We start from the raw sequence: 102,246 nt of genomic DNA, 5'->3' as shown, positions 1-102,246 counted from the left end.
ACATATTTCGGCTTTAGATGGTCCCTTATCGATAGAAGAGATATTTTGAGGTGTCTAAATGGTTGACATCGACGCTCGAAGTTACATATCTGAATAAATATGCTCTGTGATAGAGAATGGTGTTTCTCATTTGATTATGGAAACAATGTAACTCCATTGGTTGTACATCATAAGCCAGTAACCTGTCTGTTGTATCTTAACAGCAATAATGGGCATCACAGAGGTGTGTAGATTTATAGACTCAGAATCACATTCCCAAAAATGCTGTTACAATGCTGTCTAGATACAAAATATAGTTTTTGGGACACGGCACGAAAAAAGAGCATCACTGTCAAGTTTGCGTCATTTGTTTTTATTTTACATGATAGGATTTTCTGTCATTTCTGGCAATAATGGCATTCTTTTTTTTAAATCTAAGATTTTATTTGTGTCAGATATTTCAGGTTGTGTTCAAGTTACTGTTTAGACACGAAATTAAGTTGTTGATCTTATATTGAATGTATTTTTTGTGTAGCACCCTAAGGGTATGCTATATTAGGCTATAATATACATATCTTCGTCACTGCTATTGTAATAAATTCTTGACAAGCAGTATGTGTGACATGCATACTATAATGCAGTGGTTCTCAAACTGGGGGCCCCAGTTTTATGACATTTTATAAAATAAATTAATTTATCATTAATTCTGTGCAATTAAACCTAAAAAATAAGGCTTCTAACCAACATCACTACTTTCTGTTATTTAATATGTTTTGTTTAATTAAAAGTTGAGTTTTAGAACAGTTTTTTGTCATACATTTTCTTTGGGGGGGGACGCGAAGGAATGTGCCGTTCACAAGGGGGGCCGCACGCTAAAATAGTTTGAGAACCACTGCTATAATGAATACATAGTTAACACAGATGATTGTTTGTATTGGGGAGTGATTTATCTTTATTCCCTAAAATCTTTTTAAAGGTCCCTACATTTTAGATCTATATAAATTATTATAATTTTTTTAATTCATAGAACTCAATTAACATTATCTTAGAGTAAATGTCTGATCTTTATGTGTTATACACGTGGTGGGGCAGTACACAGGGTGGATGTACACTTGATGTACCATCTTCCTTAACTATAATCCAGCTGCCCAAAACTTTGATCATCATTTCTATATGCTTTAACAAATAAGCGTGACTTCATGTTTGCAGATACGTATTTGTTTGATTATGACCATTTTCACTTGTAGTTCAAACAAAAGCCTGTTTTGGTTGCATTATTGTTGTGATGCTTGTGTGTTTGCTTAGGGGAGTGTAAATATTTATATTCAGTTTCAGAAACCATGTGTGCAGAGTTTTACCATATGTTAGACTGAAATGCTTTAAAATCATATTACTGGTAATTGATATCTTACATGATATCCGTATCTAAAACCTTGAATAACTTGCATTTGTCTGCCTTTAGCCCAGATCGTTTGTTTGTTGGATTTAAGGTGACACTCATCTGGCTTTCATACCCACAAGGTTTGTTTATCAGTGTGTGGGTGTGTTTATCATAGATTGTGTGCTGTTGTAATTGTGTCCCGTCTCGCGTATCCTGTGATGTGCAATGAAGAGGGCTTACAGTAGTACAGCTGGAAACCAAATTATACAGATTGTATATAAAAGAAATGCTTATGTGTGCTTTGCAAGCTTAGGTGTGCTTCACAGTTTATGTTGATTTTCATATTTCGTACCAAAATTGCAAATCACACATTTCATATGTCTTTAGTTGGATTTCCTACAGTATACGCCATAAAACACACGGCTAGCACACATCTGAAATAAGCAGAGGTTTATAGAATTACAGTTGATGTCGCAGAGAGGTTTGACTGCGGGGCACTAGAGACATTACATAACCCAAACCAGTAGGTGTGTGGGTGCTTATTGAATTTATCTTACAGCTTCTGGCAAACTAACACTGTAAACTAACAAACTAACACTACCTATTCTGTCCTTCTAACTAAAAATCATCTCATCTGTGCAGCTTTAAGCGTGGATATTTTCAATCCTCTTGTTATGAATTATTAACAGGGCTGTAAGAGCTGCAAAATAAGTGATATAACCGTAGCAACACTGCATTGTTCTTTCTTTTCATCTCTCTCTGTCTTTCCCTTCCTCTCTCTCAATTTTGCTTTATTGACATGACAATTTTTTTATATTTGTGTTGCTGAAGCATTTGCAGCTGTGCTGCAAGAAGTGAAAATAGTGCTCTATTTGAGTTATTTCAAATATTGAGCATTTAGCAATGAAATAGGTGCACTTTAAAAATACATGAGTCAAAAATACTTTCTTTCCTGCAAAACAAAGCACACCCACTCAGTGTCGTTATATTTTTTGTTTCTCTATGTATTACTTTACACCTCTGGTATAATATTTGACAGTTTAGTACAGTATATGGCACTTAGTACTGTCTAAATCTAAGATAACCTTGTATTCCCCATTAAATGCACCCTACTGACCTCTAGAGGGCAGCCTCACACATCATATATCTAATGCTAGAAATGTTTAACATAATAACTCTGCTGGTTTTCTTTATTGCTTCTGTTTTTATTCAATACATCTTGGACTTTCCAATGGACTGCATGTAAATATTGGCACTTGCATGGATGCTGGATGGCAACTCCTGGAATGTTTTTCCATGACCTATTGCCGGCCCCTGGCATCATAGAACTTATCTAATACAGTTTTATTTATTGCTTCTTTATATTCAGAATACATCTTTTACACGTATACATCACAGTTAACACCTATAAAAGAAAATGACTGTCCTGACCCTCTCTTGTCTTCCACTGAGCCTCAATTTATGAAATACAGTTCCAATTTTCTTTGCTTTAGTGGCACTATAGCTAAAGAGGTTTTGAAACATGAGACTCCTAATGCATAAGATATTGTATAAATTGTTAGTGAGAGAGTCCAAATCAATAGATGCGCTTTTCAAAGTGTCTTTGAGATTAAGTGCCAACAGACATCTCAAAACATGGTGGCTCTGGACGTTTCAATAAAATGAAAGGTTTGTAAATATGGGCACACGATGCTGGTTTGCAATGTTTTTCCATGACCATGTGGCCTATTGGCGGCCCTCTCCTTGCAGATCCGTCCTAACTGCCATCTGAGAAATTTGATATTAAAGATTGTTGGTGAATGTATGAACATTATCCCGCTGGAGTTCTGCATCTGCAGTAATTAGGGCGCACCAATTAAATATGCTATTTTTAGGTTGGGTCGTCCGTATTTGCAGTGTTCATTGTATTTTTATCTGTGTTACATTAAATTGACACAATTTTGCGGGGTTGCATAATGAGTATCATATTTGCATGCTTCTAGCAGCATCTGTATGTTATTGAAAGTAAGTAAGTGTGCAATGGTACGTTTACATCAGTTTGCGTGCCTGTGTTTTTGGTGTTTGGGAGTTAGATTGGCATGGTTTGTAAATGAGGGAAATCGTCATTGTTTATCTGTGAACTGTGTAAGGGTGTGTTCAGGCCACATGTTTGTGTGCATTCTGTCTTTTCAACTACTGTATATGACAACACAAAAGAGGGAGACAATTCGACTTCGGTCTTTTGTATATCTGTCAGTGTCAACATGTATTTTAAAGCATGCTTGTATGTGTTCAGTAAGCACAGATTATAGTTCCTAAAATGCAGTTAATGCTGTCTGACTGGGTTAAATATGGTTTTACATGTATTATGAAACGCTGTATATCGCTCACGCAACATGCGGCACCACAATGTAAGGGCGTTGTTAAGGGTGGTTGCCAGACCATTGCTATGCTAATGCTTGGGTGGGTTTTGCTAGATGGTTGCTTAATCACCACTGCTAGAAGAGCCCACCTCTGTGTCCAAAAAGTCTGTATCCTAAATATGGCACAGGTAAATCTCTGCTGTTAGTTAAAAATAAAAAGCATACGTTTAACAGCTCAATAAAAAAAATCATTTGAGGTATTTTTCATGCTTGTGAGACAATATTGTTTAAATATGTATGAGTGATATTACATAGGGATGCACCGATATGGAAATTTTGGCCGATAACTCATATATATATATATATATATATATATATATATATATATATATATATATATATATATGTATATATATATATATATATATATATGTATATATATATATATATATATATATGTATATATATATATATATATATATATGTATATATATATATATATGTATATGTATATGTATATGTATATGTATATGTATATGTATATGTATATGTATATATATATGTATATATATATATGTATATATATATGTATGTATATATATATGTATATATATATATATATATATATATATATATATATATATATATATATATGTGTGTATATATATTATATTATATTATATACATATATATATAGGCCGATAAATATTCATATTAATTTCACAATGAAAAACTCCCAGACCGCGCACATCTTGTCTTTGCGCTAGACTAGCATACTCTTCTTAAGCCCGCAACATGTGTCATCTTCGTGCTATGTCACAGAAAGCACAAATCAAAACTTCACATGGCCAGCAATGAGCAAGTGAAGTGGTTCACCAAACCGAAATAATCCATCATTTATTCGCTTTCATTTATCGGCCTAATTTTGCTATCAGACTGATAACCGATAATATTAAAAATAAGCAGTTATCGGCCGATAACGATATGCCGGCCGATATATCGTGCATCCCTAATATTACATAATTAGTTCTGACCATATAAGTCACAGAAAACATCCAGTTTGTATTTGAGTCTAGACTTGAAAATTATCATGAGCCACAGCTTTAATTAACACGTGTATTCATGCAGTCAGACAGTGTTTGTTTATTTAATGGAAAAGCACAGTATTTGTTTAGGCGGTGTAGGGCATGAGAAGCCCTCAGTTTTGAGACGGCTCCTGGGAAGAGACGTTGCCCCCATTTGGATCTGAATCAAAAAGTTGTTTATTGAAGAAAAGGCCAGTTTTGTCTTTTCTCAAGGGAGCGGCCGGACACTTTCCTTTCTCTTTTCATCGGTTAAAAAGGGCCGTCTGCCAGGGCCAATCATTGAGAAGTGAGTGACTAGGAGAATAAGGTAGTGTTTCCACGCTGGCCTTTGAAAAGGTTGCTCCTACAAACCGTCAGTGCCTGTAGGTCAATGAACAACGTGGCTGTTTGTGAGCTTAATGTTATTAAAAGGTGGTCCAAATTAACACCCTCGCCCAAGGACTCCCTAAAAACAAACATTTCCACTGACTAGTAATACTGTTTTAAGAAAAGAGTAGTGGAAGTTTATTCTGCTGCTAATTTATATAATGTATACAAAATGCGTGGTTTGTCAGCACATAGTACTCAAAAATCCAACACGGGGGAATACAGTGCCTTGGCAACCGAGAGACACAACAGCAGGGGTCTGTCCTAAACATGCTAGTAAATACAAACCAAAGTCAGGTAAATTTTAACAGGCTGTTTTTTTTTCCCAAAAATGCCAAAACATCCTCCACACTCAATCTGATTCTCTATAAAATAAACACAGCCGCCCTCTTTACTCCATATATCTCCTCCTCTATATCCAAAATCTCCACCCTCTCTCTCTCACTCACTAACTGATTGTCTCTCGTTCACTCTCAAAAGAGGCGTGTCCGTCTTAAGTAATCTAACACCTGCCCTAGTGAGGCGTGTTACTCTAACTGGCTAAACAGCCTAGACCTGTGAGAGCAGGCAGAGAGCATTAGCACACATCCTTCTTTGAGTAAAGCAAAGTTGCTCTTATATACTTCAACTTTCAGCTCTCATTTACCTGATACAGATTGGAGAGGGAGAAAAAAATAAAATAATTAAGATTAAAGGAGGATAAACAATTAAGAGGAGCCGTGTGCCATCAAGTCTATATCCATGCTGATCCATAGCAGGTGAAAGCGGTCCCTCTCTTAGCGGGCTGTGTGTCGGATATGTCCGTGGAGGATGGCGGTAGCGCTGGAGACGTGGTGGATGGTAAACCATACCCTTATGAAGCTCAGAGCCAGGATGGGATTGTTTTGGTCCAGATGGCTGGTCTTTCCATGGATATGTTCACTCCAGCAGACTTTAAAGGGAAATTTAGAAAGATCCAACCAAGAAAAAGACCCACCATTGCCATCATCAAAGAAGGTACTGTTTGAGATTTTGATTTGGTAGTCAGACACACAGTTGCCTTTTTGTGATGTGGTAGACATTTGAGTCATCTTAGGAAATGTGTGATTTAATATAAATTGTCTTTAATGTCCTGCCAGGAGGTAAACACCCATCCTTACCTTACACATAACACAGGGGGCTCATGTTTCAGGAATTTTTTAACCTATTTGTTGTGAGCAGTCAGTCAAATGGCAGCCTTTCACAGCTCATTGTGTGAAACTGACACAAGACGGTGATGTCATTGTGTTGGGATTGTGCTTAAAATAAATCAGATAGCCTCAAGGTAGAGATCATTGACTGGGTGGAAGTGGGGGGGTTCATTGAAACTCACTGGTTTTGGTACTTTCGCACAGTTTTTAAGTGATTCGGTTTTGGGTGCCGAGATGGTTGATTAGATCAGATCTACAACAACCAGATTGCTTAGTAAAGTTTGATCTGTAGTTAAATTCATGGGTGGACAAGGATAGGACCATAACCACATTAGATCCACCACACACTTACCAACATAAAGGGGCTTCCGTTGAGACAGGACTCGTGGCGAGTCACTCATCCAAATAGGGGGAAGGGTGGATGATGAGAGATAGCATCAGCATCAGGAAAAAGATCATTTGGGGTTTTAATTAGACCTTAGTAAAACCAGCCTCTTAAATCATCCAGAACCACGGTTGGAAGTTCCATATGCGAAGCCAAAGTCATGTTTATTTATATTGTGATTTTCACAATAGATATTGTCTTACGGAGCTTTACGGAAAATCATGCAAGTTGTTATAGTCAGCTATGGAAAGGGAAAACCAATGAAAAACTAATAATAACAACTGTGTGTGGAGAAAGGTTTGGGGGATAGAAAAGAAAGAGCAAAGTGGATTGGAAAAGATGGGTATTGGATAAGCAATGTAGTTGTGTTTGGTGTGAGATATGGTTGAGATGTCTTGTGTTTTATCTGGTACTATTGCCCTCGCCGTTACCTTAAAAAACCCTTGTGGGAATATATTAGGGTGTTGGGTGTTTTGCTGAGCTGGAGCATGTGTGCCTTTTAGTGATTGTTTATTCAGAGCTTTACCAAACAGGTGTCTTAGAGACTCTCACAAAAGCCTCACTGATGGTTAGTTTATCAAAGGAGAAACCAGCTGAGCCCAAGAGGGGATCTTCAAGTTAGATTTGAATAATGGCGTGTACATTTTGTTTATAGCAAAAATATTACATTAAAAGATTAAATCGATATTCTGTATATTCAAAAAGTATATTCAAACAGTATATTCTTTAAAATCCTCTCTCGTGGTCCTAGTCATAGTGGTTTGATAACGTGAGCTGAATATTTGTTGTTGGCTGAAGTGTTCCTTTAACATTTAAAAAGATCTCTCCTGGTTTTCCTTATTTAATTTTAGCATCATGACCCATCGTTGACTTTATGGAACCATCCCAAATAAATTGTGGGTTCTGGAAGCCTGTATAGCAGTCGTCACTGGCACACAACTAGTATCATGTGAACACAATATCAGTTTCTGCATGATTATAAGTTAGTGATCCCTGTGCCAGAGTTTAACAGCTGGCAGAGGCTGCCTCATGCCCGGAATGCTCGGAATACTGGGAATTTCTTATAAAGATTATCTGAGCGTGACCAGCATAAAGCTGCAAGCAGAGAATGAAACCTGGTCACGATTCGTTTTTAGGAATAACATTACAGAGGTACATCATTTGAGTAGTGTGCTAAAACATACACCTCACTCAGCATTTAAATGACCATTCATTAGCAGCAAAACTTTTATTTTAAGCAGTAATGCTTAAACTTTAACTCTGAACCTGCAGGCATGGACAAACTATATACAGGCTTTCATAACTCCTTTCTTTGTTTGGATTAGTAATTAAATGTCACACCTAATTGCTTTTGTATCATTATTAGAAATAGTTCACCCAAACATCCTGTTGTTATTTACTGCTTGCTCCCCACCCTGATTTTTTATCAACAGAACACAGAGTTATTAGGGATGGCCATGGTCACCATTCACTTTTATTGTTTAGAAAAAAATAGATGACTCCTTTTGTGTTAATGCAACAATAAACATCACAAATGAATTGAAACTGAAATAACATATGAGTGAGTATGATACATCTTAAATTTAATTTTTGTGTGACCTATCCCTTTAAATGATATCTCGGAAGCAGCTCACAAGATTAAACCATGAGAGCGTTTCTATGCGGTGAAAGTGATGGGTGTGACCCCGGCTGCCGTGGAGATGGGCCCAGGGCAGCTGGGATAGCTCAGTGTGTCAGCTGGGAAGACTCCCTGGTAGCAGTAAAAACCTTAGAGACCGAAACAGTCCCTATCTCAAACCTCTGCAAAAACAGTACTCGTGCCGACTTTAGAGCAAAGAAATCATTCATTTTTAATGATTACTTCCACTTCCTTCCTGTTTATAAATGCTGCCATTATTTATCAAGCTTTGTGTGAGGTGTTTTTATGGCCCTCTGATTAGTAGGCAAGCTACATCTGTCCTGTGCATATTCATCTCATTAAATAAGCAATTGAAGACATAAGCAATGTACACAACAATATTTCACCTCCCTCATTATTTTCTCTGGTGAGTTGGATAATCTCATAATTTTATTCGTAATCGTACATTTTTGTTGATGTTCTTCTCTGTTTCACAATTTTTGGATGTGACTGATCCTAGGCCAGCCTTCTTACAGTGAGCGCTACCATACACTGCACTAATTACATGCTCCGTCAGTCACGTTGTAAAATACAACAAGCTGTACCATCCAGTGCCAAAACTGTCATTTGAGCAGTTGTGCAAACAACTCCGAGGTGCTTACTAAGGCACCTCTATTGCTTTTAAAGGGTTTAACACATAAGTATTGAATTATTAAGTGATTAGTATTAAGCTTTTGAGGAGATGTGTTACTTACTGTTTATTTGAATGAGGAAACGCAAGCTTTAGCACACAATGACTGGTAAAATGTTGACATGAGATGTACTGCAATTGACATTGTTTTTATTTTTTGTGATAGATAGATAGATAGATAGATAGATAGATAGATAGATAGATAGATAGATAGATAGATAGATTTTAAATGCTGTCTTCCATATTAAAGAGCACCTATTTCATTGCTAAAAACAATGTTATTTTGTGTATTTGGTATAATACAAGGTGTTTCCGTGGTTTATGGTTAAAAAAAAACACATTATTTTCCACATACTGTACATTTTTTGTAGCTCCATATATCCCTGTGTTTCTGAAACGCAGTGATCTTGTACAAAACTCATTGATTTGAAAAGCTCTGTTGCCCTGATTGGCCAGCTAATCTGTACATTGTGATTGATATACCTCCTCTGACGTCAGCCGGAAATATGACGCTCCTTACCATGTTTGAAAGATTTGCTCACAGTGAAATACTAACAGGAGTTAACAGTCTGAGTCCCAAGTGGGAGGAATTATGATAATGTCGGTCTTTACTACATCAAAAATCCCAGGAAGTAAACTGTTGCCTACAATCCATGTGTTTGTTGTAGTCCAAGAAAAGAGATTACGCTGGAAAGGATAACTTGTGTCATCATTTACTTTGGGGTTTGTACCTTTTGCATATCATTAACATGTACTCACTGTCACGGTACGTTACACAGAAAGAACCCAATTTACACAATTCAGTGAACACGGAAGACATGCAGGATACACTGAATGTGGACGAACAAACGAGCACACGACAGAGAACGAGAGGGCATTATAAAGACACGACATCAATGGGGAACAGGTGAACATAATTAATTACGTAAGACACGAGTACATAAGGGAGTAGGTTAAAAGTGACAAGACACTGAGAACACGTGACACAAATACATAATGTGAAAACACGTGTCCCCACACAGAACACAATGCTGCCATGATCTTGCCCTCTGAGATCAGAGCTGGATCTCACACAAAGGTCTGGCAAGACCATGACAGCGACAAGACAGTGGGAACACGTGGGAGCCACATACACAATATGACTCCACGTGTCCCCACACAGAACGTAGTACTGTCATGGTCTTGCCAAAAGCACTCAGACCCTAATCTAGTACAAAAGGTCTGACAAGACCATGACACTCACACCTACACACCAAAGGAAATGTAAAATCGTGAATCAGACCATAGGTGCTCTTTAAAGAGTACGCCAATACCTAGTGCATCAATTCTTTTTTTAATTATTGTAATGTGACATTAAGGCCTTTCTCATTTCTTCCTCTTTTCCTCTGTTTAGCCAATGACAGACCTTGATTTACTCGCATTGTAAATGGTTGAGATTTATCTAACGACCAGAATATCATCAAGACTAGTCTAGTAGAATTACATGGAAACATCATATTTTTTTATGCCTTTGTCTTTGAACATCTTCATATTTACATATTTATATTCAGTAGACGGGTTAAAAGAGAATAGACAAAGGGAAAAAAACAAGAATTTCTGGAAAGATAAAGTGTGGAGAGGAAAACACGTTTGGTAACTTACCAACTACAGTTAACAAAAATTACATCCAGCTGCCTTCACATGGAAACGATTGACTTTTATCCTTTCACAACTCGTGCGTTCTGTCTGCTATGATACGCATCACATTCCTTTACTGATGTATATCAGCCGTGAAGGCAATACATTCTATTTGTTCTATTACCACAGTGTTACTAAAATAAGGATACTGAATGTTACTAATCGTACATCACGTTGATGTAATGTAACCTAAAATATAATATAAAGAATAATCATCAAATTCTAGCCTACTATTACATTTTAATTCTGCTTATGTGTATTTTCTTTCTTTTACTAAGTTTATTATACAGAAATGCTTCATCATTTTACCTTATTTCACCACTTTATTTTAACCCTTAACTAGGTATGCACCTCGGCCGAAAATGGCCCAAAAGAGCATTTTCGGTCTTCGGCCGAAAGACATTTATCACTGAAACAATACGGCTGAAATGTTGTGATGACGCAAACAGAAACCGCGACCTGCACGTGCTTGTCTGAAGCAACATGTATGCGGTGTGGATGTATTTAACCGCAAAAAGGCGCTAAAGTGAGTAGTTGTCTGTATGCACAGAGCAGAGGCACGTCCGGTCCAGACGTGATCATCACACAGTTTGTGTGTAAACTTTAGCGAGAGTCGCGCAAATGTGTCTCATACTGTAGTCCATTAACATACATTTGCAGAATAAAGCAATGAAAAACAACGTAACGTTTTTATGTGGAGCGAATGTTGCGCTGTTTGGGATTCGCCCTCGGTCTCTGTGTGCGTGTGCGTTTAAGTGCCCTCATTAGTACACACACGAGTGAGACGCAAACAAGCGAACATAAAATCTTTCTATTATTGACAGGACAAATATAAACAAAAAGATCTCCACGGTATTCTTTTTTTAATAAAAACATTTGTTTATGTCTTAAGTGTATGTATAGATTACAGTCAGAAATCAGTCTCTGATTATTTGGTCTTAAAGAGACAGAAACCTCAATAAGTCTGTGTTATTATTAATGTTAATCAAACAACCCAAGAAAAAGAGAAAATCACTTCTGTAGCTCTAAAAATAATAATATATTTAATTTATACAGTAAAGACAGTCTTATGATTAATTTAATTCAATTTCTGTACCTAATGCTAATGTTAGCCCTTATTAACTCTTTCACCGCCAGCATTTTTAAAAAAAGTTGCCAGCCATCGCCAGCGTTTTTCATGATTTTCACCAAAGTTTAATGCCTTCCAGAAAATGTTCTTCTTTAAATATATAAACATACAATATACCAAATGAAAGAACAGACCCTCTGCTTTCAAACAAAAAAACCGTTTCATCCTACCTTTAGTGGTTCTTTTGCAATCAGCTTTTGAATATGGGTAGGTTTTTGCAAAAACACCATATTTTGAGCAAAAAGCAGAGATAATTCCATTTTTATGACTGACTTTTCATAGAGATCATAATCAGAGCGATCTTTAAAACAGACAAGGACATGCAGCAGCTTGCCATAGGGCAATACTTCCAGTTTTAAAAAGTTGCGGAAGGGCGCCACCTGGTGGATAATAGCGGTATTGCGGAAAGACGGAAAATCTCGTCATTGGCGGGGAAGCGTTTTCTCTTAATTGACGAGATATCTCGTCAATGGCGGGGAAAGAGTTAATGTGCAACTTTGTTCTTTTTTATAAATGTTTGCAATTTCTTTATTTGTTATTAGATTTTCCCCACCCCCTTTTTGCTGATCTGAAAAATAATCCGATCCATGCCTCAAAAACTGTAATGTGATCCGTACCTTGAGTTTTGTGATCCGTCACACACCCCTTGTAAAGTTAGTACACAGTGATAGCCATAAATTCATTTGTACTAATAATTGGCATAATAATTTATTTTGGTGTTTCGGTTTTTCGGCCTTGGTTTCCTCTTTTTCGGTTTTCAGTTTGGGCCAAGAATCTTCATTTTGGTGCATCCCTACCCTTAACCCGAATTAGTTTCTTGACACATCCTTGTAAGCACATTTGTTTTGCTTAGTGAATTTGCACATTTATTATCCAACAACAAATGTGCCAGTGCAGCACAGAATAGGAGGAAATGTTCAGACCAGCCTTACAGGTTCTGGTGGGTCTTGAATAAGTCTGTTTTTCTTTTGTTTTTCTTTAACAAGAAGAAGAGATATATCAGATCAGTCACGTAATATGGACTGGTGATGTTTTGATTCTTTTTTCAAAGTGTAGCTTTTACTTGTCCTCTGTTTACAGGTATTAGCCATGGTGACATCAAATGAAAGGTATTTTGGGGTTTTAGAACCTGCAGAATACTTTTTGTACCACTGTGTGAGTGTGCGTGACTTGTATGATCTTTCAGTGTTTGGCTGCAGTGTTGCATATCAGCCAGCAGAGGGTGTGATGATGTAATCTCATTCTTAAATGCTCAATCATCATCACTCGGTAAACACACACATGAGATCACATGGTCTGTGAGTGACAGGCTGTTGTTTAATTATTTGTCCCAATCTCTCAGCATGTTCCCTTAAATCCCTGTTGAGATACTGACACTGCAGAGAAGGCATTTTTGCAAAATCATTGTTGACATTACATTCAAAATCCAGACAATGCTGTCGTGTTCATACAGCATTTCAGGCTGTCATGCTTTTATCAGGATGTTGTACAAAGGTGTTGTATGTTTATGTAGTTAAATGTTGTTTTATGTGTAGAGGGCATCACAAGGACATCATGGCATAGCTACCATATAGGACACAGTGAGAGTAGTCAACATCAGAATCTGTTTTATCTCAAATTGGATTTATTTCAATTAGTAAATTAGACCTTCGGTTATCATCAGTCGTATATAATTGTGGCAAACAAGAACATCATGGTACAGTGGTTCTGTACTGACCTGGTCAGGCAGTACTGCGGTAAACAAACAAACTCCTCCCTCTCCTGTATTCTTGATGTCCTTCTCAGGGAGACAGGGCAACACAAACAGCAGCTCTCTCTCTCTTTCATTCTTTGCGAGCCAATCCTTTTAATGCAGAGCGGAGGAGAGAGAGGATGATGAGAGAGAAACAGAGAGTGTTATTACGGGAGGAAGGGGGGCAGAAGAGCATGTAAGACTGAAAGAGAGATACGTAGCAGTTGGTGCTCAGAGCTGACACAGGACACGTAGCAAAAGAGGTCTGCAGCGAATGACGCTCTTCAACCGCTTCTCTGACTGGACTCTTTTTATCCTCCATCCCTGTGTCACCACGGCGACCGAGCCTGCACAGCCATGGCCAGCCAGCAGGACTCAGGCTTTTTTGAAATCAGCATCAAGTCTTTGCTCAAATCCTGGGGCAGCAGTGAGTACAAACTCAACACACATCCACGCGAGCTACGGCTGCATATGTTCACTGAGTCCTCTGCAGGACGTGGTGTTCTGACTTTGGTAGCTCATTAATAACTAAAGGTGCTTTTATTGTCATGTACATCACTCCATCACTTTATTCTGATTCAACTTCATGATGAAAATCTTTATGGCTTGTGATGACTTTTATAATAAGACTTCACGTTGGATCTTCAAGTCCAACGTTATAACAAGATGTCTGAATCTGCTCATGTGATATACGTTCTAATGGAAGCTTAAGACGGTTAGACATACTAACAAGGATTATTAGTCAATTAATCATTACGGATGCAGTTGTCTGATTTATTAATCTTTGGCTAGAAAGGTTGCATTATGTAATGACTGCAGACATAAGAGGTTTGTGACGTGACCAGGATGATTTGTGCTATTGTTTTTCATCACGTGCAGCCCAGGCCAATGATTGACCATGTCAGAGTGCAGACTGCATGTGTTTGTGTGTCTGTTAGTGAGTGTGCACAATTTCAAGGGTATTCTGTATATCAAATGATGTATATTGAGATGATAACAATGCCAGTGACATTACATCCCAGATGATGTAAGATTAGAAAGCATCAGGTCATTCATATTTACAGAGTTTAGGTACTGTAGAGTATGAAGTCTTTAGGGTGTTTATACCTGAATGATTAAATGTAGTGATTACGTTAGGGCTAAATTTCATAAACACTATATTATAAAATATTCAAATTGAAATGTCAATTTAATTTATGAATCAATATGAGTTAGATTTTTAAATATAATTTAGTGTACTTTGGTGCAAAATGTTTAATGTTTTATAATTTTGCTAAACTGTTTAAAACCAGGTCTTACCACAGTCCCATATGACCCCTCTCAGTAGATACAAGTGTGTTAAGTCACTACTCTGCGTGTATGTTGTACTATGTGTGTCAAACCTGCATTGTCAGCAGAGGTGGAGCTATCAGCTTAAAAAAAAAATTTCTTGTACGTGAGAGCTGTGTTACTATCCATTGCCCATTTATTTGCCCTTTGTATTTTAAACATGCGCTTCTGGATCTCTGTAAAGGAGAACAGGTGGCCTGATAACCCTCTGCTAACTCACTCAAGTAAATCCTCTCAAATCTCTTTCTCCTCTGATCATCCATTCTGCATGCTCTCTTTCTTTTTAGCCTTCACATTTACTTTCTATATTGTTTTAGATGCTTTCCAGGTGTTCTGTTTTTCCTTTCAGAATGAATGACTGTATTAGCCAATGATTGCGAGAAAGAGCCAGGTGTGTACTAATAAATAAAGTGCAGTTAACTGCCATCAATTCAGCACACACCTATTTTTATATTTTAATGGTACTATTATGCCGTCATAATCATAAATTAGCATTATGACGCCATAAAGGCACTCATTATGGCACCATAATGCTCATTATGTTGGTCATTATGATGTCATTATGGAATTCATGACATCATAATGACATCAATCATTACATCATAATGTTTATAGTGAATTCTGAATTCACAGTTGCAGTCATTATGATATCATAATGCTCATTTCATAATAAGCATTATGACCTCACTGGCAGTGACAATGTCATAATGCCTGGGGGTCAGTGATGATGTCATTTAACATTTTCCAGTTTTGCACTTTTCTCCTGGTGTCTTCCAATCACAAGTACTATATGTCTTTTGAAAAGTTGCAAATGTATTTTTTTAATGTCATTTTAGTAGTATACACAAGTATTTTTTCTACGGAAATTTGTGTATTGAATGTATTAGAAAAGTGTGTGTGTTAGACTGCTGAGGTTTTGAAGAGTGTGTGTGAGTGCGGAGATAAATATAGCCCCATGTCACCCCTCCTTTTCTCGCACCCACCCTCCCTCTCTCTCTTTCTCTATCTCTCTCTCTGGACTTTGCTAAAATTCCAGCCTGACCTTCTCTTCAGTTAGGGCTTGCTCCTATCACAAGTCTATGAGGAGCAACACAGGAAGGCTGTGTTCCCCCTATTCCCATAACTCTAAGAGCAAAGCACCGGTATCCCAAGTTCGTGGCTTTTGATAGGGTTGCTCAGAATGGAGCAGGCCGAGAAAAGACAGGCCGGGAATACAGATGGCAAAGATGGAACTCCGTTGGTGGTAAAGCGCTAGTTTTGTGTCGGATCACTGGAACTTACGCTGCCACACCATGGAGCTTTCTCCCGTGCGGTGGAGTCGAGCTAGTGTCATCAGCTTCATCAAGGGCCTTGGTAGGTTTCCAAAAGGTCTGCAAATACGTGGGTGTCGTTCATGTTCTCTATGCTTGCTTTAAGGAGGTTACATTCTGCGGATTCCTAATGGTACGGTCAAGGCTTACAGAGTCAAATATTTTACGATTTCGTTCCAGTAGCTTCCCTCCTCGTTCCGTTCAAGCGGTTCTGACTTGACAGCAACTTTGGAGCTGTCAGCTGACGTCCTCTGTTTGTCCATAAATAACGTCGAAGTAAATCTTATTTGCAGATGGTTGTCAAGCCAACCATATGTAGAAATTTTATCATAAATGCATTCGATACTGGCATTTGTTCCGGTTGCTGGGTTGATGGTTTACAGCTGTTTAATACCCGTGTTTTGTAACTTTTGTCACTGGCATGCTGTTGTATTTATCACTCGAATTGTTCTACTCTTGACCTGAGCAATGAAACTCTGCTGTCAGGGTCGTGAACTCCCATTAACAGGGTGTGAAATTTAAACTGTAGGTAGTGAGGATTGACATTGAATTAGATGACCGGAAGAATGTCAGATTGCAAATTATCCGCCTGACATTCTGAACATTTCTGAACAGTTTGCATCTCTAAAAGGGTCTTGATGTTGATAAACCAAGTGTCACAATAATTGATACAAACCCGTAAGCTTACTTATTAAACATATTGCTTCATTTGTGCCACGGATATGAATCATACATGCAGTTTCCTATTTTTAAAATTTCACAAAACTTTTCACTTTAGTTTTGCCAAACTAATGTTGGTTTTAAATGACCACCACTTTAATAGACATTTCTAACTGTTGATTCATAAACTGTATAATGACAGTAACCACCATTGCATAGTCCACATTTCTTTTGTGAGGATCATATAATTTGGCTGAAGATTTGTTTTTCCACTCAGACAGTCTTGTATTCAGATCGCAGCCTATGACTTGTGAGGTTGCAGGGGTCTATTCTAAGCAGAGCACATGTTAGAAGTCCCTTCCAGCCGCATGACGTGGGCTCCTCCGGCCAGCAGGCGGACCCCCTCCCCCTTTGGGAAAAACAGCTGTTTCAGGCCTATGGGTAAAATTATGACAGAGCTCCAAGACATGGACTGAGGCCTCAATGCTGACATTTGCATTGACAGCATTGCTTAGTCTTGAGGCCGAATTATTGTCCAGTTTTTTTAGTACACTTTTCAAAGATTGCAAGACTGAGATGACTTTAGACCATTTGAAAACTAGGTGCAGTTGCTGTTATGCGAATTAGGTAGCACATTGTTATGGCCGTCTTTGCATTTTTTCCAATAAAGAAATAACAGTTATCAGAACATATAGGCTACTATTCATCTCCTGTACAGGCATGCACAGGTTTGCAGCTATTAAGACATCTACTTAAATGCGTCTACTAGAGATTCATAAGAATTGATCAAACTGTTATATTAAGACTTTGTTGTGTGTTTTCAGCATCCCCCGTAGGTAAGCGCCCCCTCCCGCAAGTGAGCAGCGCTCCGGGCGAGAGGAAAGGTCCTGTTGCCACGATGCCGGTTACCGTGGACCCCGAGAGCAAACCGGGCGAGTATGTGCTCAAAAGCCTGTTCGCCAACTTTACCACCCTGTCCGAGCGTAAGATACGCATCATCATGGCAGAACCACTGGTAAGATACTTCTTGATCTTAAAATGTATGTACATTAGCTTGTCTATTTTATAGCAGCATTAGGACACAACCCCTGCGAGTCAGTTTGGCTTAAAGTTTTGTTTTTAAGCACTTCTGTGGTATGTCTGGAAAAACTGGATGTGTTGTTCAATGTGATGTCTAACTCATCTAGAAAACCGAGGAGAGATATCTAACAGTCCTGCCGAGTGTGTTACTAATCACTCAGCTGGGTTTGATATGGAATTGCTTTATCTGGCAGGCATCGAATGTTTATACAGCAAATATCTTCAAATTGCACTAATAGCCATGAGATATTGTGTCTGCTTTTGCCGCAGTAGCTCCGGTTGCATGGTCTCTGTGTATCACTGAAATTCCATTATGCAGGAGTAGTCAGAAATGGGTTTTGTCTACTTGGTATGTACAGTCAAGCAGCTCATGGTCTAAATAGGAAGCAGTTAAAGCTCGCAGTGGACCTATTACACTGATATTACACTGGCCATACAGGGCTAGTCATTAGTCCCTTCAACCATACAGTTTTTACTGGTAAATTGCAGTTAACAGGTCATGTGTGAACAGAACCTATTTGGTAAATCAGTGCTGCCAATTTACCAGTAAGAGAGGTTGTAAGATTACCAGTAATTTACCGGTAAACGCTATGTGTAAACAAAAAATATAGATTACCAGCATTTAAAACTGACAACGTCATACCGCTTTGGGACAATCATAACGTTTTGATACAGATGACGCCTCCCCCCCCCCGCATTGTTTATGGACGTTTCCACACACACGCTGCTTAATAGTCGAGCACATCTGAAGTTAACATCCACATTTTCAAAGCTGTTTAAAACGGCTTACCATCTATTTGCCGAATTGCCGACATCCTTTGCACATTAGGCTTCACGGAGAATGTGCTAACAGTACTGTTGTTTAAGACGCAGGTTCCTTTGACTTCGCCCTAATGCAATGTTGTTTGGTCATGAGTAACTTCGTGACCGTCAGCGTTTGCCACAGATGTAAAAACAACAAAATACGGACCGTGAATATGTAGTTATAAATCGCCATTGTTTATTAATACAACAATGAGCTCCCCGCGCACCACAGGTAACTTCCACTTTCTCTTCGAGTTTACTGGTATTTTGATACTGATATGGGAATAATGTCTTACTGGTAAAAAGACGTAACGTCACTGCGTGTGTGAACAGCACATTTTGGTATTTACTGGTAAATTCATTCTGGTAAATTTATGGTAATTTACCGAAATTACTGTGTGAAAGTGTGTGCTTTACTTAAAGAAATGGAATTGAAGGTTGAGGTGCTAGTTATTTTTCATAGAGAAGTATTATATGTTAGGTTTGGAATATTTCAATAAATGTAAAATATTCCCATAACAAAATATTTTAACATTTTTGAGTGCTGACCCAAATAGACATATTATTAAATATCTCTGCTTTAATGCTTTTCTACCAACGAATTGTGATTTAAGGTGTAGTGGAATGGTTTTAGGAAAACTGGATAGCTAAATAAAATATTCCTAATGTATTGATTTGTATTATATGTGTAGATCTGTTTAATTTAAGGAAGCACTAAAAGGAAAATGTGTGGCCGAAACCGAATATAATAAAACACTTTTTTTTATAGCAAAGCTAAACAATGAATTAGTGAACCTGCATTAACTGCATAAGGTTAAACTACACAAAAAAGGTTTTTGTATAATACTTTGTAAAGTGATTACCTTTAGAAGTAACAAGTAAACAAACACATGACTTTTTGGACTTCGATATCTATATCCAACCTGTTTAATGTATCCCAGCTCTTCTGTGTCGTTTCATCTTACGGTTTACACGCTCCACAGCAAGTGTGTGCATGCCATAGTGTGTGCGTGTGTCTGTGTTTTAGTGGGGTTAATCACTTCATTGACCTCTAGACCCAGTACTAGATAAGTTGTTCTCTTGACATCATGGCCCACCTCTTCACGCAATCTGTCGTCCATGTAATATTTTATGCAGACAAATAATCATATGCAGACAAAATTCTTAACAAAACTCATCAAAGCAGAATTTTATTTTAATTTTATTAATTTTATTTGTATTATGCTATCCGTAACCAATAATAAAGGCAGAAAATGCAGAAAAGGTCTGCTGATAATAGATGTGTGTGTAAATATTAAAAACATTTTAATGTGTTAACTGAAACTACACTCCTATTGGTAGCTGAAACATAAAAATTTAATATTTTATATAAACATACAAATTTATAATAAATAAAAGAAATTGCTTTGTCAAGGCTTTCATTGAAGTTCATTCATTACAAAAGAAAATATTTTTCCATGTGTATTGGTTGTGCCTCATGAGTTTTCTTTGACATTCTGCAGGAAAAGCCCCTCACCAAATCTTTACAGAGAGGAGAAGACCCTCAGTTTGATCAGGTAAGATTATGTGACTTTATCTATGTAGCTATGCTGCTGCATACCCCACACTTCTTGACCTCATACAAGAAACAAAGCCTAATCTGCCCACTTGCAGTCCAACTTTTTTTGCCCATGGCTATTTGTAGATTAATTTTTGTCATAATTAGTCATGCCCTAAGAATAGCATGTCTGTGACTGGTACTGTGTTGGCCTGACTTTACCCCTCTGTACTGAATTCTTAAGCAGTGCGAGCATCTGTGTTTGCGCTGAGGGATGGACACCTGGGTGGGAGGGTGGTTGGGTAGTGTACTATGCCAAGACACCCAACCACTGTTTGGTTTAGCCAAGCCCACTCTGGCAGTTTTTGATGACCTGAATTTCAACCATATAAAATGTCATTTTCAAATAGGAGGTGTAGGCTTTTTTGAAAGGTGTATATATATGTGTCTTTGCACAGTATAGAAATTTGTACTACAAAATGTGTCCAAATGTAATACATTGCTGTACCCTATACTCCAATATACTCAACCAGTTTGACGGTCACTATTGCTAACTTCACTTTATTTATTTTTTTAACAATTGAAGATGTTCAGGCCATATTTTTTACAGGACAACCCTCAATTATGAAGTCATATTATACAAATCTTTCAAACGTTTATCAATGCATGCTGGATAAGCTTTCACATCCTTTTGTTATAAAATAGTAGGTATTATACATATAAACTACATATAAATTACACATAATCCAGTGAATAGTAATTCTAGCCTTCACAGCTTCATATCATTTATTGTGTGCTGTCAGTCAGTTTCTTTTATTTTTCCACAGCTCATCAGCACTATGAGCTCTCTGGCTGAGTATTGTCTTCCCTCCATCCTGCGGACACTGTTTGACTGGTATAAGAGGCAGAACGGGTTGGAAGACGAGTCTCATGAGTATCGCCCACGTGCAAACACCAAATCCAAAAAGTGAGTTCCCTTCACTTTCTTCAGACTCTCTTCAACAACTTGCAGTACTTTTCGAATTATGTGTGAACCTTCGATTAAAAAAAGTATTTTTGCTTAATTTGAAGTGGTTGGTTAAAAATTTGGCTTACATTGTTTCCATTTTTTGGTCTTGGATGCAAAAAATGTGTTTTGTGTTACAAACAAATCATATTTGTTCGATGGGTTAGGATCACCATTACATTCTTGTTAGTTGTCTAGTGTGTTGTGGTATGTCAACAGGCAAAACAGTGTCTCATTGCTTAATGCCTCACTGCCACAAATCAGAAAATGTTTAGTCTGATTTAATGCCTCTTGCATAAAAATGTTAATGGTTTTCTGTGCAGTTGTGCTAGGGCAGGGCGTTACATCGAGTATTCGGATCATATAGGTATTTATTCCCAACTGGATATGGGATGAGGCAATACCATTTACTTATTATATCGGTATGGTCTGATATAATTCAACAGAAGCTCTGCCAGAAATGTACACTGAGGTCAGATGAAAGCTTTGAAAATCAGCTTGCCTGTTGTGCAGCTGTATATTGTCAAACATGGAGGAAATCCTGTCTATGAATTAAAATTTTTCATCATATGCTGTTGATTGTGACTTTGTAAAAATACAGAGATGTAGCATACATCACCATCCATCCCAGAATTGCAGAGATATGAAATTTGCTCAATATCGCCCTGCACTTCAGGGTTGCCAAGTCTGCGGTTTTCCTGTGGAATTAGACTACTGTTACACTAATTCTGTTGGCTATTTTTCATTTTCGCGGGACTTTTAAAATGTGATATGTATCCCCAGGAATGCGACTTTTAGCAGATGAACCCTGCCAAAAAAGCAGATTTTACCCCCAGAATGCTATTTTTACCAGGTGGCCCCATTGAAAAGCTATTGGGCTAGTTTTGTGCTAATTTTGAGAAGCAATGCGGTGGGTTTTGCTGTAAACCTGCAGCCCCAAGTTGTGCACGAGTGTGTTTTGTTTGTATTGATTTGATATTTAGCTGTGTGATTGATATTTAGGAGCATGTGATTTGATTGGTTATCCTCAAGAAGTTTTTTTTCCATTTCTTTTGATGAAATATAAGTTGTAATCAGATACCAGTGTTTGAGAAAGCACTGTGCTCTCTATACAGGAAGTCATCTGATATTAAGCCAACAGTATCTATAGGAATTTGAAGATCAGGTGTTTTTAACCAATCGAATTAATGAAATTTGCTTCATCAGCTAGATGTTCTTCCTGTGAACATTTTTAAGGCAATTCACATAATCTTGGAAATGCTGTGGCTTTATGTAATTAGAAATGGGCCCCAAAAGGGCAAAAAGATGCACTAGCAATGTTTTCTGTACCACTTTTCAAAGGCAAAACTGCGTAGCTGCTGGAACTAAAACAAAAGTAATTGTCTTACCCGGGTTGTAAGTTGGCAGTATGAATTAAATGTTATGAAATAAAAAGACTTTGTACAATTAAATAGTACAGATCAACCAATGGGCAACACATCTTTAGTGTATATTGGTTTTGTGAAATGGATGTCATCTCATTTCAGTGATCTTCAAAAGCATCTACATACTATAGAGGATTTTGAGATGATCCTTACTTCAGAAGCATGTTTATAATATTAATCTATGTGATCTATGTGTTTTATTATTTGATTTACCTATTTAATTGTTTTCTATCTCTTTCTTTTTAGTGATGAACAACAAAAAGATTATCTAATGGAAAGAAGGGATTTAGCAATAGACTTCATATTCTCACTGGTTCTAATTGAAGTTTTAAAACAGGTTGGTTATGAATGAACTCCCACAAAACTACAAGTTTATGTAAGAGTTTATATGTAAAAATTGTGATAGTTTAGACATGAATTTCAGAATTAAAGATACATTTAACAATGCATACAACAAATGCATCTTGGTTAAGTCATTATAAGTAAAAAAATTGATTCTGTTATTTTGTTTTGGTTATATCATTTCTTTTTCTCACTTACCTCCTCTCTCCATCTCTCTCTCTCTCTCTCTCTCTCTCTCTCTCTCTCTCTATGTAGATCCCTCTCCACCCTCTTCTGGATGGCCTCATTCAGGAAGTCATTAACCTGGCGTTCAAACACTTCAAGTACAAAGAGGGGTAAGAGTCCTTCTCAGTTATTTTGGTCATTGGAAACCTGCATTCGTGTGAATGAGTATATCTGTCCAATACATTTTTTACTCATACTTTTAAAAAGTGTAAATGTAAGTGTGGTTCGGTGTGATTTGCACTCTAAAAATGTCTGGGTTATTTTTAACCCATAATGGGTAAATATTGGACAAAACACATGCTGGGTTAAAAATGTCCCAATGCTGGGTTGTTGTTGTTATGCAACCAGGGTTATAATATTTACCCAAAATCAACAGAAGAGCAGCCTCAAGTAATGGCATTTTTGTCCCGCAGGTACCTTGGGCCCAACACTACCAACATGCACATAGTTGCTGATTTGTATGCAGAGGTGGTGGGTGTCGTAGCCCAATCCAGGTAAAACATTTTTAGTAAGATTCACAGTATAAACAAAGTGATATTTGATGTTACTGTAGATTTTCTTGTGACATTGCAACCCAGTGCACGGCTAAAAAAAATGTCATGTGGTGTCACTTTTTAGGCTCGTTCATTATGCGAAAAATGGACAAATATTAATGCAATAAAGGCATATTAAGCTATGCAAAGTAATGTGCTTTATATACCCACCTCACTTAAACTCAGTCTTTGCACATTTAGTTACCAAGACATGTGATAAAGCCAGCGACCTGGTTTTGTGCGTTAAATGATGGCAGTATTTTTCTGCCTGTGACAATGTCTAGATGAGGCACTAATGGGAGACCATTAGCCTGATAGAAGAGACGTCAAGTTAAGTTCACAATAAGCTCCATCACTGTCACTCCAAGATGAGTCTCTCGCTATCAAACTGAAAGGACCGGTCCTCATAGTAATGGCCCCTTTTCCATATTTAATAGTGTGAAAAATGTTTGAGTCCGTACTTGAAATAAGTTAGAAAGTTCTGGTGTGTGTATACTGTATGTGGAAAAATGTTGGGTACGTGCATGTGCCTCAGGGTCTCAAGATGAGATTAATAGCATAATGCATTGAAACATTGTGTACTGTGTATATTTAGACTTCTTCAGATACACACGTTTTCTTTATTATTTTGTGTGGGAAAGTATGTCAACTTGGTGCTCACCTAAAACAAACATTAAGTCTGCAGAGAAAGAGACCTCCCTTTCCCCCTCCACATGCCTTTCTAAATATAGGGCTGAAGATCTCGCCTTCTGTCAACCGAGTGTTAACACACGAACACTCCCCAACACACATGTGTACAAACATCCGTGTCCTCATGTGATCTTAATGCTTGAGGATTATAAGTGTAAAAATTTCCTACAGGATTATGCAAATAGATTGAAACATGGTAAAATGCATGAAGCGGAGCACAGAGTCATATTGAGTCCAAAGTGTTTTTGAAAGCTGAAAGCATTATCAGATTATCCTAAAATAGGTTGTACACAAGCGAGGTGTGAAGGATGTGTAAAACTTTGGGAGTTTTCACTGCATCTGTATTTATTGCCTGGTGCAGGTCTTACTAGGATTTTTCTCTGTTCAGAAGATTTTTAATATTCCTTCTGCCACCAACACAAAGATTATTCAGCAAACTTTTATGAGGCGTCCACAATAAAGCTTTTATGCCTGCGGTCAGCGTATGTTTTCAATTGTTTCCAATAGAATCACTGCGTTTTTCAAAAAAGCCAGCAGCTAGCGGGGGGGGGGGGGGGGTTCACTGAAAGCCGGCGCTCGCATTTTTTTTGCACTGAAATCTGTCAATCTGCAGGGTTTTTTTGCACTTAATACTGAGCGCCGAGAGTTGAAAAATATTCAACTTTGGGTGAAAAGTAGGGATGCACCGATACCGATACTGGTATCGGTTATCGGCCTCGATACTACATTTTCTAAAGTACTCGTTAAAAGTCCCCTGATACCAGGGATCGATACCACGGTCTGAGAAATGTCTATGTTTGAGCGGCTTGTAAGGGGTTAATGCCTCTTGTGTTGTCCAAAGAGGCAGAGTTTACAACAAACTGGAAAACTAGTCCCTTGTTTTTTTGTTAAATTATATGACTAAAGCTGTTACCTGTAAATTTAAATCATGTTTTTTATTAAGTACTCTGTATCGGCAAGTACTGAAATGCAAGTACTCGTACTCGTATTCCAAAAAAGTGGTATCGGTGCATCCCTAGTGAAAAGCTCAGCTAGTCAAATGCCAGCTCTCAAACGGCCTTCCAATCACGGTTGAAGAGGGGTGGGACAAATATCACAACAACCATACTGTGCATCGCACAACGACTGATAAACAAAGCAGAAGTATCACGGCAAACCAAAGCGCTCAGCTGGAGAAAGCTGGCAGTTGTCTGAAATAAAGCTGTCAGCCGGCGTTTTCAGCCACGTAAAAAATGCTTCGCTGTGTCACGCCCCTTAGTTCCCTACTGAAAAATCCAGATAAGACCAGCATAAGCTTGGTTTTAGCTGGTGTAGCAAGCTGGTCTAGCTGTGTTTTGGTCACTTTTTAAGCTGGTCTAGCTGGACATAGATGTTCAGGCTGTAATACCAGCTGACCCACCAGCATGACCAGCTTTGCCAAGCTGGGAGGACCAGCTTAAACCAGCTACCAGCTTATTCTGGTTTTAGCTAGATTTTTCAGTAGGGTTGCTGTAAACCAGAGTTGCCAAGTTTGTGATTTTTCTCTGATTTTACTTTATATTAATTTACTGTACATAATTGTAATACATACGTACGATTCACGTTTATATGACATGTGGAAACACATCTGGTACAAAGCTATCAACTTCAGATTCTTGGGCTAGTTATTATTAGTGTCATGCAATTTTTGCAGATCCCAAATTTTAATAAATAGGCCCCAGTTTAAGGTTAAATCTTATAAGCAAGTATAAAATGACAGCTTTCAAACCAAAATAGTCTATGCCCTTGCGATTTTGTATGTTTTAATCCCGCCCTCCCAACATTCCCAGGTTTCCTGCAGTAAGGAAGAAGTTTATCTCCGAGTTAAAGGAGCTCAGGCAGAAGGAGCAAAGCCCTTATGTGGTCCAAAGCACCATCAGCCTCATCATGGGGGTCAAATTCTTCCGTATTAAGATGTACCCAGTGGAAGATTTCGAAGCTTCCTTCCAGTTTATGCAGGTACATAATGTTCTGCTTCATCTGCATTACAAATATATAGATGTAAAAGAAAAACTTTTAAAAGTATTTTTTGTTATATGCTTGTAGGAGTGTGCTCAGTACTTCTTAGAAGTGAAAGATAAAGATATTAAACATGCTCTGGCTGGACTCTTCGTAGAGATACTCGTCCCTGTTGCTGCAGTGAGTACAAATATCTCTAAATTGGATACAGTATGTTGCCACCTTTTAAACTTGTACAGTACTTTGCAGTGACTCAACATGTAGTGTTATTTGTACACAAACAGTCACTTGCTAAGAAGCATGTCAATAAAAATAATGAAATCATATGTATTCCATCTCTTCAGTCTGTTAAAAATGAAGTGAATGTGCCCTGTTTGAGGAACTTCGTGGAGACTCTCTACGATACAACTTTAGACCTGTCGTCTAGAAAGAAACACTCTCTGGCAAGTCTCACAGTCTTTTCTGGGTATTTTTGTGAACAATATAGGGCAATGCATCTGATTGGCTCATAGCTGACATATTTTTTACATAGCATTGCGTATTTCTGTGATGTTTGACATTTCCTGCTACATCAATAGAAAACATTTTTTTCAAGCTGACATCCTTGTTAAGTTCATAACTTGTTGATTTGTTTGTCACAAATTGCCACAGGATATTAGGCAATCCAGTATCAAGCTTGTAGCCAGGCATTAAAATAAAAGTCAGTGACTTCTTATAAGAGCTGCAATCTTTGCTTAGTCATTCCCATTACATACTGCAATTCTTAAGAGATATCGTAAGCATTATAATGATTCACTTTTGTTTTACAGGCTCTATATCCGTTGGTAACATGTTTGCTGTGCGTGAGCCAAAAGCAAATCTTTCTCAACAGATGGCACGTCTTCCTCAACAACTGTTTGTCCAACCTCAAAGTGAGTCTCTGAGAATACAAAGCTTGTGTTCCAACGTGAAGATCATATGCAAAAACGCAACACAGCAGAGTTTGTTGTGTAAGCACCATGTGATTTGAGGTTCCCATGATAATTTAGTCTTTAAATTTAGTATTTTAAGTGGAGCCGGTCAGTCAAGTGCACAGACATTTAAAGTAGCAGTAATTGGGAGCCAATTGATGTTAAAAATGTGTGACATTTAAAGGGAGGCTGGTAGATCTGTGAAATGTTTTGTTTGGATTAAGGGGAGGCCGGTAAGACAGGACATCATCTCATTGTACATTCTGTACTTGTGCCTTTGTACCTGTCTTAGGGGTGAAAGAGGAGAAACAAAATAAGACAGATATATAGTAAGGGAGGAAAAATGAGAGGCGGTATTATAGCAACCACGGTGTGCAGGACAGAGAAACCCTCGGGCAGTGACGTTTTAACACCATGCCTGATCGCTTTTGAACATGGCACACACATAAATACACAAATAAAATCACTAAACAGCTGTGCTATGGTTTAATGCAGTTTTTCAACACAACACTAATACAATGCTATGTGCTGGAATAGCAGTGCACTGTGGATAATTAAAATTATGACATTATCAGTTAATTTCATGCTTTAACATGTACATAGGACATGCAAAGGACTTTCAGAACTTTAAAAAGCCATTAGACCATTAGTATCGCGCCTAAAAATAAGCAAAGAGTTTCGATATTTTCCCTATTTAGTGCATGATATAACTACAGAAGAGTCAAGTTTTAAATAGGAAAAATATCCAAACTCTTTAGTTATATTTGAGTGCGATGCTAATGGTCTAATCAGATTCAATGGATTATGCTAAGCTATGCTAAAAGTGGTAGCGCCAGACCCGGAGATCGGCTGAATGAATTTCAAAAAGGCAAAAATCAAATGTTTAACTTTAGGGGAGCTGGAAAATGAGTGTCCCTTTAATACTGTACATCAAAGGCTGCATTACTGAAACATAACAGGAAGTGACATCAAAGTTGTTGTTTTTTGTAGAACAAGGACCACAAAATGGCCCGGGTGGCACTTGAGTCTCTTTATCGCCTGCTGTGGGTCTACATGATCCGAATCAAGTGTGAAAGCAACACTGCAACACAAAGGTACGAGAATATGAATACAGTTCAAAATGCCATCAGAAATACAGCGAGTAATGATGTTGACTTTAATAATTGTGATGATGCACCTTTCCAATTCTCACCATTTGTTTTTTGTCTTCAGCCGTCTCACCTCTATCATATCAACACTGTTCCCAAAGGGTTCCCGGAGCGTTGTTCCCAGAGACATGCCTCTTAATATCTTTGTCAAAATTATTCAGTTTATTGCACAGGTGTGACAGCCTCAATACTTCATGTTTACTCCTTCTTGTGCTTATATGTACAGAAATTGTGTTAATATATTGTACAGTCATTAATACCCATTTTGTGTATTTCTTGGCTACAGGAAAGACTGGATTTTGCGATGAAGGAAATAATTTGCGATCTGCTGAGTGTTGGAAAATCCACCAAAGCCTTCAGTCTTAACCCAGAGGTAAACACACACAGGTCTTTGAAGAATATGCAATAAATGCTAGAATATTTTCAAATATTTGTTCCTCTCAAGTAAAGCCAAACCTGCAAACGCATCTCTATTTACACTTTAGGATGAAATCTTACAGTACTTGTTTTGAGTGAGTAATGAATATGGGATTGTTTGTACAGAGAATGAACATCGCTTTGAGAGCATTCCTTGTTATAGCTGATAACCTCCAGCAAAAAGATGGTGAACCACCAATGCCAAACACAGGGGCCACTTTACCTTCTGGAAACACCTTGAAGAAAAAGAAGACCTACCTCAGCAAAACCCTAACTGAGGAAGAAGCCAAACTTATAGGTCTGTCCTCTAATGTCACATCCTTAGCCTTTTGTAGTTGAAGTATAGCTTATCTTGATCTTTCTCTGCAGGCATGGCACTGTATTACTCCCAGGTCAGGAAAGCCATTGACAACATCCTGAGACACCTGGATAAAGAAGTGGGCCGCTGCATGATGCTCACCAATGCCCAGATGCTCAACAAGGAGCCAGAGGACATGATCACGTAAGCCACTTTTTATGGCCTGTCATCACCTTTTATCTCAGTCTTAGTGTAATGTGAGTGGGTATACCAGACAACTTATGAGTCACATATAGCCCACACAACCAGACACTGACATTTTTCAGTGTCTCTTATCTTTTGTTCATCTTTCATGTTTTCTGTCTTTTTATTACTTGTGAATGAATCATCTTCTGTCTATCTCTTGATTTAGGGGTGAGAGAAAGCCAAAGATTGACCTCTTTCGAACCTGCGTTGCAGCCATCCCACGTATTCTGCCAGATGGCTTGTCAAAAATGGAGCTCATTGATCTTTTGGCCAGGTGAGACCCAGAGGAAAATTTGTTGCTTCAAAGGTTGCTCTTTCAAAACTCAGGAGACTTTGTGTCCTTATGTTAACCAAGTATGAACATTTTCAGATGTTCCTTTAAAATTTCGTATTTGGAGATAAAACAGACATAAATGTTTCCATACAGTAAGAGAATAGAGCCATTTAATGACTTTTATCTTTGGAAATCTGTCCACAGTTAGAGACATCTTTGAGATGAGAACTTTGGAGGAGAAACGTGTTAAGATCAATGTTTGTTTCTTAAAACCAAAAGTTTCCAGCCTGAGCAAGCACACCCCTTAACACACCTTGCAATAAAAACATATACAGATTAGTGAAATGAAAACCGTCACAGACGTTAACATGCCTTTGTGTGCAGGTTTTTCCTGTTTGATCTTTTGACATTCTTTAGGGCAAGAAACGTGTAATTTTCATTAATTGTTTTTCCCTTCACGTTCTGCAGACTGACAGTCCACATGGACGATGAACTCCGACTCATTTCCCAGAATTCCTTGCAGAGTCTACTGTTGGACTTCTCTGATTGGCGGGAGGACGTGTTGTTCGGGTACACCAACTTCCTGCTGCGTGAGGTGCAGGACACACAGCAGGGCCTGCAGGATTCATCGGTTAAACTGCTGCTGCATTTCCTCACGCAGTGGAGGCTTGCAATTCAGGCACCTGGAAAACGCTCTTCTGAGGTACCCTGTCAACATTTAAAGACAACATTATAAAAGAATTATAAAATGCCACTGAACATTAGAAAGGTTTCTATTCACTGGCCATGCATACTTTACCAATATTAAAGGGGACTTGTCATTAAAATCTGACTTTTTTCATGTTTAAGTGCTATAATTGGGTCCCCAGTGCTTTTATCAACCTAGAAAATGTGAAAAAGATCAACCCAGTAGCTTAGTTTTGGTAAACCATTCTCTGCAAGCGTGTGAAAAAAATAGGTCATTGAAATTGGCTCCCTTTGTGATGTCAGAAGGGGATAATTCCACCCCTTAATCTGCCCTATTCAACCATGGCAATGCCATTTAGTGCAGAGATCAGCTCATTTGCATTTTAAAGGACACACCCCAAAACTGCAAATTTTTGCTCATACCTACAAAGTGGCAATTTTAACATGCTATAATAAATTATAGTGATGCACCGATGTATCGGCCGTCGATATTAATCGGCCGATTTTTGATGAATTTGAAACCATCGGAATATCGGCAATACCACGAGAAAGGCCGAGACCGATTGTTTATTAATTAACCGCATAAAGGCAATGAGTTGCATGTCTGTTGTTCAATTTAAATGATTTAATGTTCTAGTGCACTATACTTAAGCACCGACAGAAAACCTTTGTTGAGCTGGCTCAAATGTCTTGGACAATAAAAGAAACAGACTGCACTTTAGTGGGGGAAAAGAAGTCCAACTTTTTTTGAAGTAGCAATATTTATACTCTGTTTAAAGCAATAGCACTGGCATTATTTATGTTTATTAAAGAAATCCATTATATGTAAAAAAAAATGAGTTAATGTTGTTAATAAAATAAATGCTGAATAGCAAAGACCACCTTTAAAGGATGTCATGTTGTCTTATTATATTTGTTTTATCTTAATTTGTGCCTCTCTTATTATGTTGGTCAGTTTAATGTTAATTAGTTCCAATCCATGTTCAGTAAAAATAATTTGATGCAGAAATAAACTAGCGAACAGACCAACTGTAAAGTATTGTATACAAGTGTTTAATATCGGTATCGGCCAGAAGTTGTCTGTTTAAATCGGAATCGGTATCGGCCCAAAAAAATCCTATCGGTGAATCCCTAATAAATTATCTATATGGTATTTTGAGCTAAAACTTATGTTACACATATGTACTCTGAGGACACCTTTAAAAGTCTTGTGAAATGTCCCCTTTAACTGAATGCCTTGAATAATGAGTGTGGATATTTGTACCTCAGATGGGAGGTCAGAGCAGTGGAAGCTCCAGGATGCCGCCTGAGCGCAGTCCTCACTCCACGGTGCTGCACGCTGTGGAGGGTTTGGCCCTGCTTTTGCTGTGTTCCTGCCAAACCAGCACCCGCAAACTGGCAGTGTCCGTCTTACGAGAAATACGCCTCCTGTTTACAACCATCGGACAAGCTGATGTAAGACTAAAGAATAATAAAAAAATAAAATAAAATACTAATGCAGTAAATCTTGACTAATTTAGTTATAATTATGTCACATGATTCATCATAAAAACTTATACTAATGATAAATGTTTATGTGTAAGTTTAACATATATATTTTACACTTGCCTCATGCCATACTCCTCTCAGGATGATGATAAGCCCATGATTGAGGTTATGGACCAGCTGGCCCCCAGCGTGCTGGATAGTTTCGTTCATGTGGCTCATTCTGAATCTGTAAGTGTTCCCCATTAAGCTTGTAGATTTTGCCAAATCGCTGTGCCTAGTTTTATAAGTGAACTATTTAATCTGTTTTTCTTTTTTAAAGTCCACCCTGCCCTTAAGCCATCACGTGGACCTGCAGTGGTTGGTGGAGTGGAACGCCCGCCTGGTTAACAGCCACTACGATGTGAAGAGCCCCTCTTATGTGTGGATCTTTGCCCAGTCGGTAAAGGACCCGTGGGTGCTGTGCCTGTATAGTTTTCTTAGACCCGAGCACCTCCCAAAGCACTGCTCCACGGCACTCAGCTACGCTTGGCCCTACGCCTTCACGCGTCTACAACTGCTTATGCCACTTGTGGACCCAAAGTGAGTATTGCTATGCTTTGTGTTTATGAATAACAGTAGCTCCTCTAGCTCTTGAATGGTAGAGAATGGCACTAACAAAACCAATCATGGGTTTGATTCCTAGGTTACACACAAACTGAAAATTGTATTAAATAAAGTTTTTTTTTATTTCTCCGGTTTTTCCTGCAGCAGTCCAGTTTATGCCAAAAAGACCAGTACGCCAGGCCCAGCTGATGGCTACGTGACGTTATGGAGGAATTACTTGATACTGTGCCTGGGAGTTGCCAAACCAAGCATCATGAGCCCGGGTCATCTAAGAGCCTCTACACCTGAAATCATGGCTACAACGCCTGATGGTAGCATCACCTATGATAATAAGGTACACCCCCCTCTAGAAGAGTATTCAGGAGTCAGCATTGTGATATTTGGACTCTGTGTTTGTGTCACTGACTGAATGTCTGTGTGTTTTATTAGGTTATAGGGACACCATCAGTGGCTTGGCTCCTGAAACAACTGGTTCCTCTCATGAGATCTGAGAGTTTAGAGATCACGGAGTCTCTGGTCCTTGGCTTTGGACGAACAAATTCTCTTGTGTTCAGGTAATGTTGGATGTTTTATTCCATATTTTTGACAAGTTTACTTTAGTTCAGCCAACATCACATAAAACCAACTAGCAAGTAGCAAATCTCGACTTCTTAAAGCAGAAAATCACAAGGTTCACGAATTAATCCTGTTGGCTTTCGTTATTTAAAAGTATTTGTCATTTGTATTTTCAAACAAACTCTGAAGCTTTTTATAGCTGTAGGTAATTTCCTAAACCTGGGCAGCGGTCAACTTCAGTCGTTTCATCTCTGGGTGCCCCAGGTGTCTGTTGTTTCAATCATTAGTTTTTAAAAATGTGTGGTGTTTGACCTGAGTGAACGAAGGTGTGTGTTAAACAAGATAGCAAAGATGAATGTCATTCCTTGCTGACGTGTGCCGTTATTTTAATATAGCACAGCTGAGTGATTCTCACGAAATCCAGGTTTAAAAGGTGTCCAGCATCAGAATTTTGCACATATAAGATTTCTTCCTATGAACTTACTATACTCATTATGTTTAGAGGATTTTAAAAATATTTCCTATAGAATTATTTAAATTTTTTTTTAAAATTTATCACTATCAAAAATTATCATTACCGCAACATCATATTACATTAAATATATGCATTTACAAACTCATGTTTCGGTAATGAGAACTAAAAAGTTGTTTATGTACTATGACAAACAAAATTTCAACTTTTATCTGGAGAGAAAACATAAGAACTGCTTCCCTGGTAGCCATCTTGAGTGTCACAGTCAATTATGTCCCTTCCAACATTTTTTTTAAAATTGTTAGTTCCTTGAGGGCTTAAACAATGATTGAAAATTGTTGCGGAGGATGAGAAAATTAGTCTTGGACACATTTATATTCCTTATTATTGTCACTACATTTACCAATGATCACTAAATATCACATGTTTCTTTACTGTAAATGTTTATAGTATAACATGCACTGAAGCTTTTTATTTTTTAGATTTTTTAATGATAAATATTTCCATGTCAGAGAACCCAAATCCAGTCATGGACAAGTTGCGGTAATGACATTTTTTCCCCCTAAATTTGGAAAAAAACAACAAAATTGGTTGTCCAATTTCCTTTGAAATCATGTGCAAAATAGTACATGAAAATATGTTTATAACTGTATGCTTCTTATTTTGATAGCATTTACTTTTATTATGAAAATGTTTCATGACACCTCGCAAGTCTAATTTAGCAAGAATCACCCAGCTTCTTTCAGCACAGTACCTCTTTCGCAATTTCATCCAGAGGCATATGGATTAAAAACATGATCAGTTTATTATGATCAGAAAATACAGTCTGTACACTTTATCTAATCTTGTTGTTTTCAGATTAAAATAAAATAATAATAGGCAGTCCTTCCAGAAAATTGCAGAGTTTTTTGTGATTGTTGTGGGCAAAAACCTTGATCTTCCAGAGCGTTTTGTTAAAAAATGTGATGAAATATGCAGAATATTTATTCAATTTTATGGGATGAAATAGCGGGAACTTGCAGCTTTTTAATGAGGTTCACGTCGCGTAATTACGTCACTTCATAACGTTCCCATGTCAACAGGGGACATGGCTGCTCTTGTGTGAAGTAAATGCAATTATGTGACTTTTTGCTAAGAAAATGCTGGGATAATGAAATCATGCAAGCCCCGCATAATTTGCGGCGAACGTGCGGCGTATTTGAAAAATGCGGCCCCCGCATAAACATGCGGACTTTGGCTGATTATGCATTGAATCACGTAGGGCTGGGCGATATGACCCAAAAAATTATCGAGAAAATGTTTTCCATATCAGTCGATATCGATAATTATCATGATAAATAACAAATCTTTACTCCTGTCAAATTTAAAGGCAGATTTTTGCTCCTGAATGAAAATTGTAAAAACCAGACAGTTAATAATGGTTTTAAACTACTTTTTATTCAGAACATGACAAATACAAAAACTAAAATCTTGTTTTAATGCATCTGTATTAAATGTAAATCTATTTGTTATGAAATCAACACATTTCTGACACAAGCAGCAGACTACTGTCCCTTTAAGACCCAAGACAGACTGCTTTAAGTTTCAATATACTGAGTAACAGCTGTTTATGTTCACTTAAACAAGAAAGAAAACTTAGTTCAGTGATCACGCGTGTGTTATACATATACGAGCTATACACGCTGATAAATGGATGACAAGAGTGTCACGTTCCTGTGGGAGCGCACATACGCAAACACTATATTCACTGCAGTGGTGGATCTGCTGCTTTTCCTCAGTTTCCTGAATTTGTGAATGTCCTGTAAATATACTTTTAAAGCTGTGCGGACGTGTGCGTGTGCAAGGCGGACGCTGAATGAAAGTACAGTATACTGCACGCACCTGTGTCTGCTGTGTTTGACGAACCCTGTTTGCGCGTCCAACATTACACACAAGAAAATGTTTCCGCGCATTTGGATTCCGTGATTCCGTCCGCGTTATCCGCATCGCGAAAATCATAGGTCTCTACTAATAAATGAATAACTTGCCTCATCTTCCACTCCTTCAAGTCTGACTGTCACTGTGATTGTAAACCAAGAGCGCGTGGCGCATCCGGAAGTGCTCGCGCAACATTACGCACAGTGCGTAAACATTATCGATCACTTATCGAACTGTCCTTATCGTTTTATCGAAAAAGTTTATATCGGTAAAATCACGCGATTGCATAATCATGTTTTTCTGGAGGGACTGAATAATGGGGCAGTTTCCCGGACAGGGTTTAGATCAATTCAGGACTAGGCCTTAGTAATATTAGGACATTTAAGTAGTTTTTACAAACATACTGTACCTGGTGTGCATCTTGAGACAATTGCACTGATATATGTTAAGATAAGATTTTATAGATAATTAAGGCAGCTCAAACATGCATTTTAGTCTGGGACTAGAATAAGCCCTGTCTGGGAAACCGCCCTAAGTTAGGGTTAGGGTTAGTTACTGGGTTTTTTTTCCGCTTTTATTCTGTTTCTCATCATGACTGATATTTATGCTGGGCTTTTTATTAGGGAGCTGGTGGAGGAGCTCCATCCTTTAATGAAAGAAGCTCTGGAGAGAAGACCTGAGGTAAGAGCCCCACCTTTGTTCCTAATGCCACTTACTTTATAGATAAACTAGTGTGTATTATTGCATCTGTAACGCAGTTGGATGAGGTGCTTTCAATATATTATTGTCTTCTACATTTTTTAATGTAGAAAAGAGGAATAAATTATATTTTACATCAGACACATTTTTTCTAATTCTTCTCTCTCTCACTGTGTAGAATAAGAAGAGAAGGGAGCGGAGGGATCTGCTTCGACTGCAGCTGTTGCGGATCTTTGAGCTTCTGGCTGACTCAGGGGTCATTAGCGACAGGTCAATTTTCAGTTTATGTCATTAAGTAGACCAATCCTGAGTATTGGAAAGCTTTTTTCTTTAACCTTTGAGTTTTTGACCTTTGATTTATAAAGAGGAAATGGAAAGTCTTGCAAAGATTTCTTGTCCAGCTGCTTATTTTGTTTGTTCCTCTCCGCAGTACTAATGGGGCATTAGAGAGAGATTCCTTGGCTTTAGGAGCCCTTTTCCTGGAATATGTGGATCTGACTCGGATGCTCTTAGAAGCAGAGAATGACAAAGAGCTGGACATTTTGAAAGACATGAGAGCTCATTTTAGTGGAATGGTGGCCAACCTCATCCAGTGTGTTCCAGGTATCCATCACTGTGTATTAAAAATACGAAACAATGTTGACTGATGTTGACTTTTCATTTATTGCTAGACTTTGATCAACTTCTTCCTAAAAGTCTCATACTATGAGTCCTAAAATAATAAACTTAATGAGAGCAGATGATTTTTTTCTGAAATAATACAGCCCTTGTTATGGCTCTTGGTGGTTAAGGTTGTAAAGAGATGCCGTCCGTCTTTTCAAAGCCTCAGCGAATCTAACAGTGGTTGAGTCATTTATAAGGAGCCCAGAAGCAAAGCTATAAATAACCCAATGCTGGCGCTGATTAATACGTGATGACTGACCAAAGGCCTCAAAGCGTAAAGCAAAACATCTCTTTTGACATCAAGACACCGAATCAGAAGCCGATTATAATGCGGTTTTCATCAGCATTGACATCCTGTAAAAATAAAGTAGAAATATGTGTAGACAGATAGACAGACACAAATACATGTATTTATTCTTTGAAGTTTAACTATGTTGCAATGTTTGTTGTTCTGTGTAATAGTGTTTGTTGTCAAACTCGTTTTTCTCTATAGTCCACAATAGGCGTTTGCTGTTCCCCCAGCAGAGCCTGAGGCATCACCTCTTCATCCTGTTTAGCCAGTGGGCTGGACCCTTTAGTGTAATGTTCACACCTCTGGATCGCTATAGCGACCGCAACCACCAGATCACACGTTACCAGTACTGTGCTTTGAAGGTAAACCATTACCTAATTACTTTAATTCCTATAATTACTTTAGTGAATTGGTCACTAAAACAACAGTGGTAGCCGGTGCATTTAAATTGAGCTATCGACTGTACACTCACACCCAAAAATTACCACATAAATTTCTCACCCTCAAGCCACCCTCGATGTATATGATTATCTTTTTTTAGATGAAAACAATCGCAGGTAAATTAGAAAATGTCCTGGCTGTTCCAAACTTTATAATGGTAGTAAATGGTGCTTCTGATTTTAAGGCCAAAAAATCTATCCATCCTTTACAGAAGTAATCCACACGGCTTCTGGTGGTTTTTGATGCGATTTTGTAAAAATATTAATGTGTGTTTACGAGAGCATTTCCCAGCGTGGGACGTAGCGTACGAGACAGTGGCACAATGACGAATGCAGAAGCACAGAGAGCAAAACAAAAAGGGATTTAAAAGTAAATGTTGGAGGAATTTTGATATTAAACCACAGGATATTGAGGTGTTTTTTTGTGTGTGTTTTTTGTCTACACTTCTGCATTTGTCACCACACCACTACGTCTCATATGCTATCTCATACGCTGGAAACGTCACTAACTCTCTCGTGAATGTGCGTCAATCGTTACCGGCAGCTTGATATTTTAGTTTGTAAAGTTTTAAATGATGATATTTTTGTACACAATTTATTTACCCCCTTATGCCATGTGGATTGGTTATATAAAGGATGGATGGACTTTTCGGGGCTTCAAATCAAAAGCACCATTTACTACCATTATAAAGCCGTAGGACATTTTCTAATATTATTCCGATTGTGTTTGTCTGAAGAAGATAATCATATACATCAAGGGTGGCTTGAGGGTGAGTAAATCATGAAGTCATTTTCATTTTTGGGTGAACTATCCCTTTAAGGCGTGAATTGTTGGGAGTTTGCCATCACAGTTCATTGCACTGCAGAATGTCTCTTAGCTCATGCCAATGGATGGAAAAAACAAAATCTAATCTGGAAAGTACCTGTCTGCTCAATTCACAACTGCCGAGTGTCTTGTATAAAATTCCCTAAGCTCTCTGCAACCCCTTTGTCCAAACAGGAATGCAACTGTTACTTTTTTGTATAAAACAGTGTCACAGTGGATCATCACTGTTAACATTTTTTTTATTAAGATTTATAAATGTAATATATGTGTCTGAAAATAGTTTTAGGCGTTATGTCATGCATAACTATGGGTCAGTTGTCATTTTTCGGAGTCCACAACTAATGTAATGTTGTGTTTGTGTGTGCAATGTTTTTTACTTTAGGCTATGTCAGCAGTGTTGTGCTGTGGCCCTGTGTTCGATAATGTTGGGCTCTCTTCAGACGGATATCTTTACAAGTGGCTGGACAATATCTTAGGCTGCCATGATCTCAGGGTAAGCGTGCTCTCACTGTTTTAATGTCTGGGAATGGTTCCTGTGTTAAAAGCAGTCCTTGTCTTTTCTAATGGTGATATTGAACAGTCTTCCTGTTTAAATTTGAAACTGTCTTTCATCAGTTTTAATACCTGTCATAAAAATGACATTTCTGCCAGGATCAGCCTGTGAATGTGTCTTCTACATGCCTTTCTGCTTTATTAACTTTAAACATTAAAACAACTAAGATTGAAGAAGCAATAAAGTAGGACTGGAGGACTTTTTTTAAAAGTAAAAAATAAGTAAAATGTTTGCCATACACCAACAGGTTCATCGTCTGGGCTGTGAAGTGGTCATTTTGCTCCTGGAGTTGAATCCAGATCAGGTGAATCTGTTTAACTGGGCTGTCGATCGCTGCTTTACTGGATCATACCAGCTGGCATCAGGATGCTTCAAAGCTATTGCTACTGTGTGTGGTAGCAGGTAAAAAACTGTCACCATCATCAGCACATCAAAATGATTCATAAAAGTTCATAATGAAATAAAATTTGAAATCGCTTTCATCACTGATTTAGTTCTGTTTTCATTTTAGGAATTATCCATGTGACATTGTGACGCTTTTGAACCTGGTGCTGTTTAAGTCATCTGACACCAGCAGAGAGATTTATGAGATATCCATGCAGCTTATGCAGGTACTTGACCTTATAAATGTACCATTTCTCTTGACACTGAATTTTGATCTCGGCCTGATAATTTTGCTATAAAAAACTTAATCTGTCCCAAATGTAACCCTTCTTGTGAAAACTGAGCTAAAGTAATTTTTTATTTTTATTTATTGTTTTCTACATTCTGTGAAAATATAACCTTGATATCTTTAATATTGATTGAGTATGGTCATGCCAAATATTAATTTACATATAAATTCTAGAATTTACATATAAATTGTTTTAAAACATCTATTGTGAGTTACAATTCGTTGTTTTTTTCAGGTTCTGGAGTCCAAGTTGTCTGTTTACTCAAAGAGAATTGTAGGACAGAAATCTGGAAATATCCTCTATGGCACACACGGGCCTTTACCACCGTTGTACAGTGTCTCTCTTTCCCGGCTCTCAAACCAGCTGGCCTGCATGTATCCTGAGCTAACCTTACCACTCTTTTCAGGTAATGTGTGCTTGTGAGATGCTTATACATGCTGTTATAGTTTAAAGGATAAGTCCATTTTCTTAAAAAAAATCCAGATAATTTACTCACCATCATGTCATCCAAAATGTTGATGTCTTTCTTTGTTCAGTCGAGAAGAAATTATGTTTTTTGAGGAAAACATTCCAGAATTTTTCTCATTTTAATGGACTTTAATGGACCCCAACACTTAACAGTTTTAATGGTGTTTAAATTGCAGTTTTTAACGGAGTTTCAAAGGACTCTAAACGATCCCAAACGAGGCATAAGGGTCTTATCTAGTGAAACATTTGCACTTTTAAACCACAACTTCTCGTCTATCTCCGGTCCTGTGATGCACCAGTGCAACCTCACGTCATTGCGTAATACCGTAGAAAGGTCACGTGTTACAAATATGAAACGCATATTTGCGGACCATTTTAAACAATAAACTGACACAAAGACATTAATTAGTATCATCGGAACGGTCCGCTTTTTCCACACTTGTAAATACTGGGGCGTAATTTCGCATACGTCCTCCGTGACCTCTTGACTTGATGACGTTTTGCGTGAGGTCGCGCTGGCGCATCACATGACTGGAGATATACGAGAAGTTGGGGTTTTAAAGTGCATAATTTTCTTGTCAATAATAATGACAATCGTTTCGCTAGATAAGACCCTTATGCCTCGTTTGGGATCATTTAGAGCAGTGTTTCTCAACCCTGGTCCTCAAGGACCCCCTTCCAGAATGTTTTAGATGTCTCTTTAATTAACACACCTGATTTAAATTATTAGCTTGTTAGGGAGACATTCTGGAAGGAGGCTGATGAGTTAGTTCAGGTGTTTTAAATTGGGAGACATCTAAAACTTTCTGGAAGGGGGTCCTTGAGGACCAGGGTTGAGAAACACTGATTTAGAGTCCTTTGAAACTGCAATTTTAAACTGCATTAAAACTGTTAAGTGTTGGGGTCCATTAAAGTCCATTAAAATGAGAAAAATCCTGGAATGCTTTCCTCAAAAAACATAATTTCTTCTCGACTGAACAAAGAAAGACATCAACATTTTGGATGATATGGTGGTGAGTAAATCATCTGGATTTTTTTTAAGAAAATTGACTAATCATTTAAGATAAGTCAAACGAAATAAGGCCAAAATGGGTGTTTAGTTGGGGAATATAGGACGTTTATTGTAGTGTTTTGTAATAGGGCATCAGAACAAACTTTAAGGAAGATGTCCTGTTTAACAATATTATTAGTCCTAGGCGATGACATACTAGGTGGGCAGAATCCTGGTGCTCAGCTGTTTAAAACTTCTTTACACTCACAAGCCTGTAACCAGTAATAGTTGAACTTTTTAAGTACTCTGGCCCTTGGTCTGATGTTTTGATACATTGTCTCACCAAGAGACAATTGTAATACCCTTAATGATTAATTAATACCCTATCTAGATTCCTAAATAACACATTCATTTCTCACACTCAGAGATCAGTCAGCGATTCCCCACCACCCACCCTAACGGGAGACAGATCATGCTGACCTATCTGCTACCGTGGCTTAACAACATAGAGCTGGTGGACACAGGACTGCTTCCCCCGACTTCCAGCCCTTGCACCCCGGAGGAAGAGACCCGCGAACAGGGTGACAGCATGGGAATCGCTCACAGACTCAAGGGCAATGGCTGGGGATCTCTGCAAGCCACCTCGCTGGTTCTGAACAACCTTATGTTTATGACTGCTAAGGTAAGAGGCAATGAACTATTGGCCTAATACTTGGAAAAACGTAACTTTAATCCTTTATAATTTACAATTTATGAGGTGGCTGAATATTAATTATTTGTGAGAGACCACGTCTACCAAACATCTGACTGCTAAGATTCATTACTGTGCCTATCCAACCTGTGGTGTTCTACATAACAAAAGTAGAGTAGCAAAAAGTAGTACAATAGTCATAAAAATGGGCATGAAAAACTAAATGCCAAAAAGTTACATTTTGTTTTCTGTATGTTTAATCAACAGTATGGAGATGAGGTTCCAGGTCCTGAGATGGAGAACACCTGGAACGCTTTAGTGACTAATGACAAATGGAGCAACAACCTTCGAATAACCCTACAGTTTCTGATAAGTTTATGTGGAGTCAGCAGCGACACCACATTGCTGCCATACGTAAGCAAACATGTATAGTTTTTTACCCATCATGCTATTTGTTTCCTCTTAAGTCTTTGAAATAGACAACACACATTCTTTACTGTTTCCAGATTAAGAAAGTGGTTATATATTTGTGCCGGAACAACACCATTCAGACCATGGAAGAGCTTCTGTTTGAGCTTCAGCAGACAGACCCAGTTAACCCAGTGGTCCTGCATTGTGACAATCCTCCATTTTATCGCTTTGCCGCCAGCAACAAGACCTCCGTAGTGGCCTCAGGTGGGACACAGATTTCCCATCTCATATTTCCTTTGTTAAATTGCTACTGTGGGGGTGCTTTGCATCTATTGTCAAAATTTGTGGTCCTTAGTTAAAATATAATTACTGTTTGTTTATCCAGGTACAACATCCAGCAGTAACACAGTAGTGCCCGGGCAGGAGAACTACCAAGATAGTGATGATGCAAAGATTGCCAGAGAGAGCGAGGAGAGGTATGTCTTACCTAGACAAAATTTGCAGGCATCATATCACAGGCACACTGGGTGCTTAGAATGCTGTCATTAAAAACAGAGCCTTTGTTACTTTAATTAACTTTCCTATATTTGAAAAATGTTAATACTATTAATAATAAAGAATAAGTTGGTGTGTCCAGACATTGCTAATACAGTTAATGTTTTGTCAGGTTGAGTAGTGCAGCCCGGGCTCATAACCGGCTGGAGTCGCGTTACAGCAACAGTTCAGGAGGATCTTACGATGAGGAGAAAAGTAAGTCCACCATCTGACGCAGATTGCAGAAGTATGGATGACCCTGGGCTTCATAAAAGCTTGGTTTGCACATGTGAACTTTATGGGTTACTGTCAGTCATAGGGCTGTTGAGTATAATAATTTTTACACGATGCTAATGTGAACGATTACTGCATTTATGCATAAAAACAAATGAAGCGGAGTTTACATGCATGCAACGCATCGTTCTGCATCAGGATACTGTATTTAATCGAATTTATAATCTGATTCTTATTAGTAAATTGTGATTCTGCAAATAAATGGGTCAAAGACGTGACGTTAATTATTTTGTGTCCGTATGGATAAATTACATTTAAAAGGGTTAAAGTTTCAAAATTACTTTTTCAGATTACTTGCATACATTCTCTTTTTTGAGGACCAAGTCTAAAATTCTGTTTTTATTTCATTTTGAAAGAATATTTGGGTGGATTCATACAAGGTGGATAAAATATTTAATATTTCTCATTCTTTGACGCAACATTTTCAGGTCCATTCAGTCTTAACTTTCATAAAAATGGTGCAAATGTAATTTTTTATTGCATAAAATTTACATAAATACACTGTGCAAATAAACCTGATGCATGCTTTTAAAACACTTTTTTTATTGAATTTCTCATTTTGCCAAACCCAAATGCCATGGTTTATTTTGCCACTGTATATTTGTTGATTGCATGATATACTGTAGTGTACCTGGAATCTCAATGTGTTTTTTTACAACGGCTCTTGTGTGTCGACAGATGACCCTCTACCTCCATATGCTGCCTGGTTAATCAGTGTATTGGAGAGTAACAGACCTCAACCTCTTCCCATGCCTGTAAGCGGAGGTTGTTGGGCCCCATTGGTGGACTATCTGCCTGAGACCGTCACCCCGCGAGGACCCCTTCACAGGTACTGACAGATTGTGCCCTCCATTGACCTTCTTTGCTTTTAATGTAATCAGACTTATTCAGACATATTTTTTTTAATCTTTTGTGCTTTAACTTTCTTTTTAAAATGAAAACAGCCTCATGTTTGCGCATAAAAATATTTACACAGACATACATGGACTCACACCCTCACTGGGAAGATTTTACTGACTCACCCCTATAAATCTCGCTTGTGTTAGTAAGCCTTTTTCCCCACAGCTTTATTTTGTTTACAAGAGATGAACAGTTGTTTTGTTACCAGGACAACAATGATCTTTACCAGCATCCCTATGACAGTGAATGATTTTTGGGTTGGGAGGTTCAGACAGTTAGGCATGCATCAGAGGGTGGGTACAGCGTGTTTGGGATTGTTATAATAAGTTAATCAGATCTGGTCAGACTCACGCTGGCACACGAAGATATACATCAAATGTTTAGCAAAGACTCATGAGTTATTGCAAATATGAGCAGAATTGCATAACAGGGATACTTACTAAAAATAAACATCATTTTATTATGCAGCAAATTCTGTCTGCGTTTGCTCAATTAAAATCAGATCCTGTTTGTGCATACCATCCTGGGTGATTCATAGCTCCAGAACAGCTGTTCCTGTTGTTTTCAGACTTTTTGGTGAAATATTTCTGCACATTTTTCTGCTGATACTGTAGTTTGTTTAAGGAAAAGTGCAGGAACATGCTGAAGTGTAAACATGTTTCCACAGGTGTAACATAGCTGTGATCTTCATGACTGAGATGGTGGTGGACCACAGTGTGAGAGAGGACTGGGCACTGCATCTGCCCCTTCTGCTGCACGCGCTGTTCCTTGGTAATTTCCTGGTCTTTTCCTTTTCCCAAGACTTCCCGAGACTATGTTAACCAAAAAAGGTCATGTTTGTGCAAAGCCACGTGCTGTTAATTTGGCATGGAACACAAATGCTGTGAAATTTAGAAATAAAAATATAATTTGTATTCAGATTAAATATGATTCAAAGCGACACCTCAGGTTTGACGTCACAGACACTAAACGACATCGGTTGTTGTGTCTCATAAACAAACACAGAAATGCCAGTTCAAACATTTGAGGTAATGATATATTGTGTGTACTTATTCAGCTTCAAAAGGTTGAAAGGCACAACAGAGCTTTCTCCGTGAGAAAACTCTCACATTCTTCATAGTAATTCACCCCAGCCGTCTCAATAACATGGCGCAACAATGCTAAAAATCCTAAAAATGTCTGTGATGAAAAACAAGGGGTGTGGGGGCTCACAGCTTATCTCTCTCAGACTTTTGATGTCGTCAGCATCCACTGCCACCAACCTGTTTCTCTTGATGGCTTTGACTAGAGTCGTGGATGTTTTACTTTGTTTGTCACTCTCTCACACACCTCTGTCTTCATGTAAGTGGTGCATGAAAGGCCAAAGTATACGTCATGGTTTTGAGAATATGCTGTGTTTTATATATAGATCAGGTTCAGTTCAGTTTTTTACCTGTGCATCTCTTAATCTCTGTTTTATCAGGGTTGGATCACTATAGGCCGGAGGTGTTTGAGCACAGCAAGAGGTTAATGCAGCACCTCCTCATCGCCCTCTCCTGCAACAACAACTTCCAGGTCATCGCCTCTGTTCTGTTACTGACCCGAGAGATCAGTGACAACAAGACCCTCACTGTTAAATCCAGCTATCAGCCAGAATACCTCTACACGGGTATGATGAGTTTCTTACCCACAATTAAACATATAAATATAGATATAGATTTTATTACATAGCCTAAGGCAAATAGGATAGAGATTATGTGTATGTGATAGTAGGTAACATCAGTTCAACCATGCCCAAGGGTTAGGATTTCACTTTTTTGCCAGGTAACATAGAATTCTAAATATTTTTGGCAGCTATGTGTCTTTCTCAAGACACGGAAAAGTAGTTTATTATGGTAGAAGCCATGCCGTGTCTATGTTTGCACAAGTGAGACTTTTCTTGCATCTTATCAGCAAAGTCTATTCTGCGTGTCATCCACGTTTCTATTTTCTTTTTTGAATACACGTGTGAAAGGGAATCACCCATAATACACCTAGAATTTATTTTAGATGTTTACTATTGCGGTTTGTGAAGTTTTAACATTAAAAGATCTGTTTGGAGTTTGCATGTTCTCCTTGCATCCGTGTGGGTTTACTCTGGGTACTCCAGTTTTCATACCACAGGCCAAAAACATGCAAGTTGGGTGAATTTTTGAGATACCTAATTGCCCCTCTCCCAACCTGTGTATGGATTAACTTGTGTATGGATTAACCAGTTCTCACCATGAATATAGCCATAGATGCTGGAATGGTGTGAAGAATAAAGAAAAAAAAAATTTAAGGGGTCGTTCACATATCGTGCTTAAAAACGAGAAGACGCTAGGCGCTGCTATCTCCTTCTTTCCAAAGTGCTCGGGCAGTTGCGCTCCTGAGGCGTCTGTTGTTGCTAAGAAACCGTCATCTGCGATCTCAGTTACAACAAGGAAATTTCAGCAAGTCATAAAGCTCAGGAATCGCAATTATGAGCTGCCCCTCCATTTTTATGCTGAGGTTTCAAAGTAACGGAAATGGTGAGGAAGCTGATTGGTTGGTTCTTGTCACATCACCTTCGGTGCGCTTGCGACATTCTAAGGGGTTGTGCACACCAAAACTTTTAAATGCGGCTGAAAACGCCTGGACAACGCCGAACTGTTTTTTAACCCAAAGTTAAATATTTTTCAGCGCGGAAGAAAACTGCTAGCTGCTGGCTTATTTGAAAAACGCTGAGCTTCCATTGGAAACAATTGAAAACATGCGCCGGCCGCGGGCGTAAAAGCTTTGGTGTGCACGCCCCCTAAAAGGTTAATATGTTTATAACTCAATGCGAAAAAACGAACATGTCGCTATCATTATTAGCGTGCAAACTGCCGCCTACATTTAAAATAACGAACTTGAGCGTGCAAAAGACGCGATATGTGAACGGCCCCTAAAACATTAAACAATAAGGCTAAACAGCACAGATGTATTCTCCTTACTGTATATTACCTATAAACATTGAGTAATAAGTACCTCACACTCTGGTCTCAGCAGGAGGATTCGACTTCCTGCGGGAGTGGCAGGCATCACCGGTTGCGGATTCCGGACTGAGCTCATCTTCTACATCCTCCAGCGTGAGCCTGGGAGGAAGCATGGGGAACCTGCCACAGATCACAGCTGATCTGGAGGAGCTGGACACATCTTCCACAGAGTCAGAGGAGAAGACCAACAAACTCATCGAGTTCCTCACCACTAGGTATGGCAATGATGAGGGTTTGTGTTATTTAGATGTAAACACAGATGAAAATAGTTCACATAAAAAAGACTGTATAAGTGAGATCACAGGTCCTGTAGAATGATCCAGAATAAAGTTTCCAGTGCTCAGTAAATCAGGCAATAAACAAGACTTCAGAAGTTGATGTATTTGTGATTATGGTGGTGGTGGTGGTACAGTGCATGGAGTACTGTCCTGTTCTTACTTAGGGCGTTCGGACCGCTTTGGTGCCACGAAGACATCACACCGAAGAACCCGAACTCCAAGAGTGCAGAGCAGCTCACCAACTTCCTGAGACATGTCGTCTCTGTGTTTAAGGAGTCCAAATCGGGTAAATAGTAAAGATTTTAGTGTAAACTACACTAGTCAACATTCGAAGTGGATCAAAACGTTTAATAAAAGTTTACATAAAACCAATACCTAATACCCATTCTTGTCGTAGGACAACTTTGACAAACATTTTTGATCCACTTCAAATGTTGACTAGTATATTTATTGCTTGGTAAAGAAAAATAAGTATTCAAAATATTCCTGTCATGGTTTAGATTTCCATCTGGAGCATCAGCTGAGCGATGTTGCCTTGCAGACGGCCCTCTGCAGCTCCTCACGTCATTACGCCGGGCGCTCTTTCCAGATCTTCCGAGCCCTGAGACAGCCCCTCTCTGCCCATGCAGTGTCCGATCTGCTTTCACGCCTGGTAGAGGTTGTCGGAGAGCATGGGGATGAAGTACAGGTTTGTACACATAAGCATTACTTTTACTTGATTCTGATTGGTCAATTTTTGTTTAATGTGCAGTATGATTATGAAAAGTACTTTTTTTTATATATCTTGCATTCCAGGGTTATGTCATGGAGATTTTGCTTACTCTGGAGTCCGTTGTGGATAATTTAGCAGAATGTCTGAACAACAGTGAACTGATGGCAGCTTTGACAAGGTGAGAATTTTAAGTAATACGTTACACTTTTAATATTTTTTGTTACATAACAAAAACATTATCAAAACAATCAAACCATCTGCTCTTCAGAGACTCGTCACCAGATTTCCTGGTGAGTGGAAAACTAAACCCAAATCGTAAAAGCACAGGGCAGCTAAACCTGCATCAGGATGGTGGGACCAACGAGAGAAACAGGCACCAACGCAGCTACTCCGTCCCTAAGAAGTTTGGCGAAAGCGGCGAAAACTCTTCCGCCAACCCACCTCGCAGCGCCACTCTAGACCGCATCCAAGCCTGCACCCAGCAGTGTCTTGCCCGCTCCGCCCGCAGCACGTCGTCCAGCTCCACCCGTGCCGACACCAGCGTCATCACCGACCCCTCCCACTCCAGTCACCCCGCCAACCTGCTCGCTACCATCTTCTGGGTGGCGGTGTCACTCATGGAGTCTGACTTTGAGTTTGAGTATCAGATGTCACTGAGGCTCGTTCATAAACTGCTGGCAAAGGTTCCGTTGGATCTGCAAGAGAACAGGGAGCGGCTAGAAAAGCTCCAGGCACAGCTTAGGTGGAGTGGGTTTTCTGGGCTTCAACAGCTACTGCTGAAGGGCTTCACTTCTCCGGCCACAAATGATCTCACGCTGCAGCTTTTCTGCCAGCTCACACCGGTTTCTCGAGTGCAGGTTGTGGACACATCGCAGGCTATAGGTGAGTAGAATGAACACTGAATGGGTTATTCTCACAAAATCCAGACTTAGATGGTGTCCAGCATCAGATTTTTTTTAAAAGCCCTTGAAGCCAATTTTGTTTTTTGCACATATAAGATTAAGGTCTGAACTTACTATAACCATTATTTTTAGAGGATTTAAAAAATGTTTCCTATAGAATTATTTACATTTTTTAGATTATCATTATCAAAAATTATCATTACCGCAACATGATTTTACATTAAATATATGCATTTACAAACTCATGTTTCGGTAATGAGAACTAAAAGGTTGTTTAGGGACTATGACAAACTAAATTTCAACTTTTATCTGGAGAGAAAAAATAAGAACTGCTTACCTGGGAGCCATCTTGAGTGTCACAGTCAATTATGTCCCTTAAAAATTTTATTTTTTGAAAATGTTAGTTCCTTGAGGGCTTAAACAATGATTGAAAATTGTTGCGGAGGATGAGAAAATTTGTATTGGACACAAGAAAAAAGCTTTTTATTTTTTAGATTTTTTAATTATAAATATTTCCATGTCAAAGAACCCAAATCCAGTCATGGACACGTTGCGGTAAAGAAAAATTTACCCTTAAATGTGGAAAAAACAACAAAATTGGTTTGTATGATGTCATTTGAAATCATGTGCAAAATAGTACATGAAGAGATGTTTGTAACTGTATGCTTCTTATTTTGATACTCTTACTTTGCATTTACTTTTTTTATCAAATTCCATGACACCTCATAAGTCTAATTTCGCGAGAATCACCCTGAATTATAGAAGCAGGTTCGAGTCAAGGCTACTTCACGTGGCATTCCCTTATATTGATAGGAAACATCATCTAGCCATGAGATGAATTAATAATAACTTATAATAGCTTAAAAGTGTTTGTTGTGATTTTCTACTTAATGTGTCTTAGGATTTCCTCTGAACGTGCTCTGTCTGCTTCCTCACTTGGTGCAACATTTCGGTAACCCTACGCAGTTTTGTAAAGAAAGCGCAGAGAGGATCGCACAGGTCTGTCTTGCTTTCCTGTTTCATATTGCACTTTACAATATTTTTCATTGTGTAACAGTAAAACTTTAAGTCTCAAGTGTTTACGTCCTCTATTTCTGCAACAATGTTAATGCAAGCTGTGTTGTACAATTGTTTGTGCCGTCTTTTCCAGGTGTGTTTGGAAGAGAAAGACAAGAACACTAAACTCTCTCACCTGGCCCACGTCATGACCCTGTATAAGACTCGTTCATACACCAGAGACCCCTTCTCCTGGGTTAACGTCGTCTGTCGGTACCTGCACGAGGCCTTCGCAGATATCACCCTTAGCCTGGTTACATACATGGCTGAGGTAATCCTGACTTTCCCAATCTTATAAAGTGTCTAAACTTCCCGAAAAATGTATAATATTGCATTAGAAAAACATGGTTTTTCACCATCTGACCTTTCTCTCTCTCTCCTCTCTCTGTAGTTACTAGATAAAGGCTTACCCAGCATGCAACAGCCACTGCTGCAGATCATTTACAGTCTGCTAAGCCACATGGATTTGGCAGGAATTCAGGTCAAACCTTTCAATGTAGAGGTGCTCAAGACCATCGAAAAATTTGTACAGGTATGATCCATTCAGTGCATCATTATAAATCTATTCATTTATTTGTAAGGATGTTTTACTATTAAAATGTGCTTGTTTTTTAGACCGTTCACTGGAAGGAGGCTCTTAACATTTTGAAGCTGGTCGTTTCTCGCTCGGCCAGCTTATCTCTGCCATCCTACGCTCATGGCGATCTGGCCCATCTAGAGGTTAGCCGCATGATGTGGGATGGATCATCGAAAGCCCTGCCAGGAAAAACAATGGAATTTCACTTTGACATTTCTGAGGTACATGACAGCATAACTGCATAATCGGCACAATTGTTCACAAGCACATGGTTTGCTGCAGCACTCAAAGCACGCGGTCAAAGAGCTTCAGCTTTTATCCTCTCTGAAAAATCAGTTGTCAGAGAGAATACACGGCAGAGGTTCTCAGAGTCATTCACCTCTTGAGGTGTGGCTGTGTTATTATGTTTGAACGCATTTGTTATCGAATCCATTGAAGGGTGGAGCCTCCCTTTCTTTGTTTTTTGGTACATTTTAGAACAAAGGGACAACACTCAACTTTTCAGTTCACTTTCGCATGGTGAAACGGGAATAATAGCAGACGGAAGTTTGGAGTGAGTTGTTTTGACTGCGCTTGTGATTGATGACAAGAGCTCACAAGAGGGTTTGGGTGAATTAGGTCAGAAGCCTGTTTCTACAGTATGATGCTTTCTACTGCAACCTAACTCTGCGTTCACACCAGCTGCAGTAGAGGTGGAAAAAACGCGCTATTCATGCGTGGTTGGCGCTTAAACATTTTGAGTTTACTCGCTTCATTTGAGCATGAAAGCCTCACATGAAGTTCTAGTCATTCGAGACATTCACGCGAAAATTCGCATCATGGGAGTGGCTTCTGCGACTCCGCTCACTCCCTATAATCACGTCACTACTAGAGCAATCTCCTGATTGGTTAACGCGACGCGAAGATCCGGCAAAGTTCAGATTTTTCAACTCGCGCGGCACTGCTTAATTTGCGCAGAACTCCGCAGCGCATGTTCCGTGTCATTCGCGCATACCGCGCCGCGGGATGCCTATTAACGTCTTTGCATTGACTTAACATGTAAATCACTCATGCTTGCCGCCTCTACTACGTCTGGTATTAATGCCACATAATAAATAACAGAAAGTGATGTCAGACTACTTTATGAAAAATGTCTGGCTCAGTAAGAACCTTTTAGGTAATAATGCAAAACTATTTGCAGGGCTCTTGAAACCACGACCTCCCCTTCTGCTGCTTTTCACATCAAAGCCCACAGTTTCCTCAGAATCAGTTCTTATCATATCCAGACAACTGATCTGAAATCAGCACTTTTTTCCCCCTGAGACACTTGCTCTCAATGGAGAAAACTTCATTGCCCTCTTGTGGCTTCACGTGTAACTACAGAAAGGCTTCTTAATTCACAGAATTCAGTCTTGCTTCTTATCTAGCCTGATGAAAGCTGTGATATCCTGTCCAGATGGAGTAGCTACAGACCGATAAGACGTTCCGTAATTAAGCTGTTTTTCCACAAATGCTTGTTTATCTACAGGAAGGCAGTTGAGGCTCAGGGCAGCTATAACTTATGGGTAATGTGGGGTGTAAAACATATGCAAACTGCACAGAATCTAGTTAATGTTTGCCTGACTGTGTCTGTTCAGACATATTTACAGTATGTTTTGATTTTAAAACATTATTGATATGTTTTGTGTGTTTGTGTACAGACGCCTGTTATTGGGCGCAGATATGACGACCTGCAGGGATCAGGCGGGCGAGATGGGAAAGCCCGTGCGATCGCAGTGACCCGTAGCGCATCATCCACCTCTTCGGGGTCAAACTCAAACACCGTCCTGGTGCCAGTCAGCTGGAAACGGCCACAGTCATCACAGGTGAGTGTTTTGCCGTTTAAAGAGGACATATCATAAAAATCTGACTTTTTTCATGTTTAAGTGCTATAATTGGATCCCCAGTGCTTCTTTCAACCTAGAAAATGTGTAAAAGATCAACCCAGTAACTTAGTTTTGGTAAACCATTCTGTGCAAGCATGAAAAAATAGGTTATTGAAATCTGGCTCCCCTTGTGATGTCAGAAGGGGATAATACTGCCCCTATATCTGCACTATTCAACCACGCCATTGCCATTTAGTGCAGAGATCAGCTCATTTGCATTTAAAAGGACACACCCAAAACGGCACATTTTTGCTCACACCTACAAAGTGACAATTTTAACATGCTGTAATAAATTAGCTATATGATATTTTGAGCTAGAACTTTTACACACATACTTTATTTTAGTTTATCTTTAAAAAGTCTTGTGAAATGTCCCCTTTAAAGAAGTTTTTTAGGATGCTACCACAGCTCTTAAAGAAATACAAATAATATACATTTATATCATTTCCCACGCTGGTTTCCTTTTTTTCCTAGAAACGTACAAGAGAGAAGCTGGTAAACGTTCTGTCACTCTGCGGACAAGAAGTTGGCCTCACCAAGAACCCATCTGTAAGTCATCATTGTCACATTCGCTGTTTGCCAAGCACCAGCTTAAAGAGATACCACTCTATGCAGAGTCAAATCATTATTCTTTCGATTATAAAATCTATTGTATGTGCCTAAGTAAGGGATAATGTAGAGGCAGCCGGTAGTTATCGGGAAATAAGCCCCGACAGTGTGATCAGGACCCGACGCGAAGCGGAGGGTCTTGTATCACACTGAAGGGGCTTATTTCCCGATAACTACCGGCTGACTCTACATTATCCCGCTTATTACACGGCTACTTGTCACATAAGAAAAAAAACTGGACATGAATATGAATTTGAAACATTTTATTGGCATATTTGTTTTAAATTAACATTTTTATCCTTCCGCGAAACTTTGCACAGATGCATAAAATGATCGTAATACCTTATTAAGATCCTCTGCTTCATACTTGTCTGTCTCCATTTTTTTCTCTTTTAGCCAGTCTTTGAGAAGTTTTAATGCCCATTCTGTATTTTTTTGTGTGTTGGCTTCGTAGCTGTCATGCTCTATTTTGTCAAGTTCAGTCTCAGTAAGCTCTCTGTGTCTTGTCGTGGTTGTCCAGTGTTTGTCACAAGATGGCGCCAAACAGACAGTAATCTTTATTGATCTTTATTGGCGCGGAGCGATCTTACTCGTAAAAGTAGTACCGGCTATGCGTTATTATTTTGGAGCGGTTATTATTCGAAAAGAACGAACCTGCAAATGTCTCAACTGACCAATCAGAATCAAGCATTCCAGAGAGCCGTGTAATAATGCCTAATAATGACTCCACACCCAGGTGATCTTCTCATCCTGTGGTGACCTGGATCTGATGGAGCATCAGCCCAGCCAGGTGTCCTCTGAGGACGGGACGAGGGAGGACACACTAGATGACACCACCTCAGAACAGCAGTTTAGAGTCTTCAGGGACTTTGACTTCCTTGATGTAGAGCTGGAAGATGGAGAGGTGAGCATGCAAACAGTTAAATTACTATCTTTCTCTATTTTTCTTTCTTTCTATTCATTTGTCTGAATAATAAGATAATAGCACTTTTGCTGAAAGATCAGAGATCGCCTGACCCTCCGTACTGTATGTTTGACTAATGTGATCACTTCTCTGGTCTTTTACTCACTGTGTGACTAACACTTTCTTTCTTTCTCTCCTGTGCTGCTTAGGAGCTGCAGGTAAGAACAGCTGTGTTGGCATGTGACAGGGGTGGAGGTCTTGTTTCCATTCTTGCTTAGAGTCATTCTGTGAATGATGTCTGTCAGTCATCTAGACTCTCATCTGTCATAGGCTGCTGTGACTAAAAGTATGAAGAGATAGTATGGTTTATTTTTTGGTGGAACGTGATAAGGATGTAATATTACGTACTGCAGAAGTGCATGTTTACTAAGATCACATTGTTCACTTCTAGCGTCTAGGTTAGAGTAGAAAATAGATTTCTAAATTTGTATGTTTACTTGGACGAAAAAATTTGATGTTTTGCTGTATTTTATTTAATTTTATATTATTTTTAATACAGAACTTTACATGCATTTTTTATTATATACCATATTTTGTTTTTTAGACATTGACATATACTGAATAGTTGGCACATGTTATTTATTTCTGCATGATACGTGAACTCTTTAGAAGTGTATTATGTCCCAACCTCATGTGTGTGGTCAGGATGGTGCAATTAGCTTATGTGTTGTGCTTTTAAATCAGGACTGTATGTGTGTGTTTATAGGGTGAGAGTATGGATAACTTTAACTGGGGTGTTCGCCGACGCTCTCTGGACAGTACAGATCTAACTGAACTTTTGGAGGAGAGTCAGCACTCTGACATAACCCCCTGTATCAGCCTGCACGACCCCCATCAAGACTCTGATGACTCATCGGAAGAAGAGTCCAATTCCACCAGCCAAAGCCTTTCCCACTCTCAACTAGTATGTGCTGTCTAGTCTGTTTGTCTGTCTAGTCTGTCTGTCTGTCTGTCTGTCTGTCTGTGTGTTCATTCATCCATCAATCCAACATTCATCCATCACCCATCCATCCATCATGCATTCATCCATGCATCATCATCCATGCATCATCCATCCATCATCCATCCATTTCAAGGTAATCTTCTAAAGCTGGTCATGTTTGCTTTCAGACAATGAACCTTTCCCCCTCAGAGGACACCAATCATACAGATTCTTTGTCCACTTCCTATGACACCACATCAGCTGATCCAAATTCTGCTGCGACACCCTGCTTAGGAACATCGCTACCAGATGACCACATTATGCCGCCCGTATGTAAAGACAAGCATATGTTTAGGCCACTGAAACCTCTTGTGCCCAAACAACACCAAACCCAGAACCTGGTTATGTTGAAACATCTGCATAAAAAAATGTATACAATTGCTTGCAGATTTGTCGGTGTCACCTCATTCCCCGCCAGCATTTTTTGTGATTTTCACAAATGTTTCACAAAATGCCTTCCAGTAAGATTTTCGTCTAAAAATATATAAACATACAAATATATCAAATGAAAGACCAGACCCTCTGCTTTTAAACAAACAAACAAAACTGGAAAAAAAAAACGTTTCATCCTATCTATTTTTTGTCTCTGCTTATGAACTCTTAAATATGGGTATTTTTTTTTCAAAAATATTTTTTTAGCAAAAAGCTGAAATAATTGTCTTTTTGTGAAGGAATTTTGTTAGAGATTAAATTCAGAATGATTATCAAAACATACACGAAGTGTAAAATTAATAAATACATTTTTACTTCAGTTTTTTTTTTTATAAATTGCGTAAGATAATCACGGTATTACAGATAATAGGGCTGGGCAAAAAAAGAGATTTTTCGATTAATCGTTTTTTTTTTTTCCGTGGACAATTAAAAATTGATTCTCAAAGGCCACGAATCGATTTTTTTTTATGAAATAGCTTGATCCTGTTTGATCAAAGAATGCGACTTACATTTTTCATCTTGCATCAAAATTGTATTGTCTTTAACATAATTGTATGCATTTGAAAATTAGAAATGGGTTTTGTTTTAATGTACCCAAGTGTACCTAAAATAAAAAAGTGTAATATACAGGTTGGTGGCTCTTAATTTCTTTTTATTAATTACCCACCTTACCAACTTATTTTTTCACAGTTTTTTTAATAAATAAAGTATTTGTATTAAATTTATATTCATTGATTTGAATCGAGTATAAAAATTGGTCTGAGAATCGGAATCAAACCGAGAATCGAAATTGAATCGATCCGACAGCTTATGAATCAAAATTGAATCGATCCGAAACATCTGAATCGATACCCAGCCCTAACAGATAACCATAAAACTCATCAAGAACACGTTTTTTTTTTATTCAAATGTTTTCTCTTAATTGGCGGGGAAAGAGTTAATCATGGACTGCTTTGCTAATGTTTAAAAATGATTAAAAGACCTCTATCCACCTTTGCAGATTTTACCAGAAGACGAAGATTCGAATGTCCAAGAGGACGACCTGTCGTTCTGTGTGAATGAGGTACCTATGCGGTTTGACTGTGGCTCCAGCGCTAACCTGGACCTTTCTACAGATCAGAACCGAAGTGGAAACAACCAGAACCCAAACTCCATGCCCAGGTAAAAATACATAGTTTTATAGCAACAGACAGTGTGTCAGTATATCAAACACAAGTGGCATAATAATGTAATTTCCTCTCTTCTGGCTTTCATAGCTACCATTTTGGGGAGGACCGAGATGATCTGGATGAGCTGGGCTTTCCTCCTCCACCCTCCCCTTTCTTTTCTGCCATACTGGCGGCGTTTCAGCCCACTGTGTGTGACGATGCAGAAGAAGCCTGGCGGAGTCACATCAACCAGCTGCTGTGTGACACAGACGGGTCTTGTGCCGTGTATACGTTCCATATCTTCTCTGCACTATTTCTGGTAACCTCATCCTTAGTATTTACAGTTTTGTAAAGTAAATAATTAGCATAATGCAGTTTAAAAAGCTTGCACCTGAAGGAATTGTCAAAGTGCTTCATATCAGCTATACATTTTCCTCTACAGAACATCCAAAATAAGTTCTGCTCCCTGACAAGCAACGCCGCCGGTTACCTCGGAGACAGCTTGAGGGGAATTGGGTCAAAATTTGTGCACTCATCAGAAATGTTGTCCTGCTCTGAATGCCCCACTCTTTATGTGGATGCAGAAACGGTCAGTGAATTGTGTTGAGTTATGTTTTCATTCGCATGCTATTTGAAAATGTTTTAATGATTTGCCTTGTATGTTCTTTTGTAGATCGTTTCCTACGGTCTCCTAGAGAAGATGAAGTTCAGCGTTCTGGAGCTGCAAGAGTATCTTGACACATATAACAGCCGAGAGGAAGCAGCCGTCTCTGTGAGTCATTCCAGCTACAGAAGTACTGGAAACTGTTACATAAATCTCTGAACATGATAGACACAAATTGATAGAGAAAACTGCTGGCACTTAATGTCGCCAAACTTGGTAATGGGCTCCTTGTCCAATAAGAAACCACCTAGCAAACATGCAGAATTCCATAGCAACTACCTAGCAAGGTGCTAAAGACAACTTAAAACACCTTGGCAATGACATAGCAACACCTTAAAAACCACCCTAGCATCATGATGACAAGTTTTGCACAGTTTTGGCTAGTTGGGACACAGCTACGGCCTTAATCTCGCCAGATGTTGGGTTTAGGGTTAGGTTTGGGGGTAGGACTAGGATGAAAACAGCAGTTCTGGCTAGATGGGACACAGCAATGACCTAAACCTTGTGAGATGTTGGGTTTAAGGTTAACTTTGGAGGTAGGATTAGGATGAAAACAGTGGTTCTGGCTAGATGGGACACAGCTACTGTTTAAATCTTGCGAGATGTTGTGTTTAGGGTTAGGTTTGGAGGTAAGATTAGGAAAAACACGTGGTTCTGGCTAGATGGCATACAGCTACAGCCTAAATCTTGCAAGATGTTGGGTTCAGGGTTAGAATTAGGATGGAAACTGCGGTTCTGTCTAGAAAGGATATAGTTGGGTTTAGGGTAAGATTTTGGGGTAGGATTAGGATGAAAGCAGCGGTTCTGGCTAGATGGGACACAGCTATGGTCTAAATCTCGCAAGATGATGGGTTTAGGGTTAGGTTTGGAGGTAGGATTAGGATGAAAACAGCAGTTCATGGCTAGAAGGGCAACAGATACAACCTAAATCTTTGCGAGATGTTGGGTTTGGGGTTAGGATTATGATGAAAACAGCAATTCTAGCTAGATAGGACACAGATACGGCCTAAATATTTTGAGTGAGATGTTTGGTATAGGTTTCGGCTTGAAGGTAGGATTAGGATGAAAACAGCGGTTCTGGCTAAATGGGACACAGCTACGACCTAAATCTTGTGAGATGTTGTGTTTAGGATTAGGTTTGGGGGTAGGATCAGGATGAAAACAGTGGTTCTGGTTAGATGGGATACAGCTATGGCCTTATCGCATGAAATGTTGGGTTTATGGTAAGGTTTGAAGGTAGGATTAGGATTTAAAACTGCGCTCATCCGCCAAGATTTCACAAGATTGCTGTATCCCTTCTAGCCACAACTGTTTTGCACTAACAACCAACATGTATACTTTCTTCAGAAAATGTAAAATTGTGTAAGCAATCTGTTTTGGTTGAGATGTGTAACATCCTTATGCTTTGCTGTTTATTTTAACAGTGGTTGCAAAACTGTAAAGCGACTTTTCCAAGGTATTCTGATGAGAATGTGATCACCTGTCAGCCTGGAGACTCCGAGGAGAAGGTGAGCAATAAAATGAGCCAAAACTATGCATTTAATTCACTTTAGCCTGCATTTCACAGACTGTGTCACAAATATTAATAAAAAATGTCAAAACTGTTAAATGTTAACAATAAATAAAGATGAACTGAAATAAATCTATCTACAATATTCTCACTCTTTTACATCTTGGAATATTTTGTCTCTCTCCTTTCTGACTCATTGCACCCACTTCTCTGTATCCTTGCATGATGGGTTTATATGGGTTCTTGGGTTGAATATGACTGACACTAATCCACTAATTATGTGGATTTGGATTTCTGAGCAGTGTCAATGCTACGCTATTGGCACACGTCTCACTGATTGCATGCTGGGTATTAATGCTGTCTGTTTCTCCCTTCTCAACTCTTTCCTGTTGTGTGACATGCTTGCAGCAAATGGAAACTCTGGCTGTAAGTTTAAAACTAAAAACTGTTCACTTTCTCATGTTACAGTGATCTGTGTTTAAAGGGATAGTTCACCCAAAAATGAAAATTCTGTCATCATTTACTCACTCTCATGTTGTTACAAACCTGTATAAATGTCTTTGTTCTAATGAACACAAAGGAAGATATTTAGAGAAATGTTTGTAACCAAACCATTCCTGGACCCCATTTACTTCCATAGTATTATGTTTTCCTACTACGGAAGTAAATGTTTGGTTACAAACATTTCTCTAAATATCTTCCTTTATGTTCATCAGAAGAACAAAGACATTCATACAGGTTTGTAACAACATAAGAGTGTGTAAATGATGAAAGAATTAAATTTTTTGGGTGAACTATCCCTTTAATGGCTATATAGACCCTTTTACAGCTCAAGTGATCAAAATAGCCTGCGCGCACATTTTGGCAACAGAAGTGGTGTTGTTTCCCATTGGTTCTAACGTGTTAGCAACTCAGAAAGTTTATTAAAACGGTTTCCCAGCATCAAAATGTCTGGTTGTTGCATTTGGTTGCACTAATATAATATACTAATATACGTTTATGTATCTGGCAACTTTATTTTTCGCCATCTGTTAATGTTTTCTATACACTCCACTATAGTACACAGATCCGGTAGCTGTAACTTTTTTAAATAACTTTCTCTGTCTGTGTTGCTTCACTGTTGATTCTTACCATACTTTCGTTGCCAAATGCGTGCGCATATGCTGCCACGTCATCATTGTGTACAAACAGTAAAAGGGTCTATAGCTTTTAGTACATAGGTTAATGACTTAAATTTTGTTTTGAATATATTGAGAAACAATCAAATGTAACTCATTAAAAAAACTAACAGTATTTAAAAGGTGGCTTAAATTGACACTGACTTAAATTCCTAGAGAATGGAGAATCCATTCAGCTGGTCTCCGCGTCTGGCTATACCACTTTTAGCATAGCATAGCACAATCCATTGAATCCGATAAGACCATTAGCATCACGCCCTAAAATGATCAGAGTTTCGATATTTTTGGCTGCACTAAAAATATATTACGCAGATCCCAAAATAGTCCCCTGCTAGTGAAAGTAACCAAGGGGATTATTTTCAGGTGCTGTGTAATATCATTGCGCCTGCAGCCATGGTACGGCAGCAAAGTCCTTGATTATTACGCCAGAATAAGAGTATAGTTACCAGACATATCTGCCTAGAAAATTGCAACTTTTAATTTTCCGTCAGTCTTAGTACACGATGTAACTACAGAAGAGTCCAGTTTTAAATAGGAAAAATATCAAAACTCTTTGGTTATTTTTTAGCACGATGCTAATGGTCTAATCAGATTTAATGAATTATGCTAAAAGTGATACCGCCAGACCCGGAAATCGGCTGAATGGATTCCAAAACGGTATAAAATCAAATGTTTAACTCTAGGGGAGCTGAAAAATGAGCATTTTTCAAAAAAAGTGGAGTGTCCCTTAGTAAGGGATAATGTAGGCTATAGAAAGAAATACCCCACTTTATTGTGATACAAGATCCTCCGCTTCGCGTCAGGTCCTGATCACACTGTCGGGGCTTATTTCTGCGATAACAAACTGTGCATTATCCTGCTTATCACACGGCTATTTACCTCATAAGTAAGATAAGGAACATAAAATATTCATTCGAAATATTTTTTACGAATGCAGACCTTTCATGAGGAAAAGGTTTTAAGATATTTAAATGTCATGAACACGATATTTGGTTTAATCATTTGTAAATATAATGTCATATATGTTATTAAAAGGCGTATTTATATTTGATTTTGTGTATTATTGAACTGTACCTGTCAAAATTATTTGAACTGATTTGATTTGCTACTGGCCAATCAGAATCAAGCATTCCAATGAGCTGTGTAATAAGGTTAAATAAAATATATACGTGATGTAATTGTTCAGTGATTGTTTTCATTAAAAGACTGAAATCATTTAGTTGATTAAGTTACTTTTTACCGTATGGTTATACAAATTAACATTTTAAATTTAAATTATATCAATTTTTTTTAGAAAATTATATTAAGATTTGTAAATAAATACATATAAATACAAAGACAACATTTCTAAAAACTTGTCAGGCATTTTAAAATAGATTTTTAATAGATTTCCAATTTTTTTCAATCGTATTGGACATCTTTACTGCCATTGACCAGATATACTGTATGTTCACAGTTCTGTTTTCCGACCTAAACACTTTTGTATATGCATGTCAGATGTTTACTCTCTACATCTGTGATTCGGTTATCTTGTCATGTGCGTTACACATCTCTCTGTCATCCACAGCAACTGGAGTTGTGTCAGCGACTGTACAAACTCCACTTTCAGCTCCTTCTGCTCTTTCAGTCCTACTGTAAACTTATTGGACAAGTGAACACCATCAGCTCTGTGCCAGAGGTACACAAAACAAAACCAGCTGATTCCGATATCTTCTGTTTCCAGCTGTCATCTTATCTTGTTATGGTAATGAAATCATCCTCATTTTATGCCTTTAATCCGCAGCTGTGGAACATGTCTCGTGAATTGAGTGATCTGAAGAACTGCCTGCGTCTAGCAGAAGCCTCATTGGCTGGTGACCAGGAGGACCAGCACAGGCACGGCACCCAGCCCATGTTCCCCAGCTCAGAGGCAGCCGTACAGGCCATCCTGGAGTGCCTGAACAACAACGAGTTCAGTATGGCTATTCGCTACACTCAAGAGTGCAGGTGAGGTGTGACAGGTTCATGTGTTCCTATAGCTCAGTGGTGGATTAAAGCATCTGCCAAATGCATAAATGTAAACCTGCAGAGGATATCTGTGGAATTTAGTTTTATTTCCACTAGGGGGAGATAGAGCTCTCTTAAATTTGTAAAAATAAAATAAAAAGGGACATCTTTATTTTCACCATTTCATATAGACGTTTTTTCTTTTTCAGACGAATGTGGCCAAATGACATTTTCGGTGGTTCCATAGAGGATGAGATCCAGACTCTCCTCAACGTCTACTTCCGTCACCAAACTCTGGGTCAAACCGGCACCTTCGCCCTGGTCGGCTCAAACAAAGACACGTCAGAGGTCTCCGCAAAGCTAATGGAGCTCAACGGAGAGATCCGGGACATGATTCGCCGCGCTCAGGGGTACCAGGTCATCTCATCCAGCCTCCTAGACTCCAGCGTGTCCGGCGTGAGTCTCTGACAGGAAGCCTGCAGCACCCCAGATCGACCCTGGCCTGGTCCACCCGACCTCTGGATCCCTCCATAGTCACCCAGCCTCTCCTGCACCATCCCTCTTCCCAAGATCCTCCACTCCTGCCACCCGCTCCAGGCCAACTACGATGTGACGTCTGGGAGTGCTGCCACCCTTTTGAGGGTGTAACTCATAAACTTGTACCCTTCTTAGGGAAACTTGCACGAGCATCCTTGACTGTGTTGAGTAGAAAGGGGCTCTTGAAAGTAAGCGTGTCTTCGGGTCCCCAGATGTGCAGCAATAATGGAGAAACTGAACTGCTCCTGCACGATTCCTCGGATTGAGTCAAACACGCGTTTTAAATGATTGCACTAGCTTGACGTTTTTATGTCATAAACCATGAAGGTTAAAAGTCCTCTTTGCTACTGAGAGCAATGCCGCATTTTGATAAAGCGCCAAAGTTGGAACTTCTACTGATGGCATGTGCTCGGTTTGTTGTTAACGTGGGAATTGTGCAATGATGGATCATCGAAACGGATGCCTTTCTACTGTAAATGCTAAAGAATGTTTTTGAAGTTCCACGACCTGCCACGCAGTCGAAGGACACAACGCAAGATGCTGTCTGTCTTTAGTTATCGTCACAATACTTGTAACTGTTGTTTAGTTTAACTCTTTGTGAACCTGTCCGTCACTGATGTACTGCTAGATACAGTATCAGCCTCCACAGAGACACAAACATGCAGTGATTTTTTCATAAGACTGATAAAAATACTGCTGAAGCTAATTCTATTTCAAGTGCTGATATGAGATTGTCCTGCGCTCTACTGTATACAGGCTTACGTCTCTAGGGTAAATTTATATTTAAGATAGCAGTGTGCGTTCAACATAGTTGAGAAGTTCTTCGTCAGTTCACGTTGCCAAGCATGCGTACTGTATTTACTTCTGAAAATGTATTTATTTAAAGCTGTATTTTATTAAGTTTTGTATAAAGTGGGAAAGGAAGACGTTGTGTGCAAATAGTTATCACTAGTGCATGCCAAAACAGATTGCACATTGTAAAGCCTTTTTGGGAAAAAGTGTTCTTGTTTTTCCTCACCATGTAAATACTTGAGCTTTTGTGAAGTAAATTTGATGTGCTTTTACTTTGTCAAAGTTGCCAAATCTTGTGATTTTGAAGGATGTTGTGATAATGAAAAATGCCCCAACAGCCTTAGAGGCCATATAGCTTTCATTTATTTATACTTTGAAGTAGGGATGCTAAACAATTAATCGTGATTAATCGTTAGCAGAATAAAAGTTTTTGTTTACATCACATATGTGTCTAAACTGTGTATAATAAATATGTATATATATAAATATGAACACATTCATGTATAATTTTAAGAATTTTTTTTTATATATTAAGTATTTAAATGTATATATAATATAAATTATACATAAATATACAAATGTATATACACACGTAAACATTTCTAAAACATATACATGCATGTGTGTAATTTTATTTATACGAATTTATTATACACAGTTCACACACATATATGATGAAAACAAAAACTTTTATTCTGCTAACAATTAATCGCGATTAATCGTTAAGCATCCCTACTTTGAAGTCACATATTCGGTAGCCTCAGGCAACACAACTACATGATACATTCCATTGACAATGCAAAGGTCTTCCTATACACTTTTAAAGGGCACATATTATTTTACAAGATGTAAAATAAGTTTCAGGTGTGCCTAGAATGTGTCAGCACAAAATACCCCACAGCTTATGTTATAGCGTGTCCAAAAATCATCTATCTGGGTGGGTGCTTAAAAGCATCGATTTTGTGTGTATCGTAGACTGTAAAAAAAAGATGGATGTAGTGTCACCCATAGGTTTCTGAAGATTGTTTTTGAAGCCAACCATTTTGGCTGCTCATCACTTGCGGATAACCGGAAATGGGTGCATCTGGGTAGGCTGGTTTCTGAAACCACGCCCACCTAGCTCGACTCGACTGATAGCAGTGGCTGTTCAACCGTAACTCAAGTGGCCACGCCCATAATTATGCAGAACTTTAAGGCTTAATATAACTTAAACAGATGAGTTACAAAAAAATTCACCCCGTCAGAGTTGTCATGAAGGGCATAATTAGAAATAGACAAAATTGTACCGTAATTTTGTGCTGTAAACATTTTTTTTATGCTCTTAAGATGGCCATTTTAACAGGGAAGTCTATGGGAATTTACTCTTATTGGAGCCGGTCTCTAGCAGCCATCGATGAATTGCAGTTTAAATCACTTCCGTATTGGCTTCAGAGATATCGGAAAGTTGCCCATCGGTGTGTACCTTAAAATGCAAATGAGCTACTGCTCCTCACTCCCTTACCAATAGACTGAGTGCTTTTGTTTAAAAATAGATTTGATTCATGCAGAGACACTTATCTTCAGCCACATTAATGCCACAATGTGTGAAGACACAGCTTTTGGGTAAAATGAATCAGTCAGTGGCTGTGGGCGGGGCTTGGGTGACATCACATTAACAATCAAAACAGCTGCATTCATCATCAAGCCTGGTTTATTGAAGTTAACTGAGCATTACCTTTAAGTCATATACATATAACAATTTACTATTAACCAGGGGCGTCAGTTTGTTTTGAAAAGTGGTGGGGACAAAAGATCAGATGAAAAAACATTACAGCAGGATGGGAAAAATATTGAATAACGGCCCATCAAAAATGGGCATAGCGTAGTAGGCCAGTCAACAACACAAAAATACTCAGCATAAAACCCTCAACAATGTTGACTGTACATGTAACAGTCCCTACAACACCAGCTCAACCGAACAGTGCCAAAGCACCATACTGTAGAAAACAGCAGCGCGTAAAGTCACTGATTACAATGAATTTCATTATTATGTAAAAGAAAACACACCATACAACACAACATATGTGACCCTGGACCACAAAACCAGTCGTACACTGCAAAAAATTATTAATGAAAAATAAATCTTAGTATTTTTGTCTTGATTTCAGTAAAAATATCTTAAAACTCTTAAATTAAGATGCATTTTCTTGATGAGCAAAATGACCTAAGAAAATAAGTCTAGTTTTTAGACCAAAAATACTAAATGTAAGTGATTCTGTGCATAAACAAGCAAAAAAATCTGCCAATGGGGTAAGCAAAAAATCGTAAACATTTTTCTTAAACACTAAATTCAAGAAAAATTCAAGAAAAAATTGCTTACCCCATTGGCAGATTTTTTTGCTTGTTTTATGCACAAAATCACTTAAATTTGATATTTTTGGTCTAAAAACTTGATTTTTTGCTCATCAAGAAAAAGCATCTAAAATTTAAGAATTTTTAGATATTTTTACTGAAAACAAGGCAAAAATACTAAGATTTTTTTCTTGAAAATCTGACTTTCTTACTTAGTATTTTTGTCTTGATTTCAGTAGAAATATCTTAAAATTCTTAAATCAAGATGTATTTTCTTGATGAGCAAAATGACGTAAGAAAATTAGTCTCGTTTTTAGATAAAAACTATACAATTTAAGTGAATTTGTGCTTAAAACAAGCAAAAATATCTGCCAATGGGGTGAGAAAATTTTGCTTAAATTAAGTGTTTAAGAAAAAATAAATCTTATTTTTAGATTTTTTTTTCTCACCCTATTGACAGATATTTTTGCTTGTTTTAATCACAAATTCACTCAAATTGTTTATTTTTGTCTAAAAACTAGACTTATTTTCTTTGGTCATTTTGCTTATCAAGAAAATATATCTTGATTTAAGAATTTTTTGATATTTCTACTGAAAACAAGACAAAAATACTAAGAAAGAAAGTCATTTTTGCAGTGTAAGTCGCACAGGTATTGTTTTATTTTTCAGAACATTTTTACCAAATGCTTTCAAAAAGTGGTGGGGACAAAATCAGCCATTTCAAAAAGTGGTGGGGACATGTCCCCAGTGTAAATTACACCTATGCTATTAACTAGGAACAACAGTTAACTTTCTGAATGTTAACAATTTTTAAGTCTTAATGGCATATGCAACTTCCAGCAGCTGCAGCTTTGGATTGTAAAATAACCAGCATGTCTAATGAGGTTGCTTTGATTTAATGGGAATTTTTTTTTTTTTAAAGTGTGAATTTTTTGTTGTAGGGTTGTGCAAACACGGTCATGTCTTCATTTTACATAATGTGCCCTTTAAGGCGATCACAGGTTAAACCGCCTATGATAGAACAGCTTGCCAACCACTAGCCATTGAAGTCAATTACAGTGCAGAACAGTCACACAGACACTTGTACTATGCTGCAATACTTTATTAAATTTTATTAATTTATACATTTATTGGAATACAAAAATACATCCCACCCAATACATCTCTTGGGCCACATATAGAGATTCTAAAAGACATCAGATAGACCTGAACAATCAGACTATGTACTTGAAACTGTAGATAGTATCACAGGAAAGGCCTTTCCCCTTGCAGCGGCCACACAGATCCTGGCGGTGAGGACGGCGCATGTCAATGTGCCTCTGCTTTTGATCACAGCAGCAGCGCGTCTTGCAACAAACCTGGTTAGACAAATCATTGCAGATTGAAGGGCAAACAACTTAAAAATAGTCAATAAAGAGAAAAATCACCACAAATCATACCTGGCACTGAATGGATTCCACCCTATATGGATTTAGTCCTGCCTGGCACTTCCTGCAGTGTTGCTTGAAGTACACCTGTGCGAATACCACCAAGTTAGGCAAATTAATAAATAAAATATTCAGAGTCAAACGTCAAGACGATTTACCTTGGAGGTTCCCGAGATGCACCACACAAATGCACTTTCCCATCGAATATTGCACTTACTGCAGTGATAAAATCCATATTTCTGCTCTAGAAACTAAGCAGGATTAAATGTTATTATAAGTCACAATTTAAACAATCAACTGGAACAACAAAAAACCTGTTGGTTTATAACGAAATTAAACGTAGATCCGGTCCTTTAAAGCCGTCGGCAACCGCTTTACAGCAGTAATATTGCGCCACTACGTTGCTTTGCTGCCAAATCTGGATAATGCCACATCCCACTGATTTCAGTTCATTGGTTAAAAAAAAAAAAATTCCCAAAAGAGACCCCAACATATGACAGCTCTAAGCTAAACTGATTACATTTCATAAACACTATGGCTAATTTTAAATGGTATTAGTCTATCACTACAAGAATGACAAAAATATTCCTCCGCTAAACAATGTAGTGCTATAGAATAGCAGAGTGGTTGCAAAGCAACACGGACGCCGTGGCGCACTAATACTGATGTAATGAGGTCACAGGTATGTTTCTAGCATAGATTACTAAATATACATTTAAAAAAATCAAATGTGTTAATATCCGTATACGACGTTCTCTTTTTGCTAGTTTTACAATACTGGCTAAACTGGTTGCCATGTTATTTTCAATTTACCTGAAAATTAGAGCGCTTGTTTCGTTGAACCACGGTCTTCTCTTGCCGCGCTTCGTTTTGCATTATTTCATCCCGTTTGCATTTCTCATCGTCCGTCTCGCTTTCCGCATTTATGTTCTCATCTTTACTCTCATCCCCACCGCCGTTCTTACGTTCACTGGCAGTCGTGGTAGACAAGGAGAAGATCCTGCGGTCGAAGACAGGTGAGTAGATGGCGACGGGTCGGTTAAAACGCACGGAGTTTACCGGAGTGCTGGGTAGCGTTACTTTGTTAAGAGGACTTGGAGACGGCGTCCGAGGAGACCCCCATTTATCTCCGCGATAAAATAGAGTTTTGGGTCCGAGAGAGCACTGCACGGTGACATCTACTTTAGGGTTTACCTGCACACCAAACTCTCTAGTGTTGGCTTTGCGGAGGCGCGGGGTCAGGTTAGGGTTCACCTGAGATAATATCGCTTTTAACTGAGCACGCTTATAAACGTCAAAATAATCTGGGGCATCTGGCGGCACGTAAACATTATTTCCTTTTCTGTTCCAGCTTTGCTGCTTGAATTTGGGATTGCTGGGATAAAATGGGAAATAGCCAGGATACCCTCCACAGCTGTAAGGTGGAATGAGAAACTCGTCCATCGTGTTAAGATCAGGAGAAAGGGCGCAGGTGAATATTTATCAGAGAGCCAATTGCGTTGGCACGAGGTAATTAGTGGCTGATCAGGTGTGGGCGTGGCTTATGTGATGCTCCACCCCCTTCTATACTGTGACAGGAGCCCTAATAAAATAGCCCTAAATGAAAATCTGTGTTATTATATGTCATGTTATTATAAGTCACAATTTTAACAATCAACTGGCATAACAAACAGTACTGTGTTGGTTAATGATGAAATAAAACTCGTAGTTCGGGCCATATATTTATGATCGGTTTAAGGGCCGTTTTTTTTGTACATATTTTGGAACTATTTAGTAAAAATATATATAAAATGGGTTAACCTGTTAACTTTTACATTCCCTTTTTGCATCTATAATATTTTTTGAGCCCTTAACAGATCTTAAATAAATTAAGTAACTTTAAGTTAATTAAAAGGGGCAGTTCTTTTAAAATAATTATTCACATCAACTAAAACAAACTAAAAATATTAATTTTATTTGAAATGCTGTTTTTCTTAAAAATTATTCTCATGTTTGTTGCACATTACAGATTTTTGGCCAAAAGATTGGCTGTTATGTGGGGCTAGGGTGGGCCAAGCCTCTGATTGGGTGGGCATGGCCCACTCATAAGATAACTAACGATAAATAAATCCTGGAGATGCTTGATGCTTGATGATTTTTATTGTAAAAAAATACATTTACTTAGATTTTTTTAACATTTTTTATATTTTACACTTTTTAATATTTTTGATATTTTACTGTAAATAGTGGTTAAACATGCGACCGTTCTTCTTACAAAGCACAAACATTTTTCTTTTCATATTTCTCTTTCATTCTTCCTTATGTGGTTTTGAACATGCAATTTTGTGATTTGACCACAAGAGAGCTCTGTTGTCCACTTTAGCTCAGCTGTGCCCGAAGTAGGGCCCGCGGGCTAAAGTTGGCCCGCATTGACCTTTTAATTTGCCCGTCGTGCCACGTGAGATACGACAAAATGTCATTGACACAGATGTTCATGTTTCTAATTTACATTTTCTAAAATGTAAATTTTTTTGATGTATTTGTACATTACAAAAATGTAAATTAAAATGAAATGCAAAGAATTAAAGTAAATCCATTTTTTTCATGTACATGCACACATGAAGGACTATAGCATGCATCACGAAACTCAACAAACTCGTGTACTATAGGACAGTGCCGGCCAGTGACTTCTTTTTTTGAGGGCGCTCGATGCAAAGTTCGTCACAACATGTATGCAACCCGTCGTGTGTGGTTCGTAATTTCAAAATTTGTGTTTGGGCGCTATGTGCATCACGTGTCTTGTCAAAATAAGTGCCTGCTGCAGACGCGTCTAAAGGGTTTATGATAAAAGAGACTCTCGCGTTTGCTAGATACTCGCATAATCTCATGAGTAATCAGAGTTTACTGTTAAGTGAGTGTTTTGCGTGTATTTTGTGAACGTGAGCGTCTCTTTTATCAAAAACGGTTTTGACGCGTGTGCAGCAGGCACTTATTTTGACAAAACACATGATGCACATGGTTAACATGACGCAACACACATGACACTCCGAACACTAATTTTGAATTTTCGCCCCTCGGATGAGCAATCACAAACCGCCACTGCTATAGGTTAATAATGGAGAGGTCGAGGCAGTGGGACACAGACAAAAGGAAATTTAAAAATTATTGGCAAAAGTTACCTTTGAAAATAAACTGCATTACTTATGCATAAACAGAGTAATATTTGTAAAATTATAAATTAGGAGAATCAGGGCAACTTTAATCTTAATATAACACAGCAACATTTACTTTCGGCCCACGGCCCTCAGTCAGGTTTGACTTTTGGGCCTTGGTAGGAAAAAGTTAGGGCACCCCTGGCTTAAACTAAACCTAATGTTGGCGCTAAACTAATGTGGACAGCAGAGCTCTTTTGTGGCCAAATCACAAAATTGCATGTCCAAAAAAAAACCTTGTGAATGTTTATAAGAGCAATATTTTCAAAATGTCCAGGTTTTGGCCCTTGTGAAAAGGGTCACATATTTAGCCTATTTCAGTTCCGATGTCAAAATGTTTGTATTAAATAAGTTTGTGTTTAACTTGCAGATGTGAACATAAGGGCAATAATCATTTATGAGGCAATAAGGCTGCTGCTAGGCATTCAGGTAAGTGTGGGGTAATAAAACAGGGATTTTTTTCATTATATTATATAAAAGGTAAAGAGAAAGGTAATAAATCTTGCGCTAAATATTCAACATTCTGATTTCACTACACGTCTTACATGGCTAAAACACGTTTTTAAATTCAAGAATGTTCTCCTGTATCGCTCTGCTTGTCTTAAATCTGAAGCTACACTATGAATCATTCAGTTATAACCTTTCCAAATGTTTATGTCAGTGAAACCCAATACTAATGATCTTAGAGGATGCGGGTAATTGTAATATGGAAAATCCATTATGCATCGAGGGCCAACATAAATTAACATAACAGCTGACCTTTAACAGATGATTGAGTTGCAATGATTGAGCGAACACTCACACCTGTGATTTCCCCTTACCTATGGCACAAAGAAAGACAGGTGCTCAGAATCGGCAAATGCATTTCCAATTTAAGTATGCATTACTGTCTTATGTTGAATAGCAGTCATAAAATCTTTAATGTATTTAATTATGTACATCGGTGACCAAGGTGTCTGCAATACTGATGCTTTTCTTGAGTCAAACAGGCAAATTGGCCAGATTGCATTTGTAGTGACCCCCTTCAGGAGGCTGAACGCGTGGCTTAAAGCAAATTAGATTGTCCGAGAGAACATTACCATATTATATTTGCTAATGTTATTGTTGACACTAGACAGGAAAACAGGTGCATGTGATTTTTAGTCTTTCAGATGGAGAGGCTTTTCTTTGTACATATCTTAAATACGGAGTGAGTAAGGTCATGATTGAAATCAAACTTTGATGACCCTATTTCATTTTATTATCAATGTTTTATAAAGACTGTTTAATGTTTAATATAAAAATAAGTATGCTACTAAATAACCCATTTGGATTACTGAATAACTGGGTGATTCATGGGTAACATTAAACATGTTAAGCATTTGAAGGCCACAGGTGTAACCAAATAATGTTTGTATGTCTCATATAATCTAAAAATCATATTTTCCCAATCATATAGAGGAAAGTTATTGTGTGACCTGAAATAGCACAGTGCTTGGATACCTATTTATGCATCAAGTGTCTGGGTAATAATTAATAGATTTCCTGAGAGGACAAAAAAGGCTCAGATGGGGCCATGAGTGGGTTATGCCACAGTTGTGACTGCAAAGAGTAAGGTAAGAGACTCTCTTTTCATTGTACTACAATCAGGCTCTCTTACGCTATGCCAGTTACATGGATCTTTTGGGCATTCATGTTGTTCAGTCAAACAGCAGCTGATCCTGGCGCAGGACTGCAGACATGGGATAGATTTAGCAAACTTCCATATCCCGGCGACAAAGCTTTCCTTTACGACACGTTCCCCGAAAAGTTTATGTGGGCTGTCGGCACCGCTGCGTATTCAGTGGAGGGAGCTTGGGAGAAAGACGGGAAGGGAAAGTCTATCTGGGACACTTTTACGCGCGGAGGGACCCGTGTATCCAGAGGAGACGTGGGCAGTGACAGTTATCACAACATCCAAGCGGATCTCCGAGCCCTCCAGCAGCTGAGAGTCAGTCACTATCGGTTTTCTCTGTCCTGGCCACGCATTTTTGCCAACGGCACCAAGGAAAGCTACAACGAAAAGGGTGTGTGGTATTATAAAAACCTAATTCGTGGATTAAAGGAGATTAAAGTGCAACCTGTTGTGACTTTATATCATTGGGACCTACCTGACAATTTGCAGACGCACTTCGGAGGCTGGAACAGTTCGGTTACGGTTGACCTGTTTAGAGATTACGCAGATTTTTGCTTTAAAACTTTCGGATCAGATGTGAAATTTTGGATTACTATCGACAATCCTTTTATTGTGTCCTGGCATGGATATGGAACTGGGGTTGTGGCTCCTGGTATCAAAAATGACTCGGATTTGCCTTTCAGAGTTGGACACAATCTTTTGAAGGTAACTATATGTCAATTCACACGGATGTTTATGTATTTGTCTATTATATGAGACCCTGTCTATAAAAAAAAAAAATTGTGATTCTAATGGATCGTAGTAGGAATTGTATTGGTTTTAATGGAAACTACAGTGGTCTTTAATGGTTTCTATTAGTGGGATGTTATCTGACGAATGGGAATCAATTAAACACTACATTGTAAAAAAATATGTCAACTCAACGTACATGTTTATGTTACTTTAACTTAAGAAATTAATTTAAACAATTGCAACTTGTTGTTATAAGTTATGTCAACTTATCACGTCAAAACTTAAAATTGAGGGTTGAATTGACGTGCAACACCAAGTTTTTCGTTAATACTGGAATAAGTCACTAAGTCACATTCCAATAAAGAAATGATGTAATGGTTTTAATGGTATACAATTTATAATGGTTCATAATAATTTCTGTAGTGAAAACCATTAGAATCTATCTAGTTTTTGTCACTTTTGAGACTTTTGACATACTGTATTATGTTTGCTTGTTGTCCAGGCACACGCTGCAGTTTGGCACCTGTATGATGAGAGATATCGTGCCAGTCAGGGAGGAAAAGTATCCATAGCTCTAGCTTCACATTGGATCAAACCAAGCAGAACCAGTCAGGAGAACCGCAGGGCCTGCCAGTGCTCTCTGGATTTCGTGCTCGGCTGGTTTGCCCGTCCGCTGTTTGTGGATGGAGATTATCCACCCTGCATGAAACGCAATCTGACCCACAGACTACCGTCCTTTACAGAGGCCGAGCGCGTGTACATTAACGGCACGGCTGATTTCTTTGCTCTTTCTCACGGTCCGGCACTTAGTTTTCAGCTGATCAATGACAGCCTGCGCTTCGCCCAGACGGAAGACCTGGACCTGAGGATGCTGCTGTATTGGGTCCATGCTGAATATAACAACCCGCCCATCTTTGTAGTTGAGAGCGGTTGGTATGGAAGTGGCAATACGAAAACGAAGGATGCTAAGCACATGTACTATCTGAAGCGCTTTATTATGGAGACTCTGAAAGGTAGATTGACAGACTTAAGTATTTTAATAAAATACTTTCACGATGATACAATATGACAAATCTGTCAGAAGAAATGGTCAAAATATGTACCCTTTCAAAAAGTACATGTTTATATTAGTACCTCAGAGGTACATACTTGAGCCAAAGAGAGCTTATTTATACCTCAAAGATACATTTTAGTAACTTAGAGGTACATATTGGTACTACTAAATATATACTGTACATATATCTACACTGTAAAAATGCAGCTTTTTAAGTTAAACCAACTTGGTTATGCAATTCAATTCAACCTACTATTTTAAATTTTGACTTGTGATAGTTGACACAACTTATAAAAACAAGTTGAAATCGTTTTAATTAATTTGTTAAGTTAAAGTAACATAAAAACAAATGTTGATTTTATATCATTTTTATAGTGTAATGGTACATATTAGGACCTTTTTAAAGGGTTCTGCCCCAGTGTTAGGGGTACATATTTATTTTTTGACCAGTGTAGCACAAATGTTTCACTTATAAAAAATTAAAAGAACTAACTTTTAATGGGTAATAAGGCATCTTAACATGTACAGAGTCCAAATGTATAAAACCACTAGAGGAAACTTTCCATTTAACATTATTCTTAATATTTGTAAATGCAAATTATAATACGGGCATAAGAAAAGTAAATGTGAATTTTTTATGTTTTTGTGTGAAACTTTTATACTATCATCTGGTGTTTTCTAAAGCATTTTTTGTGCTTCAGTAAAAGTGAGGAAATCTTTTGTACAAAAGATTAATTTTTTATTACTTACATAAAAATGGGCAGAATCTTAAATATTTCTCATTAAGCAGTCTCATCTTTAAGCTTTCTGCTTTGTTTTAGAATTTGAGTTCTAGATTTGTATTGTCGACTTGAGACCTTTTTGACTATATTTATTGTGATTTTTAACATTATAATATTTCTCCTTATTTTTGATATTTGCTCCTTTTATTCTCTTTACAGCCATTCGCTTTGACCGTGTAAATGTGATCGGCTTCACGGCCTGGTCTCTGTTGGACGGATACGAGTGGTACCGTGAATACGGAATACGTCGAGGGCTTTTCTATGTAGATTTTAACACACCTGACCTTAAAAGAGAACCAAAGACGTCTGCCACTTTCTTTAGCAAACTCATCGAGAAGAACGGCTTCCCTCAGCTGCCTGAGAACCGACCGGCACAAGGCGTCTTCTCCTGCGACTTTGCCTGGGGTGTGGCGGCCAACTCCATACAGGTACCACTTGTCCTGTTTGACTGGTTTGCGTGTTTAAGAATGGCAGAGAATTTTATCCAAAGCAATTACAAAGTATAATTTTTTTCCTGGGTTCAAACCCTTGACCTTTTGACTATTTTTTTGACTATTTTTAATCAATATAATTAATGAGAGTTTATTGTTACATTAAAGGTACACTGTGTAGATTTTTAGCGGCATCTAGTGGTGATACTGTACATTGCCACCAATGGCTCAGTCCACAGCTCACATCTCCCTTTGAAATGCGATGAGAAGCTACGGTAACCTCCACTGGACAACCATGTCATCGTCTGAGACAACGTAGTGACAAAACGCTCTCTATAGAGCAGTTTGTCCATTTAGGGCTACTGTAGAAACATGCATCGACTTCCATGTAAGGAGACCCACGGTGTATGTAGATAAAAACGGCTCATTCTATGGTAATAAAAACATTACAGTTCATTTTGTAAGGTCTTTATCACCACTGATAATATAGTTATGTATATTATATTGCATCTGCAAAGAGATCCTTTAAAAAGTTACACATTGCACCTTTAAGTTAACTTTATTGAACTTTCTAAAAGTGGAAGTGATCTCAAAACAGGTCTACTGCACCCCTTTTATTAACTCTTTCCCCACCATTGACTTTGAAAAAACGCTTCCCTGCCAATGACGAGTTTTTACTGCAATCCATATTTCCGATATTATCCACCAGGTGGTGCTCTTACCCAACTTTAAAACACTAAAGCATCAACCAACTGTGCGTTCATCCTAAACGTGGAAAAAATGCAATATTCGCACATAGTTTGAAGCTTAAACATTTTGAGTTTACTCGCTTCATTCGCGCGTGAAAGTCGCGCATGAAATTCTAGTCATTCGCGTCATGGGAGGGGCTTATATACAGTAGCTCAAATTGAGTAAACTTACCAGTTCGACCTGCTCACTCACTTTCTTCCAAACAAGATCCTTTTAATTACTGTTTTACGAAGATGTCTCGTGTATCAAAGATGATTGTCCTCCATTGTTTTGTTTTTCTGCCTCCGCTCGCTTCCTGTAATCCCGTCACTGCTAGAGCAAGCTCCTGATTGGTTAACGCAGGGCAAAAAGCCACCAAAGTGCAGATTTTTTTTTTCGCACGGATCATGCAACAACACTCAATTCGCGCGGAACGCACCATCCGTTATTCACGCTTACTCACCGCAGGATGCCTATTCGCGTCTTTGTATTGACTTAACATCACTCACGCTTGCCGCCTCTTCCGCGTCTAGTGTGAACGCACCATAAGGCCAAACAGTAAAAGCTAATCTCTAACAACTTCACAAAAATGCAATTATCTCAGCTTTTTGCTCAAAATTTGGTATTTTTGAAGAAACCCATATTTGAGAGGTGATAAAAGAGAACAAATGAAAGCAGAGAGTCTTTTCTTTCTTTCAAAATCATAAAAAATGCTGGCGCTGGCTGGTAACTTTGTTTTAAATGCTGGCAGGGAAAGAGTTAAACTTAAAGCAGTGTACTTGTTTTGTACACGGTGGTCCAGCAAATCAAACTGATTTCATTGTTCTTGTTTGTCCCATCAGACATTTGTAGGAGTAGGAGGATTCAAAGTTCATTTTTATGAAACCCTGAACCTATGTGCATCATATGGTGTTTAGCTTTAAACTTTGACCTCTGATCAAACATAGATGCACACATGAAAGATCTTTTGGGAGCATTTTCTAAACCATTTCTTTTTAACCATTCTTTTTTTGCATGAATTTGATCTACAGTATATGACATAGAGACTATCATTGTATCTAAATGTGCTCTTGTATAGCACCGTAAGTTGGTTTGGATAAAAGCATCTGCCAAATCCATAAATATAAAATCACTTAAGTGTCCTCTGATTTGTTTTGAAGGTTGATACCACACCTACGCAGTTTGTAGACCCTAGCATATACATCTGGAACATTTCTGGTAACGGAGAGCTGCGAAAGCTCCCGGGCGTTCAGGTGTCCCCTACTCGCAGGGTACGGCATTGTGCCGACTATGCCAGCATCCGGCAGCAGGTGTCTGACGTGCAACGCATGCAGGTGTCACACTTTCACTTTTCCCTCAACTGGTCCTCCATCGTCCCATCAGGCCGAGTGTCTGACGCAAATGAAACACTGCTAAGCTACTACCATTGCTTTGTCAGTGAGCTACGAAAGGTTAACGTAACCCCAGTTGTGACCCTTTGGCACCACACTGGGAAACTGTCCAGCTTGCCTGCCTCCATGGAGGCCAACGGAGGCTGGCAGAGCGATAAAACGCTCCAGGGCTTTGTGGACTACGCCAGGCTGTGCTTCCAACGACTCGGAGCTCACGTCAAGCTGTGGATCACTCTCAACGAACCCAACGATGAAGATCTTGAGTACGCAGTGGGTCACCAACTGCTCCGCGCCCATGCTTTAGCATGGCATGTGTACGATACGGAGTTTCGCAAAGCTCAAGGTGGTCAGGCGTCTCTGGTTCTTCACATGGATTGGGTCGAGCCTGCGTTTTCCTTTAACCGGGAAGATGTAGAACCTGCAAACCGAGTTTTGGACTTTCGTGTGGGTTGGTTTGCAGAGCCCATATTTGGCACCGGCGATTACCCCACAGTGATGCGAAGCTGGCTACAACAGCGTAACAACATCGACCTCTTCAACTTCCACTTACCGGCGTTCAGCGAAGACGATCGGCGGCTGGTTAAAGGTACTTACGATTTCTTCGCCATCAGCCACTTTACCACCTCTATGGTATATGATGGAGTCGAGGACAAATACACTTTTAAAGACAAGCTCCAGGTACAACTGATATCTGACGTTACATGGATCATGTCACCGAGACGCAACTCACCTGTGGTCCCCTGGGGTCTTCGCAAGGCACTGAATTGGGTCAACTCTCGATATAAAGGGGTTCCCATTTACGTGATGGCCAATGGGGTTCAAGAAGACACAGCTAGGTTTAAGGACAGCTTGCGCGTCTACTACCTTTACAACTACATAAATGAGGCTTTAAAAGGTAAGCCACCTTAAAAAAACATTTGTTTGTACGTGTGAAATAGCAGGCTTCAAGTTCAGATTATCAGAACCGTGCCATCTCTGTTTAGGGGCGCAAAGCTCACACTGCACACATGCATACACACGCAACGGTTTAATCATTAAGCAAACATCTAGGGAAACGGTTTGCTGACCGCAGCAAAAACTTTAAACTTGAGCGGCTAACATAAGAGCTTTTGGAAAAAAATATTTGCTTACTATTTTCAAACACTAGCAAGGTTTTATTCACCTTATCGTCTCAGTTTGCTTTACAGTTACGTCACAGGGTTCAGGCCAGCTGTTTCTAACCTCTGGCTTGTTTTTCAGCGTACACACTGGATGGGGTCAATCTGAAGGGATATTTCGCATATGCGTTCGACGACCGACACGATCCGGGTTTCGGAATGTACGGTCACGTGCAAGAGGAGGTCATTTTAAAATCTTCACTGGCCCATTATAAAAACATCATCAATCGTAATGGCTTCCCTGCCTATGGGGCCTCTTATCAACAGTGTACCCATCCCCCTGTGTCATGCTCAGAGTGTTACGTCCTCGCCAAACAACCTGTCGTGGGCTTTTTATCTCTAGTGGGCTCATGCATGCTTATCACAATGTGCCTTATTGTTTACTATGGAATCAAAAGGCACGCATTAGCCATCAAACAATGAAAGCAAGTAATACAGTACTTTTGTTTCAGTGGACTAATCTTTTATTTATTTGTTTTATTAATGGTTTGCGTATTGTGTTCATGAAAAGAATATACATAGTATGGTAATATTTGTGTAACTCACGCACTTCTAAATGGATATTGCAGGAAGACCAAGCTATTTATTTAATGTACAATATTTATTTGTTTGTTCAAGTTTGGCTTGCAAGTTGTAAATAAGGCAAGAAGAATTTGGACATATTCAGAGAACTGTGTCATTGTTAGTTTATGTAACGAAGACCTTATCGGGCGGTTTTCCGGACAGGGTTTAGGTTAATCCAGGACTAGGCCTTATTAATATTAGGTCATGTGTTAAAATTAAACAGGACAAGGTGTTTTTAAGTTAAAGCAGCTCAAACGTGCAATACAGTCTGGGACTAAGATAAGCCCGGTCTGGGAAACCACCCCTAAGTGATCTAATATAATTTATGTTATAGATAAATGGTTCCCAACCTGGGGTCCACATACCCCTTAAGGGGGACACCAGAGTTCACTAAGGGCTTTGAGATCAAATAAAAATGCATATAAATGTTCCACCAATAATTTTAAATATAACAAATATTTTTAAAGATTAGGCTAAATAAGGAAGTTAAAATATTTAATGATGTAAAATGGTAAATATTAATACCTATAATATTTACGATTCCAACCGTCGGTTATAAAATATATATGCATATGTAGGGGGGTCCCAAGGAAAAAGGTTGGGAACCACTGTTATCATAGATGATTAGGTATGTATTGCATGCATGTTGTATTTATGTCATAGTATGCAAACAAATTCATTTATGACTTTTCAAATGTTTTTACTAGTGTCGCATTTATATGTGACCCTGGACCACAAAACCTGTCATAATGGTCAATTTTTTTATTTATCCAACATTTCCATTAATGTATGGTTTGTTAGAATAGAACTATATTTGGCCGAGATACAACTATTTGAAAATCTAAGGGTGCAAAAAGTTTAAATATTTAGAATAACACCTTCAAATATAGTACTTAGCAACACATTACTAATGATAAATACATTTGATATATTTATATAGCAGGAAATTACAAAATATCTTCATTGAACATGTCTTTACTTAATATCCTAATGATTTTTTTGGCATAAAAAATGACAATTTTGACCCACACATTGTATAATTGGCTATTGTTACAAATACACCCGTGTGACTTATTATTGGTTTGTGCTCCAGGGTCAGTTTTTTTTGTAAAGTATTTATCACTGTTGTATAGAATTGTGAAGAATAAACTAATTTTCAAGGCTATTTTTATTTATATCTGCAAAATTCCTGTAAACGTTTTGATGTTGCTGTCTGAATAGGACACAATTTAATTTCAGGACTTTAATTTCTGTTATTATTTAATTCACACCATAAATATAAATCATTTTCCATGACTACCTTCGATTACATTACAAAGGACAATAACAGCTTTTGAAAATGACTTTTATTATGAAAAACAATTTTATCAAATATATCTTATTTCTTCAAGGCTACAGTGGCTCAGAACATAAAGTTGTCAAGTCCATCTTCCATAAACTTCTTGTAGATCGCCATGAATTTAGCAACAAAGGCCTCCAGGTGGTAGATTGCTTTGTTCCCCAGCTGCAGTCTGTGTTCGTAGTACGCTGCCATCTGAGATACGTCGGCTTTCAGGTGTCCATCGCAGTTGCCAAGCAACTCTGTCACCAGTCCCTGAAATACCAGCCGCAGTAGCAGTTTTACTACAGTAATAATCATGAGTTTTAGGTTTTATTTTACAAAATAAAACACTGAAATGAAGGCAACTTACCTTCATGATAATATCTGGTGGGATGCAGTGAGTTAGAAGTTCATACAATCGTGCACGAACCTCCAGAAGCCTGCAAGAAGAACATAGCACACAATATAGCACTTTCAACAAAGCAAGTAAATTAGTTCATATAGATGTGTTTGTTTTGACCTCTGAGGACTCTGCTGGCTGACTATAGCATTAGCCGTTTCTCTCAGATACACTTCCCAATCCGTCTCAGGGATGTCCTGGTCCGGAGAGAACGGATATCTGCAGAATAAAAGGTACAGATTACATTTACATTTATGTATTTGGCAGACACTTTTATCCAAATTGATCTTACGGCTCTCACTTACTGTTGAACTCTGCAGGCCTCACACATCAGCAAAGCTTTGCGGAGATTGCGACCGGACTTCTCTGCGATCTGTTTGGCCAGCTCAGGGGGAAGCAACAGACCCTCTTTTTTGCACACACTTGACAGAACGCTGCACACCTGGAGGAAGATTGGATCGTATTCAGACATCAAGCAAAACACATCTCACAATGCATTACAACTTTGCACTTTTTAAAAACAAAAAAGGGTATTTTATAATTACAGAAAGTGCTACCTTACCTCTTCCACACTTGGTAGAGGGACTCTCACAGCCAGACACCTGCTCCTGATCGGGCCGATCACTTTTGAGGTAGAGTTACAGTACAGGATCAGCCGGCAGGTGGACATGTATTTCTCCATGGTACGGCGCAGGGCATGCTGTGCATCTTTAGTGAGCCGGTCCACCTCTGTCAGTAGCACCACTGTGATTACACCACAAATAACAATATTACCAATACAGGTCATTGTGGTTTATGTCTCCTTAACAGATTCAGATTAATGATCTAACATATTATGTAAAACATCTCTGAAAATAACCCGAACCTTTGAACTCCCTCTGAGCGCTGGACTGAATCTGCTGAGACTGAGCCACAGTTTTTATGAGCTCCTGAATAACCACACGGTCACTGTTCCCGGCATCACTTGAGGAAAAAACAAACCAAATGTGAAAGATAGAACCAAACTTGGAAATATTTCGGTTTTTAGATTGAGGTCCCATGGCACTGTTATTGAATTTAAAGTTTGCATTACCTTGGATTCACTTCTAAATGGTAGTTGCTGGCAATGGTGTTTATTTCAAGTTTCTTTTTAGAGGGTGTCTGCAACAGAAAGAGACAAAAAACTTTATGGTTACATTTTGTTTCAAGTTTCTGATGTTATCCTTGAGTTTTTGTGAATAAATACCGTAATTGTCTGGTGCTCAATTCTGAGTTTCTCGACCCCGGGACCGTACAGCTCTCTGAGCAGACACATGATCCGAGTTTTCTTTCCAGCACCAGAAGGGCCATAAACCAACAAGTGTGGAAAGTCACCACACTGGACCTGCAAAATCAAACGGTTAGCTATAACTACATGATCTAACAGTTAACTATATACCACCAGGCAGCATTGTGAATTTATAATGTTTCTTGTAGCATATATTACATCATAACTGTTTGCAATTGAAAATAAGCAGTGAACATACTTTAAAGGCTAAATTTCTTCAACAAGGGAACTGAATTTAATGCAGTAAATTAAACTATATTCAATTTTGATTCTGAAGTAACGTTACAGTGAATTATTTTTCGATTTCATCTTCTCGTGATGGTTGCACTCTTAACTTACCAGATTTTTGAGTTGACTCGCCTGCTCCTTGTGATAGTCGAGTTTAGCCAAGGACGATGGTCTGTATTTGTCGACCCATAAACTCATTTTGCGCTTTTTATGCGGAAAATATCACTACTGTATAAATTAAATACAATGTTATTGTATGCCTCCCGCTCCCGCGAAACATAAACCCGCGCAGCGCGCTGTCAATATACAAAACAACAGGCAGCGCAGAGGGACATCCACTGTCTTCGCGTTTTCTAAAATCCACCACTGCCTCGCTGTGTACTGATTTTTTTTTAGCCCTTATGAATTTACTAAATACAAACTTTAAAAGATAACTCATTAGATTTTAATGTATGCATTAATATTTCCTGCTTATTTTTTTATAAATCACAAATATGTTATATTATTGATCATTAACAACAAATATAAACACAAGAAATAAAAATGACCGCTCCTTAGTTGTTCGACTCCCCATGAAATTTAGACTCTACTGCTTTATACTTTAGGGAGGCTGACTGCTACCTGACTGGTCACTATCGATAAAGCCTGTAGCTGTCTCCAGTGCTAGTAGGGAAACGCGGGTAGTAGTTGGCTGAAATTCAACCGGCGCTGCGCAGAAAGATCGGTGTATGACATCAAGTATCGCGAGATATAAGCATTCCTGTCGAATCGCTCTCGCGGTAATTGATGTCATAGGTCGATCGGAGTGCGCATCGCCGCATGTAGTTACCACTCCTGTCCTGTGTAAACCATAACATCACCATGCACGCAATTTAAGGGTTGTGGCTAGAAGGGATACAGCTACGGACATAATCCCGGGTAATCTCGCTGTATACGATTTTCACCCCCCAAAAAAACTAACGCTTAATCCAAACTTTTATGGTATTTAGACTGTAGATGTATCCTTTATAGACAGAACCACTGTTTAAATCCAAATCCTACCGAATGATTTATTTTTATCCCAAACCTAACCCTAAACTCAACATCTCGCGAGATTTGGCCGTAACTGTATCCCTCTATCCAGAATCCACTTTAAGGCTAGTTCACAACTCCTCAACATACGAAAATAACATTGGATCGACATGGATTTATATTCTCACAACCCCGTAATGTTCACACTTCGCTAACAAACACCAGGCAGTAAACCATGCGTCATGATGCATGGTCACTGCACACAGACATCAAGAGTTTATGGTTACTACCGTTATTTATTCCAGAAATATGGCACCAGCATGTTAAACTATGAGTTGGTTTAATTTTTTTGACATCCCGATGCTAAATGGGAACATCGTTTTAAAATGTTAGTATTTTAAACGTTTGCGTTAGCATAGCGTATCTATCATAAAATACAGTATGTATGCAGGGGATGTGTTTAAATTGTACCACTAGATGGCAGGAACAGTCCGAAACAGTGGCCGTTTATCAAACAGAAGGATGCATCCTTCGGAGGTCGCATTTGTAGGCTGCACACGCGCTATATCAAAGACTTCGTTATTTCAGAATATTAACAATTATAAAGTTTACTATTCTTAGTTAATCGTAAAATGTTGTAATGTGCTTTTTTACGTGCCAATGTAATGCTCAGTTAACTGAAATAAATCAGCTTGATGACGTATGAAGCCTGCATGCGACCTCCAGAGGATGCAGACTTCCGTGACTGCCATGGATCCTCTCTCAAACACGGCACGCAAGATTATGAATTTTGACAAGTACTTGCCCCCCCTCTCAAATATAAATCAAATATAATATAATATAATATAATATAATATAATATAATAATACAAGCACATAAATACATATATAAATACAGCTCCTCATGTCGCCATGTTTTTTTTTACATCAATGAATAATACATAAAATGCTGCATTAGCTTTATCTGCTTTTAAAGATGCCAAGTAAATGTGGGTTAAACTGACAATCATTCATGTTAATTAAGTTAAATTACTCTATAATCTCATCATGTAAACTAAACTGCATCATACTGTAGTCAGACCACTGTGTTTGTCTATCAGCATGTAATTTGAGTTATTTTATGACCAGAGTAAAATCAATACTCGTGCATCATAATAATGCTTTGTTCGCTGCTTATTTTAGTGGAAATGCACTGGAGTGGACAAAGCGTTGAAGCTGTCATTACATGAATTTCTGCAATATGCCCTATATTTACTTTCTTTTGCAAAAGCCTTTGCATTATTGTTACAAATGCAAAATGCCTTGTGTCACATACAGTACAATGCGGTCTGAACTAGAGTCAAGAATTTCTGCTGTATTATACATTTTTTGACCAAAAGAATTCCAGGGAAGGTTTTGATGGTATGTGGTCATTTTAAACATTCTTATTTGATGACCCCTACATTCTTCTGGCACCCCCCACACGCACCATTCAATCCCACCACTCATAAGCCAAAAGCACATTTCTGTCCGGGCATTAATAGCGAGACCCCCTGAATAGAATTATTGTGAGAACAGAAAGAAAGAGAGCTTTGATGCAGCAGACGTAAAAGAAAAAGAGAGCAAATTAGATTTAATGGCTCAAGTGGTCAAACTCAACAATAAACTCTTAATAATAAAACTTACAGACCTTATACTGCTGTCAAAGTTTCTTAACTCCATTTGTTAAAGGTCCGTAATCTCTCAGAATTAAAGTACATATGCTGTCATTGGGGCTGTACCCCTTAAAAAGCTCCTAATGTGTACCATTTAGGTACAGATATACATGCATTTGGTACCAATATGTACCTTTGAGGCACTAATACTGTATGGACTCTTAGGTACAGAGGTGTACTTGGATACAAACGGTATTGCCCCAGTGAAATCTCTTGTACCCCTTTTAGCAGAGTGTACGGTTTCCACTATAACTGAAAGGTTCTGGGGATGTTAAATGTTATTTGGATCTTTGAGGGTCTTAAAAACCCCCTCTCTTTATCGCAGCAATGGCAAAAAAAGATCCTTAATTTACTGCAAGACCCTTCCTGTTGGTTTGCAAGCCCAGATCTCCAGATTCCCAAACACACAGCTTCAGCTTGTGTAGTGTGTATGAGGGAGAGGGGCTATTTTTACTTGCTTGAGACAGGGGGAGTGCAGAGAATTCTTAAAGTGATGGAATGTGTTGAGCTATGAACTGCACCGACACATTCACATAGAGTCACTCAGCGGTACAGACGTACACGCAGTGCTTTCAGCGTTCATTAAATGTTCATGCTGCCGCAGAGTCCACTGACTCATAGAGGACAACTCTGGCCACAGTTCATTGGCTACCTGCATCATACAATGTCAGACAAAATAATCCCAAGCTGTCACTGAGGCAGTACTCTTTAAAAAGGTCCTAATATAAACAATTTAGGCACAGATATGTGTACTTTAGTTACCAATATCTACCTTTGAGGGAATGGGCCTCGGAACCATTATATGTGGTTGGGACAAGACCAAGACCCTTTATAAGATCAATGATATTGGACCCATTCGCCTTTTCTCTAATTTAGCGCATATGCCTGTCAGAGTGCTGTCAGTCAAATCCATTCCACCAGAGGAATGCCCTTATAAATTAAACTTCGTTCCACGTTTTAGCTAAAGCCTTGACTTCCACACTGTTGCCTCAAATCCATTTCACTTTGGTCATTTAGAGTCCATATAAATTAAACTACATTTCGTGTTTTCACTATACTTTCGCCAACAGTACTCCCGTGACACAATAAGGTAAGCAAAGCCTTTAGGCTATAAAAACAATTGTTTAATTAAAAGGCACCAGAATACAAGGAAATGGCATCTACTCCAGTAAATGCTTTGAACCCACCCACATTTTTTTTTGCTTCTGACACTTATGTCTAAGATACTAATATGCACTCTATGGTACCAAGAGGTACCAATATGCACTCTTTGGTACCAACATGTACCTCTGAGGTACAAACATGCACTCTTTGGTACCAATATGTACCTTAGGGGTACTAGAATGCACTCTTTAGTACCAAATATGTACCTTAGACGTACTAATATGCACTCGTTGGTACCAATATGTACCTTTGAGGTACAAACATGCACTCTTTGGTACCAATATGTACCTTAGAGGTACCAATATGCTATCTTTGGTACCAATATGTACCTTAGAGGTACAAACATGCACTCTTTGGTACCAATATGTACCTTAGAGGTCCTAGCATGCACTCTTAAGTACCAATATTTACCTTAGAGGAACTAATATGCACTCTTTGGTACCAATATGTACCCCTGAGGTGCTAATATGAACTCTTTTGTACCAATATGTACCTTTGAGGTACAAACATGCACTCTTTGGTACCAATATGAACTCTTTAGTACCACTATGTTCCTCTGAGGTACTAATATGAACTCTTTAGTACCAATATGTACCCCTGAGGTACTAATATTAACTCTTTAGTACCAATATGTACCTCCAAAGTACTAATATGAACTCTTTAGTACCAATATGTACCCCTGAGGTACTAATATTAACTCTTTAGTACCAATATGTACCTCCAAAGTACTAATATTAACTCTGTAGTACCAATATGTACCCCTGAGGTACTAATATTAACTCTTTAGTACCAATATGTACCTCTAAGGTACTAATATGAACTCTTTAGTACCAATATGTATCTTTGAGGTACTAATACTTTTTTATTAGGTGCAAAGGTGTACTTTTTGAAAGGTTACTGCCCCAGTGACAGCTAGGGACCATTTTTTTACCACATTGTCTAAAAGTGTAGTGTAGAATTAAATCCAATAACCCACATGATAACTGGTTTCAAAATGACCCTTTTTAATATAGAAAAGGTCTAAAACACATTTGGAACATTTTTATGTGTACGTTCCAAAATACAATGCAATGAATTCTTGCAAAGCAAATGATAAACGTCTACAGTACAGTAGTTTAGTTTAATAGACAACCCAAATAAGTGATGTTGCATTGCTAACACACATAGGCCTATGTGAAAAAGCATTATAGCAAACTTTTTTTACATGACTTTTTTATTCAAAGTGATTAACACAGTAGTTAAAATATACATTTTATCATTATGTTTACTTCCTTTGGAATTGTTTCAACCCATAGTTGGGTTAAATCTGGGCATTTTCTAGGTTAGTTTAAACACACCAGTTGAGTTTGTCCATACATGACCCAACCATGGGTTAAAACAATACAGTATCAGAGTGTCTGACCCTGGCATTGCAATTGGTGTGCTTTACCAGTTAAGTAACATTAACATTTATTGTGGGACAAAGAAATGTATTATGGTAGAACCAGTGTTATGCAGTGATGTTGTGTACTCTATATGGTTTCTATACTGTAGGTGGAAACCCCTAGTGAGATAAACAACTCATAAACATAATTATGGACACTAGCTCAGCATACTGAACCAACCAGCAGTCAGATTAGAAATTATTGAATGCATTGCCATGTGTTTAGACAGCAAAAACCTCAATGAATCGGGTACTGCGTTCATTAAGGTTAATTGTTTTGGAGAAAACCTGCGGTTACTTTTCCATGGTAAAATCTTCTTTTTTAAATTGGTTTACAGAATGTGCCATCTGGTCCCCAGCTGAAGACCTTGAAACTGACTCTAAAGTGGTGTATACGTATGTACGGTGCCATGTGCACTAACTACAAGATGCCGAGAAGAATTTGGAAATAATTCAGTGTAAAGTTGCGAATTTAAATTTAGTTTCATACTTTATTTTTCAAGTTTCATTTACCTGTCATGTACTCTCCAAAAAATGATGGGTTATTTTCACGTACCCAAGGGACGAACCCAACCACTGTGTTAAATTAACCCATAAAATTGATATATTTTTGTGTTTTTTAGGTTATATTTGACCCAGCAATGGTTAAAACAACCCAACATTTTTGGAGTCTCTCAGAAATGGCCTTGGGACATGATCCAGAACCGCACTTTAAGTGGACCACTAACTCAGAGGTATGGACCACTTGTTGACTACACTGTACCGTAACATTGCCTGAGAGAGCTTTTGAGGAGGGGTCTCTAATGATGTGGCCGTCTGTTTGGGGTTGCTGTAATGGTGCCCTCACGACCCAACAGAAGTGTTACAATGTACAGGCTGGGATCCAAGCCGGACATTCCTCCAGAGTCAAGCGGGAACTTTAGGGACAGACAACCATTGTGGGATTTTTCAAGAGGATAGACAAGGAGGACTTAAGGGCCACTAAGAGGGGAAAACATGTTTTTAACATCCTCCCGTCCCAACACAGACACAGGCTCCACAGATATATGCCTCAATGAGCATTAGTTTGACATGAGTCTTGAAAGCAAAGAGTGATGGGTACAAATGTGCCAAACAGTGAGCAAGAAGATTAGTCAGTTGGCGAAAAAAGAACAATTTATGTCTCGTCTGTGATTCTCAAAAATTTTTCTTCATCCGTGAAGAGCCACAGAGGAACCTTCAGCACTAAAACTGTTTGTGAATAGCAGCCCAGACAGAATCATCTCATACCTGGTGATGATGATACAGACTGAACCGAATACACAGGACGGAGACTGGCTGGTTTTAGTCCTGCTTGAGTGAGAAGAGGTGGAGAAGGTATGAAGTCATTGTGTTACGTGTGTAATGATCTATTACACTATAAAATAATGTTATGACCTTAGCAATATTATCAACATTGTCTTATTTTTTAGGAGCATCCTTATTTGAAAAGCAAATGTCATCATTTCCTCACTCTCATGTTGTTACAAACCTGTAAAAATATCTTTGTTCTGATGAACACAAAGGAAAATATTTTGAGGAATGTTTTTAACCAAACCGATCAGAGGCCCCATTGACTTCTTTAGTATTTGTTTTTCCTACTTTGGAAGTCAATGGGGCCTCTGATCGGTTTGGTTTTTCCCAAACTTTTTCATCCCAGGACTCACATTGTTAAGAAGTAATGAAAAAAGTACAAAAAGTTCAAAAAGTACACCTTTGTACATAAAGAGTACCTCAAAGGTATATACTACCTAAAAGGTACATATCTGTACCTACAGTAAATGGTACATATTAGGACCTTTTATGTTAATGTACCATCCCAGTGACCGCTTTTGTATATTGTTTTTTGATGATGCACCTAAAGAGGTATAATCTATCTCAAGTCCCACCAAATTTTTTTTAATTGAAATATGGGGGAAAAAAACAGAGATTATATAAAACATGGACGAAGTGTTTGTGACGTCACCCATAGGTGTCTGAGATGCATTTTTTAAGCCCAAAGTTGCCGGAGCCATATCTCGGATAACCGAAAATGACCAAAGAATTGGAATGTGGGTTTAGCTGAGGTGCCTGGTTGCTGAAACCATGCTTGCCTGGCTTGACGGTATTGACAGCAGCATCAATTCACCGGTCACTCAAGTGGCCATGCCCTTAATTATGCAGAACTTTAAGGCTTAATTTAAGTTAAATGGATGAGTTACAAAAAATTCACCCCCCCTTACAGTTGTCATGCAGGACAAAAGGTTGTTTTTTCTGATGTAACGTTGGGAATTTTAACACAGGGAGGGGGTCTATGGGATTAACTTTCTTTTGGATCGTCCGGTCAGTTAATTGCAGTTTAAGTCACTACCATGAGAGACCGGAAAGTTGCCCCTTGGGTAAAACAGTTTTTTTTTAATAAGAACTTTGAATACTGGTTGTTCATGTTCAATGTAATAATTCAATGCTATAATGTACTAGCATGAAAACAATGGTTCCACTTGGCAGTGACCCACGTTATCCAACTGTGCAACCAACTAGTGGGTCCCGACCCACAGTTTGAAAATCCCTGTATTAGTGTACAACTCTAAATATTAAGAAATGATAAGAAATGAATAAATGAATTGTATTTATTATATATATACATTTATGCATTTAGCAGATTATTTTATCCAATCAACTTGCAGTGCATTCAAGGTATACATTTTATCTGTGTTTCCCTGGGGATTGAACATGTGACCTTTTGCGCTGCTAACGCAATGCTCTACTAGTTGGGTTGACACATCAGATAACTTAAGTCTGTTGTTTCAGAGCTTATATTTTTGAAGCTGATGTATTCTTTAGGCTTTGCAAGATCTCTTAGCACACAAACCCTCCCAGACTTGATAAATGACACCGATGGAATGAAGTATATTTACAGAGGAGGCAAAGTGGCCAAGGCTGAAATGCATTAATAGAGCCCACACTTCTGGTGACACAAAAAAACATATAGCTCACCTGTGTAATGAGTTATCTATTGTGTGTTTAAAAAGTCCTTCATGTGCTCAAATATTTGTTTAGTAGTACAGTGCAGGTGGACATACACTAAAAATGAAGTTTTCAATGTAATTTTCCACTGTAGATGCAGTGTTTTATTGAAGAGGAGTATTTTATAAAGTTGTTGTTTTATGTTATTTGGGCAGTCTTTTGGTTTGTAGTAGTATGTGTAATGATTTCAAAGACCTTGAGCCCTTCAGACTATAGAGAAAAACAGACCCTGATCATTGTCACATTTGACATGTTGATATCTTCTGTGTCCTTGAATGTCTTTTTCTCATGTTAGTCTCTGTGTTTGACTTTCATTAGGTGCTCTTAGATAAGATTTAAACTGTGTGTGTGTTTGCGTGTAGCCAGTTTAGCCAAAAAGTGCCTACACTGACAGAAAAATGGTCTTAAATGGTTCCAAACTGTCACTGGGGCCGTACCCTATAAAACATTATATTTTAGGTACCAGTTAGGTACAATCTATCTACCTTTGCAAAAAAATATGTACCTTCCCAGCAAGCAATTTTGGCTAAACCAAGGCAAAATTTGGGCTGTCAGTAAAAGTTTTATAGACATCTAACCATAGCCCAAAAATCGACGATGCGTATACGCTTAGACAATGTAAAAGAAATGAAAGCAAACACCTTAAACACCTGATGACTTTGCTTACATGATGGAATATAGTACATCTCCATGTTATTTAGGCAAAAAAAGGTCTGTAACCAAATTCAAGGTCATTTAGGGTAGAAGAGGGTTACTCATAGCCGGATTATATTGGGTTTATAGTTAGCCGTCTTGGTTTTTGCTTGCTGGGTACTTGCTTGAGGTACTAATATGAACTTTTTATGTACAAATGTGTACAGGGACCATTTTTGACCAGGGTTTTTAAAATCATTACAGTACATATAAGCAATTCCAGCATTATGGATGTGACATTTGCAGTCAAAACTTGAAATATAAATTTGCAGAGAATGAATTTATTATCAATATAATGAACCATCTTTTATATTTTTCCTAAGTAAAATATTACTCATCCTCTGTGTTTTAGATGAAGGAATTATACATGCGTTTTGGATGTGACAAAAAGTTTTTGGTAGGCAGAAGCAATGATACCCAACAAATGGAGATGAGACAACTCTTCAAAGAACATTTAATATTTATGTTAATACAATTTTTGTTTGAGCATTTATGAGGAAGAAACAACGTTATGGACGTGGCATTTCTCCGTTATGTCAATTCTGAAAAACTAACAAATAATTTGGAAATGATTTTAAAATTTTAACACAGACATGCCAGCCAATTCACCCAGAGATTTAGGGCAGATGAAAAAAAGTGTGAGCATACTTCACTCCTCAGTGCATTGGCCAACTTCCTGTGTTCATCCAAAACACGCTATTCAGAAACGTTTTTCATTACACTGATTTCTTTATCATTTCTTTGAAAACGTAAAAAAAGAAGAAAACAACTATACTTTAAAGTTTATTATTATTGCAAACGAAGAGTCTGTACTAAAAGTATTAGGATTACAAATGGACCCATTAAGAAACCAAACCTGTTTATGCCTCATTTACAGTGAAGTTGAGTAATATCTGTTAATTCCCGGTTCTTTGTGGGGTTTTATGTGAAATATGGGCTGTGGCCTCAAGCAGGGGACATCCATTGCCTGGAACTTAAGGGATTTTGAGTCAGCCAGAGGTCACTAAATATGGCCCCTGTTTTAACCCTTTATCCAAATTGACCGACACTCTTACAAACACGCAGTCAACACGTGTTGAGTCAGACACCCGGGTCACAAAGCAGTCAGACACTACGTCTTTCTAAAATTCACTTAGCTGTCATATTACTGTGCTTTGGCAAAATTGCTTAAAACGTATTAGTACTTTTATTAAATCGGCTGTTATGTCCCCTTAGGAAAGTTCCTCTTGAAATAATTAATACGTGAAATGAAAATTAAGATCTCAAAGAAGTCTTTTAAGCTGTAAAAGTTTTTTTTTGGATCAAACATATCAGCATTCTCCCCACTTGTGATACGGAGCCAAACCATTACTGTTAACTTTTATTATTTATAAGGAGCACTTGATTCCATATGCTTTTGTTTAAAGGAAAACTGGTGCATATACAAGTTTATCATTATTTATTACACGGCTCTCTGGAATGCTTGATTCTGATTGGTCAGTTGAGACATTTGCAGGTTCGTTCTTTTCAAATAATAACCGCTCCAAAGTAATAACGCATAGCCGGTACTACTTGTACAATTAAAATCGCTCCGCGCCAATAAAGATTACTGTTTGGCGCCATCTTGTGACAAAAACTGGACAACCACAACATTTTGACATAAATTTTAACATGTACGGAAAAAACAAAACATTTAAACAGTGGATAGAAGAACGAACAACAACAAGACACAGAGAGCTTACTAAGACTGAACTTGACAAAATAGAGCATGACAGCTACGAAGCCAACACACAAAAAAATACAGAATGGACATTAAAACTTCTCAAAGACTGGCTAAAAGAGAAAAAATGGAGACAGACAATTATGAAGCAGAGGATCTTAATAAGTTATTACGATCATTTTATGCATCTGTGCGAAGTTCGCGGAAGGATAAAAATGTTAATTTAAAACAAATATGCCAATAAAATGTTTCAAATTCATATTCATGTCCAGTTTTTTTTCTTATGTGGTAAGTAGCCGTGTAATAAGCGGGATAATGTAGAGGCAGCCGGTAGTTATCGGGAAATAAGCCCCTTCAGTGTGATACAAGACCCTCCGCTTCGCGTCGGGGCTTATTTCCCAATAACTACCGGCTGCCTCTACATTATCCCTTACATATGCAATACTTGATTCCATATGCTTTTGTTTAAAGGAAAAGTGGTGCATATACAAGTTTATCATTATATATGCAATATATATCTCCATAGGTACACTGAAGTTGAGGTCGTGGGATCATAGCAGGCCTCTCGAAGCGAGTTTATTTTTCCTCGGTTACCACTGATAAAATGCAGCTGTCCAAATGTGTCTTCGAGTGGTGAGTAAGCTACATACATCCAAGCTCACACACAGTCCAGCCATCTGCAGGCAAACAGATAACCAGACGGTCCTCCGGGTCGAAAAAACAAATCTGACCAGGTCATACTGAGCTCAAGAACACTTACACGTTGTCTACATTGTTCCCCCTGGATTATGTAAACATCAAAGAAAACCAACAAAAAGCCATAGTAGAACCATTTTGACTGTATGGTTTCAATAAAGAACCTTTAACATGTAAGACAATTTCCTAAATAAGATAGCACCTCCCCAAAGGACACTGCATGGGGGCAAAGTGAGTGCGCGGGAAAAGCCACTCTCCACGATTCACAGTGGACTTCCCACTGAGACACATTTGGGTTTCAAAGACACATCTTTAGGGTGTCATACATTTGTATTCTTTTCTCTAAAAGCAAACTGTATATGAAATGCTACATGCACAAAGAATCTAAAATCTGTATCTTATTTGTTTTCTATTGGAATGTCTCATTGCAAGTGGTTACAGGTCTCACTCATATAACAACAGAATTCAATGTTAAAGTATATGTGAAACTTCATTCAATGTTGATAGACACCTCCCTTTCTAAGCATAAACCAATCACCCACTGTATACAGATTAAGGACAGCCCTTAGTTTTACCAACAACCAATCAGTACCAAATTCCTATATGCTTTGTTCTCTGGTTATTTAAGGAGATGTGTAGAAGATTTAGGGGGACTTTCAATATCGAGAAATGCACCCCCATGATGCTGTCCTGGCACAGCATCATGTATTTTTATTTTACTTTGAGGAATCTGTAACCAGATCTTCATCTCATTACCAGGTATGCAATGGGTTTTCGTTTGATTTTCGTATTCGAATTGGAATGTAAATTGGCTTCTGAATTACGTTTTACCTACCTGGTTAATAAATTGTGTTTGGATTATTCTGTGTTGCTACGAAAGTTATTGACATGATTAGTAAATTACGATGTATCCTTGTTACCGCAATGTCTGAAAATCAGGCTAGTATTACGGACCAAAATCCCAGACTAGATGGCATAGTAGTACATCAGCGGAGGATTTTGGAGATCCGACTAGCACTTGGCGTTAGTTTAAGTTAAATTAGATGCGTGGAGGCTAATTTCCTGTTTAGAGTAACAAGTAAATGTTGTCTGACCACTCTAAATCAGATGAGCCTCAGCCTCTGGTTATTTCAATATTAATCTATCTAAGTTGCATATTAAATTATGACACGATTATACAAAGCTATCATTGGAGAAGACGGTCAGTTTGTTTTATGATAGTGGTCGTGAGCCTCTGGTTAGAAATAAATATTGTAATAATTAAGTTGCACCTCTATGGGGACTAAATAAAGTATGTTCAGAGATGGACACGCGTAAAGGGCGGCCTTCTGAACATATGGTCTAACCTCTAGCAGCGACCAAGCCTGATTCGGTTGTGATCGTGGGCCCGCATGATTATTAAATATTAATAAACGGCCGGTGCGTGAGTCCAAAGCGACATGAGTAGCCGAATGAACGGATGCAATAACAAGTAGGGCTAAACAAGAATGACCAAACATCCACCCAAATTCTGTAACTGTTAAAAGTAATTCTCAATCCGATTTATATTAACATTATCTTGGAGTCAGATAATAATAATACAAAATTACATAAATGCCAAAACGTCAACTGCAAGCGCCGGAAAAGACAGAACGCGTTATAATCCTCGTTTGGATTCCGTCGTTGGGCCAAACGGATGGATGGGGTCATATCTGGACCCTTACAAAGTGGTGATCCCGACGTGATATTCAACCAGTGAGAAAATCTTATCAAAATGTACAAAGTACGACTGATTCGATCCCTGGAGAATAAGAGTCTTTTCATGGAGCTAAAGGTTTGAACTTCTTCTATTTCTTCAGCTGATGTGGTAAGTCAATCTTTTCTTTGCCTTTTAAAAATGTTTGAGGGAATGTTTTAAACATCCCACATTTATTAAATAGGTTGTAAATATACCTAATGTTAGACTGGAAATCAAATCCGGTGGGGCTTAAAAATGAAATGAAACCACATTATTAGAAAAATGCTGTGCAATGCTAAATGAAGAATGAATTGCTTTGCTCTGTTAAGATCTTTTGTTTACGTGCCTACGGACAACAAAAGATCGTCTTTCATTGGAGTTAAATCATACAAAATTTGTTCTGATTCTCAAACAAGGAAAACATCTAGAATCTAAATTTAAATCACCAAATTCTACACAATTGTTTATGTTGTGACAGTAAATGCACAACCTGGAAAACAGCTAAAAAACATTAACAATTGAAAAATGATGTTGGATGATTTAAACTACAATGCAATGAATGTGTTTGCATGTGAAGGGAGGACTTGGACAATTGATATGTGAAAAGCACACAGATAGTAAGATTTTTAAATGCTGCAAACATCAGTGTACAATCTATATTTGATGAATTAAGGTAATATTGTAATCAAGCTGGAGAATGAAGGAAATGAAGGAAATGTATGAATGATTGAAGGCAGCGTTGTTGGATTTAAAAATCCCCAATGCATAGAGAAATGTAACTGAATGCTGGACATTAAGCAAGTAGGGAAATGATTTTAAATGAGTTGTTGTGAGTGAGCCTTCTAAAAGATCACTCTGGACTGAATGAGAATAGAATGGACTCAGTAAGTCATATTACAATTACAAACCTCTAATTCAATGTAGTATTTCTCCATTGATGAGATACAATTAAGCAAAACCTAAAATTGTTGCAGGAAAATATAATGTTTTTCTAGGCCAACACAAATGGTCTTATCTCTCACTGTGAGACACCCAACTGAGATGAAAGGGCTTACCCCCACTCAGATAACGGGCTATCCATTGTTCCCAAGAGAGAACATTGTTTTTAAGAGAGACATTTGTCTGTAACCATATTTTTCCTTCTGTAAATCAATCTAAGTGTTCTTTAAGAACTTGATAAACACCAGGACTGTTAAAAGTTCTTGGCTTAGTCTTTCCCTATGAGTCGGTGAAAATTGTTTAAAGACAGTTTTGTACAGCTTTATAGAGATGTGAAAGGCCACACAATTTTTAGTCTTGAAACTGTTGTAGGAATACATTAGCATGAACCAATGAAAATCTGTGCCTCACACCAGTCTGTCCAGGGCTGACACCTTTTCACATTCAAATATATTGATACAGGAACATCTTGCAAATTCAGACACACAAACATCAGTCTGGTAATCCTTAAGAGATCAGTAACGAATGTATTTTTAATTAATACTGTTTTTTATATAATATAATCTACATTGTGATCAAGTTGCAATATCCATTATATTGTCATGGCCAAACAGGCCTCAGATGGTAAAAAGTGGTGTATTACATGTATGTATACTATATGAAATAACTTACACAGGCCAAACTCACAGAATTGGTTCACTACACAGTGTGTCAAGGAGCGGAGCACGCTGTCACGTGTTGCCATGTTTTAACACTGAAAAATTACATGACACTCGTGATGATAGTGAACCAAATCTCCTTCATTGGAAATCCCTAACCCTTTTTTTAATCCAATACAGAGGTCTATTTTAATCATTTGGTAACTAAACCTATGATAAATGCTGAACACATCAAACAAAAGAGTCCTTTTGGGTCAGAGATCTGAAGCAGTCAAAGGTGTGATGAGCTGATGAATTGCCCACAGGTCTGACTGAACTGAGCAACTTAAAATGAAGCCACTTGAGCTTATGGGAAAGTTCTCCAGCAGAAATGGAGTTTGAATGCTCACAGCAGACAGCAAGGGTTTAGATGCTTTCACAGCTTAAAGTAATATGCTGTCGGACTACACTGCAATAGCAGTAGTCAATAAAAAAAAAAAAAAAAACTCTGACCAAAGGATGTAAAGCTAATTTAATCTCTGAAAATAAATTTGCAAAATAATATGACAATGGTACATCTATTCCCTAATGACTGATCACCAAAAGGAGAAATTGTACCGCATGTCTTAATGCAAATTGCATAAAGGGTTAAAAACTAAATTGCTTCTCTGTTTGTCTTTTTATCAGGTTGAAAGCTGTAAATCCTGGCCAGAGATGTCTGGCCACATCAAAGACAGCGAACCCTGCAGAAAAAACAATCTAGAAAACTGAGGATGGGTGCGAAGACATTCAAAGGCCATTTTACACCTCACTACACTATACCATCATGAATAGACATGGCCTCAAAATTTGCAACACTAATTGTTAGAGATAAAATCCACCCATCTTTCAGACAAACACTGACTGTACAGCACACACATTGACTAAAACAATCTCGTAACACATCTGGTATAGATGTAAAGACTATCCAGACATAAACACTACACACCACACAACATATTCCAAACTTAACATTACATTTAAAATCAACATTCTCCTGTTACACAAACAGGGACATCTAATCCAACACAAATTCTAAGTGATATCATTCACACCCATATTAGCAAAACTACAACATTCATAAGAAACTTACATGGCAAAGTCACACTTTGATGATTATGTTTCTAATTGCAATAACAAACTTACTGTCTTAATCTCAAATCAATAATCTGACTGTTGTTGTCATAAGTGAGGACCAGTTGGCGCCCTGATCCTCAACTTATCACTAAACAACAGCACAAACAATTTTCAAGAATCAATCAAACCATTTACATCTCAACTCCTAATATCAAATGTGACTTAGCCGACATATCAGATACACACCTATATAAGTATTCACATATCTCTACACTCATACACCTACTTATACACGCAAACACATTGAAATCTGAGATTCTAAATCTTCAAATGTATGGACTATACATACACATTCACATACAGATACATATACACATAGGCACATACCTGCACACATAGAAATCTAACATGAGATTCTGAATCTTCAACTGTGCTCATGGACTCAACATGTTCTGAACATATACTAAGTTAATCTTAGGCCTACAAGGTGCTTATATTAGAAAATTCAGAGTTCCCTCAACATTCATGATAGATGTGTGCATGGTATGATTACAACATTATGTGCTTATTATTATTATTATTATTATTGTTATATATGGTCTACCATGCCCATACCTAAATCTATTGTAGCAATATTTTACTATCACGTTTATTGATACACCCTATGAGATGCATTACCAAATTTTACTTTAACATGCTCCGTTATTTTTTTTTTACATGACCCAATATATGCATACCTGAATGTTATTTAACACTTTCTGGTTTTTATTTTCTTTTATTTTCACATGACCCAATATGCATACCTGAAGAAGGTTATTTTTACATTTTCTGGGTTTTATTTTCATACAATCTATAATATGCATACCTGAAGAAGGTTATTTTTACATTTTCTGGGTTTATTTTCATACAATCTATAACATGCATACCTGAAGATCATTTTAACCATTCCTGGGTTTTATTTTCATACAATCTGTAACATGCATATCTCAAGGTTATTTTAACATTTTATTTTCTGGGTTTTATTTTTATAATATGCATACCTCAATGTCATGCCTTGTTGTTTTAACCTGATCTTTTGCATCTTCTTCTTCAATATCCAGAGACCAAGTACATTTAAATTCAACTAAACTCCAAATACAACAGTGGGAAAGAACATTGGTAATTTTATAGATCAGATATATTTGACCTGGTGAGACCGTACCACTTGCAATTTTCACATCAAGGTATCATGTGCTATGTTTTTTATTTATTCTATTTATGGTTTGCCCTATGAATCTATTGATAATGTTGCTGAGTCTATCAGTATTGATCAATGTTCAATCAATGAATGGTCCTTAAGATGTGCAGGTGTTTCACACAGTGATGTATTGTCAATGACATGATCCCCACCTGACGATGTCTGAAATCAGAGGAGATCACCGTTCAGAGGTGACAACTTTCTTCAAAGGGACAGAACGTCTAAAAACAGGTGGTTTTTTCGCAAAAGAATGGGACATTCATTGAACAAAGCACAGAGGCCTTGGTTGACACACTGAACTTGAACACTACGAACACTACAGAGATTGGACACCACCAAGAGCTAACATCTTACTGTATGTTGATCTCATCGGGACTGTTATGTTCTCCGATATGATCAAGCGGCGGAGCTGTAAGACAATTTCCTAAATAAGATAGCACCTCCCCAAAGGACACTGCATGGGGGCAAAGTGAGTGCGCGGGAAAAGCCACTCTCCACGATTCACAGTGGACTTCCCACTGAGACACATTTGGGTTTCAAAGACACATCTTTAGGGTGTCATACATTTGTATTCTTTTCTCTAAAAGCAAACTGTATATGAAATGCTACATGCACAAAGAATCTAAAATCTGTATCTTATTTGTTTTCTATTGGAATGTCTCATTGCAAGTGGTTACAGGTCTCACTCATATAACAACAGAATTCAATGTTAAAGTATATGTGAAACTTCATTCAATGTTGATAGACACCTCCCTTTCTAAGCATAAACCAATCACCCACTGTATACAGATTAAGGACAGCCCTTAGTTTTACCAACAACCAATCAGTACCAAATTCCTATATGCTTTGTTCTCTGGTTATTTAAGGAGATGTGTAGAAGATTTAGGGGGACTTTCAATATCGAGAAATGCACCCCCATGATGCTGTCCTGGCACAGCATCATGTATTTTTATTTTACTTTGAGGAATCTGTAACCAGATCTTCATCTCATTACCAGGTATGCAATGGGTTTTCGTTTGATTTTCGTATTCGAATTGGAATGTAAATTGGCTTCTGAATTACGTTTTACCTACCTGGTTAATAAATTGTGTTTGGATTATTCTGTGTTGCTACGAAAGTTATTGACATGATTAGTAAATTACGATGTATCCTTGTTACCGCAATGTCTGAAAATCAGGCTAGTATTACGGACCAAAATCCCAGACTAGATGGCATAGTAGTACATCAGCGGAGGATTTTGGAGATCCGACTAGCACTTGGCGTTAGTTTAAGTTAAATTAGATGCGTGGAGGCTAATTTCCTGTTTAGAGTAACAAGTAAATGTTGTCTGACCACTCTAAATCAGATGAGCCTCAGCCTCTGGTTATTTCAATATTAATCTATCTAAGTTGCATATTAAATTATGACACGATTATACAAAGCTATCATTGGAGAAGACGGTCAGTTTGTTTTATGATAGTGGTCGTGAGCCTCTGGTTAGAAATAAATATTGTAATAATTAAGTTGCACCTCTATGGGGACTAAATAAAGTATGTTCAGAGATGGACACGCGTAAAGGGCGGCCTTCTGAACATATGGTCTAACCTCTAGCAGCGACCAAGCCTGATTCGGTTGTGATCGTGGGCCCGCATGATTATTAAATATTAATAAACGGCCGGTGCGTGAGTCCAAAGCGACATGAGTAGCCGAATGAACGGATGCAATAACAAGTAGGGCTAAACAAGAATGACCAAACATCCACCCAAATTCTGTAACTGTTAAAAGTAATTCTCAATCCGATTTATATTAACATTATCTTGGAGTCAGATAATAATAATACAAAATTACATAAATGCCAAAACGTCAACTGCAAGCGCCGGAAAAGACAGAACGCGTTATAATCCTCGTTTGGATTCCGTCGTTGGGCCAAACGGATGGATGGGGTCATATCTGGACCCTTACAAACACCTGAAGAGGGTTTTAAATGTTAAAATACATAAATGAAGCCAAGCTAATATAAAAATATGTAATAAATAAATATTTAAATTGATGCTATTATTAGAATGTGCTTTGGCTGGCCACTCACAGACCTGTGTGGGCAACCTGGTGCCCGCGGGCACCATGTTGGAGACCACTGAGCTATTGCTTATAAAAGGTAAGAATGTGGTTCTTTTATAAATCTTTGACTGGAAGGTTCTTTGGGGAACAAAATTGGTTCTTCTGGTCTTTGATTATTTATCTGTTCCTGGATTCCTAAGAGCATTTCTGTTAACATGCCTGAAGACTTTGGCTTGGCAAGATAGAAATGTGCATAAGCTCAAATGAACCTGTGGCCATTGTGGGAATGATCTTTCCTTTGTTCTTCTGAAAATAAACAATACATATTCGAATTGTAGAGTATCAACCAAGTTATTTTTGGATGGACATTGAGGGCCAGCATTTCCTCTGGGTCCTTTCTTTCTTTAGAATATAAGATCATGTGCTAGTCAGATATGTGGGTCGTATCAGAAAGCCTATTATTTCTTAAGCTATTTGAATGGCCTTCATTCCGTCCCAACTAGATCAGTTCATAGACACCCATGAGACTAGCTAAGAATCAGTGCCAGTAACAGTCCAAAAATAATCATCCACTTCCATAAAAGTGTCAGTGGTTTTAACAGTTAACCCTTTGGTTAAAGCAAGAATCTGATGAAATACGGTACGATGGGATTTGTCTCTTACGGCCTCTATTGTGCATAGATTAAAAATATTTTCTGCAAATTATTAGGTTTGCGATCATATCTGCCTAGAAAATCGCAACTTTTAATTTCCGTCGGTCTTAGTACACGATGTCACTACAGAAGAGTCAAGTTTTAAATAGGAAAAAAAACTCTTTGGTTATTTTTAGCACGATGCTAATGGTCTAATCAGATTCAATGGATTGTGCTAAGCTATGCTAAAAGGGCTAGCGCCAGACCCGGAGATCAGCTGAATGGATTCCAAAACAGTAAAAATGAAATGTTTAACTCTAGAGGAGCTGGAAAATAAGCATATTTTCAAAAAAAGTGGAGAGTCCCTTTAAAAATGTACGTTAGAAAAATGATATTGTGGTACTTTGTCAGAGCAATACATATTTTAAGTATCCAAAAATTAGGAGTTTTAAGCACCTTTATTTTTTTAAAAGTGTACTGAGTGAGTTGAACAGTCATAGCTCTGAAATAAAAACTAAAATAGAAGCTCTATCGATTGCTGAGTGAGTGGGATCTCTGACTACTTGCTCTTGTGTAATTGAAGCTCTTAATCGATAGGAAACCATGAGATCAGCATTTGCT

At 38.2% G+C, this 102,246-nt stretch overlaps 4 protein-coding genes across 8 annotated transcripts; 2 read left to right on the top strand and 2 right to left on the bottom strand.

Moving 5' to 3' along the window:
* The first annotated feature begins 5,743 nt into the window (after nucleotides 1–5,743).
* Nucleotides 5,744–63,479, top strand: fryb (furry homolog b (Drosophila)). 4 transcript variants are annotated; one of them, XM_065260101.1, is made up of 63 exons: nucleotides 5,744–6,149; nucleotides 17,678–17,868; nucleotides 20,240–20,293; nucleotides 21,102–21,241; nucleotides 22,951–23,041; nucleotides 23,302–23,381; nucleotides 23,685–23,765; nucleotides 26,303–26,471; nucleotides 26,559–26,651; nucleotides 26,816–26,914; nucleotides 27,281–27,382; nucleotides 28,412–28,515; nucleotides 28,634–28,742; nucleotides 28,856–28,942; nucleotides 29,113–29,284; nucleotides 29,356–29,488; nucleotides 29,697–29,804; nucleotides 30,273–30,507; nucleotides 31,761–31,946; nucleotides 32,121–32,207; nucleotides 32,299–32,558; nucleotides 32,727–32,916; nucleotides 33,012–33,136; nucleotides 36,150–36,207; nucleotides 36,404–36,495; nucleotides 36,656–36,828; nucleotides 37,382–37,542; nucleotides 38,829–38,939; nucleotides 39,247–39,401; nucleotides 39,511–39,610; nucleotides 39,908–40,079; nucleotides 41,558–41,814; nucleotides 42,091–42,237; nucleotides 42,330–42,498; nucleotides 42,620–42,710; nucleotides 42,902–42,984; nucleotides 43,741–43,891; nucleotides 44,630–44,733; nucleotides 45,425–45,610; nucleotides 46,987–47,191; nucleotides 47,389–47,540; nucleotides 47,755–47,942; nucleotides 48,050–48,144; nucleotides 48,235–48,848; nucleotides 49,770–49,867; nucleotides 50,019–50,195; nucleotides 50,316–50,456; nucleotides 50,540–50,722; nucleotides 52,181–52,345; nucleotides 52,880–52,954; nucleotides 53,751–53,918; nucleotides 54,128–54,136; nucleotides 54,685–54,882; nucleotides 55,089–55,229; nucleotides 56,393–56,553; nucleotides 56,649–56,859; nucleotides 56,983–57,129; nucleotides 57,214–57,312; nucleotides 58,629–58,712; nucleotides 59,123–59,140; nucleotides 61,460–61,570; nucleotides 61,676–61,878; nucleotides 62,088–63,479. In XM_065260101.1, exons 1-63 carry the CDS (start codon nucleotides 5,951–5,953, stop codon nucleotides 62,344–62,346), a joined length of 9,207 nt encoding a protein of 3,068 aa, XP_065116173.1. In that variant the 5' UTR covers nucleotides 5,744–5,950; the 3' UTR covers nucleotides 62,347–63,479. The 4 variants fall into 4 exon arrangements, with proteins under 4 accessions (XP_065116173.1, XP_065116187.1, XP_065116181.1 ...); XM_065260115.1 differs by lacking the exon at nucleotides 54,128–54,136 and having other exon boundaries at nucleotides 47,419–47,540; XM_065260109.1 differs by lacking the exon at nucleotides 54,128–54,136.
* A 3,136-nt stretch (nucleotides 63,480–66,615) lies between these two features.
* On the bottom strand, nucleotides 66,616–68,434 carry zar1l (zygote arrest 1-like). The gene is made up of 4 exons (XM_065256595.2): nucleotides 67,779–68,434; nucleotides 67,124–67,216; nucleotides 66,978–67,052; nucleotides 66,616–66,896 (listed from the first exon to the last, which is right to left on the bottom strand). The coding sequence occupies exons 1-4, from the start codon at nucleotides 68,406–68,408 to the stop codon at nucleotides 66,753–66,755; spliced, it is 942 nt and encodes a 313-aa protein (XP_065112667.1). The 5' UTR covers nucleotides 68,409–68,434; the 3' UTR covers nucleotides 66,616–66,752.
* A 3,185-nt stretch (nucleotides 68,435–71,619) lies between these two features.
* On the top strand, nucleotides 71,620–79,744 carry kl (klotho). 2 transcript variants are annotated; one of them, XM_065260155.2, is made up of 6 exons: nucleotides 71,620–71,751; nucleotides 71,840–72,515; nucleotides 73,045–73,555; nucleotides 74,538–74,806; nucleotides 76,699–77,824; nucleotides 78,169–79,744. In XM_065260155.2, exons 2-6 carry the CDS (start codon nucleotides 71,949–71,951, stop codon nucleotides 78,507–78,509), a joined length of 2,814 nt encoding a protein of 937 aa, XP_065116227.1. In that variant the 5' UTR covers nucleotides 71,620–71,751; nucleotides 71,840–71,948; the 3' UTR covers nucleotides 78,510–79,744. The 2 variants fall into 2 exon arrangements, with proteins under 2 accessions (XP_065116227.1, XP_065116221.1); XM_065260149.2 differs by having other exon boundaries at nucleotides 71,697–72,515.
* A 237-nt stretch (nucleotides 79,745–79,981) lies between these two features.
* rfc3 (replication factor C (activator 1) 3) lies at nucleotides 79,982–82,236 on the bottom strand. The gene is made up of 9 exons (XM_065260159.2): nucleotides 82,017–82,236; nucleotides 81,597–81,734; nucleotides 81,444–81,511; nucleotides 81,237–81,334; nucleotides 80,934–81,115; nucleotides 80,677–80,813; nucleotides 80,492–80,590; nucleotides 80,342–80,411; nucleotides 79,982–80,244 (listed from the first exon to the last, which is right to left on the bottom strand). Exons 1-9 carry the CDS (start codon nucleotides 82,101–82,103, stop codon nucleotides 80,053–80,055), a joined length of 1,071 nt encoding a protein of 356 aa, XP_065116231.1. The 5' UTR covers nucleotides 82,104–82,236; the 3' UTR covers nucleotides 79,982–80,052.
* Nucleotides 82,237–102,246: the final 20,010 nt, after the last annotated feature.

This window comes from Paramisgurnus dabryanus, chromosome 10, assembly GCF_030506205.2.
Source record: "Paramisgurnus dabryanus chromosome 10, PD_genome_1.1, whole genome shotgun sequence".
In the NCBI taxonomy this organism is placed as follows: domain Eukaryota; kingdom Metazoa; phylum Chordata; class Actinopteri; order Cypriniformes; family Cobitidae; genus Paramisgurnus; species Paramisgurnus dabryanus.
The sequence above is the reverse complement of the archived record's forward strand: the minus strand, read 5'-3'. Positions and strand labels throughout refer to the sequence as shown.

Coding starts and splice junctions, on each gene's coding strand:
- rfc3 (XM_065260159.2), bottom strand. CDS start 82,103: ATGAGTTTATGGGTCGACAAATACAGACCATCGTCCTTGGCTAAACTC. Junction 81,735..82,016: donor CGAGTCAACTCAAAAATCTG/GTAAGTTAAGAG, acceptor TTGATTTTGCAG/GTCCAGTGTGGTGACTTTCC. Junction 80,245..80,341: donor CACCAGATATTATCATGAAG/GTAAGTTGCCTT, acceptor CTGGTATTTCAG/GGACTGGTGACAGAGTTGCT.
- zar1l (XM_065256595.2), bottom strand. CDS start 68,408: ATGGACGAGTTTCTCATTCCACCTTACAGCTGTGGAGGGTATCCTGGC. Junction 67,217..67,778: donor ACAAGCGCTCTAATTTTCAG/GTAAATTGAAAA, acceptor AATCCTGCTTAG/TTTCTAGAGCAGAAATATGG. Junction 67,053..67,123: donor GCATCTCGGGAACCTCCAAG/GTAAATCGTCTT, acceptor GTATTCGCACAG/GTGTACTTCAAGCAACACTG.
- fryb (XM_065260101.1), top strand. CDS start 5,951: ATGTCCGTGGAGGATGGCGGTAGCGCTGGAGACGTGGTGGATGGTAAA. Junction 38,940..39,246: donor TAGGCTGCCATGATCTCAGG/GTAAGCGTGCTC, acceptor ATACACCAACAG/GTTCATCGTCTGGGCTGTGA. Junction 52,346..52,879: donor AACGGCCACAGTCATCACAG/GTGAGTGTTTTG, acceptor TTTTTTTCCTAG/AAACGTACAAGAGAGAAGCT.
- kl (XM_065260149.2), top strand. CDS start 71,799: ATGCCAGTTACATGGATCTTTTGGGCATTCATGTTGTTCAGTCAAACA. Junction 73,556..74,537: donor TATTATGGAGACTCTGAAAG/GTAGATTGACAG, acceptor TTCTCTTTACAG/CCATTCGCTTTGACCGTGTA. Junction 74,807..76,698: donor TGGCGGCCAACTCCATACAG/GTACCACTTGTC, acceptor TTTGTTTTGAAG/GTTGATACCACACCTACGCA.